Source organism: Chroicocephalus ridibundus, chromosome 5 (genome assembly GCF_963924245.1).
Source record: "Chroicocephalus ridibundus chromosome 5, bChrRid1.1, whole genome shotgun sequence".
In the NCBI taxonomy this organism is placed as follows: domain Eukaryota; kingdom Metazoa; phylum Chordata; class Aves; order Charadriiformes; family Laridae; genus Chroicocephalus; species Chroicocephalus ridibundus.
The window spans coordinates 76,978,189-77,110,157 of NC_086288.1; the positions used below are offsets into that span (position 1 = coordinate 76,978,189).

At 42.6% G+C, this 131,969-nt stretch overlaps 5 protein-coding genes across 9 annotated transcripts; 1 reads left to right on the forward strand and 4 right to left on the reverse strand.

The window, feature by feature from the left end:
- Positions 1-5,393: 5,393 nt before the first annotated feature.
- Positions 5,394-23,554, reverse strand: LOC134516531 (coagulation factor XI-like). Of its 2 annotated transcripts, XM_063336820.1 has the most exons (15): positions 23,186-23,531; positions 22,540-22,598; positions 20,296-20,458; positions 19,537-19,643; positions 17,250-17,409; positions 16,562-16,671; positions 13,386-13,545; positions 12,475-12,584; positions 12,216-12,375; positions 11,974-12,089; positions 11,279-11,453; positions 9,142-9,317; positions 8,742-8,837; positions 7,252-7,391; positions 5,394-5,711 (listed from the first exon to the last, which is right to left on the reverse strand). In XM_063336820.1, exons 1-15 carry the CDS (start codon positions 23,275-23,277, stop codon positions 5,556-5,558), a joined length of 1,980 nt encoding a protein of 659 aa, XP_063192890.1. In that variant the 5' UTR covers positions 23,278-23,531; the 3' UTR covers positions 5,394-5,555. The 2 variants fall into 2 exon arrangements, 1 of the variants encoding a protein (XP_063192890.1); XR_010071348.1 differs by lacking the exons at positions 5,394-5,711; positions 9,142-9,317 and having other exon boundaries at positions 7,256-7,391; positions 23,186-23,554.
- Positions 23,555-29,765: 6,211 nt separating this feature from the next.
- LOC134516296 (cytochrome P450 4V2) lies at positions 29,766-45,488 on the reverse strand. Its single transcript, XM_063336301.1, has 11 exons — positions 45,166-45,488; positions 41,205-41,317; positions 40,117-40,202; positions 38,152-38,342; positions 37,643-37,712; positions 36,272-36,398; positions 34,392-34,583; positions 32,940-33,042; positions 32,451-32,585; positions 32,106-32,285; positions 29,766-30,646 (listed from the first exon to the last, which is right to left on the reverse strand). Exons 1-11 carry the CDS (start codon positions 45,374-45,376, stop codon positions 30,471-30,473), a joined length of 1,584 nt encoding a protein of 527 aa, XP_063192371.1. The 5' UTR covers positions 45,377-45,488; the 3' UTR covers positions 29,766-30,470.
- Positions 45,489-52,553: 7,065 nt separating this feature from the next.
- Positions 52,554-87,445, reverse strand: FAM149A (family with sequence similarity 149 member A). Of its 3 annotated transcripts, none has more exons than XM_063336159.1 (14): positions 87,147-87,445; positions 67,958-68,068; positions 67,214-67,379; positions 65,183-65,325; positions 62,213-62,338; positions 61,879-62,055; positions 59,800-59,990; positions 58,193-58,335; positions 56,917-57,020; positions 56,482-56,709; positions 56,045-56,165; positions 55,168-55,305; positions 54,698-54,776; positions 52,554-53,876 (listed from the first exon to the last, which is right to left on the reverse strand). In XM_063336159.1, the coding sequence occupies exons 1-14, from the start codon at positions 87,365-87,367 to the stop codon at positions 53,803-53,805; spliced, it is 2,022 nt and encodes a 673-aa protein (XP_063192229.1). In that variant the 5' UTR covers positions 87,368-87,445; the 3' UTR covers positions 52,554-53,802. The 3 variants fall into 3 exon arrangements, with proteins under 3 accessions (XP_063192229.1, XP_063192230.1, XP_063192231.1); XM_063336160.1 differs by having other exon boundaries at positions 52,555-53,876; positions 67,247-67,379; positions 87,147-87,444; XM_063336161.1 differs by lacking the exon at positions 87,147-87,445 and adding an exon at positions 71,507-71,640 and having other exon boundaries at positions 52,556-53,876; positions 67,247-67,379.
- Positions 87,446-88,711: 1,266 nt separating this feature from the next.
- On the reverse strand, positions 88,712-102,584 carry TLR3 (toll like receptor 3). 2 transcript variants are annotated; one of them, XM_063336659.1, is made up of 5 exons: positions 102,466-102,584; positions 98,474-98,922; positions 96,343-96,534; positions 92,779-94,604; positions 88,712-92,136 (listed from the first exon to the last, which is right to left on the reverse strand). In XM_063336659.1, the coding sequence occupies exons 2-5, from the start codon at positions 98,912-98,914 to the stop codon at positions 91,908-91,910; spliced, it is 2,688 nt and encodes an 895-aa protein (XP_063192729.1). In that variant the 5' UTR covers positions 98,915-98,922; positions 102,466-102,584; the 3' UTR covers positions 88,712-91,907. The 2 variants fall into 2 exon arrangements, with proteins under 2 accessions (XP_063192729.1, XP_063192728.1); XM_063336658.1 differs by having other exon boundaries at positions 102,347-102,580.
- Positions 102,585-102,586: 2 nt separating this feature from the next.
- LOC134516720 (splicing factor 3A subunit 2-like) lies at positions 102,587-103,234 on the forward strand. The gene has a single exon (XM_063337225.1). The coding sequence runs from the start codon at positions 102,587-102,589 to the stop codon at positions 103,232-103,234; it is 648 nt and encodes a 215-aa protein (XP_063193295.1).
- The last annotated feature ends 28,735 nt before the right edge of the window (positions 103,235-131,969 follow it).

The following is a 131,969-nucleotide window of genomic DNA, read 5'->3' on the forward strand; positions in this document are numbered from 1 at the left end:
CATTCTGCCCATCTTAAAGTTTTGGACTCTTTGAAGTCCAAAGTTGTGGATTATGTGGACTCATTCAATATGAATCATCTAAGTGTTTTATTAACTGTTCACCACAGCTCCTCCAACAAAAGAGTTCAGAAAATTAGCTGCATTCAGTGCTGCTTATGGCATCAAGTCATCTGTCAAAACAGCCAAATCCCAGGAAGCCCAGAGGAGAGGAGCAGCTCTGAAGCCGACATACCTTTGTCTTCCTTCCCCCTGTCCCCCATGGGATGTCACTGCTCCTCCCTCCTTCCCCAGTCACATCGGGTGATCTGTTGAGCACATCTTCTTCCCTATGCAATGTGTGCGGCACAAGTTCAAAACCAAAATGCTCGTGCTTGAAGTTCTTAAGTGGTGAACCACAAGACAAGGGAATCACTCACAGTGCAGAAACACAAGAGCTTCAGGAGCGATATAGATGGTTCTTTCCATAAGCATGCTGCTGTTCCATGAGCAGCATTCAACCAACAGGACCGGTTGAAAAAGCAATGCTGTACTAGGGACGAGCAATGCAATAAACCTCAGGGAGGCTACATCACCCATTAACACCCTAGAATAGCGATTTCTCCAGACCACCTGTGATAATTAAAATGATAGCATTCTTCACATGACCTTCGGAGGCAAAAATGAGCAAAGGGGTAATTGGGAGACAAAATCTACCAGATGGTAAAATCAGTGGAAAAAAAGCATGGAAGTACAGACATGAGGCTGACGATTCAGACTGATAGGTCGATGTAGAGCAGCAAATCATAGCAGAGGTGTGTGGCGATAAGCTCAGGGCTGAGCACAGCACAGTCAGTCATGTTAGGGCAGCACTGCACTTCAGATGACTCTACAACTTTCTAGCATACAAAGAGTATACGAAGAGCTAATAATTCCATTTCTGCACCATACCTCATTAGTCTTCAGGTCCTGGGGTACAGTTGCATGGGACTGGAAGGGACGTCTACGTGCTCCATCATGTTTTCAGTTCCAGGTGCCCAGATGAGTACCTGCTCTTTGAGATTTTCTGTCTTCAGCTTGCACTGATTCTTATTTTGTTCAAACACTTCTCTCAATGACTTCACCTCAGCTTTAGTTCCCGTCAGCTCCTTTCGATCTCTTCGTGCATGCCCGGTGCATGCATTCCTCGTCCTTCAGCGCATTCACCCCCCTTTCCTGGTCTTCTCAAACAAACCAGCTAACAGAAATGTGGGAACTGACTCAACGCTGCCAACATCACATTGTGATGTGAAAATAGTACAAAGTATACAAAGGGTGACTACAGAAAATGGAAAAAAAAAAAAAAATCACCAACAACGAAACCCCACCTTCCCCTGTCCCCATTTTCCATTTCCATGGCAGGTAGCACAAGAAGTAGCAGAATTAAATTTTGGGAAATATTGTTGAATTCATTGAGAAGCAAAAACTTTGCACCAGGAATACCTTGTGCAAGGTGAGTGTAGAACCTCTGTGGCTAGAGGCTAGAGAAACTCTGGTCATGAATGGTGTAGGGGTTCTCGATGGTGCACGAGGGTAGGATGGTGCAGTAGTTAATGTCTAAAGACCTTCTCCAGATCTCTTTTCTAAGATCATATGAAAATTAAGAAACATTAAGATGCAAAACAACTGGTTTACATCTCCACTGCATAACTCTCATGCAAAAATTTCTTGTAACATACAACACTCCACAGCAACTCTAATACATCTATAAATATCAATATCCTCATTTACAATACAAAGACTACAGGAAAAACAATTAATTTACTATTCCAGGAAATGTTTGAGTAAAAATATGTGATATTTCATATCTGTTATTATTGTTCAAAGAGACAAATTACCGTTGCCCTCTATTTGAAGTGGAAATGCATTTTTAATGGATTGTGATGTAGATATTTCATTTTTAAAAAATGAGCTAGCAATAATTTTCCAAAGAATCCTCCATATATACTAGAAATTAGACAGAGAATAAGAATCCACATTTTAATTTAACTGAGTGAGTTCTACTATGAAGAGCACCACCACAAACTGTTTTGATTTCATCCAGTTTCTTATTTTTCAGCATTTGAGATGCGTTTTTCGTCACAGCAGAATAACGTTTTTTCACAGAACAAATAAAACTTATGCTAAAAGTTTATATCAAATTGTTCCCTGGTCCTTTTCTGGGGAAGCAGAGGAAATGGGCACACTCAGTGATCTCTGGACACCTTCACTGCAAGAATTTTTAGTTCTCCCAGGAAGAAGAAAAGAGACTTCATTTTGTCTGATTCCCAGCCCAGATCACGTTAAAGAAGATATACTTCAGCCTCAGACACTAGGCAAAGAACCAGCAGCGGTAGGAAACACCAAGCAATGCCGGTTTAATGGAAGGTGCGTTTGTTTGTTTATGATTTGATTAAAACGACCACAGAGAAGGCTATTACAAGGTAAAGAGTCCACTTGAGCAGCACCGCGGTCTGCCTTACTTTATGACCAACTAATTGCTCTCCAGACGATCACGACACATAGAAAGCGTTTTGTCTGTGCCTGAACGAGACTGTAAATTTCTGGGATGAGGAACCTTATTTGTGCAAAAACTCCGGACAGACTAATGCTGCCATTCAACACATCAACAGGGGTGAATGCCCCTTGCAGGATTTCTGCCCACCTAGCGTAAGTGAGATTATGGGCTTTACTGATTTTCAGTGTAACTAAAAGAGCTGAACATAAGACACCGCCGGAGACACTTGCCATTAATCAAAATAGCAACTAAAGCACTGGTGTTTATGTCCTGTACCAACATAAACAGAGGCAGATTTAAAGCATAAGGCCAGGCTTTTCTTTAATGAGATTGAGATAGGTTTTGTGGCTGTTGGCTTTTTAAAATTATTTTTCCCCGGGGAGGTAGAGGAGAAGGGAGAATAAATAACAGTCATAAACTGCCTCTCATTTAGTGCAAGCTGCTATTGGTACCAGAGAGCTTAAGCAATATAACAATAACACCAATGTGTTTCTATCTATGAGTCTAAAGGTCTCAGTGAATTTCATATTATGCCAGTGTATAAATCCACAGAAAGGTCAGAGGTTCCCTCATGTAGTTCTTCTTAAATGAAGTCATAAGGACTTCATAAAGTTTCCAGGAACTCCTGCATTCTCCACATAATATCTATTCCTGTTGCTCACTTCTAGCTATCAGGAACTTGTGATGGATGAACAGACAGCTAATGCAAAACTTCACTGAAGAGTATCTGCTCTAGGTGAAAACATACTGGAATAAGATATTTTATCTGGTCAACAGCTGCTCATGAAGGATGTACGCGGCCACTGAGATCCCTTATCCTTTCCACAGGAAGAGCTAAGTTACCTTTGACGTGTTGCTGTCACCGGGTATGCCCCTGAGGAATAACACACGGTGCTCCGGGGGTCTCCAGAGCCCTGCTGAGCTGCCGTTCCTCTTCGTTACTCCAGCAGCCACAAACCCGAAAGTCTCACAGCAGACAACAAAACGAAACGCACACCAAAAAAAAAAAAGAAAAAGAAAAAAGAAAAAAGAAAAGCACATGCATTTTGTATGCATTTGAAAAAGCAGCTGATGATAGCATTACTATGAGAAAGCACTAAAGGTTATCAGTTTGATGTTGCACCTGCTCTTCAGCACACACACAGCCTGAGTATTGGCAGACGGGTATTTCGGACGGTCTCCTGATGATTCTTCTTTAGAGAGTTTCAGTCTCTGTTTTCGTACTGAAGCAATTCCTTTGTTTCTTCAGCAGCTCTTTTCCAGCTGTTTTCATTCTTTCCCCAGGAGGACAGAACCACATTTGAATGCTAGGAACATTTCCTTTTTTTTTTTTTTTTTTTTGCCGTGTTTTCTATTTTTTCCTACTCTTTCTCAGTCCCTTGTTTAAGTCTCTAGGTTTTTGACAGCATGTCTGAGGTTTGCTGATATTTTACAGCAGTTGTGGATTAAACAGAGCATGAAAAGGCCATCAGCCCCCACCTTTATCTCCCATTCTACTTCTGCATGTCGGCTCTCCGACCATCCACAGCCACCACAGGGATTCCCCAAGCAAGAGACCTCCAGCACCGCGCACCACCGGCGCTGCAAGCCCCTGCTTTGAATTTTGATTCTTTACAAAACCAACCAACCAACCAACCAACCAAGCCCCCTCAGCCTTTGAATACAGCTTTGGAATTCGGGGTGCGTTGACTGCGGTCAGCTTAGCACTGCGCTCCCCGGGAAGCACTCCCACCCCCGGGGCTCCTTGCACGCTCAGCCGCAGATAATACAACTCTTCGCGACCTCGTAGTTGTGGAATTGCATTTTCCCTCAGCGTTAGCTGCAAATAAAGCCTCAAAAAATTAAACGCAGAAGTCATTTTCAGCAGCTTGATTGTTTTCCTCCATAAATTTGACACGTTTAATTTCTAATCTCCGCGACCTCATTTACTTGTAAAGCCGCTCCTGCTGTTTACCTCCACAACATCCCCACTGTGTGTGTCTAGCAATTATGAGTAGCACTCTAGAACACGCTTTCAGCAATTAAAGTAATGTCTCGATGATTAGGAAACAAGCTCATGTGGTTCCGCAAAGACAAAGGCTAAGTCCTGTGCCTTCCTTTCTGATTCAGTGTGAAATGCTGCCTCTTAGAAGGGGAAAATAATACATTTCTGACTGCTGTTTCTCACACTAGTGTCAATTTTGGCCACAAAGCATATTTGCTACCAGACACAAAATAAGGAGAAAAGATAAAAGGAAACAAGGAGAAAAAGGAAGAGAAAGCTGTTTCTTTAATCCCAGGAGCTAGGGATCTGGGAAATAAAAATATATTGTGCTATGGACCAATGACATATGATGCCTCTAAAGGGGGTGATTCTTTAATCGACTTTCTGGATGTTCTGCTTCAAGGGAAGTCGACCCACATGATCATTCTTATCACAAAACTGTCTACAGAAATTAGAATAACGTAAGGGAAAGACAGCGCTGTTAACACACTTGCAAAATTTTTACTGAAAAGCTTGCCGAGTCCCTGGGTTTGTTTTCTCGGTTAGTATTGCCACTTTTTTGACTAATACTGTGAGGAAACAAGGTTTACACAACCGTATAGGCTTCTCCCTGCCTCAGCTTCCCTTCCCCAAGCCCCTTAGTATGTTTGTAACTGGTTGGCCCATTTCAACCAAATTCGGAGAGGGGAGAAAATCTCCATTGCTGTGTCCCCATCTCAGAACTCAGGAGCAGTTCCCAGCTCCATGCACACGCTGCAACCTCATCCATTCCCATTTTATTCTAGAAAGGACAGAAGAAATCAATGGCTCAGACATACTCTTTTTTTTTTTCCTGTCAAATCAGTGGCCACAGAGTTTATTTTTATTACCATTTTTTTTATTTATTAATGGCAAAGTTCATTCCTTCCTGCTTTTCTACTTTTTTCAATCAAGCCTTTGACGTTCCAGGCTAACGAGAAATACCGTGTAAACAAACCTTCACACACTTCATCCCATCGCTCCCAGGGTTATGATTCCACGACGTCCCTTTGAGCCAGGCAGGCAACGCTCAACGCTACGTCACGTCGTTTTTTCTAGAATCCAGTCTGAATACTCAGCAACGTTTGTGTAGACCCCCGGCTGCCGGGGGCGAGCGCAGCCCTCGCCCCAGCTGGTGATGCCCACCAGATACCAGACCTCCTCGTGCCTGCAGGACAGTGGCCCTCCCGAGTCTCCCTGTGCCACAGGAGAAAGACAGAGCAGGCAACAGAACAGCCGGGGTCAGCCTTGATTAAAAGCAGCGTGCCATGCAGCCTTACCACCAGCAGAAGTGCCAAGATTTCAATTACTTTCGCTTCAGTACTGCAGCAGGTTTTTTGTGGTTTTGTAGCAAATTGACTTCTAAATACTTCCCAGTCATTGCAAATAATTTCCACTTCCTGCTAAGGTTCAAAACGACTATGTTTCGCATTGTTTTGGGTATTGGTCTTTTTGGGTTTTTGGGTTTTTTTGTTTGTTTTTTTTTTTTTAAATTTATCTACATTGGCATCATTTAAAACCTAATGAATACTACATGTGCAAGTGAGACAAAATAGTAAATTTGCCAATGTTTTCTCTTATGACCTTGGTGGTTTTAGTACGCAAACCACAGTTCTCTTCGTGGCTTATCGTGTTTGAGTGACAGTGTCCTCCCCTGGATAAAACACATCTCTCTCTCCTTTTCCTGTTCCTAATTGATCTTTCTGAACATAAGGTTCATTAGCATAGCTGTTATGAGTTGTTGAGACAATAGCAAGTGTGTTATTTTCATAAAACAGCATCTCCATGTTCTGGTACAACGTATCAGATGAAGCTTAATTGGCATAGAGGAAAAATTACTTCCCAGCTCCAAGTGTTTTTAGCCCTAAGTACTCAATACTACTGCTATTCATGGTAACAGTAACATATTAATATAAAAATGTTAACTGTTAAATGCTTAAAGTGAAAATACTGTATTTGGTAGATAATTTAATCTTACTAATCAGACTATTTTCTTCTTGCATAAATTACCTCATAATATTTAAATTCATGGAAGTGCATGAGTTTACACTCGAGCAGAGAATTTGGCGCTGAAGTCGCGCTGCTGTGACATTTTCAATTCTAAGGAAGAGCCGAGCGGTCTGCTCAAGTTGCCTTTAGCCCTCCATCCCCCGTGCATTCGAATAGCGTTGCTTGCACCCGCCCTTCTGGTTTGTACACAGTGGGTGCTTCGAAATAAGCTTTCGCATACTGTATTTCATGTCAAGAAATAAACACATCGCATAGGAAACCTGCTTTTATTGGAGGAATGCTTTGAGATACTATATTTTCTCCCTTTGGATACCTGATACTTTGAAGGAATACTGTTTTATTCCCTAAATGGATGAGATCATAGAATCACAGAATGTGTTGGGTTGGAAGGGACCTCTAAAGGTCATCTAGTCCAACCCTCCTGCAGTGAGCAAGGACGTCTTTGACTAGATCAGATATATATATAATACAGATATATATATATATACACACACACACACTCAAGAGTTTCTTATCCATGGAATCTATCCCTACTGATTCCAATGTCACCTAAGAAACCTTTTGCATATACCTTGATTTTGACATGCAGAAGTGACACATTAATCATCAGCTCTATTAAAAACCACGTTTTTTCTACTGACAATTAAAAACTAATTACAGTATTCAATTATATATTGGAACAAGATGGTTGGACCATATATAACTGTATATTACTACTATTCATTACCTTACAAGCATCCCTTCCACCTTCATCATAGCCAGCGCAGATCACTTTGTCACCTATTCTGCGCTTCCGGTACCTTGCCTGGCATTCCTCTTTTGACATCAGGGGAACAGTAGCCTTCTGAAGGATATCTTCTACACGACCTATGTAATAGGCGGTATCAACAGAGAAACATTTACTTCCGGCAAAATAAAAGTTAAAAACTGGAAATCCCTATCCAGCGATACTGCAAAGTTGGAGGCCGCTGCTCTTAGAGTGTTGTTAGATGTTTATGGCATTGATTTTCCTCTTTTTATGCTAGTAAACAATGTGAATTGACTGCTAATTTGAATGTTTTTCGTAATGCCATTTTGTGTCTCATGACTGGGCAAGGAAGCTTCAAAACTCCCTTGTGATTTGCAATAAATCTTCGTCTACGTACGGCTTTCAGGACATTAGCCCTTGGAACCTGTCCTCCCATTGAGAGCATCGCTTTGTGTTATTAACAACTATTTCTTAGTCGTGTATTACGACATGTTTGGAACATCCCAGCTGCCACATCTATGCTGTGCCATGCCCTAGCCGTTTACGGGATGGAGAAATTTGCACATAGAGTAAATAAGAGTATTTGAGAGCAGCCTTTTCTTAGAAATTAACAGAAGAAATCAGCCTATACAATATCTGTCTAGATCTGTTAGATCTCACATTGAACTCTAACCTTCAAATAGGAAGGTGTATAAAGGAAAGGACACTATTTAAATAGATGTGTGTATACATATATATACACACACAGAGAAATATCACACACACAAAAATATAAATAAATAAATATAAAACCAGACTTTGATAATTAACAGCTATTTGGCCTACCTCCGTATAAAATCGGAGGAGTTCAAATCCCACCTACTATCAAAACACAAAGGTCATTGGCATTGTTTATAATCAGCCTTCAGAATCATAAAAGCAACATACTTCAATCTTCAACTTCTAAAGTCATGAATACAATCGCGTAAAAAAAAGAAAAAAAAAGCATGGATTTTGTGCCAACTGTCATTCAGAATCTCACAGTTCAGTGATAAGTCTGGTGGTTTTTTTCGGCTGGGAGCATGAAAGGGAGTGTGCGTTCCAGATATATCCTGGGTTTTGCCGGTAGAACAAGTTAGAATCTAAGGAAACATATTTGAGAGCTGTACAGGATGTATTTAGGCTTTCATTCTTATGTATTTGAAATTACTGAATCTAAATTCTGTGTCAGAGCATGGAGTTATTTAATGATAATTTCGTACATCTTTCATATATGTTTTACGATGTCTTAATAGAAGTAGATTCTATATTCACTATATTACAGTGCTGGCCAAATAGCAATAATGGTAGCCAAGATCATAGTGGAATTTTCTTTTTAAAAAGAAGAGGGGTTTCTTTTTTTTTTTTTTTCCCCAAGGGGGGTGCTGAGTTTTTTTAACCACGTGAATTTTGCAAATACGAGAACTTGCTGTTTAAATATTTATCTGTACCTTTTTCTTTTCTGTAGCCCCATCCAACTACCCAACAGTCGGTATAAAGTACGTTAGCATCTTCTTTTGACGGCAGGCAAATAGGTAGTTGAAGATCTAAAATATGATGAAAAATATTAGTATGACCAGAGATAACTTCAACGTTAAGGGTTTTGTGGGCACCTACACAACCCCTGATGACAGCCTCCATGTTATGCATTGTCCCTTATGCTATATATTGCTCCAGTCACGTAAACAAAAGCCACCCATTTTCTTGTCGGAGCCAACGGAATGCGATTCTCCTCAAACCCCAGTAACCGCATGTTAACGGAAGCCAGCCCCGCTGTCATGCACTGCCATACCAACGCCAGCCCTAAGTCATCCTGCACATTTCAGAATTCCTCTGCGATACACTACATACCAGTAAAATTCATAGGCTTATCAAGTTTCATTAAAGCAATGTCATATCCAGTCTGTGCGTATTTATACTGAGGGTGAACAATAATCTCTTCCACTTTGAAGAAGGGCGTATCCTCATTTATTTCTGATTGTTTTAAAATACCGGCATAAACACGCCAAATGTTGGGATTCTCAAGACTGAGGGAAAAAGACAAACAGTCAGTCTGTGGCAAAAGATTTGCACTGATTTAGAGCTTGTGTGCAGATGGCAACATCTTCTCTTACTCCTGAGTGTACAGTGAACAGCACTGAGGTCATTCTTTCAATTTTTTTTTTTTATTTCCACACTTAAAACGAAAAAGAGGTTTGTTTCATCCATTCCCTCCATTCTCCTTCCTTCTGTTCTTCTTCCTATACATATTTTCATCCCCACCTCACTTTTCTCTCTCCTTTTGTCCTGATCCTTCATCCTCCTTCCCCTTCTGTTGCCTTTATTTTCTCATTTTCTAGTCCCCTATTTTTTTTTTTTTTAAATCTTCAAGCACCGGACATAAGCCCTGAAGAAATACATGAGGTTCTTTCCACTCATTCCAACACAACAATGTTTCTAGTAACAAAAATAGGGTTGGAAATATAAATTCAAGACCTCTCTATAAAGACACTTATCAAAATGAAACTACTCGCCAAAATAAATGTAAATAGAGATTCGAAAGTGTAATATCACAGACCTATATGAAAAGTTCTAGTTAATCTTTATGATTTCAACTTGCTTCAAGTAAGTTTAAGGGATATTTCATTGCGTTATTGTACCATCAAGGCAACCTAAAAATTGTAGTGCATGCAATGAAGGAGATACAAAACTTGACCTAAAAAAAAAAATTTCTGAGAATTTTGAGTATTTTATATATGATTTCATAAATATCAGTTAGGCTTAATAATTTTCAGTGAATGTAGCCTTTTTTTATTTACTTATTTTTCATGCATTTTCCCTTTGCATTTTATAATACTGGTAACTTTTTACATTTCATAGCAGGTAGAGAAGGATATGCTTTATATATGGTTTTTAGAGGGTTTAACAACCTTTATAAGGCTTGTCACTGGAGCCAAATATTGCCAATATTTGGCAACGCTAAAATAATAATGGGTAACGTAGTACACTGCTTGAGTAAAAGTGCCTGATTTCAGACCACGTTACTGGGTCAACGCCCTCTTTGAAGCATTTTATTTGTTACCTGTCCCTTCTCTCTCATCAGGCTGAATAACAGCCTGACAATTTTCACTCTGTAAATGACAGGATAAACTGCTTTATGGGTGGTGACAATCTCACATGGGAAATTAATCACCTGCATGACAATTAAATCAGCTCTTCACAACACAGGCGTTTTCAGGACCCAAATCTGATGATATTTTAAGGGCCATTAACACTATGGACCATATGTGTCGCTGCAAATGAGAAATGCCTTGGGTATTGGTTGCTCTAAATTTTGTTCTTACAGCTGAAATCTGCATTAAAAATAGGGTATTAATTGACTGATTGATAAAATTTGTAAAAAAAAAAACACCCCAAAACTATCAAAGGAAAACCAGGACAACTGGGATCTGGATCTCAGGTAGCAGAAGCAGCCTAAGGGGACCCTCACAGAGGTTTACTTTCTCTTCTGGTCAAATAAATCACAAATAAATCAGCAAACAACTTGCTGAGCACCCTGCTGCTGAAGCTATCAGATTAGTACCATTTCTTAAGTGCCATGGAGGCAATCTCTGAGATAAGTCATTGCAAGTTTATGAAATAGAATGACCTAGCAACAGATTTTCCTTGATAGAGGTTATGGTATTACAGTTAGAAAAAGCTTATATCGCATGAGAATGTCTAAGTTTCTGTAGGTATCTGGTGTCAGCTTTAGTATTTTATCTTCTAGATGCATTAAAATAATTTAGCATCAGTATTACAATACTATGTTACAAAGAGACAAAGTATGGAGTTCCAGCTACGTTAAGAATATGAACTGTCTACCTTAAAAGCTCACCTTTTGGTTACATTAAACCAGTTTATTTTATTCTAGCCCTCATCTTCATTTTTCTGAAAGGTAGATCGCAACTTCTCTCACAGGCTGGAGGAAATTTTTGCTTTCATTTGTACATTGACATTTCGGCCTCACCTCATGACGCAGTGAGCAGCTGTAAGAATCCACCGGTTGCTGATGATGGAGCCTCCGCAGAGGTGTCTCTGACGAGACAACCTCACGTGCAAGCTGACTTGCCACGGCCACTCACCAGGGGAAGAGTCTGTCCCTCCCACGATCCTAATCGTTCTTGCAGAATGCTGCATACACACTACAGAAATAATTGAAAACCGTGCTTAAAGATAATTTGCACCCACCGATGAAAAATCACACAGAATCAGAGAGTGGTCGGGGCTGGAAGGGACTTTTGGAGATCATCTAGTCCAACCCCCCTGCCAAAGCAGGTTTGCCTGGAGAAGGAGACTCCACAAGCTCCCTGGGCAGCCTTCACTGAATGAAGATGAGACAACTGCGGACCCCTGAATAGGAACCAATCTATTGCGAAGAAGGGGACACGTGACACATTCTCATCCCTTTAAGATTTATGATCATGAACTCTTTTACAACCAAGTTCACAATGTTACTGGTGGTGTTTTCAGTGTGCGGACCTGGCCGACTTCACTTTTTCGGAGCACTCTTTAACTCCACAAGGTGTTCCATTTGGACAATGCAACCAATTCAATGCAAACAATTTTATTTTTTATTTAAAACAAAAATAAATGAATGAGGTTTTGGCTTCCTGTACTGAAATCAGCCAAGCGCTGCCTCTTTTACACGAAAGTTTTACTTACCAGTACTGGCTCTTTTTTTGCATAATCTTAGTGAGTATCCCGAGATCCTTCCTGGCCCATGCACTATTTCCACTGGAGATCCATTTGAGGACATTCTTAGGTGACACTCACACTTTCTGCCAATGAATTAATGCAAAGATTCAGTTTGTACTTTTTATGCAGAACGCATCCATTATCCCCTCCCCAAGTCCGCAGGATGATTATTTCAGCAATCTTTAAACAGTGTAAAAAATATATCTCACCTTTCCTCATTGCATGACTCTTGGAGGGGAAAGTAGGTAAAAAATTGGCAGCGGATCACGTCAGTGCAAACCTGCTGACAGGCTCGGTGTCCTCTAGTATAAGTGACATTGAGTTCCTCTCCCAAAAAATTCATATGCGTGTAAGTGCGAGAATTGCAGGCTGTGAGAATGAGTGCATTCCAAGCACCAGAAGTTAATTAATTAGTCTATTCATTCGATTCATTCAAAATTAGTATTTTTATTGGAATTTGGTTTTTACCAGGAAAGGATCTTCTGCAATTTAGGAGACTAAAGCCTGATACAGCATTTTCTCGTGCTACAAGTGCCTCTGGTATCCCGCTTGTCGATGTCTTCAGAAGGCAAAGATTTCTAAAATGAAATTTTTTTTACAATAACTCAATCTGTTCTCACATCCTAGAGCTGATTTTTTTTTTTTTGGTACTGGTAAGGGAACATTCTTCCTTAAATGTCTCTCCCAAGTCTCTATCTGGAAAAGTGTTTCATATGAAAATGCATTCGCAAGATTCATTATTTCACACCAAATTTATAGAGAGGGCTTTAGTAATTTTATGAAATAACATACAACTGTACTACTAGAGATTGTACAGTACTTATACATTTGTAGAGGAGGTGACTTTAGATGATGTATGCCATTTCAGTTTTGCTTCTCTCCAAAATTCCTTTGAAACTTTATTCTTCTGATTTGCATGGAATGTAGATTTTTAATTATTCTCACTACTAAGTACGAAAGAAAGAAGCTCAATAGAAACATTTTTAAAGCTCTTAACTTTATCGAAAATCTTTTCAAGAAAATAACTCAATACTGCCAGGAAACCAGACGCCTCTTTTGATAATTTCATAAAATTCAGCTTTAAGTAATTTAAGCAATCTGGAGGCTCACCGTGTCTTCGATGCTTATAACTCTCTTCAGATTAACACCAGACAGGCAGCTGCAATACTAAACCCTTGATCACACTGGAGAACAGATGAAGTGGCCATAGGAAATTATAAATTTATGGATACAAAACATATAAAGCTGTGCTTTACTGAAAATAAGGTTTTAACAAAAAAATTCAGAATTATAAGAAAATAGTGGTTACAAAAAGACCGTGTGCTTTTTTTTAAAAAAAAAAATCTACTTAGAGAATTAAAGCTAGTTGCCATATTCACCTTTGGGATTCTATTTGCCATTCCCTGGTAAAGAATGTAAAGAACAAGCACTTCGGAAAATATGTACAAATAGTTTGGCAGACAGAAATATCGGGAGTGAAAAAACTTGTAATATTCATTCCTGAAAATTCTTGGTCTTCAAAAATATCCATTTGGCAATCTGTAGAAAACAAGAACAAAATATCAAAATTCCAGAGATTTTATTATGTCATCAGAACATTAAGGTTTACAGATTATTCGTTTCTATCCTTATTCATATTTTCCTTCCTTTGTGACTGATAAACTGGGAAGATAACAGCACATTGGAACCAAAAACTATTTCTCAAGAACATTTTTGAGTGTGTAAACTCATGGAGAGGACTGCTGAGGAAGGATAAGGTTGGTATAGAGAAGAAGAGAAATTACATGTTAGAATACAGATTTGCTAATCTAATAGGGAAGGCTTTAAATTAGGAACAGTGGAGATCACAGTGTACAAATCCACAGTCAGGAATAAATCATGGTAACCTAGGCAAAGACTAAAATAATTACGGTAATGGGTATATCTAAGAGGCTCACGGGAAGACTGGAAGAAAAATAATGGGATGATCCTCTTAACACTTTATTAAATGCTATTTGAAAAGCAGGCAGAATAAGCCAGGGTAATGTCCGTCCTCTGACATGACCAAAATAACGTAACAGAGGCTTGGCAGGATAATTCACACCACCAGACCATGGATAGAGAAGCTACAGGAAGCACCAGCATGTTTAGAAAGAGAAGAATGAGTTGCCTTCGCCAAAGATATACTTGAAGTCCAAGCTAAAATCCCAGTGCAACAATGAAAAGAGGAAAAAAAGGAAGCGCCAGCATGGAGGATGTTCCTTGAAACTATCGATCTGTGAAGACAGTAAAAATGGTGAAATGATCCAAAAACACAGGACTTGGTGGCAGCAGAGAACTTCAGCTGTTGAGAAAGCACAGCACCCGAGTAGATACGGCCCAATGACTTAAAGAAACGCATTGGGAACACCTTACTACAGAAAGGGAAAAACAGTAAAAGGGAGAGGCAGAGCTTAATATGACTCCTAATAATTTCGTGAGGTTTTCAAAAAACATAAGCATGAAAGGACAACAATACTGGACAGCAATTAGACGATAACAACACCAGAAAAAAAAGTAATCAGGAGACTAGAAAGTAAGGGTCAATTAACTCTGACAATTAGTAGGTAAGATCTCATGTTAAGGGGAAAGAGAGTTCAGGAGAATGGATAGTTTCTAATTTAAAGCACAATTTGTGGATCTAGAAGTTTCGGGAAGATAACCCATGATCTCAATGATCTTGTTCAGCGATCGTTTGTTCAATATTCAATGACTTTGCAAAAGGGCGGAAAGGCAGACAGCTTGCTGTGGATGTGTAATAGCACGTGTGCATAAGGACAAGGTCAGAAAGGCAGAGGCACAAAATGAAAGGCCAAACAGGAAGGAACAAACTCTTGAAAGAAAAATACGCAGTGCCACTCAATCAGCATTAAGAAAGGAGATCAGGCTCTGCTCAGGGAAGAAGGAAAACTAATGGTAAAGGACACAAGAAAGGCTAAAGGGCTACTTTTTTTAATGCCTCTCTTCATGAAAACCAACTGCAGTTAAATGGTCAACATTAGCATTAGCCTAAATACAGCCAGAAAAAACTAGAAAAAATATTCAAATAAACCCATTTCGGATATTTACAACACAACAGTGCAGAAGGCAGTACTGAGATTTTATGACTACATTTGACAAATCTCTGTCTGGACAGGCACAGCTAATCTTTCTTGGATTAGGACAGACGACCTCCTTAGATGAGCTCTTGATGCAATAGCACTGTCTAGGCTTCTATGATACCATGATTTATTCCTTCTCTCTCCCCTCTTGCCTTTCTCACCAGACACAGAAAGCAAGGAAAGACGGGTAGGAATAAGATTGACCTTCACAAGCTTTCAGAAATCCTGATTTAATTTGTGATGGAACATTACAACCATGTCATCATTGTCATAAACCATAAATGCATTTGATAAAGTCTCAAATGGCTTTTGATTTTTTTTTTTTTTAACCTGAAATCATATTGTTTGTGCATATGCTGCAGTCCACGGATTCTTCTCAAAATCCACGAGCAGAAACCTCCTGAGTACCGTGATTTTTCTTGTAGTCGTGAATATGTGTCTTTCTAGTATATCTTAATGCAACAATTTTGAAAAAAAAAATATTCTTGCCTCCGTTCTCTCTCATACACACAATGAGGAAGAGATAAATTGATTTCTTCTCTTTACAAAACTTTTTCTTCCTTTTTTTTATTCTTCAGACTTCATTTTTCTTTAAGTATCTTTGTTGTTAAGAGCTGAACAAAACTACATTTTCAATAGTTTCCAAAGATTATTCCTGCATTAGGACTAGCAGAATCTGAAGAGAAAGTACTGATATAGAAAAAAAAGATGCAGAGTCTCTACAAAATGTAATTTATATGGGAAAACTAAATTATCTTAAAATAAGGTTATATGGAAGCAGAAGAACATCATTACCATTGAGAAGGGAGAATAACAGTCAGTAAGACAAGGTGGAGGTAGGTATTTTTTTTTAAAATAAAGAAAAGAAAAAACAAAAACAATGAAAGATGGTCAAATTGAGACTAAGAAGGTATGATACACGCTGATTGATCTTGCACTCTTGAGAGTTTTGCCTGAGTAATGATTGCAGGAACAAGCACATTACAAATCACCCACAAAACACAGAATACCTCCCTTCATATTAGCCAGTTGTATTAGAAAGATGCAGACCTTCATTAAAAATTTCAAAGTGCACACATAATACCCAAACAGAACGCGAAAGCTTTATATTCCTCCTGATCTTTGACTTTGATGGGATTTTATCTTTCATTTTTTGTATCCACAGTACTCTTTGTATGCAATTTCGTCAAGCTAATCTTACAAAAGAATTCTTTAGATCTTCAAAGTCGGCAACTGTTTTTGTAAGACAAATAATAAAATGGAAAATGAAAAAGATCTGAACCTCCTTTGTGCCTGAGAGTACTAACCATATTTGCAAGAATAAGCTTATACTAGAATTCTTTTACATAATGAAACATTTAAACATGTAAGAGATGCGCCTCATCATCCATAACCCTTAAATCTAAACAGAATCAACAGAGATTTTAAATAATTACCTTTTTCGGAAAGCTGGCACGGCTTTAAAGAGAATCCAGACACAACCTCATCAAGCACCTTTATGCTGGTTGGAGTTCCTACACTGGTATGTTTCAAGAAGCATTTTTTACTGAGTGACGAAGAATAAAGAAAGCGGTAAGACAACAGGCCCTCTTCCTTGGTCTACGTCATCCTCCTGGCCCCATAAATCCCACCGTGGTGTGTGTTCTGGCCAGAGCAACCTCCAATTTCCAGAACAATCTTCAAATGAGGAACAGGGCTAGCTGAACAATGTTTAACTTGTAAAACTGAGTAGATTAACAGCTCAAAAATAGTGCTATTACAAATGAAAGAATTTCTCCAGCCGCTCTGATGACATTAATTTCAGAGCAATAAGCAGAGTAAGATTTAACAGAGCAATATGCTGCACACCTGCCAAAATAATTTGCATTTCAATATCTCCACAAGTTTTTTAATGATCTTTTTTTCAGTGCTGTGATAATCAAGTTTGTCTTTCTGACGGATGGTCAAATGAAAGCTAATCTACTACAGACCTTTTCCCATCTGTAAGTTCGAATAAACATTGCAAGGATGACAAATCAAGGAAAAAATATTTCCTTGAACAAATTCTCCCACCTGAGATTGCTCTGCGATTTACTCTACTAAAGCACAGCGCTGCCCAAGGAGAGAGATCAAACCTGTATTTACCGAAAGCTTGCATTGTGAAACGTTTCTGAGGCATACGTGAAAAAATGACAATGGTTGTCATTGGTACATCTTTTTTGACACTGTTGATAGCTGTCAGCCACAGCAACATCATAAATTTTCCCTTCCATATCCAGTCCTATGTGGACATCTGGGCTGCAAGCTGTGAAAAACAGAGTCGTCAGGTTTTGAAAACACGCTGCCTCTCTTTTCTCCACCCTGCACCCCAAACTGCCCAAAAGACAGCGGTTCGTATAACACAGCCCTCACAATCCAGATTCCACATCCCACACTCACTTGAGTTACATCATCCTTCACATGTACTTCTAGGAAGAAGGTCAGAAGTGTAGGTGTAGTAGAGTGCTGTGGAGGAAAAAACTGGCAGACTTTGACAGTGCCTACACGAGAGAGGAGATCTAACCACCATGGCTGAGCCCCTGATGACATTAATCAAAGCAAGAACTCAGGATTAATGCTAAAACATACTTTCCCATTTCCAAATTCATAGAGCAGTTTTAAAAGGCAAATTCTGTCTTCATAAGCAACACAGAATCATAGAATCATTTAGGTCGGAAAAGACCCTTGGGATCATCGAGTCCAACCATCAATCACAGAATTACAGAATGGCAGGAGCTGGAAGGGACCTCTGGAGATCATCTAGTCCAACCCCCTGCTAGAGCAGGGTCACCCAGAGCAGGCTGGACAGGAACGCATCCAGGTGGGTTTCTAATCTCTCCAGAGAAGGAGACTCCACCACCTCTCTGGGCAGCCTCTTCCAGTGCTCTGCCACCCTCAAAGGAAAGAAGTTTTTCCCCATGTTCAGATGGAATTTCCCATGTTCCAGTTTGTGCCTGTTGCCCCTTGTCCTGTCACTGGGCACCACTGAAAAGAGCCTGACCCCATCCTCTTGACACCTGCCCTTTAGATATTGATAATCGTTGATGAGATCCCCTCTCAATCTTCTCTTCTCCAGGCTAAACAGCCCCAGGTCTCTCAGCCTTTCCTCATCAGAGAGGTGCTCCAGTCCCTTGATCATCTTCATAGCCCTCCACTGGACTCTCTCTTGCACTTCCTCATCTTTCTTGAACTGGGGAGCCCAGAACTGGACACAGTACTGGACACAGTCATCTCCCATTTGAGTCAGAAGATTGGATCCATGCTCCACAGAGGGAGAATGGGGACCGTGGGGTGGGAACAGCTTTCCCCCATGCAGTTTCCCCCATGGAGTTTCTTCACAGAACACAAGTCAGCCAACCGTTGGTGGGTTTTTTAAACATCTATGGGTAGACTTTCATTTTAGTGACATTTGTCTGATCCTAGAGTAACTCCAGTGATATCAATTAGTCTATATAGCATAAAGAATAACATCCCACTGAAATCTATTTTGCTGGGCCAAAGCTACTCCAATATAACTGTGACAGGATGTTGGCAGGAAAGGGCTTTTAAAAGTCCTGACTGCTCTGAAAGGCAAGTGGCAACCAAAAGCAAGCACAACTTTTTTGTCAATAGCTGCAACGAAGAACTCGCATAAATTAGATCCATTTAGCCCTGGCATACGGAAGTGTTATACCAATAAAACTAAAGAATTAGCCTGACATCCATAAGACACTATTTGGCCACAAAGTCAGGGACTGAATAAATATATTCCTCCTTATTCTGTTTTTCCGCAGTACCATGCTATGCTTAAAGGTGTTCTCCTCTTAATAAAATCATTATGATGGCGCAAGTTTAAAACATATTTAAAACAACATATTTAGTAGCCTTTAGACATGCCGGCTGATAACTCCCAGGTATGGCACGCTGACACTAAGCCTCTGTGCATCACGTGCACACACAAGAAGCTGCTAATAAATTATTAAAGAGAATCATGAAGGGAACAACATCACCGTGACTATGAACTTCTGCTTTGCTGGGCATCTGCTCTACACAGTTATAAAGCGGGGTCACACACGCCTTACGAGCAGCTTGCTGGAGGGGAACTGTAGTAGTAAATTAATCTTTGGAACGGGAGCTATCAGTTAAAACACGTGTTCCCATCTGCCTCTGGCAAATGAAGGAGTGGAGGAGCATAATTTCCATGTTACCTCATCCAAGGAGCCTTGGCAGTCAGTAGTTGGGGCTGAAGTGGAAGATTTTGTCAGCTGTGATTGAAAGAGATGTGGCAAAGATCATACAAGTCACTGCTCAGCTGCTTCCCTATCTCTATTCCTGTTTTCAAAATGCCAATTTTCTAACATCTGCATCATGACATGGAGCCTAACATTCATACATGTCAATAACCTTATCTTACCACTAATTTGGATGTTGCATTGTTTTAAGGAATGTCCAGAGATGGCTCCTTCCATATCCACTTTCGGCAGCATTTCTGTATCGCTGTCTTTTAAGTAGCAGGAAAACCTGTGTTTCAAAAAGCAGCAGTTCACGGCTTTTGCAGTACAGCACAGTCCTTCCGAACTGTTTCTCAGGTGAAATGCAGGCTGTCCAATATCCCTCAATGTTAAAATTTAGACAAGAAGTGCAATTCAGAGAACGATGGGGTAGAGGTGCGTCTGGTGGCAGATGAGAATAGACAGTGGGATCTCCAAGAGGTCTCATTAAAGCGAGAAGCACAGCCCAGGGTTTGGAGGACAGAAACGTACTGGGCATGGAGAGGGAGGACAGCCTCATCCTCTCATGCTACTGATGTCCTTAATTGGGGGAAAAACATGCTGGGAGTCGGGGGGTGGGCAGTAGAGGGGACCGTTGGAGATGTGAGATTGCTCCCATTGTCCCTCAACGATAAATACGTCGTACAGAGGATGGATGCACAGTTGGTTCCGTTTCCTTAGACGGGTTGTTATATGAGTGTGAAAGATTGGGCATTGCCAAATTTAACCTTTCAAAGTCAAGCAAGTATTTTTTTAGATAACCAGTTTTAAAGATACAAGACATTGTTTTACACATCAGCCCTGTAGCCTTCCCTGTGTGCCTGTTTTCTGTCAAAATGTTACTGAGTTCCTAAAATTATCACAGGAGAGCAGCAAAAGCCACCCAAACATGAACATTTTACCTTTTTGCAGGTTCTTTAGTCCATGCCGCTGGCAAATAGGTGAAGAGCAGACAGGTAGGATGGTAAGTACACACTACTTGGCAGTAATTGGCACTTGGTGTAAAAAACGTAGCGAGGTCTCCTCCTTGGAAATACGTATTTTCATAGATCTGAGTCACACATTCTGATAAGGAATAACAAAACGCATAAATTATTAGAGATGGGAGTGCTCACGGTTCACCAGGAGAGGGTGAAGCCACCTCTCCTCTTTGGCATTGACCTTGCTTTTAAGACAGGCCTTTGGCAGGAGAAGAAGGTGAACAGCCCAGTTCCTCTGAGAGTCTCATCTTTGCTCTCCAGCAGAAATAAAATTTTCTGTGGTGTCTCTCCCTGTTTCCTGCCTCATACCCAAGGGCAGCTTGAGAGGAGGCAGAAGCCCGAGCAGCAGGATGGGCCCCAAGGCAGATCTGCAGGGCAGAGAGGGAAGGGACCTACTCGTGGCACGTCTCAGAAGCGGCAGAAGCATCTTCTGAGGCAGACCAATATGGTGCACCAGTCAGAGGAAAACCAAAAGAAGTGCAGAGACCAAAAAGCGTTAGAAACTTCTATGTGAAGACAGTCCTATTTTGTTTAGGGATGCTCTGAGGACAGATTCACCGGTGGTGCCACCGCCCATAGTTCCACAGCATTTTATAAACCTTCTGGTCCCTCACAACCCACCTCGAACCCCATCTGACTTGCTTCACAACAAAGAAAATACTGTTACAGGAGTCGTGTCTCAGGAACCGTCCAGAATAAAAAGGAGCTTGACTACCGCCCTCGCATCTGCAGGAATTGATCATCAATCCCATACCAGACTCTCTGGAACAAAACCCGCTCACCCTGCAGAGCCATGCAATCGAGATACCCAAGCAGCAACCCATTCCCATCTTTCAAAGCAAAGGCATTTGGAAGATCTCCATGTTAAAACACACAAGAGGGATGGCTTGGCAGAGGAGCCCACTATCTTCTTCTATTTTACCCTCCAAACGGGAAGGAAATCAGCAAATATGCCAATTTTTGTTCCTGTGTCTACAAAAGTGCTTCTTCTTAGACAAAAGATAAAGAGAAAATACTGTATTTTTGCAGAACAGTGTAAAACCCAACAGAAAACATTTTATCCAGCCGCCTATCTGTTACTAGAGAGCTATCCTGCTGTGTCAAAAACTATTTAAAATGAAAACATAATGGAACTGTCATAGTGGATTTCACAGTCTTAAAATATTACAAGTACTTAAGGAATTCTGTGTCTCCTGCACAAAGGCAAAACATATAATTTACAACAAAAAAGGAAAAAGTTAGGAACTATTAGACACATGTGCAAGATATGCTCATATCTGAAGTTAATTTCTTGTTAATACAAAATCTGTAGTTCATAAACTGACGGAATATGCTGGCGTATATACTTTCATGAGCTTTCTCTAAAAAAAACGGTATTTCTTATTCTCAGTAGAGTTCCTTTGCCCAACTTTGTCATTACCAAAAAAGCCTTTTCCATTACTTAGAACATTCTAAGTGAATTCTAGAGGCAAAATGAAAGATATGCTCTATCTGAAATTTTTGGTCTTATTTACTTTCTTCTAGCGTCAATTAAGACACACAAAAAAATTGATTTATTCTGTATAACTATATACAATGTAAAACTATGTCAGTTCTGAATATTTTAATTTAATAAAAATATGTTTCCAAAGCCTCAGAAATGTTCCGAGATTTTAATGTAGCTGAAATTTGAATCCATGTAAAACATTTGTTAAATAACACTACATTTATCAAACAGATTTTGCTAAAAAGCTGAGTTACCTAATTGTCCTCCAGGAGAAGAGTTAATGTATTACTGAACATAAACCTGCCTTAGGCCTTAGTTATAATTTATCAGCTCAGGGAACTTCAGGGAAATGCAATGCAATTTTTGTAGTTTGACTTTCACTAGTTGAACAAAGTAAATCATTAACACAGATTGACACTGGAAAACACACACGACTCCTAATTTTCCAGCGTATCGAGAGAATTCTAAAAAACACCTTTACAATAAAACAATTGGTTCTGGGGTTATTCAGGCTTATTGCAATAGTCTTTCGAGTCCCTGTGAGTTACCCAAACTTAACTGAGCAAAACCCACAGCATCGAGACAGAGCTCTTGGGACCGGACTGCGGTTACTCATCATCTCCCCTTCTAGAAGAGTTCCGTTACTGCGTGTCTATCTTAGGAATTATACATTCACTTACCACTGTAAACAGAAGCAAGTAAGAAAATGAAATAAAAAGTCCAATACATCCAAATCATCCTAAAAAACATTAAAAAAAAAAATCATTCTTTAGGATAAGTTTAATAAAGGGTGTATAATTAGTTTTATAAAGTACCACAAGGCATATTGCTGGATGATTTACACATGCACCGTTACACCATAAAGTCAAAATGACGCAGAGAATTACAAATTACAGCTGTGATGTACAGTTACGCCATGCATAAAATAACATGAAAGAGCAACAAAGATTTTGGCCTTTACTTATTGTTGCAAGGAGCAATAAAGCTTATAAGCACTTAGAGAATTCATACTTCGTTTTACAGAGGAACGTTTATTTTTGCTTAGACTAGGAGCAATATTCATCAAAATGTCATTAATCCTGACTCCTGGTAGTTAAGTGGACACTATTAGCAGCGGAGCAAACAAATGACTGGCACTCACACTTGCTTCTGGTATATGTTATGTACATTTTTAAAAATTTATTTTTATTTTTTTTATATGCTACAACTTAAGCATTGAAAGAATCGAATAAATTAACCACGCAACACGATCCATAAATAGATCGATACTGTCTTGTTGCTACGAGAACCTTTCACTGAATATCAATTGCAATAATGGTTACATACCTGAACGTACAGTAGGTCTGGATGAATGGATGAGGTTTATGCTCTAAAAAAAAAAAAAAAAAAAGAAAAAAGAAAAAAACACCAAAAAACATAAAACCAAAAGTCAACAGTTTGTGTTAAATATCACTGTGCCTGCGATGCTAGCTTATCTTTAATATTTACTTTGAATGGGTCCTCTTTCTGTCAATATTCTAACTGACCTTGGGCCACGTTTTCAGAGCATACATCATCTACAGCGCATTGAAATCAATGTCCGGGGTTTACACCCGCTGAGCGTCTGCCTCTTGATGGCATTTTAAAATGAAAGAATCATAGAATGGGTTGGGTTGGCCACGAGCAGGAACATCTTCAACCAGACCAGGTTGCTCAGTGCCCTGTCCAGCCTGGCCTTGAATGTTTCCAGGGATGGGGCATCTACCACCTCTCCGGGCAACCTGGGCCAGTGTCTCACCACCCTCAATGTAAAAAAATTTCTTCCCTATAGCTAGTCTACATCCCCACTCTTTCAGTTTAAAACCGTTACCCCTCGTCCTATTGCTACACTCCCCCATAAAAACCTCCCATAAAAAAAACCTGTTTGGGGATAGATGAAATGTAAATGCAACAGAAAGAAATCAACCTTAATTTACAGTTGATCTGAATCACTTGGTTTGATTCCGACAATTACCGTAACCAAAACAAAATAAACTTCAAGCCAAAAAAAATTTTCAAATCTTAAAAAAGAAATAAATAAGACGTTTCATTTCATAGTGAAATTGCCAAAGGGACAACTCTTCCTTCCTCCCCTCTCTTTTTCCTCTTTTCTTTCAGATTGAGTATGTTGGATACATATGTCATACTTAAAAAAATATCTAGATCAAAAGATTTCACCCAGCTGTGACCCTTTTGGACATCCTGATGACTGAAATGACTTCTCCGTGACTTCTGTGTCACCAAGGTCTCCAAATCCTCCTTACAGTGGAGGAACTGTCTCAAAAAAAAAAAAAAGTCTTCATCCTCACCTGTGCATCAATGTGCTGACACACTTGTAGGAGAGGACTCAGAGGTTTTCAGTACAACAGGTTTCGGTTTTATGTGCTCTTTTCTGTTTTGAGTGTGTAACAGCGACAAGGGAGAGTGCTGAAAGGCTTTACTGCAAAACACATTGATTATTCCTGTAACATGAAGTGTTTTGAGACCAAGATGCCCGTACAGCTCTGACCTTTAGCTCGGAAGAGGAGATTTTCCATCAGCCATGGGGTGTAGAGGTATCATGGGATTACAGCTACAGGATAACACACTATCCCCAGCCACCACCACGGAAGCCTTTCAGCGTAACCTCAAGTATGTCACTTAGTCTCTCTTTTCTCATCTATAAAACGATAATAATCCTTTACACTTCTGGAAAAATATCACCTGTGCTTCGAATTACAGAATTTTCACATTCCTGAAAGTAATCACATAAACTATCATGTATCTGAATACTTATAAACAAAACAAGGTGAATTCATACACTTTTCTGTTGCTCAACCTGCAAGGTATCCAATTCAAATAATTATTCTTCCTTCTTTGTGTCTATGCATGTCACTTGGCGACACAAATGGGATTATAATTTCTCTCCAAGGACTTCTAATTTCTTCACTTTTCTCATCCAGGTTTTCCATCTCAGTTATTGTGCAGTGTTAGTCCAGTTCCTTACTGTCTTATTAAAAAACAAAATGAAATAAACCAAAAACCCAACCCCACGCTTCTGGAAAAATAACATATAAAGTTCAAAGAAACAAAAAAACGGGGCAGATTCCTCTTAAGTTTCACCAAGATCATGTGTCTCATCATAGAATATGCAGTCATACCAATTCATCAGAAGCTTCCGTAAGATTTCATTTCTATAATCCATTCTCTCTATTTTAGAAATTTTTCTCATGAAAAGGAATCTTTTGGTGATGGTTGTTTCATAAGGAAACTGGTGGGGGGAAAAAGAAAAAGAAAAAAAGACTTTCTTAAAGCAGCAGTTCTCAAATTCATATGTCGCACTCCTTCCAAAAGCAAACATCATTTTAACTCCATCTATACGGGCACCAGTTGGAATTGATGGCGAAGCAGAGAAATAAGGCGGCAATGTTATTCAAAGAGAATCACAATGATCACACTCACTTCGGAAAATACATGCGTTTTCTTCCAGTGGGCCTGCTCCTCACACGACAAATGCTCCTGTTCACACCGCTGCACCCTCACTCAAATCACATCACAGAAAAGAATGCGTTACGAACCCCGTGCTCCTGAATGAATTCTTGTTTATTATATTATAGGACAAATTATAAAATATGCTGAGACACTCAGCTGGTATCAGTTTACGCAGTTTCACTGAAATCCAAAGAGATTACGTGATTTATACTAGGAGAGGAGCTAGAAATTCAAAGCGCGTAGAATACCAAAACCATCTAATACTCCGGGGAGACCTTAGAGACTCTTCCAGTACTTTAAGGGGGCCTACAGGAAAGATGGGGGCAAACTTTTTATCAGGGCCAGTTGCGATAGGTAAAGGGGTAATGTCTTGAAACTAAAAGAGGGGAGATTTAGACTAGATATAAGGAAGAAATTTTTTACACTGAGGGTGGTGAGACAGTGGCTCAGGTTGCTCAGAGAGGTGGCAGATGCCCCATCCCTGGAAACATTCAAGATCAGGTTGGATGGGGCTCCGAGCAACCTGATCTACTTAAAATGTCCCATGGCCTTTAAAGGTCCTTCCAACCCAAAGTCTATTCTCTGTCTGTCTTTAATTCTTCCAACCACTGCTAAAAAATTTCTAAAAATTAAAATCTTGATCTTTCCTTGTCACAAAGAACAAACAGGAGTCTTTTCATTTGAATCCAGATGGCATCATCTGAGTGAAGAATCTCCTCTCTCACTAGGCCAAACTCATCTTGTGTTTGACTTGATTCCACCCAACATGGCTGCAAAAGGATGGCTGGAATAATGTATTCATCAGTTACTGGAATGTGCTGGATTGCATATTTTCTTCAAATAAAATATAGTAGTTCTATGTCCTGCAATTACATGTCAACAATAGTCTTCCTAGAAGTACAGCCCAGAAACAACTGCACATCAGATGTCAAGTGAGAAATCAATGCAGACCAAATTCAGGATCACAGAGAAAAACAGAAGACACTTGCAAATATTAAGCAACAAATCACTACTGGGTTTGCTTTATAAGAGGGCTGCTTTGATTTTTTTCTTCTAAATAGATTTTATTTTTTCTTATAAATGGAGAATCACGTAACTGCCCAAGGCCTTACTGCTTGCAGCTAAAACACCTGATGCTGCTTTTTGGTAGACATTAGAGAAGACAGAACATTTCAGTCTATTAAAGGGTCCCAGTGACTTTGCCATTGGCCAAGATTTACAGGGCCTGGTCATCATCGAACAGTATCTCCTGGGGAAGTTATATGTGCACCTGAAGTACTAGCCTGTAGCCAGGTCTGCAAGTTTGGGCACACAATTTTGCTAATTGACTGCCTCTCTTCTCTCAAAATAATTTACATTTCCAAAGGACACTTCATCTCCACAAGCTACACTACAGGCATGGATCATAAAAGTCCATTTGTCAAGGAAAAGATGGAGTTATATTTACCAGAGAACTCCCATTTTCAGAAGAATCAAAGAAGATTTTTCAAATGTCTTTTTTTTTTTTTTTTTTAGAAAGTGAGTTATAGGTTTTAATCCATGCAATTTATGAAGATCATCTTCCAAATATGACCTGACTATGAACTGCGGTAGTACTATACTGGGAGGCTTGCCAAGGGGTGACACCAATACCGCTTTTAGGAAAGAAGGTGGAGTGGGATTCTCCAAAGGCTCTTTGAGTCTTGTCCCTGTTGGAAGAGGAGTATCAGTGAGATGTCCATGACAGGACCCTGTATGCCGGAGTCTACAAACATCCATACGTGGGTGTTTGTCTTTTGCAGCATGAGGATTAAATCCAGGAAGGCAGGCAGATGTCTAGGTAGCCACCACTAGTCCACCTCCTGCACGTGTCCCAAACATGAGGTTTTCAGAGACCAGAAAGCATTTTGTGTCAAGGTGGCTGGAAACCTCTAGCGCCTCTGGAGACGCTTTGAAGAACCACTACCCAAGAGGTCACAGAGGGCTTGCTGTCAATTTTCTTCATAACAGCCATAAACCACAAAGCAGAAGCACTCACGCACTCTTTCGCTGGCATCCCAGTAGACCACTGTGCCCTTCCTGTCACCGTACAAAAGGGCTCTTTGTAGGATACAAGGCTGTCAACTCCTAACAGTCGTATTCCACCAACAGAGCCAGCACCGCCCCATGATTAGCATCATGGAGGTGACCCTACCTAGGTGTAATATTTGGGTTTAGAGTTCAGCCACTACCTTCAGATCTAAGCATCAGCAGATCCCTAGCCATCAGAAAAAGATCACAAACAGCTACTACGCACACGCAGTTTTTATTACACGATATTTTATTGTCCCATTACTTTATCAGGAAACCTGGCAAGGCTGCGGTGCATTCCTAAGTCCTACAGGGTTAAAAAAAGAAATTAAAAAAAACCCAAACAAAAAACACGTGTTGTTGCTGACTGTAACCAAGAATTACATGCCACATGACTCAGCTTAGTGAAAGCATACACTCAACACAACGTATCTAATATCTACCCTGCAGGCACAAAGTTCCTGTTCTTTCACTACTGATTTCCTCTATTTATTTCCTTAGCAGCCACAGATTGCTTCAGAACCAGTTTTCACAACAAAAGAAGACAGGTCACCACTTTTTCAGAACAACTCTGTACACAAAGACTACGGGATTACACATCAGTGCTCATCCTGGCAAAGATACTATGTGCATATTAATATAAATAGGGATTTTCTACTTCAGTAACCCTGTGCCAGCATTTGAGCCCATGCACTTTTAATAGTGAGTTCCTCATTACAGTTTTATCCAGGTTTTATCTCAATTATTTTTATTCTTCCCATCAGAGACTGCAAAAAAATTACAATTTACTTGACATGCCATTATATGAGAAGAGCATGGAAGAAAACCAAAGCACAACCAAAAATACCGTTGTAGACAGATGTCCCAAAAATTATCTCCTTATGGAGAGAACTGTTATAGCTTGGTCAATTTTAAAAACTGTTTCTACAAAATAGATCCCACAGAATAAAAGGAATTAACGTTAGTTTTCATTTGTGTCGAACGTCCTCAGTTTAAGGATATAGTTTAACAAAACACAAGGTACCTCTCCAGGTTTGAGCTACATACCAAAGGTTCTGAGAAAACGTATTCTGGATGCAAATCTTGTATACCCACAAAGCTCCCGTTACCAATTACCCAGAAGCATTAAATAATTCCTTAACTCAGAGTCTCTTTGGAAAACAGGTGTCATTTGTTTTATGTTTATTAACGCAAGAAGTTGTCTCGAAAGTTATCTCATTAGAAAGAAAACAATTTTTACAATCAGCCCTGGAAATTTAAATTCTTGTTATCATCCAGCAATGAAACCTGTCTTTGAAAATGAAGGCTGAAGAATGTAACCGCATTATCATTGTAACATGACTTTTGTTTTCTTAATGGAAAAAGAAAGGTAGCAATTCCAATAAACGATTTGTCAAGGGCTGTGATTTCATTTATGTAAACTAGGCAGTTAAACCCTTTCTTTTTATAAGATCCTCAGAAAATGGAAAAACCTAGGTTTATCAGAATATAAAGAATTCGTCAGGTTCAAGGAAACCTCTCATTTACTTGGAAAACATAGGAATTATATTCTCTCTATTCTGGTGTTCTACAAAGCACAGCGGTATCCCAGGTATTAAACCACTAAGTGTTGTTAAAAGGGCACAAGGAAAATACAATATGTAAAGGCTGACAAAACCCATAAGGGCAAATTACCTCCTTTCTTGCTCTGTAACACATTAATCGTTAGAGGTGGACCAATCCATGTATCAGCCACGTCAGGTCTGAACTCCAGCTTCTCACCCAGTCCCCCTCTGCAGGTCACCCACAGCCCCAGAACGACCTAAAGGCGACAGCACACCTTCGACCCCCACCAGCCACGGTGGCAAGAGCAACCACTCCATCAGGAGGTAGAGAGAGAGGTGTGGTTATCGGTGCGCACCCTCCTTTTGCAGCGCCAGGGGTCACGCTGGGGTAACGCACACCAGCCAAAAGAAACGCCAAAGCACAGGGCAGAAATAAAGGGCAGACCAGCTAGAGGACCTCTGCTTGGTGTAGCACCAGCTTTTTCTCCAGTGCCTACAAAAGCCATGGAGAGCCTGTTCTCCCGCTGCGCGGCTCGGTGCAGATTTTGACCTGTCCTGAAGGTAAAAACAGTCAGAAACTTTCACAGGCACATCGTTCCATCACTGTAATTCCTCTTTAACATCAATCAGCAAGAAATTCTCTGTGCTGCCTTCAGGACTCCAGAAGGCAATGAGCAGACTGGCTCATGGTTTCGGCTTTGACTAACACAATAAAATCTGGTCGATTGATCACCCCGGAGGAACTGACGGTAAGAAATCATTATCCATCAGTAATTTACCTGCACCCAGGCATGTAACTTTTACAGATATGATTTCATTCCATATTGAGGCACAGTAGAAGTTTATTCTCAATATTGGCGACAATACAGTGTTTCTGTCATCATGAAATCCTGCGTGTGATTTGCGCACTATCTAGTTGATGGTATGATTATACAGATTCATGCTTATGGTACACTTTGCTAAAAAATAATTCACCACACCCACTACTTAAGAACTACTGTAAATGCTCACAAAGGAGGAGTGAAACTATCAGAGATTTTTGCTTTGTCTTCATAGATGCAGTCATCACCGACACAGAAAAAAAAATAAAAATTGTGCCAAGTGGAAGAATTGATCACTTGTACCTTCCAGAACCAAAGAAACCTGAAAACAATACAAAGATTTGAGACTATCAGTTACCTCGCAAATGCTATGAAATATAACCAGATGACTCCATCACAGGTACTACTGTTGTTACTACCATAATTTAAGGGGGTTTTGCACTGTTGCAATAGAATAGTTTCATCCAAGTACATAAGGCACTAAGATTTGATGTTTAAAACTTGCACTTCAAAGATGAACATGAAGTTCGCACGTACTAGAAAAGCAGAGCAACTTAGGGCTATTACAATATCTTCTTTAATGAAACAATCAGTAAAAACTTTAGGTTCAATGAATTGCTGGACTGCAATCAAAATATCTGATTTAAAAACGTATCTCAGCCTAAATAGCTCGGAAGTTTTTGGAAAAATAAAATCTTGAATTTCCTTTCATTCCGGCCCAGCGTTTGGCCTCCTCTTCAGCTTAACCCAGATGCCATTACTTGGACGAAGAATCAGTTCTCCAGTTATACCAAGCTCTTCCAGCTTTTGACATGATTCCACCCAAAAACGCCGCAGGATGAGGGCTAGAAGAGTCTTCTCCTCCATTTGTGCAAAGCGCTGACCTACGAATTACAGGGCAGCGGAAAAAAAGATGTTAACGCCAAGTGCATTAACAGTTGCTGCACTTGCATGCTCCCAGCGATACCCCTAGGAACACAGGACAGCAAGGACTGTGCATCTGCTTTAGGCCAAAATCGAGGTCGTGTGGATACTGCTGAAACTAGCACTTTTCTCTGCATGGCAACTCTGGCCTTCCTGGGACGATCCCCAGCACGCCCTCCTTCCCACAGTCCACAGGACTCAAACAGCAAAGAGGGAACGGTCAACACTTGTCGCGTCTCTTGGATGGTTGAGCAGCCTGGTCTGGTGGGAGGTGTCCCTGCGCACAGCAGGGGGATGGAAATAGATGGACTTTAAGGTCCCTTCCAACTCTACCCATTCTATGATTCTATGACTAGGCGGGGGGGATGGGTGACAGACCAGCGCAGAAGAAGATGCAGCTCAGGAACTGTGAGGAGAGGCAAATCCCGCTGTTCCATATATGCGGAGAGGAGCAAAGGAGATACAACTGCAACACAACAACAGACCGACTGTCCTTCAAAGAACCCTAAACTTCTCACACACTGATGATTTGCTAGCATGGAGGACAAAGTTCAATTTACATTTCAGAGAAAGGTGGAGGAGGAAAGGGGATAGCAGGGAAATAGGAGGGAATCCAAACCAACGGTCACAATCCAGGCAGTTCACTCAAACGAAACTGAAAATGGGAACAGGACACGAAACCCAGCGCTCAAAACTTTTTCTGTGCTCCCCTCTGTGTAATGCACAGATGGATGTCTGTACAGATGCACACAGCGATGTATTTCTGCAATGACATTAATGAACCACCTCTCCTGCACATGTTCCTGTACACCCAGGAACTAGCTAGACGTGTAATATTAAAAGAGATTCCTCTTTGGAACATGGGAAGACCTAGTCTGCTGCTCTTATGGGAAGGGCACCTATTCCCACTGAGACAAATTAAAAACAAACCAAAAAATCCAACGCCACTCCCCGAAAAAGAAAGCAAACAAAACCAAAACCCCCGAAGAAGTTTTAATTCCCGCTCTTGTAAATGGCAGAGCAATTGCTGAACGTTCCCCATCTGCGCTTAAGATCAGTGCAGGGAACAGCCTTTTCATGTGTTCTACAATATAAACAATAACACCTCCACTTTCAGTGCTGATAAACGCCAAGTGTCTCAGTGGCACTTGAAGAGCTAACAAGTTACGGAATGGTATTGGCCCCTGGGAAGAAAGGAAAACCTTGGGAAAATGCAAAATGAGGCGGCTCAAGCACGAGGCTTGCAAGGGAGACAGTGCCCAGAATTTGGGGGCAGAGAATTTTCGGAATTTTGGGCAGCAGGGGACACAACCAGCAGGCACACCAAGACTTCAATTTCTGATACACTTGCTGCTGTCACAGCCACCGCACTGAAAGCAGCACTATCACATCACACGGGCTTTGTCTTCAGCTACCTACCAATGCAGTTCCTGGGACCAGCTGAGAAAGGCACATAAGCGTACGGGTGCCTTCCCTTACAATTTTCAGGCAAGAATCGCTCAGGCCTGAACTCATCCGGGTCAGGGAAGATCTCAGGATCTCTGTGCAGGGCATAAGTTATGACAAGAACACTTGCGCCTTTAGGTACTTGATATCCTCCTAAAGAAAAAAGGGAAAAGAAGGGGCAAAACAACAGCAAATAAGTGACTTTCTACACACCACAGCAGAGTTAAAAATAAAACAATGCTGCCCTTTACTTGGGAAACACCTCCCCTGAGGAGATGCTAGCAGGATAGGAAGTGGCAAACGCAGGACACTACTTACTAATACAGCAATCCTCTCTCAAGGTACGGGCAAACAGTGGAACTGAAGGGAAGAGCCGAAGGGCTTCTTTCACAACACATTCAAGGTATTGAAGCTTCTTCAAATCATCCACTGTAACAGGACGCTCGGTGTTGCCTGTCCAAAAACAAATAGGTGGATGAGCAAGACCAAAACTTCCCAGTTTTGGTTAAATAAACTCATCCTAGCTCCCTCCATGAACTCTCATCATGCACCAAGACCACATAGGAAAAGGTGCGACACATACATCGAATGTGTATGCCTTGACCCAAAGATGTTTGGTTAGCTGTAGTCTTCTACAGAACTTCCAGAGCCTGTCCCAATCACCTCTAGCTATTGAAAGCTCCAGAAGGGCCACAAGGCATGATCCTACCTCCCCTTCTACATACATCTGGGCTTATAATGTGCCACATCCCCACTCACGAATGCAACCATCACCACAGCCCCAATGAAGGGGGAATGGAAACGTACCAAACACCTCATCCAGTTCTCTGTGAACCTTCTTCTGGGCTTCAGGATTGTGTCCAAGTAAGTACAGGACCCAGTTCATAGCAGCTGCTGTTGTATCATGGCCCTAGGGGTCCAGATTTACAAAGACATTCACTTCAACACTATTCCTGTGCACAAGTAGGCTTCCTAAATACTTAGGCGTGCAGGTAGTGGGGAAAGTAAGACTTATTAGTCCCATGACCGTGAGAAAAACAAAAATCAGGAGTGAAGAACTCTATCCAACATGCTGATTATCAGGTTATAAGACGACCCATGATTCTGTCATGTGCATGAAAACTGACCAAAAGGGAAAAGTGTTGAGATAACTGAAGTAAACATCCCTTTCCTCTGCCTCCCAGAAGCTGCATGAACTATCAGTATCTACACAATGAAACAGCTGTATATTCATCTTTTTGTTACTGTCCAGTCAACAACGTAACATCTGGGGGGCCAACAACTACCACAGGAGACATACAATGGACACAATCCCTAACCTTTACAAAACTATCCAAAAAAGGGTAGGGACACAGTTCAGTGGCCATAGGAGGGAATACTTACTAGTTTCCTAAGAGAAGGGGATCAGCTACTACAGTTCTCAGCACCGGATAAAAACTTGGGAAAGAAGGGAAACAAGGGAAGGGGAATCAAAAAAAAAAAAAAAAAAAAAAAAAGAAGGGAACAGAAGAAGGAAAATTTGACCAACAAAGGATTTTGGTACTCAAGAGGTGCATTTGTTGTGAAGTTCAGGATGCTGCACCTCTTCAAAATCCAGCTATGGAGTAGTACAGGAATGACGAGATGGGAAGAGAGTTTCTCTAGGTTAGAACGGCAGTAATAATACTCTGAATTAAGCTCTTCTGAGGTCCACCTAATGGAAGCGTGTGGAAAACTTGTGGAAGTCTTGTTTAGATCCTTAATTGGACAGGGAACCAGACATAAAATGACAGTACCCGAATGCATAGTTGATGACAGAACCAGGAGGTTACAGACAATGTGACAAGGAACAAAATGAGGGCAGCTGACAAAATTAATGCAAAACAATGAAAACATTTAGCGCTCTCTTTAGCTTTAATGAGGTTTGTCACAGGAGCTGAGAGCTCATGGCCCATGTCAGCCATTAAGCTCTTATTACTCACCTGCTTTCATGAGCAGGGCCTGCTCACATAGGCAGGGCCTGCTACATGTTTATTGCCCAACATTTTGCCAGGGCACAGGATTCTGGATCAAATGTTTCTATCGTTCAGTATTTTCTATCCTACAGAGATTTCCTCTTAGGCCTCCAGGGTTAAAATAACTTCATAGTAAAAGCAACCACCTGAACTAAGAAAAGGAGTCATCACTATCCGCAAATGGTAAATCTCAGGTTCTGGGGGAAAAAAACAAAACCAAAACCAACCCCCCAAAAAGCAACAAAACAAAGTGTTCCTTGGGTACCTCAAACATGAAAGTATCCACTTCCTCACGAATGTCCCTGTAGCTCAATTTGTTCCCTTCATCATCTGTTGCATTCAGCATCATGTCCAGGAAAGCCCGTCTCTTTTTGGAGCCACTTTCTCCACAGTTGCCATTGGCATGGCCCTTCGTTTCCTTGGTTTTTTCAAGTTCTGCAGCTTTTTCTGCAATGACCTGAGATTAGAATCGTTACATTAGATATGATGCACGTAGCACATGCGCACAGCCTACATCACACAAGTGCGTCACAACTTATTAAAACAACATCCATGTGTAGCAGTTTACATGAGCTAGTTAGCATAGCTGCCGGCACTAGCTCACGAACTTTAACTGGCTTTTTGTCTTAGAAGGGGAAATACGACCAAGCCCTCTTGTCCCAGGCAGTAGAATGAACCTTGAATAGCCTTTGTGTGATCAAGAAAACAGATAGCCAAACTATGCAAAGAAGTTGTTGATCATCAAGAAGTGTAAACACACCCAGAATACCTGGGACAAGCCAATCATGAATGCCAACAACAGCAACAGCAAACCAAAACACATCACCACAATTTGAACAGACTGATCACCAAGAAGATATTCTCTACTCTGTCCAATAACTAAGGGAGGGATCACATCTCCAACCTCGGGGGAACCCAGGAGATTGAAGAGAAGCCAGGGCACCCTGCGACGCCGCATCAGGAATACACATAGCACGGTTGGAACCACTATACTAAAACTTCCCAAATTTTCTTCAGTATGAGAACAATGGTTGACCTTCCCATTTTTAGGTCAAAGCACAGCCCCAGTGACAGACAGACTTCCTGTTGTCACCACTGTTGCCATAACAGCAAAACAGAACCCTTCAACAAACCGGTATTGCTCTCAACAAATTAATTAGAAATAAAGGCTGTAGAGTATGTAATTCTGTTCAGAGGAAGCACTAAAGCGGGGGGGGGGAAACCCAAACAGTTCTACACACACAGCACTGTTTCCCTCACTGAACATACACATGTAAAAACACATATTGAGCCAGCTTTTGTCTCAGTGCTTTCTGTCAGCACCTACACTGGGTGATATTATTATTTCCTGTTCCTTTGCTGACTTCTAAGATTTGGCTTCTTAGACTCGGTGCACCAGCCCAGCACTGCAAGAGATTAAGTGTTACCTTAGGTCCCTTTAATAGCCTCTCTCATGCCTCACTCCTGCAATTCCCAATAAAAGGAAGCAAAACACGAACTTCTTAAAAACAACGCAGAGTCAATGTGGCTCGTTATACTGTCATGAAAGTTCAGAGATTCTTTCCTTTGCATTGTTGATACGATGACATCATGGGATACACACGCCTATTGCAGGGAAAGCAGCCTGTCTGGTAACATCCTAACAGTAGATTTGGGAGGGCAACCATTGGCAAGAACGGCGTGGGAACTATTTGGTGAGAAAAAGGGGTGTTACTTGCACAGTCTAACTCGGTGAGAGAACACTGCACTTTACACCAAGTCAGTGACGTGCGCTTAATGGTTTCTACAACTTGGCATTGAGCTGTTGCAGGTGATTCAGATGTGGAGCACCTGGGGCAGAAAAAGAGTGCAATGAATTCCTATTGTTTGTTTCAGTTGTCAAGGATCTGTAAATCCTATTCATCCTTTGCAGTAGTATAATGCCTTGCTTGAGTACAACAGAGCTCCTGGCAGAGAAGCAAGCTGTTGTCTTCTTTTCAGGGAATTCCTTGGCATCCCAACAGAGAGATAGTTCTCTTCTTCATAGATGTATACCAAGGGGACTGAACTTCACCCCCATTTGGAAGCTCTCTACTGAGTGCAAGACTTCGCTCCAACAACTAGAATGTATCATTTAAAAATAAGAATAAAAAAAAGAATGTATACTGTATCTGTAAAATTGTGAAGGATCTTGAGGTTCCTCTCATGCTCTCTTCCTTCCTTGAACAGCATATAAAGAAGATTAGGCCAAAGCCAAGGGCTCTTCTGTCGCTGCTGGATGAGCTCGCTCATCCTAAGGGCACAACAATTACATCATGTAACATTGCTTGACAAAAAAAATAAATTTACAGCACACTTTCAAGAGCAAAAAACAAAGTTCTACCTCCTCCAATGAAATGGAACTTAACATTCTGTGTGGGTTTAAACCCATTTGTATGAAGAGCAGGCCGTTCATATTTGTTTCCTGATTTCAAACCATCTCAAAATTTCTGTGACCTGTCCCCCCATCACCATGATTTATATCTTTAAGCACTGATCCCTGAGAAGGAGAGCGCACTCTTATTTGGTGGGAATCCTCTTGAAACAGACATATTAAGTCATCCAGTCCAGTCCCACCCCACATCTGTAAAGCATGTTCCATGCTGAAAAGTTATGTATAACCCAAAAAGACTACTCCTGTCAGGGCTCCAAAATATCTGCTCCGTGACCTCAAACATCACTCTAAAAGTATTACATTCCTACTTAACTATCCAGATACCATATCCAGATACCATACATGCCAGACGGCTCACAAAAAGTATTTGAAATAAAGATTATGAGACTTCAAATATGCTCAAATACAACTGGATTAGTTTTGAAAGGGATGATTTTCATTGTTTTTCAGCTCTTGCACATGCTTTTGGCTGCAGAAATAGACTTTGAGGAGTACTTATTACATTCAGACCAACTTTGAGCCCACTTGTGGTACCATTTGGGAACGGCCAAGGAATCGATGACAATCAAACCCTCTAATTCCACCCCCCTTTTATAACACACCTGTCTCAACACACCCCGCCAAAGGCTAGGGGTGGGACGCCACAAGCAGCCACATCTCACCCAGGCTGACGCACCAGTGCGGTAGGAATATAAGCCACGCTTTTCCTAACAGAGTGGATAGTCGCATACCACTTGAATGGTGTAAAAACTGCCCTCAGCTGCCGAGCAGCAGCGCCTCAGCTTTAACAGGCTGCCTAAACCAGCACCCTCCCAATTCTGCCAGTCATACTGATCGGAAATGCCGCAGCTCCATACTTGTTTTTAACCCCCTGCAGCAATGGATTAACTAAATGGCAGCCGACACCCTCTTCAAAGCCTCAGCCTCCCATTGCATATACTCATATCAGAAAACGCATCAATGTTTTTCCTGCCTTCTTGGCTTTCTGCCTCCACCTGTGACCCCCCTGCTCCTCTCTCCTGGCTCACAGCAGATGAACTCCTGACACCAGCAGCATCAACTCCAGCCCAACTACAAAGCAGCCAAGGAAAACATCCATTTACCTGTAAATAGCACGAACGTACTCAGAATCCTTATTCTCCTGAGCGCCCACATTCCTGCCCATCGCCGTTTCTAGGAGGAGGAAATCACCAACAGTTCACGAGTGCTAAGTGAGATGCAGAGTAAGTGAGATGCAGAGTCCCTGTACACAATAAGTTACCACTGCTCGCAGGCTCTGACTGTCACCTCTCCCTCCCTTTGACGGGTAAATACACACACCCCTTCCCAGCTGATGAGCTTGCTTTACATTTCCAAGCCCAGGAACCCTGTTCCTCAACACAACCTCACTTCTCACTGATACCTCTGCCCTGCCCATCCCACAAACTCACCTCAGATGCACACAATGGCATGCATCCCTAGGAGAAAGGATGGCCTTGGGAGGATGGAAATGCATTCACACAATACGCGGGGACATTGATCTTCAACTGCCTCCTCACACAACACTGCCCAGCTGCACTCATGAGCCTCTGCATCACTCACGGCCCCACCACAATAACTGAAGAGAACTTACCGCAAATGATATCAAGGGCACACAGAGTAACGTCTAGAAAGATATCAAATGGTTCCTTGTCAACATGCTTCTCAAGTTTCTCCAACAAAATACCTCCTTGCTCATTCATAACCTCTAGAAAGTCAGTTAAGATTGCAAAGTGGAACGTGGGAGTTATCATCTTCCTCCGTGACCGCCACTTGTCTCCAGTGCTGCAAAATTAACAGGGAGATGAAAGGGTTAAAAACTCCAAGTCAAAAATAAAACCCTCACCATTACAGAAAGTACCCAGTGAAAACTACCGCCTGGAACACCTTCACCGATGGACACGCTGTAGATGACTCTTCAACCTCTCCGTAGCACTCCCCAGAAGGAGCAAAATGGAAATATTTCTTGCTCCAGCTCTCTCCAAAGCACAGGTCACCATTTCTATAGCTGCTCTCAACAAAAGGAGATGCCAACAAGCCTTCAGGCAACGCAGCCTCATAGTTGCTCAGTGCACAGCCCCAGAGGGACGGAGCAGAAGCCATCTATAGGACAAACCAGCTATTCAGCATCAAGGCCTGAAGTCATCACATTGTCTCTGTGAATCACCACCCATGCTCGCCTTCGTGGCAATCCAAGCGAGCATTGCGGAGAACTAGGGTCCGCAGACATTACACAAATTACTGCCTCGAGGTCTGGCAATAAAGTACTTCCTTGGAGACAGGGAACCACCTCCCACACCTCAGTGAAAGCGCGCAGAGCCACAGCGGGTGACACCAGCTTCCTGGGGGTTCCTGTTCGCTTTTTCTGAACCACATGCCCCACGGGCACACAACTGGCAGCTCTGCTTACAGGGTAAGCCATCGAACCACTTCTCTTAACCTGCTATTGCAGCACTCCTCAGGCCACCTTATCTGCTTGCTGGCTACCACTACCACCCCTAATCAGCAAAGACTGGAACATTCTCCTGCATTATGTTTTTGCAAGCACAAGGAAGTCAAAACACCTCTAAAAACCTACTGGAAACAAAACAACCAGTAAGGAAGAAAACTAACAGTGAGGATACACCATGCCTGGCACCCATAGACCTCAGCTCTCTGCGCTTTGCTACTGATCACTGCACTCTTAAGGGCCATGAACAAAACGCAGGATAAAAGGCATTCCTCGTCCTCTCCCATAAACTTGCACCTCCCACACCACGTGATCACAGCTGGCTTTTACGATGCCATGGTCCCATCACAAAGCACAAGGAGTTCACCTCTGAGGGCTCCAAACAGGCAACAAAGCTCCACTGCTAACACGAGGACCTTGACCTTCTCGCACACACCCAGAAGAGGCACAAAGGCACCCAAACCAACCCACGTATGCTTTGCTTCAACTCTTGAATAACTGCATCACCCAGACCAAACCTTTCTTGACCCTCTGATGACCAGAGGACACCAAACCCTTGTATCACTGCTCCTCCTTCTCTCCACTCCTGACCCATGCTTTTGACCAGGCTCACCTCTTACAAGCCTCCGCTTCATGAGGGAAATGAAGGACAGGGCGTAGATTCTCTCCCACCCCACCCCAAAGCATCACCAACCTCAGGCCCATCCTAACTGGTTTGTGATACCCAGCTGAGGTAAGTGATGCACGCAGTCACAGTACGATCACTCGACACACATCACAGCATTCAAAACATCCAGCATGTAGCACTGCAGACTAAAAGACACCACTTGCCACAGGCTACAACTTCCCAAAACTCACGTTCATTTCAAGCCTCTGGGCAAAAAAGTAACAAGGGCCAAATTTGCCAAGAAACAAATAATGCCAAAAGATTTTTACCGGACATTAGCTGCTAAAGAGCAACCAAGACCACCACAAGGAATAAGGCTTCTACAGCTATCATCTACATCTCTGTCCAGCGATACACACAGCGTTCCTGCTGCCAAGCCCCCCTTCCTGTCACATGCCCTGCCAATTTCAAAAAGACAGCAATGCACCTGCATTCCACCGTACCTCGTCAGAAGTCCAGTGCCCAGCCATGGATGCAGGAAATGGTACAGGTACGATTTTTCTATGTGTTTCGAACTGTTCAGAATAACCTGCCAGAAAAATGAAAGGAGAGGAAAAAACATCCCTCGTTAGATGGAGAGAGATTTTTTTTCAGCTGAGATCACTTCACACAACCTCGGTTCCTCCACAAAAATGCCCCGAGCCTCAGTAAAATGCACAATATTTCAATACAAGCTGGTACACAGGGGGAACATTGAGTTCACACCTTCAAGCCTTGCAGTAAATACCCCAATCCTGAGAAACAGTGAAATACTCAATACTCCCACTCCCCTTATCTTCCTGAAAAAGAAAAATCTGTGTTACAACATCACAGGCAGAGCTCAGAGAAAACCAAACTGTTTCCAGCCTTAACCAAACTCACAAGTACCACCATCTCTTCAATAAGCACCCCAACAAAGAAACAACTCTGTCGTCCCCGTTCAAGGATCGTTGTCAGTAGCAAACCTCACAGGCTACATTTCATTGCACCAAGACAGACCCACCAACTTCCAATGCAGAAGCCAGCCAGATACAAGCAATGCAATCAGCATTTCATAATGTTCTATCTCAGTGGTCCCATCTTCTAAGGTGGTGGAGTCTCCGTCTCTGGAGACATTCCAAACCCGCCTGGATGCATTCCTGTGCCACCTGCTCTGGGTGACCCTGCTCTGGCAGGGGGCTGGACTAGATGATCTCCAGAGGTCCCTTCCAACCCCTGCCAGTCTGTGATTCTGTGATCTGCTTGTCCGTTCTGATCTTGGCAGTAGAAGTTTTCACACATGTGAAAACAAAGCTGAAGGAGATGCTTCTTTGTATAAAACATACTGAGTCAGTGTTTTCATTTGCTGGCCATCTTCAGTATTTCCCCCCCCAAGACTAGGCTTTTTATATTCTTCCACTTTCAGCCCTTCTTTAGCACTGGGTCAGAAGACAATCTCAAGTAAAACCGGTCCGAGCCCTTTTTTGCAAAAATTACACTAAGGGAATAGAAAGCAACACGTTGGCTGCTGCTTTGCACGGCAGTAGAATAGGCAGGAGACAAGTACACTCACCTCCACACTGTCAGGGTGATACAAAATCGTGATAGGTAACGGTCCTAGCCAAAGTTTGAACAATGGCCAACTCCTGAACTGTTCAACATAAATTTGTAGTTGTCTAAAAAAACCTAGAATAAAAAAAAAGCAGATTAGAATTTTTTTTTTTAAAGAGGGTTTTGCTGAATACGCAAGATTCTGTAATGGACTCTTTTTCACCATACGCCCTGTAAATCTGCTTTTGTTGTAGTTTTATCTTGCTCCTGTGCCCAAGCAGCATATTTTGCACCTATCTATTAGCTGTACTGCAGGAGCATTTCTTTACGGCTGTACTCTTGAAAGCACTCTGTTCTGGAGAAACCCCTCCTAGCTGTGGATAAGGCACTTTGATTTAAGCAGTCTCAAAGCACTGCAGCCTGGGCCTTCTGCATTGCGATGCTCTCTGTAACAATTAGAGCCAAATCAAACTTTGCCAAGGCTATGCTTATGTTTTGGCTTACCTGACGCTAGCCAAAATGCTATATCAAGATGCTTCTTTACTTTCCAAGTAGAGCATCAGGCCTTTTCCCATCTGAGACCTCACTGCAGGTACTACATTTGTGGTGCTACACAAGTGATGTCGTGCACGGTGATGGCAGAGCACTGCGCGGGACCCAGCATCATTTGAAACACCTAGTTTCTGATAGCTGGACTCCTGAAGAGAATCCTCGGAGCCCTTACACCATTATTGTTTGTCTGCAAACAAATGACATCTTATCCAACGTGCTTAAAACATCTCACTGTCTTGCAGCCCTAACTATCAGTCATGGTTTGCCATTCTAGCAGGACCTTTTGACAGCTGGCTGCTCCAGGATTAAACTCCGCTCTTGTCCTTACTGAAGGATAAGTCACCGCTTACAGGGCCACCATGGATTTGGCAATTTGGCTGTCCCCATCTCTAAGAGCACAAAGACTCATAGGATCGCTTATGCCAGGGACCACCTGAGAGATACCACGGTTGTGCAGCTGCCAGGTGGACTTCATACCAGTGAGCTCAGCAACCCCGCCAATTCTCCACCCACGTTATTATCCACTTACCCAGTCCACATCTTGTCAGTTTGGCTATACAGAAAGCATGGGAGAGGGCATCAGAGACCTCGCTGAACTAAATTAAGCTCACAGATCCAGCTATCACATCACAGAGGGCAATCAGGTTCATTCTGCAATTCTAGAGGAGGTGGCCGCTATCAGGATATTCACGGATTAAACATGCCTTTGCCCTTTGGGAAACCAGATTAAACAATAAATTACTCCCTCCAACGGCTCTGCAGAGTTGAAAATTCAAAGGTCTCCAAATCAAAGGGAAAAAAAAAAAAAAAAAAAAGGAAAATAACCTAGTTTCATAATAGATACCAAACTACAGCATTACCTAGTCTCCGGCAAAGTTCTAATGACACGTCACCCAAAAGGCTTAAGAGTGTCAAATTATTTTGCTATTTTTTTAAATTTTTTTTTCCTACCATCGCCACGATTAAAATATCACAATTTTCTGTGATCGGTGTCAGTAAGTAAAATCACGATTAGATGACAAGTCATTTTTCTTCCTGCTATAAAACCTTATCCTTTTTTTAAAAAACTATTCTTTTTTTTATAGAAACACAGAAGGGTTTAGGTTGGAAGGGACCTTAAAGATCATCCAGTTCCAACCCCCTTGCCATGGGCAGGGACACCTCCCACCAGACCAGGTTGCTCCAAGCCCCGTCCAGCCTGGCCTTGAACCCCTCCAGGGACGGGGCAGCCACAAAAAAACCCCATTTTTAATTAAATTGTCACATTTTTCATTAAAAAGTTTATAAACCACAAACCACTCATTTTTACGTAAATAAACATGAACAAAGATGGATGGTCATGGACTTAACTAAAGCATGGAGGCTACGTGACTCCTGCTAACAAAGGGGTTAGAGACTCCACAGAACAACAAGGGCCTCCATCAAATTGCTTTCTGTTCTGTTTTGTTTTCTTTTGTTTTGTTTTTTAAGAATAACTAAGAAGAAGAAAAAAAAGAAAAGAAAAAGAAGATCGATCTCTTAGAGAGGCTCATACACACCCTGACTATGAAACTGCTACTGCTTTCCCAAAGTCAGCTTCAGGGAAAGCTGCTTGCCCTCGCTTCCACCAAAGAAAGATCTCTCATATCTGTATTTAGATACGGGGTTGGGTCCAGAGGAAAGATGCCAGCGCGTACCCTGGTGAAGAGAGGGACCGTGTCTCAGCATGTGTCAGCACTAGGCAATGTGCGTGCCGGTGCTGTACTGGTCCTTGGCTTCACCACGCTCCCGTGACCCAGTTGCTCTCTCTCCTGGCCACACAGCCAGGAATGCATGTGCGGAGAGCTGTACACAGGCAACACAAACACACCCAGAAGAGTCTGCTGGTCAGCCGATAGCACAGCCAGAGCCGCTTTCACATCACAGACTCCTCAAGAAATGTGCTCCTATGCAAAACCAAGTACCAAACAGAAAGGGAATGTGTAGCGTACTAGTGCTCTCTCAAGCACCTAGCAAAAAAAAGGTACCATTGATCCATGCGAGGACAGAAAGGGTTGCTTTTGAGGGTCGTACTGCTAATAATCAGAAATGGCACAAGGTTCAACAAGGCCAAGTGCCGGGTCCTGCACTTGGGTCACAACAACCCCATGAACACTACGGGCTTGGGGCAGAGCGGCTGGAGAGCTGCCTGGCAGAAAAGGACCTGGGGGTGCTGGTTGACTGCTGCCTGAATATGAGCCAGTAGTGTGCCCAGGTGGCCAAGAAGACCAACAGCATCCTGGCTTGTATCAGGAATGGTGTGGCCAGCAGGATTGGGGCAGTGATGTACTCGGCACTGGTGAGGCCCCACCTCAAGTGCTGTGGACAGTTTTGGACCCCTCACTACAGGAGGGACATTGAGGGGCTGGAGTGTGTCCAGAGAAGGGCAACGGAGCTGGTGAGGGGTCTGGAGCACCAGTCTGGTGAGGAGCGGCTGAGGGAGCTGGGGGTGTTCAGCCTGGAGAAGAGGAGGCTGAGGGGAGACCTTCTCGCTCTCTGCAACTCCCTGAAAGGAGGGGGTAGCCAGGGGGGTTGGTCTCTTCTCCCAAGTTAGAGGTGATAGGACAAGAGGAAACAGCCTCAGGTTGCACCAGGGAGGTTTAGATTGCGTATATAGGAAAAATTTCTACACCGAAAGGGTTGTCAAGCATTGGAACAGGCTGCCCAGGGAAGTGGTGGAGTCACCATCCCTGGAGGTATTTAAAAGACACGTAGGTGTGTTGCTGATGGATGTGGTTTTGTGGTGAACCTGGCAGTGCTGTGTTAATGGTTGGACTTGATGGCCTTAAAGTTCTCTTCCAACCAAAACGATTCTATGAGTCTTTTGCGTCTAATGCATAAATCCAAGGCACAGCTAATTCTGAAAATCACCCAGGAACTCAGTATGTGGAAGTCCCTGGCACATGCTCAGTTGTGGGAAGATAAGCGTTTAAAGAAATATTTTTCCTGCGCAAGCTAGGAGCTGTGTTTGGATGGCAGCTAACAGCCACGGGGACGCAGTAGTCTCTGTTGTGACACGGCGTTTCCCGCCAGAGCACCCAGCACGCCGCCCTGCCGCAGAAACACATTCCACAGCGCTCCCGCTCCACCTCGCCAACAACTGGCAACAGGTCCGAGTCCAGCATCACCACCTGGAAGCCACTGTCAGATTGAACCTCCAGCTCTGTCGGATTGAACCTCTGACCGGTAGCGACCCCGCGTTTATGCGGTTTCTCTCCTTTCCCCTCCACTGCCCACTTCACACGCAGCTCCCCTCAGCCCCGGAGAGACCTAAAGGCGATGGCACACCCTACAACCCCCCCGGGTCAGCCACAGCTCGACCACCCAAGAGCTTCACCAGCGCTGGCTCCTCCAGCAAAGCCCCACGCAGCGCGGGGACCTCACAGCAGGGCTACGGCGTGAGCTGCCCTTACCTTGTCCATCCCGCTCCAAGAGTAGAGCATTTCCCAGCACAGGAAGGCAGGGGCTGACACCCGGGATCGGCTTCATCACCCACCACAGCCTCCAGTAATCCCTCAGCGAGGACAGGGAGCAGATGGCCACAACCGTCATCAGCAGAGTGATGACCCCAGCCCCTAAGTGCAGCAGCTGGGGTCCCCCCACAGCTCCCCGAATGGCCTCCATCGCCACCTTCCAGCCTCCTGCTCCCAGCCTTGATCCCTAGCCGGGCGCTGGCCGGCTCTGCCGCGCTGCTGCCAGCCCAGCGTGCTGAGGGCCATGAGAGCGAGAGGCGGAGCTGTCACGCGGTCCCGAGACACAGCTTCCTGCCAGGGAAATAAACAAAGACATAAAAAAAATTCCCCAGACACGCAGAGAGGCTGCCTGCAAGCGCTTTGTGACGGCAGAGCAGCCACAGGGAAGGGTGCCATTTCCCTGCCCTCTCTTGGCTCCTCTGACTCAAGTGAAGAGCAAGGAAGTTCTTCACAGGCCCAGGCGACCTCAGAAGGAAAAGAGACAAACCGCTAGCCAGAGAAAAAACACCTTTTTGCTGATTTGTTTGTTTTGTCTGTTGGTTTTCTCAACATCTTTTTTCAGGTGCTCAGGGAACACCATTTTGCCACACAGAACTGCTCCAGTGCTCTCCAACAAGATGCCTGAGACCCCCCCTGCAGTGCTGCCTCCAGCTCTGGGGCACCAACAGCAGAAGGACACGGAGCTGTTGGAGCGGGGCCAGAGGAGGCCACAAAGGTGCTGGGAGGGCTGGAGCCCCTCTGCTGTGAGGACAGGCTGAGAGAGCTGGGGGGGTTCAGCCTGGAGAAGAGAAGGCTCCGGGGAGACCTTAGAGCCCCTTCCAGTATGTAAAGGGCTCCAGAAAAGCTGGGGAGGGACTCTGGATCAGGGAGGGGAGCCATAGGACAAGGGGGAATGGTTTTAAACTGAAAGAAGGGAGATTTAGATGAGATATTAGGAAGAAATTCTTTGCTGTGAGGGTGGTGAGATGCTGGCCCAGGTTGCCCAGAGAAGCTGTGGCTGCCCCATCCCTGGAGGGGTTCAAGGCCAGGCTGGACGGGGCTTGGAGCAACCTGGTCTGGTGGGAGGTGTCCCTGCCCAGGGCAGGGGGTGGAACTGGATGGTCTTTAAGGTCCCTTCCAACCCAAACCATTCTGTGATTCAGGTGCTTCCGATGGGGAGTACCTTTCTTCAGTTGGGTTGATGGCTTTGAGGGGTTACACAAACCAGAGCCCCTGCAGACCCACGATCAAGAGCAGCACTGCAAAGCATGCTGATGCTTCTCAACTCAGATGGCTTTTGCTGACCTCACTGTTGAATGCTCAGTGACAGGCTAAAGGGTGCCAGGGACACGACTGGCAGCACCAGCACCTGTGTCACAACTTGCACAGTGCTTGAGTAGAAGTGGTGCCATACCCACCACATACCCTGCTGCCTCAGGAGCATCCAGGGTCTCTTCTCACTGCTGCAGGGCTGTGGAGCCCCTGCTCCTCGAAGCCTCCAATGCTCAGAAACCCTGTGGTCAAGCAGAAGCTCAGTGAAAATACAGCACGGCTCACACCTTATTTGCAAAGCTTCACGCCTTGAATAATACAACAAGAGCTTTTGTAGCCATGGTCATCTTTCTCTTGTCTGTTTCGTACCAAAATTGAGTGCACTGGTGTTTTTAGTAAACCAACAAACAGCATAAACAAAGCAACTGAGATAAGAAGCACAAACAGAGAAAGCTCAGAACATCAGAAGGTAAGGAAGGGCTGATGACCCTTGGCAGCAGAGGGGAGAAAGTTCTGGCACTTTGTTCCAACAATCTCCCAACAAACGCTTTATCATAAATGCTGACTTGCATTTCCCTGCACAGTAAACAGCTGGAAATGAACTTTGCTGCTCTTGCTGTTGGTTGTCATAGTTTGTTGTTATTTGTCATGGTTTGTGACAGAAAGTAGCAGATACATAACCTGTCTTGGGAAAAAAAAAAAAAGAAAAAAAGGCAAAGTACATAGCCCTCAGTCCCCTCTTTTGTTCAGGTGACATCACAGGAAGGAAGCAAGCCTGCAGGACTAAGAGGCTCACCTTTTGTCTTTGTAACATGGAGATCAGCTGGGTAATTATACTCTCTTCTTCATAAAAAAGCCTTGCAGTTTGTTGCCTTCATGAAGATGATAGTTAGATGAAGTGGTTAATTGTGATTGTGAATCAAAATATGTGTTTCTAACTGCTGGTAACTCCTTCCGCAGGAAAAAAAAAAACAACTGAAAACCAGTGAAACAGCAGGGACAGGGTGAAAAGCCACAGGGAAAACATCAGGGAACACAGCAGAACAAACATTGCAAAATCCTGCCAGCAGCTGGCAATGGTGATGCTGCTAACAAAAGGCAGCAGCTACACTGGAGCGAGATAAAAAAAGATATATCCAAGAAGGACGAAACAAAAGGTCTGGCATCTCTGAGGCCTAACTCAGATTTGTAATCATTACGAACCTTGGAGGATGTTCTGTACCTGAAGAGTTTTCCTACTAGACTGCGATCAGCATTCCCTTTTCACCCAGAGAGCTCTTAGCTCAGTGTTGGGTTTCAGCGGGCACTCCACTGGTTAGTGAATCTTGGCTTTTATAAACGTGCGTAACAGTGCAAATCTGCTTTTAATCAGCCTCTCACCTAAGTGGCAGCCCATCTGCCCGTGCTGGCAGAGGGCAGGCACCCATGTCAGCCCACAGGCACGATGTCCCTAGAATGCAGGTCTGGGTTCTTCAATAAGGAAATCGACAAAATCATCGTTACTGGCAAGAAAAACAAAAACCCAAAGCAAAGCAAAGCTAAAATGGATCTGATATGACAGAAGGACAAAAAAGAAGTACACAACACATTCTGAAAAACTGTGGCGTGCTCTTTACATTAGTCCTTTGCCCCAGCCAAGACATACCTGATGTTTTTGCCATCTCTTGCAAAACACAGCATCTACAGTAAGCAAGATTAACCGGTTGCTAACTTAGCAATCACTACAATTAACTTGCAATTAGGAGGGGTTTTTCTTAGGAAGAACTTAATTCTTTCTCAACATACATGATCACAACATGATTAAACTTTCTACATAAAGTTACTTGCACTGAAGAAGAGAGTCAGTTTGTTGTCCACAACAGGCATCACCTGCACAAAGAAAGAGCTAACACAGTATGTCTCCATTTGAAAATACCAAGCTGAGTGGTGCGGTCAACAGGCCAGAGGGATGGGATGCCATCCAGAGGGACCTGGACGAGCTAGAGAGGTAGGCTCAAGCAAACCTCATGAAGTTCAACAAGGCCAAGTGCAAGGTCCTGCACTTGGGTTGGGACAATCCTCGTTATCAATACAGGCTGGAGTGTGAAGGGATGGAGAGCAGCCCTGCAGGAAAGAACTTGGGGGTACTTGTGGATGAAAAGCTGGACATGAGCCGGCAATGTGCACTCACAACCCAGAAGGCCAATTGCATTCTGGGCTGCATCAAAAGAATCGTGGCCAGCAGATCCAGAGAGGTGATTCTCCCCCTCTACTCTGTTCTCCTGAGACCCCACCTGGAGTACTGTGTCCAGCTCTGGAGCCCTCAGCACAAGAAAGGACATGGACCTGTTGGAACGGGTCCAGAGGAGGCCACGAAGATGATCCAAGGGCTGGAGCCCCTCTGCTATGAGGACAGGCTGAGAGAGTTGGGGTTGTTCAGCCTGGAGAAGAGAAGGCTCTGGGGAGACCTTAGAGCCCCTGCCAGTACCTGAAGGGGGCCTACAGGAAAGCTGGGGAGGGGCTGTTTGCAAGGGCATGTAGCGATAGGACAAGGGGCAATGGTTTAAACTAGAGCAGGGCAGGTTTAGATCAGACATTAGGAAGAAGTTCTTTACACTGAGGGCAGTGAGACACTGGCCCAGGTTGCCCGAAGAGGTGGTGGAGGCCCCATCCCTGGAGACATTCAAGGCCAGGCTTGATGAGGCTCTGAGCAACTTGATCTAGTTGCAGATGTCCCTGCTCACTGCACGGGGTTGGACTAGATGGCCTTTAGAGGTCCCTTCCAACCCAACACACTCTGTGATTCTATGAAAAGACACCATCAGTGCCAAACAGCTCAGAGATCTCCCCCAGTCCTCAGAGAGGAATTTTAGGGCCTGATGCTGAACTTCAAGCAACTGTAGCCCCAAAACCTAGGCTTCAAAGCCCAAAGCTTGAGGAAGACTCCATTTTCAAATCCTTCAGTGGATTACAGTTCCTCACACAGGTAAAGGAAGTTAACAGCATTTGAGAGACAGAGAGCAGAGCTATGTTGTTCAGAGCCAGACCGGTTGCTGTGATGCTCCCCTCAATCAAGCACACCTTGCTATCATTTCTGCAACCTGGTGTTCTCCATACAGCAGCAACTGCTCTGTTCTGTAGCCATCATTTGGGCTCCTTCGCTACATGAAGTTTTGCACGAATGAATTATCCCCAAGAGAATACAGAAGTAGGCCTCCTCTCTGAGAAACCAAAATCTTCCATGCCAGCATAATAACAACATGTCTTGCAACAAAGCAGGCCACCACCCATCAGCCAGAACACAGCCTCACAGCCTACTGTTCTAAAGCAATTCTGATAATGTGATGTTGTGATAATTAATAGATATTAACGCTAAGTAGCTACCAAAGCATCACACCTATGTTTATTCATCTTTATGTCAAGGAAAAAGCATACTCCCAAGTTGGACGGCCACAACCCGCCCCAAGGTCACAGGTGGAGATTCTGCCCACTGTTCTGTGGTTTGGCGAGACCCTACAGGGCCTCCTCCTTGCTAAATTCTAGCAAGTTTAAAGAAATAATTTAGCAGCATGCTACACGTTATACGAAGAAAGACAGAGGTCACGGAGCATGAATAAAAGGGTCAGTTTAAGACCTGGAAGAACTTGTGGATGGTGGGTCACAGAAACACATGATACTGCAAACCGGCCCACCTGCGCTCTCGCAACACAGAAGATTTGGTGTCCGACATCTGTGCTAGGAAATTCACCGTCCACATCTGATGCGCCTGCATATAACACAGTCACAGCTGTACGGCCTGTTAGAAGCCGTGGAGGGTTAGCCTTGGCCAGCAGCCAGACACCCACCCATTCGCTCATTCACTCCCCTCACTCCAACAGGACAGGGAGAGAAAACAGGACGAAAAAGCTCGTGGGTCAAGACAAAGGCTGGAAGATTGCTTACTAGTTACCATCATGGGCAAAACAGACTCAACTTGGGGAAATTTAATTTACTTTAATTTGCCAATTAGAGAGTTGGGAAGAGAGAAACAAAGACAAAAAAGTCCCTCTCTGCCACTCCCTTCTCCTCCTCACAGTTTTATCCTGCTCCAGCATGGGTCCTACATGGGCTGCAGCCCTTGAGGATAAGCCTCCTCCAGCATGGTTTCTCCACGAGCTGCTGGGGAATGAGTGCTCTGCTGCCTGGAGCACCTCCTCCTCGTCCTTCACCAACCTTGCACTGCTGTTTTGCTCTCTCTTTTTTCCCCCTCTTCCTCTGTCTGTCCAGCAATTTTTGTACCCTTTCTTAAATACATTTTCACAGAGGCATCACAAACTTGGCTGCTGGGCTCCGCTGTGTCCTTCAGTGGGTCCATTACAGAGCCAGCAGATACTGGCTGTGTTCTCTTCTCTGGCCTTTTCTCACAGGAGCCACCCCAGCAGCACCATCTTTGCCAACACTTTGACACCTACATCCAGCTGAAAAGCCTACCGTGAAACCACAGCAAGACTGAAGGGGAAAATGGGGGTGAAATTTCCTCCACATCAACCTCTAGAGTGAGACCAGAGATGTCAGCTACACGCAAGCTATCAACAACGTTAAATATCTGGAAAGCATACAGGTGCCTTCCCTTACAATTTTCAGGGAAGAATTGCTCAGACCTGAACTCCTCTGGGTTGGGGAAGTTCTCGGGGTCTCTGTGCAGGCCACAAGAATATTTGTGCCTTTTGGTACTTGATTTCCTGAGGAGAAAAGGGAAAGGGAGGAGAACGATCAAAACAACAGCAAATGTGACTTTCTATGATCTGCTTCACAGTAAAAATAGGGAAAAACCGTGCCCTTTACTTGGGAAACCTTCTCAGTACTCTTTCCTGCAGATCTTCCAGCACCCCATCCCAAGCACCTCTAGCTACTGAAAGCTCCCAAACGGCCACAAGACATGTTCCTACCTCCACTTCTTCAACCTTGATAAAGGAGGAATGGAAAATGTACCAAACACCTCATCCAGTTCTCTGTGAACCTTCTTCTGGGCTTCAGGATTATGTCTAAGTACAGGGCCCAGTTCATAGCAGCTGCTGTTGTATCATGGCCCTAGGGGTCCAGATTTACAGAGACTTTCACTTCAAAACTACTCCTGTGCATAAGGAGGCTTCCTAAATACTTAGGTGTGCAGATAGTAAGGAAAATGAGATTTATTAGTCCCACAACCATGAGAGAAACAAAAATCAAGAGTGAAGAACTCTATCCAACACATTGGTTATCAGGTTGAAAGATGACCCATGATTCTGTCCTGTGCATGAAAACTGACCAAAAGGGAAAAGTGCTGAAAATAGTTCTGGTGCAAACATCCAGAGTGTGGAGTCTCCTTCTCTGGAGATATTAAAAACATGCCTGGATGCATTCCTGTCCAGCCTGCTCTAGGTGAATCTGCTTTGGGAGGGGGGTTGGACTAGATGATCTCCGAAGGTCCCTTCCAATCCCTACGATTCTGTGATGCTATCATCTCTCTTCCCTCTCCTCTGCCACCTGAAAGCATTCCATTGCTGCTGCAGTAATCCACAGATTTTGCCTTTCCTTTTAAGCTGCAGAAGCAGATGCTTGTTACTCTGGTCTTCTCTCCATTCAGAAATCCAGTGACTCAGCTCCATCGCTTCACAGAGGTCAGCAATACTCTCTCTTTCACAAAGTGCCAGACGATGAACCACTCTTCACTGTGTGGTTCCCACTTCTGCCATTGCAGAACCAAAATGGCACATATTCAGCTTTTCATTTAGCCCACAACGTGAGATCTGGGCTGCCATGAAGTGCCACAAGATGGTCAGGGACACATTTTGCCACCGTTTCTCTGCATTCTTGTCAATGTGTACACAGTACAGGAGGGAGCACTCACGAGAGCAAAAGTATATTTTAGACACACCACTGAAGATGACTTAAATGTGAATTTTGAACATTATGTCATCTTTGACCTGATATTTCTGAAGAAACTGCATCAAATTGACCTGAAACTGCATGAAATCGACCTGCAACCCCAAAGGAAAAGCATTCTGCTTTCTCTGGTACCATAATATCACCAGCGAGTCAACTTAGTGTAGCCGAAGGAGAGAAGTACTATGCCAGGAAAGTAATTTAAAAAGGCTTTCATTTACTCAAAAGAATGCAGTGCCTGATGACCACTTACAAAAACCAGAAATCTGATTAACAGTACAGATACAAAATATACAATTACAAATGCTTTGCCTTGGATTACCAATCCTCCAGCTTTCCCAAAAAGAAGGGAGGAGAACTGGTATTAGTTCCCAAGTAGAAGAAACTGATTCTGTTCTTAACTGCACAATTTGGGCAAGTAATTAAGTTTTTCTCCTCCTCCCTTTCCCCTTCAACAGTTCTTCAGCCACATCTACTTAAACTGCTGGCTCTCTGGTGGAAGGAGGAATCCCCCCTGGCAAACGCCTGGGACCCGACCAAGGCTGTGACCTCTGGGCAGAACGGAATCTCAGCCTCCTCTTGGATCTTCCCATTTGGGTCTACACAAAGAGGTATGAAATATTTTCCATGTTAAAACTTTGAAGGCTCGGATATTTCAAATTATGATTAATTTGCACACCAACAGGCAATATGTTTTAAGAAATCTCAAGAGCTGGGAACAGTCGTACTGACTTGTCAGCAATTGCTCAGCATCTATAAACACATTTGGCCTGGCAGGGAAAACATTGCTTCCTGTAAACAACGTTCATCCCAGCAGTTCCCATAGTTACCGACGATTAGAACAGCATAAGTAGAAGCAATGAAAGAATTCCATCTGAAAAGAATTAAAAGAAGAAGAAAAAGCAGAGACAGACAACATTTACAAGAGAGAAACTGCAAAAAGCAGACAGACTGAAAAACAGAGAAATTTCAAAACAGCAGTTAAAGAGGAGATACCACAAACTCGTGTTTAAAAGTAGAAATTTTATATATGACTGATGTTCGGATAGACTAGAATGTCTTTAACACTGAGGAAACACGAAAAAGTGGGAACAGGACTTCGTGGCCTAAACATAACTTATTTGCTTCTACAGGTAGAAGAACAATTCCCTAAGGAAAGACAGAAAAAAAGAGGAATGCCTGAGAAGAAAGTGCAGCAGCAGCATCTTAACTGTGCAAACAGAGCAGACGCATTGGCCATTTATTTCATTTTGCTCTAATTTTTAATCTAACCCCTGGTCAGACAACTTGAAAAGAAGGCAATGCAGGCATCCTGAGGATTGCAAGGCTCAGCAGAAACCAGCATACTGCACACGTTCTTTTTTAGCCAAGTTACTAGCTGGCAAATCTGGCGCTTCGGTCTTCCATTCAGTGCAAGGGGTTTCTGCTTCTTCCTAAACTGGGTTAAGAAGCAATCTGAAATCTCTTCCTTAAGGTCGGAGGATTTCTCTGAAAGGATCTGTAGTAATGCTGTGAGCCTAGAAAAGATAAAATATTGTTTGTTAGTTGCGGAAGAATCTGAAAGACATTCCAAGATTATGGACGAGTTACTTCTATCAGTCTGCTCACATCAATGTTTGCTAACCTACCCTTATTCTTACATCACCTTTTATATAATTATGCCAATCATATAATTATTTAAACTCAAGGAACAAATAAAGGTTATGCAAAAGTACTCAAATACCTCAGGAGTTAGATAGCTTTATTGTAACAATGGAACTAAATAGGTCACCTAGGGCTGCTCTCTTCTTTGGTGTTATAAATGGAAGACACAGCTGCAAATCAATATTGATTCTTTTATTTATTGAAGAGAGCTTTATACTTATGTTAAAAATGCACATTTTCAATTTTATTTTTCCCCACATAAAAAGTTCACTGATTTGGTGAATTTATACGGGGGCTAAAATAAAATTTATGCCATGAAACAGTTCACAAACATGTGTTTGTGTTGCTACTCTAGCAGCAGCAAAACACCTAGCCTGTACACCACATACTCTTGCCATAATTGTAAATATACTGAAATCTTAAAAAAAAATTAAAAAATATTAAGATGAGGGAGAATCCTTTTCCTTCCAGGTCACAACAACGAAAAGAAGCTTTGCAGGGTTCCTAACAGTTAGGGCTATCTCAGACCAAGTGAGAAGAAACTTCAAAACCAAACTCAGAAGACCCTGCCAAGCACACCTGTTCTTCTTTCACACCAAGGTGGCTCTCCCCAAGCACTTTCCTTCTCGGCTGTACTATGGGTTAATAGGTTTTGCTGGTCTTTTGCCTTCCAAGTGATTCCTACTTTGCCCACCTATTAGAAATCCTTGACCTGGCCCTCTGTGGTTAGCGAAATCCATGGGAGTCAGCGATCTCTTCTGAGGTGTGTCTGTCTGTGAAAAAGACAGACATACTATTAGCTAGTACGGTATGTTCGTCTACCAAAATGGTTTAATTACAGCTTTTATGATCTCGTCCATCAGAGTGAGTCCTACCAAGCTGCAAAGCCCCAGGCAGTACTAAACCTGCACACTTCTAGTGCAGAGACATCCTCTCAGGAACCATTTGATGCATTAGACTTGAAAAAAAATATCTCTTCCTCATACAGTAGCCCTGCTTTTGAAGGTCCTACACCCTCCCAAAGACTTTTAACATCCTCCTCTCCACAGGCAGACCAAAAATCAGGAGAGACCCGCTAAACGAGACCTTCTGTAGACCAACAGTGGGCATGAATGGAAGCTTCTTCCCTTTCCCACATCTCTGCTTATATTGTAATGTACTCACCCTGAATGTGTGAGTTGTGTTGGGTCTTGAAAATTGCTCAATAATAACAGTTCTTTCTCTGAGTGGCCGTTGCTCTGTACTGCCAGGCACAGCACTTGACACTCTGCTGTGAGCAAATCGTCCTCGATGCTGAGAGAACTGGAGAGAGCATTCAGAGAATGCAGCAACTGAATTGGTTAAAACAATAATTTTTCCGTTGCCATACAAAAAAATCCCCAGAAGACAAAAGAAAAATAAGTTTTCGCTAACCAAAACCACCAATTTAAGGTAAATTAAGGGTATTCATGTTTTTCAAAGAGATTTGAGACTCTTCCCTAGTATTAGTCTACGATTCCCAAATGCTTCTATTAATTAAAATAATAATACCAATAACAGACTTTAGACATGTCTCAAAAATATTATTCAGAAGCAAAATAATATCAAGATACCAATTTACTTTCATTATGGTGACTTATTACTTCCCTAACCTTCAAAAACAGACCAGTATCAATAATATTTATGGGTTTTTTTCCAGTCAGTATCCTTTTCTACTTCAGTCAGTATAATTTTCTACTTGTTATTCGCTAATGTTAGGTTATAAAACACTGAAAAGAGCTATTTAAATCCAGATGCAGTAAAAAAAAAAAAAACCACACAGATTTTTCTGTTTTCAGAGGAAAGCCTTACCACCACGATCCGGTTGTGACCTGGAGTTTGAAATTGGCTTCTGCTGCATTCTAATGGTACCCCAATGTAACACGCATTAGCACGCAAAGACCATATAATAAATACGAACCAAAACAAACTGTAAAATTGCTCATTTCCACTAGTGACACAGAACAATTTATTTCCCAATAGCCTGAAGTTCTTCACCAGTACAAAAATGGACACAACTTACAGAGCTCTGTTGCAGGCGAGGTACTGAAAGATACTGTTCAACAGCCTCTGAGTTTATCGGTGGTAACTTGTTCCGGGTTGTAGGTGCACGAGCAGAAGATAAACGATCTGAGCTGGCACCCCTGCAGAAGTTTAAGGATTTCTCTTTTAAGAAAATTCATATTAAAGACTTTTTCACTGAAGTAATATGAAATTATTAAGCAGTACATTTCATTATAGAGCTCAGCTACAGAAAGTAACAGCACCTAACATAGCAAAAATAAATTAAAACAAATGCCTCTCCTCAAAAAACATGGTTCTGCTTGCTTTGTTTTTCTCTCTGAATTCTAGAATCGATAATGAATCTCGGATTAGTTCTCAAATATTTCGCAAAATCCTTCACCGGTGAAATTTCAGCAAAGTTCTGAGGAAAGCAAAGAATAAAACGAAAAAACTCACAATTTAGTCCCCCTAAGGATTTCATCATTGTACATATTAGGAGCTTTTGAGGAGAGTTGGTCAGAAGTGAGAGAAGGTAACCTACGATGGCTTGGTAGCTTCCTAGAAGATGCCAGCAGTACCCGAGACGATGAGAGAACGCTGTTACCAGCGGTTCTCCCCAACCTAGCGTGCACTGCATTTGGAGCACTGCAGCCAATGCTCTGCTGTTTGTCTTCTTGCCCATTCCTAGGGGAAAAGGAAGGAGAATGAGACAGGGAATGCGGATGAAGAAAAAAAAAAAAACAGGATTTCTTAACAGAGCATCATTGCAACCTCTACAAATCGCTGCTGCATCAGTGGTACACAGAGGAGATGACTGCCTTCTTATGGCAAAATATCTTTTACATGATATGAATTATGCCGCATTTTGAAAACACCAATACCAACACCTACTGTATTTTTTCCACTGTGGCAACGTGCCTCCGTTGGAGCGGTTTAGCTTGAATTGTCATCACGCCATTCAAATCACTACAGAAGTTGCTGGAGAAGCGGTGAGCCTAGTAAAAGCAACAAATACGCATTAACCTTTACTTTTTTTGAAGGAAGACCTCAAAAAAGCACGTAGTTAGGAGATATTTTACTTGTTTCTTTAGAAAAGTTTATGTTAAGGTGGCTCAGTAGAATCCTCAGTAGTAGATGGGGAAAATGTGTTGTTTTGCTTATTTTAAACAGATTCTTACAAACAGAACTTGGATAATTTTGTTACTGAACTGCAACTCAATTTGCAATCTAAGTGTTAGTTTAAGCCGGAGTTCGATTCTCTGAACTTTGATACTCCCTCAGCACATTCCAGCCTGTGGACACAGAGCCTGGGAATTTCTCATTTTACTACTTCTGGCTGCTGGGAGCACTGCAGAACCAAGCGCAGCAACGGGGAGCACCGAGACTGCTTTGCTTTCTGTTCCGCGTCTCTTATCTCACAACCTAACAAGCACGGAAAAAGAGCAGACGGAAGAGAATGAAGCTGCTTGAACTGAACAGAGAGAGACAGGGGAAAAAAAACCCAAACAGAAGCAGTGGCTGGAAAATAAAAGATGTGCAGAACGGGAAGCAGGGGACAGAGGGAGGAGGCAGACAGAGGACGAAAAAGGGCATTTGATCAATACAAACATGAGCTTCCACAACGACAGGGAAGGCTGAACGGACACACAGCAGAGGCAAAGGAAATGAAAAGGAACGAGAGAGTCTGAAACTTTCAGGGTTGTGAGTAAAGCACTTTAAGTTGCAACTTCACATCCCTGCGGTCCAGGGAAGAGCCCAGTTTGTTCTCTTAATGCTACCAAGAGGAAATGACTGGACGATAATAAAAGCAGAACTTTTTTCTAAGGACAGAATGCAGTCTAATGTGTTTTTTTGTAAACCAGCTTCAGCAATATCTTAGTGGTAAACCATGCCTTTAAGAACAACCAAAGAACAAGTGATAGTAAAGAAATTTAATGAACCTTCCTTTAAAAGGAGATTAAATATTTTAAGAATATGTAATGAGTTTAAAAAAAAAAAGGACAAAAGAGAAAGAAAAGAGAAAGACAAAAAAAAAAGAATAAAAGAAAAAATAAAATAAAGGAAAAATAAAAAAAAGAAAAAACCCTGAGTCTTTTCTACTTTCAAGCAGGACTCTTTCCAACGTGCAGAGTAAAAAGAACTCCATTTCACAGAAAGCTATTTTTACCTGCGAGGAAACAAAAGATACGCTTCGTGCTTCAGAGCTTCTGGAAAGAGGAACGTTCGCAGCATCTGCTGTAATACGAACAACTGGCAAATGTGGCAGTTTTGTTGTAAGAGCTTTCAGTTTTTCCACCTGTTTGTCACCCTCTGCACAACAGCAAAAAAACCCAAAAAAACCCGTAGAGAGAATAAGAGGTATTTTATAGGTTTACCAGCCATCATCTGTTGGGATTCAAACAATATTACACTTCACAGTAAATAAAGACTTTCATATAGTTTCAAGCTTCTGCGATATTTTAAAATCTACCATAAATGATGTTTTTCTGAATGCATTCCCATTACTTTATGCTTTCTCTGACGCTGACAAACAAGTTGGTCTATGCAGGTAGAGTTGGAGAAGGTGTGTTTGTGTAAGAAAATACTGTTAAGACTCTTGGAATGTTATTTAAAATTTACCAAAGATTATTTTTTAAGCAGAAAAAAAAATATATATACAAGAAAAAAGTCTATTGATCCTGTCCTTGTCTGACAGCAGCTACGCAGTGTTTCATTTTATGTATATACCACCATCTTATTTCGATTAAACCCAAATTCTTTTACATTCCTAGCTGAAATACTTTGGTTAGCTATCTATTTGTCACACGTTTATGACCTTCATAAAGATAAAAGCGCGCACCTATCATAAAACTGCTAAGCTATCTTCCTTAAAGTATAATATTGAGCTAAACAATCCCCCTGTGGTGTGAAAAGCCCTTTATATTTCAGTAACACCTCAAATGTTAAGTTCTGATGTTGCGAGTATTCTGTAAAATTTTGCCATTTCTTCCTTTGTTGTAGACTTACGTTAAGCGTACCTGAAATTTGAGGTAATTTCCAAAACCCACCCCCAGGTATTCTTCTGTTACTGTCCTTTTAAAATACATTGAAAGAAGAAGTGAGATTTCCCTGAGCCTCCAAAGACAACACAAATAAAATTGCACTTCCAGTTAATTTTCCTAGCTTTTGCTTTTCCTCGCTACAGTCTGTTAGAATATAAAACCATAAAATAAACCAAAATTACATGCACCACCATTTCTTCATCCTGTATTAAACTCAAGAAATCCTGCACCATCAGCAAGGCCGTCTTATCTCGCTTCAACAATCTGACTAACTAAGGGTTCTTTTTATTAACCAAGCTCAAACAACGAGGACTAGACTTTGATTCCGAGGTTCCAGATTCAGATCACGTCATCGAGTGATCCCCTGCTAAGAGAAGCAATTTGCAGCCCAAGCCAGTGATTAAGAGGGTTTTATTATTTTTTTTAAACAAGCTCTCCTGCTATGAAGCTCTTTGAATCAGTTTTCTCTCTTTTTTTATACCTCATATACAAAACTACCTGAAAATTAGTAGAAACGTTTATATTTCAGGTGCTGGGGGTGGGTGGGTGTGTATGCACTGATGTGGCGAGGCATTACACATCTTGTAATGCTGTACTACCAATATGGCTATCTTAAAATAACCAGATTCCCCAAGCTTTAAGGGGAGAAAAAAAAAAATCACTTTCCTGAGTCAGATTTGATAAACACCATATCTAAAAATACCAAAATACCATATCTAAAAATACCAAATACCTGTGATACTTGTTTCCCAATTTTTTTTAATCAGCTCCTCCAATATTCCGATTACACTGCTCCAGATACAATCAAATACTTCAGAAGCCACAGCATCTTTGATACAGGCGTTGGGAGAAACAGGGGGAATGCCACGCTTACTCCTCTTCTCAGCAAGACGCATTTTCTTTTGTTCCCAACTCTCATCATCACTAATAAAGGAAGAAAATGCAAATGAATTCCCACGAATTTTGATTTTTTTTTTTTTCCCCTTCTAATGCACTGAATGAATAGAAACACACATATGGAAGAAAAGCCAGTCAGATGTAGATCACAAAAAAATTCAAACTCAAGCATAGAGAGTACCCATGGGAACAGAACCTGTCAAATACATATAATGATTTCTTTTGCTTGCAGGTGAAAAATTAAAAAATCCAGTCAGGGTGTTACAACAGGAAGATCTTCAGCTCTAGAAGGAGCAGCTTTATATGTGGCACTTAGTCATTTGAGACTAAATCCTATGCTTTCACCATAACACAAGGAAACCAAACCATTGAATGATTCTATGAACTACTGCCTGTTGCATTTGGCAGGAGGACTATCACATAAAACACTTCTTTTTATCACATCCTGTGTACCTGCACAGACCTGCAACACTCCGCCCCAAGACAAGCAATTTGAAAGGATTTCTGCAGCCTGACAAGAGTAGCAGAGCCCACAGCCTTACGCTCGCCTCCTCCCTTTCCACTACGGTGTGGACAGTTACATTTTTTATTTCTTTATTTTTTCCCCTCCCTCCCTACGTAGGGAAGCACAGTGTAGCAACATTTCCTAACTTGGTCTTCAAATACACCTCTCAGGAAGAAAGGCTTAAACTTTTTTCTTTCTTTTTTTTTTTTTTTTTTTTTTTTGTGCTGAGGGTGGTGAGGCACTGGCCCAGGTTGCCCAAAGAGGTGGTAGATGCCCCATCCCTGGAAACATTCCAGGTCAGGCTGGACGGGGCTTTGAGCATCTAGCATCTAGTTGAAGATGTCCCTGCTCATGGCAGGTGGGTTGGGCTTTAAAGGTCCCTTCCAACCCAAACTACTCTATTTCTTTTTTTAATGCCATCAAAGGAAATGCAATTTTTTTTTTTTTTTGAGATTACAAGTATGATCCCAAATTCATACTGGTTTCTACTATCTCCCTTTCTCTTCTCAGTCACTTCTTCACTTCTTGCTCAAACTGGACTGCAAACTTCTGAACTATAACTGAGACTTGGCTGAATGGTCCAACTCACAAAACGACCACACTGTTTTCTTCTTAGGTTTTGTAACACCTGACGTTTTAGTTATGGAGAACAAGATATTTCAGAATCGTAGGAAACAAGAAACAACATATCAAGGAGGCACAAAGAAAAGAAACGCACCTTCAGTCAAGTCTCTCTTCCCAAATTAAGTTTGCCTACTCAGCAAAACGAAGAGAGAAGAATCTTAAAAGGATTCTTAAACCCAAACCACTTCCAAAAAGACAGTCACCCAAGCCTTCATGGTCTTTCACCCACCCAGTAGCCTAGCTGCTGGAACGTTCAACTGGGCCACGGAAAACCTAGGGTGCACTCTCAAGAAGACAGCTGCATGACTCCTGTCACTCACAAGAGTGCTCCAAATGCAGGTTGTACCTGCACCTCTCCTCACAAAGCTGTTACAGAAGGAAAGAATTTCAGATTTATTAGGGCAGACAATGAGAGCATGAACAGTGTAATGACCCTCAACAACCTGGTGGTCAAGGCACTCACTTGGGGAGAAGGGATTCCTTCATTCTGCTCCCCGCCTCAAAATTAAATGTTCATTTTATCGAATCTCCATGCACAAAACACCTCAAAGCAACTAGTGGTCAAGACACATTCCTCTGACATGGGAGCTGTGAGTTTTGAACCCCTAGAAAGACAACATACCTCATCTTCCACATGCCCAGTGAGTGCTCTGACCACTGCGCTACCGAACACAGGGACAGAAGGAATTGCATTTTACAGAAAAGAAACAAAATGTATGAACCCTCACTGGGTTCACTGATACTTTTCCATTTTATTCTTCAAAAATACACATATCTGTTATTTACAGTTCCTTGTTGTCAAAGGCAAGATATTCTTCTATTTTTCCATCCACATCATAGATTTCTTCTTCCAGGAATGAATACAGGGATGAGTCGGGGGCAGAAATCCTCGTGGAACTTGGATCTAGTGATTTATGTACTGGAGATGCTGTTGGGATCAGTTTAGAGCCTGAAATGCAGAGCCTGAAAAAGTATCAGTAAGATGAGAATTAAATATTCAAAGAAAGAAGAAAATGCATATTTACTTACATTGAAATGTTTCAGTAATACAAAAGTAATATTTGCACATATTTCTGAAGAGGGAAGACCAAAAAGAAAACTTTAAAAAAAAATAACATACTCTTTTATATTACTAGTACATTCACAGAGGCCAGGTAAACACTTAGTATCCACACAGGTGTCACTTCTGCTCTGAAAATGCTGAAAGCCTTCATCCGTCGGCAATAGGAGCTGCTTTCCCAGGACCCTGAATAAAAAGGAGAGAGCGAGCGGTATCTTAGATGGAAATCCACTCCATATGCAAATATCAAGAATACAAATACTTACAAACAGTAGGCAATGCGAAACCACACCTTACCTTTGCTTTGAAAAAACAATTTATGGAGGATCCGAGGCCTTGTATAATACATTAACTTTGCCTAGCATTTAAGTCATTAAAATTAAGCTGATATACTCAAGATGAGATTCTAGCTTACAATTTTTAAGAGCAAACGGTCAAACTTGTTAGATTGTTCTAAAAGCAGATTAAGTAAACACACTTCCTTTCTTATCAAAACTCCATAAGAAATGTTTAAAAATGGATGCAGAAGACAAATCGCATCTGCTATGACTTCACTTATCCAATTCCAGGAACTATCAATGTGAGCAGAAATCCTAATCCAAAACGTTTGTGTGGATAGGTAAGGGTTGAATTAATGTTCAGAAAACGCACAAACTCCAACATGTGTAATGCACAGGGGCAGAGCAACTCTATTGAAATGTGCACCAAAACATCACCCTATAGAATAATTTCTGAACATAGGACAGGTCAATAACAATCACTGCTTACTGAACTGTTTTTTCCACTAGAATTCACAAGGGATCTCAAAAGAATTTGCCAGTCGCACCTGTAGCACAAGCAGAAACATTCAGATTCACCTGAACACATTTTCTGCAGAGAACCTTTTCCAGAACAGCACTTTATGTCACATGAAGGTCTAAGCAATAGCCTTTTTTGCTTTTTATTTTGCCAGCCAAAACCGCAAAGCTTTCTTTCTAAAATAGATCTGATCTTTCTCTTATGAATGACAGTTCTCAAGTATATTTATTCCCACATGCTGAGCCAAGAATTCATAGAAGCATAGAATGTGTTGGGTTGGAAGGGACCTCTAGAGGCCATCTGGTCCAACCCCCTGCAGTCAGCAGGGACATCTGCAACTAGATCAGGTTGCTCAGAGCCTCATCCAGCCTGGCCTTGAATGTCTCCAGGGATGGGGCCTCCACCACCTCTCCGGGGAACCTGGGCCAGTGTCTCACCACCCTCATTGTAAAGAACTTCTTCCTAATGTCTGATCTAAACCTCCCCTGCTCTAGTTTAAACCATTGCCCCTCGTCCTATCGCTACCTGCCTTGCAAACAGCCCCTCCCCAGCTTTCCTGTAGGCCACCTTCAGGTACTGGAAGGGGCTCTAAGGTCTCCCCGGAGCCTTCTCTTCTCCAGGCTCAACAACCCCAACCTTCTCAGGCTGTCTTCATAGCAGAGGGGCTCCAGCCCTCGGATCATCTTCATGGCCTCCTCTGGACCCGTTCCAACAGGTCCATGTCCTTTCTTGTGCTGAGGGCTCCAGAGCTGGACGCAGTGGGGGGTCTCACAAGAGCAGCGTAGAGGGGGAGAATCACCTCTCTGGATCTGCTGGCCACGATTCTTTTGATGCAACATTTTGATATCAACATAGCTGTTTTACCAATTAAAAAAAAGGACAGCCAGGAAGCTCTCTGAAGCACAACTCTCAGAAATAAATCTGGCATCCCTGAAGCAATTCTTTTGAGTAACGAGTCAATGCAAACTGAGTTTTAAGGTTTAAGCTTAATAATGGAAATAACTTTTTTCTTTTTAAACCGCAGGATGTACCACATCCTTTAGTACCAAATGACACAGAGCTCCCAGATTTCTTCAGTTCGCTTTCAACCTCTTGGATTTGGTTGGTATTGTAAGCATTAGATTTGAATCAAAACATCCTATGTACAGGTAACCACTTACTTAAAAAAAAACTCCACCTAGTGAAAATACTCTAAAAATATAGTGAAATGACTTAAGTTTTGAATGACTTACACAGCACAAAAACCTGCCTCCGTTTTATGCATGTTATGTTAATTTTTACAGTATGTATAAAAGGCAAAGCATGGCTTAATGCCAGTGCAAATTGACTCAGATTTATTTAATAATTCTCTCTCATTCCTGACAAAGTGCGAAAAGCTTTGGTCATTGATTTTAGTTTATATTTACTAGTAACAAGCCTCTGCAAATTATCCAAAAGCACTGAAAGCATACCGCAGTTATTGCCTTTTTAATTCTTTTTAACAGTGTTAAACTATTGAGTAGAAGACAGACACATGCAGGTCTATGTTTAGAATAGCTTAGAGTCACCACATCTCATTCAGAATGACACACCACCATTTATGAAGGCATTTACACAGCACGACCCAATGTGACACCGACTTCTGTCCCCGGTGTTATAAGAAGCAGTCATCAGGCTGCCTAGACGTTTTGCACATCTATGCAAAACAATTCTCATTAACCACGTCTGCATCCTCATATCTGTTCAACTCGTTATTGCCGGGTTAATATCACACATTGTTTTACATTGATGTACACAGCCTAGGAAGAAATTATGGCTGCGCAGTATATGTGAAGCACGTAGTCGCCTTCATTTTTCATTTCTTTTTAGAAAAATCAGTAACAGAATTAACACTGAATTTCTTGCAATTTCACAGTATCTCTTCACTTACAGTAAAAACAAATATTTCCTTACAGGATATGTTCTTTATTTAGGAAAAGTCATTATGAAAATGGTGCATTATTATTTTCTCATTACATCCTGCTAAAATATCTTCATCTGCAGTCATTGTATTAAGGAAAATAAAGAGCATTAGCTGCCAGTTCACCATGAGCCAGACTTACTGCACAACTATGGCAAAGCTCAGTCCCAGAGATCCAGAATTGAACGCAAAAGTGTTACTGGTGGCATACATCAAGAGCAATTAATACAAGGGTACCCCAAAAATTCAAATTAAAAACGGTTAAAACTAGTACCTCGAAGAAATTTCCTTACCTTAGATGAGGAAATTGTTCAACCCAGTCCGCACATTCTGCCTGCAGGCTCTGCATTTGGGAGGTCACTTTTCCTTCAAACAGCATTTCATCAATCTCCCAAAATAACTGATGCACTCTCTGCGTGTTGGCTTTATCAAATTCCTACATGTTATAAAATTAACGGTTGTTAGCAAGTATGCATATATATTTATATTAAAAACCCCACAATATTTAAAGAACAGGACAACTTGGACCGATTGGGCTGAGCATCTCAGAATGGGTCCTCAGACTACCTACTTGGGACACGCAATTTATATACCATAGTGCAAAAAAAACCCCACATAGCTGGCCTGAGCAAGGTGATTTAACAAAAAAGGACTAAAAGTCTATATTTCTATGAAGTTAATGGATAACAGACAGCTGCCTAGGATTAGCTGCCAGAAAACACCAGTTATAAGGTGTCTGGGGTCTCGGCCCGCTCCCTGCTCCAACATGGAGTGAAGAATGCACACACAGCACCAAAGCTCCCTGCTTTTTTCAGCAGCGCTTTTCCTTTCTGAGTAAAACAACTAAGAGGGTAAAGAGGGGACACCTTCCTTCCATATGACATAGTCTGATGGTTAAGAAACCACCAGGATTAAGGAAACCACCAGTGGGTTAGGAAACCACTGAGAGTGGTGAGCCCCTGGCCCAGGGTGCCCAGAGAAGCTGTGGCTGCCCCATCCCTGGAGGGGTTCAAGGCCAGGCTGGACGGGGCTTGGAGCAACCTGGGCTGGTGGGAGGTGTCCCTGCCCAGGGCAGGGGGTTGGAACTGGATGGTCTTTAAGGTCCCTTCCAACCCAAATCATCTACGATTCTATGAAACAGCCCTCAGTGTGAGAAATGGCTTTCCACACCACTGAAGCTACAACTCAGTGCATTCAGAAAGGGGTGAGTGCAGGGGTATATGAAAGCATCAGGGAAGAGCTTGACTTTATCCAGTGACATGGACACACGCACTTGGCTGAGGGTTCCTTATTAAGCTCATGATGGTATTTGGCCACTTATACTAGACACGTTGATACAGTGAAAAAAGTGGTAATACTCAGGGCCAAAATTCTGTCTGACCTCCAGCTGAGTGCCCCAAACACTGCAGGCTACAGAGGGGATTACCCCCTAAAGGAATTGGAAAGTAACTCTCACCCTCATTATAATGATACGATCCAGGGTCAAACTTTCTCCTGGAAGGCTGCAAGTGACAAATGGGGTCAGTACCTTAGAGGTTAGGACATTGTGCAAAAGATATGGCAGAAAAGATATGGCTTCTCAGGCTGCCCAGAGAAGCTGTGGCTGCCCCATCCCTGGAGGGGTTCAAGGCCAGGCTGGACAGGGCTTGGAGCAACCTGGGCTGGTGGGAGGTGTCCCTGCCCAGGGTGGGGGGTTGGAACTAGGTGATCTTTAAGGTCCCTTCCAACTCTAATTCTGTGATTCTACGAACTACCACTACGAGCTGCGGATGGCTTTTTAAAATGAAAGTGGCAGTGACAGCAATGCTTTTGGATTTATTCAGCACTGCCAGCCTGCACCAGGTATGCCTCAGAGGTCAGCCTCCCTAATGGGCTTAACCTCCCTCTGCATCACCTACGAAAGAGAACTGAACTTTGGCAAGAGCTAAATGTTTACTCAGGCTGGGACATTTATACGCATACTTATTCAAGAATGTACTTTATGACCCAAAACATTGAAAATAGTTCAATGTAGACATTGCCTGCATTATGCAGTATTTAAAAACATGTATTTTATCACCCTCTTGGACTCAGAAACCTAAGCCTACCTCCTTTGGTAAAACAGGTTTGTTTTCCCCAGATTTAATCTTTTCAGATTTTTTTTTCCATTTGTCTTTGTTACACATCAGCTGCACTGGCATCAACTTGCAAACAAAGCCATTTTTAAAATATTCAATTCATGCACTTAATCACTAGACTATTACGGATGAAAGTGGTTAACTTCTACAGGAGAAGCGCTGCATGTCCATTTTCTGTAAAAATTAAATCTTTTCTACAATATTTACATAAAGTGTACTGCAAAGGCTTCTGTGACGTACATCATCCCTCCAGGAGTAAACAGAACTTCTTTCAGTAGACAAACCAGTAGTATAGCTGTTTATTCCAGTCCAAGAATTATTCGACTCTGTGGGTGTTGTGCGACCACTAGATGAAAGTGATGACAGGGCTTCACTGCGAAAAGACGACAAATTGAAATGAAGAACACAGTGGTTTTCTGCAGAAACTTTTTAAAAATAATGCAACTGATCATATAAACGGACAGTGACACATATTCCTGCCGGATGCTTTAAAAGTATGCAAACTCAACACAAACCAGGAGTAAAGCTGAAACCTCAACAATGATTTAGACCAATTTATATCCTGCGTTATGTGTAATCTGCACATTTCTATACATAGAGAGGAATTACTCAGCTGGCAGAAGCAGAAAACACAGCAATGTACTCTAATCAACAAATACACAGAAGTAGTAAGTAAATTACAGAACGCAAAGATAACAGACATATTTTCTTAGTCCTGTAATGACAAATCAAGCTGACATACACAGAGGCCTGAGCACAGCCATCCCAGCTGACTACAGTGCTCATTTGTCTGCAAATTCAAATAATTTCTAAAGTTAAATTCCATACTTAATAGTTGTCATCCATGAGAATGACTAGAAGCATGTATAGTGAAAACGAATACCAATCTTGAAACAACTATTTAAGCCAAGAGTCTGTTAATAAAGTACTATTTCAGCAGTGAATGCGTACCAAGTGTAATTGTCAATGGCTTCCTGCACATTTCTCTCAAAAACTGCTGGAAGAGACTCTCCACTTTTTCCAGAAAGACACTGATTTTTGGAACCTCTGGACAGTCCTTTCCTATAAACAAAAAAAAACAAACAAAAAAAAAAGAAAGATGACAGCAACTCTGTTGAATTTTTCAATACTATCCATCAACACAAACACTTGCATGAAACAAAGCCTGTTTGAAAATAGTTTTATTTACTTCATTTACACGAATATTTTTCAGAAAAATGTACATTTAATTTAAGACTTATTTTACTTCACAAGCATTCCCCTGCAAATTTGCACCTTAAAATTTGCATGAAGCGCACACAAACGCAGCAGCACCTCACTACTGCAGGGACCGAACAAAGGCACAAGCCAGTAATTGTCTGTACAGTAGTTATTTAACTACGTGTTTCTGTTCAATCATTAACCTAGAGCTCATTTTCTCAGATGTCTCTCTGCACAAAAATAAGTTACAGATATGGTGCTAAGCAAACAGTGATCTTACTAAAACCATGAATTCTCAATTTGGCTGGTTTAAGTGAACTGAGACATTAGTGCACCAGGAAACATGGGCACGTCCTCAACACATTTACAGGCCAGAAAGCATCAGTTCCTCCAGTACCAAAGACTCCTTAACACTGTCTTAAAACCCAAGCCACAAACTTTCTAACCTCATGCCTTGCCAGCATAAAAAATGCTAGAACAAAATCCTTTTTGATTCTCCAAACACCTGAACACATGTCCAAACTTTAAAACCATCTCTTAGAAACCCCACCGACGAATAGCAAGATCCAGTAAGGCACAGGAACGCCTCCACTTTTATTACTAGTCTTAAAAGAATACCTTTTAATGGAGGAATACACTTTATTTTTAAATGGAAACTGCTTATAATCATACATTTCCATAATCCCACTAAATCCTGTTATTAATATGTTAAACCCACCTCTTCAGAACACATACAGATGTGTCAAAATGTTCCTCAGAAACACTTAGAGCAACAGATTACTTCATCTGAGGAAGTTAGGATTTTCATCCCATAAAATCCTCAGGTCGTAACCGTGAATAGCAACACGATTGTATCAAAGTACATTTGTGAATGAGTAACTGTAAGGAAACAGCTGACAGTTTAAGAGTTTCCTTAGCCAAGACTTCTTTAGCCAAGAACTGTAGAGCAATCCTAACTGTTGCAGGGCCAATCTACCTTTTTCCTATCCTTTCTGGTATGTCTTACCTTTACACAGATTACAAAGATACATATGGCAGAAATCTAACTCCCCACATCACACATGCTAGTCCTATGTATGCCTTGGCTACAAAGCCACCAAAAACCTACCCCAAGTTTAAATTTCTCATCAGGGAAGATCTTGAATGGCAAATTATTGGAGGCTGGTACAAGAGCAGTGAAAGCATCTCTTATGTACTCGCTCTAATCCTCTTCCCTCTTCCCAGCTTCTGCTTTTGGCTACTGTCAGAGCCAAGAGGCCCTATCAAACGCGGAACAGCCCAGACCCGTGAAAACCTCATTTTGTCACAACATGAAGATCTGTCTCCCAGGCAATAATGGTGAGCTCACAGCCCATCTTCTACATGGAAAGCTGGTTTCCCCTGTTCACATTCTGCCATTTCATTTGCCGTGTTATTGCCCAGGCAGTCTTACAAGGTCTTTCTCGACTTTTTTCATAGATGACCACTTGTCCTTAGTATTTTTCCACAGCTTAATATCACCAACAACATATCTCACTTCACTGCTCACCCCTTTACCTGGTCAACTAGCTTGAACTGCCCAGTACAGATCCCTATGAAACACCACTGGAGGAGGAAACCATTCATTTCTACGTTCTGTTTCCTATTGCAGTGATTTCCTTCAGCAAGAACCCTTTTCTTTTGTATTCCAGCAGCTTCATTTACTTGACAGACTTTTGGCAGCCCAAGCTGACTACACTGATTGGACGCCCTGTATCTATAAGGCTTTTTGACTTCTCAAAACCTCCAGGGAAGTGGTGGATTCCCCAACATTGGACACTTAAGATTCAGCTGGACAGGGTGCTGGGCCATCTTGTCTGGACCATGCTTTTGCCAAGAATGGTTGGACTAGATGATCCTTGAGGTCCCTTCCCACCTGGTATTCTATGATTTTATGAAAATTTCACAGACTTTTATCTGCAGAAAAAAAGCATATGGCATACTTAATGGCATAATACATGGTGTGAGATGTAGCAGAAAAAGTGTTTTTGCCACATCATTTCACTGCATGCAGTGGTACTCCTCCTGACTCCTTGGACCACATGCCATTAGAAGATATGCCAGGAAACGATTACAATAAAATCATAGAATAGCTTGGGCTGAGAGGGACCTTTAAAGACCATCTAGCCCAACCCCGCCTGCAATGAGCAGGGACATCTTCAACTAGATCAGGCTGCTCAGAGCCCTGTCCAGGGAGGTTTGCAGGGTTGGGGCATCTACCACCTCTCTGGGCAACCTGAGCCAGGGTTTCACCGCCCTCACAGTAAAGAATTTCTTCCTTATAGGTGGTCTAAATCTTCCCCCTTTTAGTTTAAAGACATTACCCCTTGTCCTGTCGCAACAGGCCCTGCTAAAAAGTTTGTCCCCATCTTTCCTGTAGCCCCCTTTAGGTACTGGAAGGCTGCTATAAGGTCTCCCCGGAGCCTTCTTTTCCCCAGGCAGAACACCCCCAACTCTCTCAGCCTGTCCTCATAGCAGAGGGGCTCCAGCCCTCACAGCATCTTTGTGACCCTCCTCTCGACCTGCTCCAACAGCTCCATGTCCTTCTTATGCTGAGGGTTCCAGAGCTGGACACAGTACTCCAGGTGGGGTCTCGCCAGAGCGGAGCGGAGGGGCAGAATCCCCCCCTCGCCCTGCTGCCCACGCTGCTGGGGATGCAGCCCAGGCTGCAGGGGGGTCTCTGGGCTGTGAGCGCACGTTGCCGGCTCACGTCCAGCTTTTCACCCCCCAGCACCCCCAAGTCCTTCTCGGCAGGGCTGCTCTCCATCCCTCCATCCCCAGCCTGAGCTGATACCGGGGGGTGTCCCGACCCAGGGGCAGGACCCTGCACTTGGCCTTGTTGAGCCTCACGAGGTTCCCATGGTCCCACTTCTCCAGCCTGCCCAGGTCCCTCTGGATGGTATCCGATCCCTCGGGCCTGTCAACTGCAACGCTCAGCTTGGTGTCATCCACAAACTTGCTGAGGGTGCACTCCATCCCACCGTCCATGTCATTGCTGAAGATTAAAATCAACCGAAAGGAAAAACCCCTCCCAGCACATCCACAGCACACTTGCCCAGCGCTGGCAAGCAAACACCCGGGACTGCAGCAGCCAGCTCCCGCCCGCTCCCCAGCCCCAACCCAAGTCCCCGCAATCGCGGGCACTAAATGATGACGGTACGAAATGATAACGCTGTCCCACACCCGCCGGTGCGCCACCCTCCCCGGGAGGGTTACCTCCCTGCTGCAGCTTCCCCCTCCTCAAGCAGGCAAGAAGGGGGCCGCAGCCCCCCCGCCACTCACCCCACGACGAGGAGCCCCGCGGCGCTGCCGCCGCCGCCGCCCGTCGGGCCGGCACCCCGCGCCCTGCGCATGGGGGGGACCCCGCGCCGCCCCCGCCACCGCCCCCGGCCGCCGCGGGGCGGCGAGGAGGAGGAGGAGAAGGAGGAGGAGGAGCAGTAGCTGCAGCAGCAGCAGGAGGAGGAAGAGGCCGGCGGTGCCCGCCCCGCAGCGCCCGGTGGGTCTGCCGCAGATCCCCCCGCATCCCGGGGAGGCAAGTGCTGGTCGTCCCCCCCCCTCCCAGGGCACCCTCAGGTGCGGGAGGGGTGCACATGTCCCCCACCTCTAAAAACGCAGCCAAAAAAGGCTCATTTAGGGTCTTTCTGCCCAGAAGGGTTCTCCCTCACCTGTATAGGTGATAAAAAAGTTACACGGTGCTGGACAACTGGATAAAGAATTATCCTTGTTAATTAATCGAGTTCCCTTCCAAATTATCCCTGCGCAAATCATCAATCTCCCAGAGCACGGGTGACAAGGCACAGTATAAACTGTCAGCTGCAGATTTACAACTACACCGTTCGTCTCTAGCCCTGGTATATAAATCCTGGTGCCTGCGTGCTTTCCTGAAGGCCCCTCTCAGAGGAAGTACATTCACTCATAAGCAAGAAGAAAATAAGTATTCTTACTGGGAAAGAAGAAAGGCAACATAAAAAAGGCTGAAAATTAAGACTGAAAAATTAGGGTGTATGAAACCTCTTATTACAGGAAAACAAACAGCAGCATTCATATGATATTTAAAGTTTCATAACCAAACAAAATACTACACACTAAGAATGGTGAATGGAAAATGACGATGTATTTTTCCCCTGGTATTTAAAGATTTCTCACTAAACAGCTTTAAAAATAGTTCCATGTTCTTCTGATCCAGTAAAACATTACAAAAGAATTGGCTTTTACATGTGCTGTAACAGCTCTCCTTGTCCTTAGCCATCACTCTTCTATAAGGGTAGGTTTGTCTGAAACCTCAAACACACACAAAATAAAGCATAGTTCTTTGTCTAGCTACACACGTATCCAACAAGCAGCTGAAGATCCAGAATAGCAAGTTATGTCCAGGTTAAGAAAATGCAATTTTAACTCTAAATCGCTGTACATATATGTGTTTGTGGAATGCAACTTTGACAAATAGAACACTGTAAATCTCTGAGAACTACAACTGCCCTTCCAAGAATATTTAGAACATGAAGCAAATTATTTCTCTGAAGCCTTCTGAAGATTTTCTATACCTTATATCAAACTACGTCTCTGGAAACCCTCTTTTGAGCTAAGGGAACTGAATCCAGGCTGTAAAGGGATTTTGCTACCATCTAGTTTTAGGTTACTTCTGCCCGAAAGACCTACCCACACACGTACAAAAATAGTCTTTGAGATGACTATTTATTTTTTTTTCTATTTTCTAATCTGCTAGAAAAGACTGGAAGGGAGGCAACACACTGGGCCAAGACCACGCATCTCTACATCAAGTCCACACATCAGCAGAGATTTATACCATCAGCCCAGGGACGATGCCTATTCGCAAACTTCTCTTGTTCACATATGCAAGCAGAGGATGGCAAAAAAAATGCAGATACAAAGTTATCAAGCACTTATTTTTTAATGCTTGTGTCGAGGGTAACAATTATGGAGGTTAGATAACTAATTATCCTACAAAATCACAACCAAGAGGAAGACTGACATCCACAGTAATTGTCTGTGCCTCAGCTGATTGCTGTGGTCACCTGAGTTTCATCCCCCTTTAAACATGTCTTACACTTCAAAACATTAAAAAAAATGCATTTCCACAGTGGCAGAACTGCAGTTTTGCGTTACCTCCAGAAGCGCAAAGCGTTGAAGGCAGCACTTTCTGTTACTTCAGCTTAACAAAAGGTATGAGAAGAGGAACGTTAGCACACACGTGGCGGTGGGATAGCCCTTTCTAGCTGAGAAAGTGAAAAGAACAACATCCACAGCACAGACAATTGAAAGCAAAAAGAAGAAACCCTATGATCTTTCCCTAAATCCCCCAAACTTGTGTGACAGCCATTTCCAATAGCAGTTTATTAATAAATAGACATATAACAATGAAACGTGTTTAAACTGGTTCTAGTGTGTGTAATTTGTTTCCTTTAAAAACAACATTCCGAGCCGAGAGCCACTGCACAAAAATAATCCTACATAGGCTGAATTAACCTCAGCCAAGCTGTTGGGCATGCTGTTTAATTCCCACTGCTCTTAAGTCACTACATTTCCTTACAGGAGAGGAAATAATAGTCTCAACACAAAATTGTGTCAAAATAAAGGAAAATGTAAGGCTGCTCTTGAGTTTGGATGACATGAAAAAAGGATCTTGACTGAAATAGAGCAAAATAAGAAGACAAACCAGGGAGAAGGCCTGAGCAAACGAAGCAGCGCGTGTCTTCAGTTGAATTTTAAGATATTTGTTTATTGTAAAGGGGCACGGGGGGAGTAGAGACTCATGGGCAGTAAAACAGCTTAAATTAGGTCCATCTAACTTTTATATATTCATTACAAGAAACATTTGATTTTTTCCCCCTCTTTCCCGAAGCAACGCACAAAATTTGTCCAGTTGCTTAGATCAAAAAGGGGTAACTACAATAGGGCAGCTAAGCACAGAAGTTTCACAGTTGCATTTAAAGGTCAAACTGTGCTACAGAATTGTTTATACCATCAACCTCAGAATGCTGTACAGAGGTAAGAGAGCCCTTTGGTCTACATTAAGAAGAAAAGAAGAAGGGGGCATCAGATAAAAGGAAAAGTAGACTAAACAAGAAGAAAAAGTAAGCCCATATGGACAAAAAGCTTAAATAAATAAATAAATAAAAATTAGAGCTTCAGGTTTCCTTTCCCATTACAAGTCAGAAAAAATGTGTTACATCACACATGAAGGGCTTGATATGAAGGCATAACAGATATTTAAAAGAGGAGTTCCAGGATACGAGAAGATAAAAGCAAGAGAAATTATGAATATGGAAGGAAAAATGTTTTAAGATTATTTGGAAAAAAAAGAAAAAAAGGAAGATGAGGGTATGAAGAGACCTAACATGAGATGCACAAGCCCTTACAAGCCATTACCTTGCATGGGGTTTTAACGACAAAGAGCTGGAAGGTGGTACATGAGGTCAGAGTTTTGAAGGGGGATAGGATGTACAATATCGTCAGTAGCAGATTATTTTCCCAGGGAATTTGAAATGTAATTAGAGAGGATGAAAATCAGAAATGCTCGATAGAAAGGTGTCCTCCAAAGTCAGGAAGAAAAGTTGAAATGGAAATAAACAACAGGCTTGGAAAGCCCTCATTTTTCCTCTCCAGAAGCCCTGCAGTGTGGCATCCTTCAAGTGGTGTGTGCCCATAAATCGGGCCATCATCTATAGCTTCTCCAGCAATATCCACTCTCATGGGTTAACAGATGTTAAGAAAGTATATCCCTGTCCAGTCCTTTCACATCCCTTTAGGACTTCTTGTCCACCATTTCTTGTCCACCACCTTGAAAACGTTTCTGAACCTGCTGGTACTGTTTGCCTCTACAACATCTCGCGAATTCCAGAAGCTAGTGCCCATTCTGTAAAAACAAACAAACAAAACCCAACCAACCAAACAAACAAAAACATCCCACCAAACAAACTGCCCCCCCTAAAAAAAAGTGTATTTTTCCCCTAAATTGTTTTGACTAATCTACTAGTTTTCCATGCCTGGCCTCTGATTCTAATATTGCACGAGCACCAGGTTCTCATCCTGGTTGTCCATCACACTAAATCCACACTTCTGTGGGCGTCATGTCTGTAGCAATGAGAAAGCCTCATTGGGCAATTTGAGAGCCTCCTCCTCTCAAAACTAGCAAGTTTGACTTCATAATCTCTCTTCTGAGGGCAGGTAGTTATTCCCCCCCAACACATCCCGGCTGCCTTTTTTTGAGATGTGAAACCAGAACTGCAGGCAGCACGCAAGATGTGGTACGCTGTGCTGAAACGGGGCTTTCCACTCTGGGCCTGGTGGGGAACAAGATTTTATTGCTTTTTCTGGATACCAGCGTCCACAGAGGCAATCGTCCACAGAACTGAAAGACACTGCCAAGATCTCAGTCCCGAGTCATAAAGGCCAGTTTTGAGGTCAGCATTATGTAAGGTGTGTTTTGATTATTATTCCCATAAATACATTATTTTCATTTATCCACGCTTAAGCTCCTCTCCCAGTGTTTCCCACATTCGCTCAGTGTAAAGACTGAGACCAAGAGTTAGATTTTGTGTATCCTTTTTGCATTTGGAAGGCTTGTTTGTCATTGCAATTTCAAGAAACAAATCACAAAACCAACTGCATTACACTAACCCAAGCCCTTTCTTCCTCCCTTCCCACCCAGGCAATGCTAATTTTATGGATAATTAATTGAGAAGGAGTATATTACTATTATTACTACTACTTTTACTTCCAGCACCCTAATTTGGAACTGGAGAGTGTTATAGAAGGAGATGCCTAAAGGCATTCAACCAGGTGAGTTTAGAAAAGTCAATAAACAGAGAAAAATACTAATGTTACTATCTATTATACATGCACGTGAGATCTCTCTAACAGATGAGTAAAAGTCCAGCCTGCTTAAATATTCCTTGGTAAAGTCTTACAGTCAACACAGTGCCCACCTTTTAGGAGTAGTTCCATGACACTGAACAGACTGCTCCTGGTCACTATCTTGTTTGCAGAGCAGAACACAGGAAATTCATTACCAAGGACATTGAGTTATTGTCACTACACAAAAGGGCCCTTCCACACGTCCCCCAGCTGCTTTCTGCAGCAATGACGAACAAAATTCCAGGCAGGCAATGCAGCATCGGAGCTGGATATTTATACCACAGAAAGTACAAAGGCCATAGGAAACACGCACACCGTCTTCCCTCTACACTTCATTCTTAATGTCTTCATCAATGACAGACAGTGAGATGAGCAATACTGGCCAGGTTGCCCAGAGAGGTGGTAGATGCCCCATCCCTGGAAACGTTCAAGGTCAGGTTGGACGGGGCTCTGAGCAACCTGGTCTAGTTGAAGATGTCCCTGCTCATGGCAGCGTGGTTGGACTAGATGGTCTTTAAAGGCCCTTTCCAAACCAAACCATTCAGTGATTCTAGGTAAGGTAGCCATCTGTCCAACTTGGATGTAGTCAACCACGGTACATCCTCCCTGTACTGCTTGATAAGATAAGTTTATTTACTCATATTTTTCAAACAGACTCAGAGGACCTTTAAGAAGACAAGAGCACTTTCACTGTTTCATAACAACTTCAGTGACCACAAACTGCCAAGCACGACAGTCAGTACTGAACACCATTGGCAGTGTTCATTGACATACCCTATACCTATAGGTATGTACCCTATATATACCTATACCCTTGACGTACCCTAGAGTCAGTGTATGTCAAGACTCTGCTGTAGCAACAGTGCTCAGGGCTCAGCATACTTACCTGTGGTTAATACAACAGCACCCAGCAGTCTGGACCTTTTAGATCCAGTGACTTTTACAACTGTTAAAAACACTCCGTTTGGCTCAGCCTTTTATTACTTACTGCGACAACACGGAGGAAATCAAAGTAGATGACAACAATGCCTGTTCCTGCCTATAATCCCTATTCTTCAGCTTTCTCAAAGTTAAGACAATTGTGGCATATCTTGAAAAGTCATCTCTGGAATAGTTTAGCTGAGGTAACCCCAGTAGGTGCCCAGTAAATGAAGAAGAAACACAAGAAATTTAATATATCTTTCATCTAGCCTTCTGCAGAAAATTATTTTAAGATAGCTATCATATCCGCTTGGCCTGTTTGCTTAGAAATGACAAGGCTCAATGAGGGGGGAAAAAATCTGCCTTGGAAAGTGGTATAGCAAACATTTACCTTCTAAGCTTCCATCAATACAACATCTTTATTATTACTATTACTGAACAGCTTGACAGCTAGCAAAGATACACCCCAAAAAATTACAGCACGTCTTTGTTGCTGAGTGTTACTCCAGACCCACAGATGATATTAATTTTGTTCTCTTATCTATTAATGAGCATTGTCAACAGCATTTCAGTGCTTTCAGTCATCTTGCTCATTATTCAATGAAGTCTTGACTGCATCTGAAGCTTGAAAATACAAATCTTTATCAGAATTTTTCTACTGTTTGCATTTAATTATACCACCTGATTGGGCCCTTCCTTTTTCAGAAACGGCATTTACTGTCTTTGAATCTTCATATGTGTTACTGATGCTTTGATGATTAGGCTACCCTGGTAGCATTCATACAGTTGAACCGTTGATGAGTTTTCAGGTGACAATCTTTTTGATCTGACCAAATTAACATCATTTTCCACAATGTAAGTTTTCTTTATATGTAGCTAAAAACCTTTTCCTACATAATCATAAAAGCCACACTTGGTTCTAAAAGAAGATAACTTTGGAGTACGCTGCCTTCATCTCCAGAGAGGAGGTAATCTTGAAAGACTTTGCCAAAGGACTACCATCGCTCCTCAGTGGAACGCAGCTGATCAATATCCATCCTCATCATCTCATGGTAACACTGCAACGACTATGGTCTAGGTAGGCAAATGGCCTCCAAGATGGCTATGATTTGATCTTATATCTCAGTTTGGGGGAACAACTGCATAATGTCTAGTCAAAAATACAACAAAAATATCTTGGCCAGCAGTATGTTGAGAGAAGGACCCACTGGAGCTCAGAACCACCACTCCTCTCTGCTTCCAGGTAGCAGCAGGTTCCCTCAGAACCTGAATCCCAGAGCACAGAGGTTCCTCAGTGCCTCCTCCCATCTCCATCCGCACCTTGTTAGTCCCCTCTGGCAGCCTTCTGCACACAGCGTTCGCTAGCTGCACTTAAAATCACCTCTTCTATCCAAGACCGGCTTCTCCTCAGGGTTAAGGTGAGGAGCGAAGAAAAAAAAAAAAAAAAGAAATAAGTGAACATAATTCTTTTTTAAACTACTGATATCACAGAGCAGCACACATATAGTATCCTCCTACATCTTCAGGGCCAGTCCTAAAGAGCTGGAGTAAGGGAAAAACAGGCCATAATTTTTAATATAATAAGTGTACATACGGCATCTAAGGTGGATATTTGTAATACATACACTTAAGCGGAACGCCTACTATTACGCATTTTCATATTGAATTGTGAAATAGATTTAAGGCTTTTGCAACCATGATCTGTGTTGAGTTCTGCTCCTATCTTTACACAACAGAGTGACAACTGTTCCAATTTTAAAAATAGGCTTATTTGCATATAGTCATTTTATTCTTCTGGAATTTTGAATCCATTTCAAAATTATAAAGCCTTTAAGATTGCGTGAGCTTGCTGAGTAATATATATATATTTAAATCTATTTGTAATAATGGTTCACTGTGAAAATGTAAACACAAGTATAATACTTGGTTCTAGGAAACACAAACAATTTCTGAGAGCAAGATATGCATGTTAAGTACCTCTTCTATTTATAGAAGTAAATCTGACTTTTTCATATAAATTATGAATTAACATTAAGAAAAATACTCTCATCTTAATTAACTGCAATAATAAAGAATGCTAATTAGTGTCTTAGAGGAGGTGTTTTATTTCTTTGGATCTGATAGGAGGCATTTACTGCTGCAGGATCAAGTGTCTGTGAACACACAGGGAGGGAGCAGCACCCTGACAAAACACTTGGAAATGGTCCCCAAGGCTTTTCCTTTATATTGTTGTTCCAGATGTACACTTGGAAATTCAGTTAATGTCTTTTTGTAATAGACCTCTTTCATCAGCATAACGCCAAGGAGATCAGAACATTTTTTTCCACTCTGTTCAATAATCTCTGAAAAAAATCGGACATATAATAAATCATTCAGAACAGGTGCAGAACTTCTTCCTCTCTGAACACTTAATTTTTTTTTTTTTTTTTTTTTTTTATTTTTTTTAAGTTCTTTCAAATGTTGTACGGCCACAGCCCTACAGTACAGACTGAAGCAATGCAAGTGTGGGGAGGCCTTAAGACCTTAGTCTGTATCTGCTCGGGTATACTAAGGTATACAGGTATTCTCCATCCTCCGGGACCACAGACACCCCTGGCTTGAGATGCCACGATGTCACACAATGTCTCTAAAAGCTTCTGTAGCCCAACAGACTTGAGGACCTGAAACTTCTCCTCTAACCTTGCTATAGTGTGGCTTGCATGGCGTTGGTTTGGAAGAAAGTCATGACTGAAAAACAAAGAAACAACCCTTCATCTATCCCACAACTTCAACCCGTTTCCTCCAAAAAAACCCAAGATTATAATGTATTTAAGGCTTGCTTTGCCTTTCATAGAAAAACAGCCTTTACGTTGAACTTTACAGATTTCATGAAGTTTAACGATCACCTTACCCACCACATAAAGTAACATGATCAGTCTGTTTATAATATAAACAACTTCTATTTCAAGCAATGAAGTTGTTTAATAGTCTCTGTTTAAAATACCTTACAGAATTTTGCTGTGAGATCAAGACACTGCGTTATCACAGTAAGAAAGTTAATCACCACATCTAGTCTGCTCTTCACACGATGAAAACTGTACTTTGACTTTGGTTCACTTACACTACCTGGCAATGCTCAATACTCAATTTCATCTGCTAGATTGCCATTGACATCCAGTATCAAACATCAGCAAGTGCTCTAATACTCCAGTAAAAGATTACACGGCAGAAGCCTCTCCCTCCGATCCTGTAGCCATAAACAACAAAAATAAGGATACAACTGAAATGCTGCCAGTACCGTGAACACATCTCTTCCAGTGCTTATCTCAAGTACTAATCAATCTTGCAATACGTTGCCAGAGCAGCATGTAAATATGTTAAAACAGAGGTATATCAGTCCAAACAGAGGAATTACACGCTACTGACGGACAGTGTTCAGTTAGGTCATCTCCTGCTGCATCCCTCATGCCCACTGCTGCTTTCCGATTATGAAGAAGAGCCATCCAGTCACTGTGTTAATCCTCTATCCCTCGCTGGCTGCAGCCAAGGGTCCACCACATCACCCAGTGGGGAACCAGCTTTCACGTCCCATTAGCTCCTATGAACCAAACAAACGTGCACAGCAGCGTTCCAGCTGGGTGTCCAGGTCCAGGCATTTCTTTTTAACACAGGAAGAAAAAAAAATAAATAATGTACACTATGACGTACGCTTTAATTTCAGGTTATAGAAAGATAATAAAGAAACCAAAATTAAATGGCATTGGAACAGGCTGCCCAGGGAAGTGGCGGAGTCACCATCCCTGGAGGTATTTAAAACACATATAGATGTGGCACTGAGGGACATGGTTTAGTGAGGGCAGTGCTAGGTTAACGGTTGGACTTGATGATCTTAAAGGTCTCTTCCAACCAAAATGATTCTATAAATTCAAGGGTTGAACAACGCATTAAAACCTCTAGTAACTGCGGAGATAAGAGGATTTTTTTTTTTTAGACAGTGGAGAGAAAGACAGTAAACAATCTACACGGAATCTACATGGCCAAGAGAGGATGTATTTTGAAGACTATTAGGAGTTCAGCACACCTAATCAGGAGTGGGAAGACTCAGGATATAAAAAAAAAATAAATCATTCAAAAAGCGTTGTGAAAGACAACGAGCGGGAGGAAGAGCGGGAATAACATGAAAAGAAGAGAAAAACAATGGAGAGAACATGAAAGCCACTAGAAATAGGTTGTAAAACAGAAAGCAAGACAGAAGGTTTGGGTTCCTTGTGTCATGTTTTAGTTCTTCTATATTAAGTCACATATCCTTATAACCCACAATAAACAATGCATAGGGATGTGCATTTTGATGTAGAAAAGTTCCCAATATGCTCTTTGTAAAGAGCTGGAACACAGTCATGTGATGTTTTTTGTCAGAGCTAGGTTGGTGGTTGGACTAGATGATCTAAAAGGTCCCTTCCAATCTAGGCAAATCTATGATTAAAAATATTAAAATAGGGAAGCAGTATGACTTCGGGCGATCAGTGACATTAAGTATTTTATTGGAACATGTCTTTCTTGGTTACAAAGCAGACATACTTTGTAAATATATGTTGAACTCCGAACATGCATTCTCTAAAACCACGCACATGGCTTGCGTGTTCCCCGTCTCAGCAGCTGTGCGTTATCTCATGTTTTACCTCTGCACTGCCTTGGTAGTTGGGACACGTTTTGGTGGGTAACAAATACAGGTTATTGTAGCCATGCTGATGATTTAAGACAGAACTTGTTGAACCTTGACATATGTAACTCCGTATTTTTAACTGAGTAAAATCGTGAAACACTTTTGTATGTCCTTCTGTTTTATTTACCAACAAACAGTTATTTGCCAGCCATTCAGCTGAATGCTGTGTGTGGTTTGGCCTCACCTGAAGATTTCTCTCTGGGTGAAAATGCTGTAAGAATATTCTCGGGGACTGCTAAATTGTCTCATTGCAACATCACTCATGCCAGTGTTCAGAATATACTATTTCGGATTTATTCCTTACAGTTTATAGAATAAAAGAATTTACCAAAAAATTACAAACTCTCTGAATGGAGTATAAAGTATGCATATCTATATATATATACACACATAAATACACACATATATATACACTTTTTTTTTTCCCCAAAAATGCTAAAAAACTTTACACTTAGTTACAGAGCTTTTTAAGAACTATTTGGATTGTGCTTTTGTAAAAAATACAGGAGTAAGAGGGGAAAAAAAAAAAAAAGAGGTTTTTAGCAATTTCTTCCTGTGTTGGTTACTTAAGACTTCCCCTTCAGAGGAAATTATCTGGTAAAAATAATCTTGTGCCTGCTTCTATACACTACACAGATGTTTTTTCAGGTGAAGGAGTCAAAAAGAGCACAGAACTTCTGTCAACAGTTAGAAAAGTCTGACTCATTCAATCCCAAATTCAGTATTTTTTGAAGACAAGAAATCTCCAATTCCTTTAGAACTTCACCAAGCTGACAGGAGTGATTTCACCACTGAAAAGACCATAAACCTCCAACGAACTACTGCAGGATCCAAGACTCTTCTATCTTATCAGAAATATTGGGAAAAAAAATAGTAATATTAATCTGGTGCCACTACGGGCCAAAGCTAAACTAAGTATAACCCCAAAAACAATTGCACAACAAACTCTACACTGACGAGCAATAAAAAAGCATTGTAGGCATTACAAAGTAGAATGCATTTCTAGCTCCCCAATTCACAAGATTTTAGAAGAATTCACAACCACAGTTCCTCTCCTCCCTTCCACGGCCAACACTGGTGATCCCTCTGCTCACCGAGCGCTGGATCAGAAATTAAATGCCTGGTTGTAAACATACCACCTTGGTTTCTATGACCAACAGACTAATATTAAAGGTACACAAGAATAAATTCTTAGCATCTGAAAACACTTTGCGGAAAATTGGTATTCTTTGGTTTTAGGGGGGTTTTTGACATTTATTCTCTGGATAATTAGCTACTTGATGGAAACTTCGTAAGACTTTATCAAAAACCTAATGTTACATATAATATTATAAAATGTTGGGAATAATTTTTAGTTCCATCCACATAGAGGAATATTGACTTCCGTAGTACTATGTAAACTTAAAATTTACCTCTAAGCTCTTTTACACTTATTTGCAACGACAAAAAAAAAATAGACCATGGCAAACCACCCCATTACTACATTTACTCTTTTAGATCAGAACAACAATGGAAACGAGCACCTAAGTAACACTGCAGTGCTCTATCCAGGTTAGTATGCATTACAGCGTGAAAGAGATCTATTGCTTTTAGTGGTTAAAACAGGAGGCAAGGAATCTGATTTTCCACCCTCTTCTGCAGCTCATCAAGTTACTTACATCCACATTTTCAAAGTTAATCATTTTGAAGGCCAAAGCTTGAGCTACTGAGAAATAAAAAGACGACAGTGACATTTTTACATCGCAGATAAAGCCCTCCTTCTCTTCCCAAGTTCACAAACACGTTTTCTGTGCGTTAGAGCTATCCTGAAAATGGGGAGCAGCGCAATTAATTTTGACAAAAATAACTTAAGCCTTGCCCAACTTACCTTTAGATCAGCTAAGGGCTGTTACCTCCTCTAGTTATTGCAACATGTTAGGACAGCAATAATAAAGTTTCCTAAAAAAAGGAATCCATGTATCTTAGTGTCACTGGCGTATTGTGGTAAGTGTAGCATAAGGCACCTTCAATTTGATCAGAAGGACATGAAATCACTACGAAAAAAAACAGTAAATGTAAAATCTTACAAAGTACTACTATAGTTTAGCCCTACATAGTATTACGACCAGTTGTTGGTAGTTGCAGAGCTCAGCAAATTCAGAGTACATGGGAAAGACAGGAAGAAATCAGTGCCAAATTTTCACTGTTTTGTGCTCTTGGTGTATTTTGATTGCTATCAACTTGTCAGCACCGAAGAAAAAGAATAGTAAGACATAAAATGGATCCTTTAATTTGTTAATCAGTTACTCCTTGTTAAATTGCTATTAATGAAAGTACCCTGGCCATTGACAATGTCTTCCAAAACATTTCAAACAGCAATAAAACTTAGGCCAGAGGAACTTAATTTGGATAAGCAAAAGCTTCCTATGTGTAACTGTCAACAATATAATACCATATTCTGTAATTCACAAATTCAAATCTGAACTCTAGGCAAGGAATACTAAAGTTTTCAATATTTAATTGAGATGCTTCTTCTAAAAGCTTAAGTGAAACCATCTAATTAAAAAATGCTAATGTGGAGGTATAGACTTTCCTTGTCAAAGTGATGTATCTTATTCCTCCTTCTACATCTTTCTGGTTTGGTTTTGGTTTTTTTGAAGACAGACAATACCGTATCAGAATAAGCTTGGCCGCTATGAATAAAATATTTGAAATGCCCCCATGCATACAAAAGTATAACAGTTAGGGGATAATTAGGGGATATCAGAAGTGTTTCAATAGCAAGCTGAAACAAGCATTTTGCTGTACCCAACCAGTTTTAATGTAATAGGGTTTATTCTTCATCCCAATATAACCAATTAGTTTGTCTTAAGAGTGAATTTCATCTTGTAATTTTTTTTTAACAATAAAAGTCACCGGTCCTTCAACAAGAATACCAGCTCATACAGCATTATACTCGGCTTTATTTTTAATAGTAAAAAAAAGAAACAACTCATGGGAAATGATAGGCAAGTAACACTGATTTGGTTCTGGTATTGTTTATATAAAGCATCAAATACCTTCTAAATAGGACTCTGACAATACACTTCAAACCAGATTAACCTTCCTAATCCAGAAAGGCTAATATTTTACACAGATGCAGAAAAAGTTCAAGCCTGAAAGAGCTTACAGTTTATTCTGAAACAAAACCAAATGCATTAGATGGGAATAGGGGGAAATAAAAGAAGCACAACAGGGACGGTTTGCGTTCCTAGTTGTATTATTGTCACAGTGTTATATAGCTTAGTGATCTGGCAATTGTAATATTTCAATTCATTTACTATTTGCTAAAATAAATTTATAGATATCTAGATAAAAGTATGTATTTACAAATATGTACTGTCAACACTTAGCCAGGAAAAAAAAAAAAACAACCTAAAGCACCTTTACATGTTGTGACATTGGGACTGGCAGTTACGGTTCAGAAAGCAATCCTGGAGTCATCATGGACTCAACATATAGTGACAACCAAAGCCACCAACAGAACACTGGTCCACATCAGGAACAATCCCCAGACAGAAATGAAAAACATCATCCAGCCGCTGTGGCAGACCTTACTGTGTCCGCAAACAGAATACCGTGCGCAGGTCTTGTCCCTGCATCTCAAGAAAGACATACTGGAATAAAAGCTGGGCTACAAACATGCTTAAGGGAATAGAGCCACCTTCAGAAGGAAGGCTAAAAAGGCTGGGACCCTTGGACACGGCTAAGGGATGATGTGCTCAAGGTTTACAAAAACATAGAAGAGGTAGATGAATTAGAAAACGAATGAATGATTACTATACCTTGCAACACAAGAACTAAAAACACTCCTTGAAATCAACAGATCAGTTTAAACAGGCATAAAAGAAAAACTTTTTTTTCCCCAAAACGCAGCAGGCAGTGACTTTCAAGACATTGCTGCTACTAAAGCTTACAGAAGCAAACTCTTCTAGCACATTCAAAAACAGATCGGCCACATTCACAGACATCAGGCTGGTAAACTGATTCCAAAATAGGTGCCTGCCTTCTAATATAAGGACTCTAATGACTGTGGACCCTGGGAAATAAGCACAATTTCTCTGCCAGGGAAGAGCTAGAGACTACTTCAGAAAGCCAGAGGACTATCATTTAAATATTATGCTACATGGAAGCCAAACTAAAAGTATAGGTTCTGAAATCCATCTGAAAGTTTAACAGAGTACTAAAGAGATTTCCGTCCTGAAGAGTTAAAAACCTAACTTTCCAAAATATGTTCATTTCTACTAACACCCGAGAAAATATTAATGTTATTTCTGATTATCAGTAATATCAAAGATTACCACGATTTAGTACTATAGAGGCAGCAATTATAGATGCTCATATAATAGATACAGTAGCCTTTTTTTTTTGTAAGAGTACAAAATACCAATAGAGTAATACAACTATTACTGACTTTAGGAAGCTATTCTGCTTTAAATATGGTAAGAAACCACTTTCTGCTTTACTACACCTTTAGTTTAGCAAAATACCACCAACTGAACCCCACAGCACACACACTTCACAGCTCCCTTTTCTCTTCAACAAAACCTCAACATTTTCAAGGTGTCACTTGAAAATTAAACACGGAAGCACCCAAATGACATTTCATACCCATTATCAATGCTTTAGAGAAGGCGGGGGGGACCCCACAGGAGAAGGGGGGAACCCCAAAGGGGAGGGAGGGGACCTGGACCTCAAAGGGGACAGGGGAAGACCCCAGAGAAGGGGTGGGAACTCCACAGGATGGCGGGGGGGGACTCCTGAAGGAGAAGGGGGGATCCCAAAGGGGAGGGGAACTCCACAGGATGGAGGGAGAGACCGCTCCACAGGATGGGGAGGGACCCCCAAAGGAGAAGAAGGGGACCCCAAAGGCGAGGGGGTAAGACCCCAAAGGAGGGGGGGAACTCCACAGGATGGGGGGGACCCCCACAGGAGAAGGGGGAAACCCCACAAAGGTGGGGGAGGCCTCAAAGGAGGGGGGTAACTTCACAGGATGGGGGGGACCCCCAAAAGAGAAGGGGAGAAACCCCAGAGAAGACAGGGGGAACCCCACAGGAGACGAGGCGGGGAGACCACTCCACAGGATGGGGAGGGAGGGGACCCCAAAGGGGAGGGGGGATCTCCACAGGATGGGGGGGACCCTCAAAGGAGAGGGGGGAAACCCCACAAGGGTGGGGGAGACCTCACAGGAGGGCGGGACCCCATAGCACGGGGGTGGAGGGAGGACCTCAATGGAGCAGGGGGGAACTCCACAAGATGGGGGTGACTCCCAGAAGGAGAGGGGGGGACCCCACAAGAGGGGGTGAAAACCCCGAAGAGGAGAAGGGAGAAACCCACAGGAGAAGGAGGGGACCCCCCCAGGAGAGGGGAACAGCCCCGCCAGCTCTGGGGCCGCGCACTCACGCCGGACGCTGCGGGCTGCCGGCCGCCTCCTCGCCGCCCCTCGCCGCCGCCGCCGCCTCCTCGCCGATGCCGGGCAGGGCGAGCAGCCGGGCCTTGGCTCCCGCCCGCCCCCCGGGCTCTCTGCCCGCCGCCGCCGGGCGCGGGGGCCGCAGGCCGGGAGGGCCGGGGCCGCGGCGGAGGTTAGGCAGGAGGGCGGCGGGGTCCAGCCCCGCCAGCCTCATGGCGGGACCCCCTGCCCGCCGCCGCCGGCCCGGCCGGGGCTGCCCGCCGCCTCCCGCCCGGTTGCCAGGCGAAACAAACCCGCCCTGGGCGGGGAGCGAAGGGGCCGGCGGGCCGCTATCGGCCTGCGCGCCCCGGAGGCCTTGGGGAAGCGGGAGGCCTGCGCTTTTCCCTTTAATTAAAACCACACCTAATATTAAAGGGCTGGAGCCAACTCCGTCTGCCAGGGCCCAGCTTCACACCTCTCCTTTGGGTGGTGCACGCATTTCTGCACGGAAAGGGTTGAACAGACCCAACCCAGTACACCTTTTTATACCATCGAATGATAGACCGGTTTGGGTTGGAAGGAACCTTAAAGATCATCCAGTTCCACCCCCCTGCCCTGGGCAGGGACACCTCCCACCAGCCCAGGTTGCTCCAAGCCCCGTCCAGCCTGGCCTTGAACCCCTCCAGGGATGGGGCAGCCACAGCTTCTCTGGGCAACCTGGGCCAGGGGCTCACCACCCTCACAGCAAAGAATTTCTTCCTAATATCTCAGCTAAATCTCTCCTCTTTCAGTTTAAAACCATTCCCCCTTGTCCTATGGCTCCCCTCCCTGATCCAGAGTCCCTCCCCAGCTTTCCTGGAGCCCCTTTAGGGACTGGAAGGGGCTCTAAGGTCTCCCCGGAGCCTTCTCTTCTCCAGGCTGAACCCCCCCAGCTCTCTCAGCCTGTCCTCACAGCAGAGGGGCTCCAGCCCTCCCAGCATCTTCGTGGCCTCCTCTGGCCCGGCTCCAACACATCCATGTCCTTATGTTCTTGCCAGCATCAGTTTGGATGCTGTAATGGTTGCTATTATGGACTGGGCAAACGTTTTCTGAACTCAGAATATGGCAAGTAGCATGGCCCTTGGCAGCATCCAAAAGTACAGCCCAGGCTGGAAGATAGTACAGTTCCTTTATACGCATGAGCGCAGGATCATACATTAAGTTGATAGTGCAACTAGTTGCTTGAAGCTGGCAGGTGCTAATGGATGACAACCAAGGGTACAAGGTGGGGAATTTTATCCCTGCCTTTTCTTCCCAGCACATCAAGGATTGCAATGAGCTGGCAGAGTGGAGCACAGGTGACATCAAGTAGAGGACTGAGATTTGAAATTGGGATATTCTGGGCCTTTTTTCTTACAAACTGAAATAAATGTGTGCTGACCAAACCTTACGGAATAGGCCCACATAAACCTAACAGCAGCACGACCTGCATTTATTCCCCAGGACGCCAAAAAGCCTTGACTGAACTACAGTGAAAGTGGCATCATTGAGCACGTTGGTGTGTAGTATATTTATCTCAGCAGCAGCCCTGAAGCAACCCTGCATGAAGACCTGGAATAGAACCTCTGATGAACATCACTGTCTGTAACCTGTTCATTACTCCCCGTCATTCAAGAACCACAGAAACAGTCAGGTTCTACCCCAAAGCTACCGACTGGAGCATAACTACAAGTTTGGAACTATTTTTCATTTATTTGGTATCCAACTCCTCAGTAAATCAGCATAATATAGTCTGATGCTACCCACTGCAAAGAAACTACCCAGCTCTGATTTGGACTGTTAATCCTGAAAACACTTAGAACTCTTTGCCATGGTAAGCCCATTTATTTACTCTCCATAATATTGTCAAACAGATGTACAGGAGCAGAGAAGTAGTAGGTAAATCCCAGGCAAACAGAGAAAATTTACAAGAAAATTTTATGTCAAGTATAATTGATGATTAGCGTTGGCCCCGTGCTTATTGCTTTTGCGCTTTTTTTTTTCCTCAACGTTAGTCTAATTCTCATTGTGAGCCTTTATAATGTCGTTTTCTGTTGTAAATTATTTTAATCTGAATCTGTCTAGACTGCATCATCACGTTTTTGTCATTTAAAATGATTTTCACTCATCAGCAAGTACTTCTAGTTTGTATTCTTAGCTGTTTTACAAAACTAAGCATCCATAGCACATTTTCTCAAGGTTCTGAGATCGATTTTGGGGCCGCTTGTAGTAATAAGAAAAATCTTTATAGAATTTAGACACGCTGTCATTTGTCAGGGTTTAAGGGCCAGAAAAGACCATTTGATCATGTAGTCTGACCTCTTGTATCACATTTCACCTCGGCATTTCTCCATGCATTCTCTGCATCTCTATGTCATTTTTAATATCCATGTGAACTGCTAACAGTTTCTAAGCAATTTATACTGCTGCGGAATGAGAAATTCTGCTACCATGTGTCATTACAAATTCAGGAAACATAGAAACCCTTTCTCATGTTAGTCTTTAAATAAGAGAAAGACGGATTGACATGGTGCATACCTGGCACCCCATCCTTGCCGACTTGCCTCCTCAACTTTCATGGCCTAAGCACGAAGAGAGAATTTGTCACTTGGCCTGAAAAGGTCAGAAAGATGAGATGAAAGCATCACAATGGGGATAATCCTATTACTGTAATTAGGGAATCATCATCTATCACTTCAGCTGTAAACAAAGGCTTTTTTGTTTTCACTCAGGACTTCCCCAGCAAGTGAAGACAGTCCCCTTCACTCTTGGGTGCATGCAAAATCTATTCCATTAATTATTTTACTCATTTATGTTTTGTGTCATCATGGGACATACAAACCTATTAAAACCCAACGTTTTTCATCTATGCATGTAACAAATCATGAGAAAAGCTGCTTAAAATGTTAAGTATTGAACTATCTGAAAGCTGTTTTCTAAAGCAGTAAAGCAATATTCTTGGAGTAATGGTAGCATTAAAATTGATGAGGGAAATGCCAGGGGGGAAAAAACAATTTAAAAATATTCCTGAGCTATTGAAGGATCACACACCTACTAAAAATTGACAGTTTTATGAGGTCCTTAGAACAGCAATTAAATATTAAGAAAGACATATAAGTGTCTGTCTAGTGTTTAATTTACAATAAATTGTGCTCAAACACTCCATAAAATTGCAACCAGTCTCAAACATTATAAACATCTTTTCAGAGCACACTTTGCTCGTTCTCGGCTCTCTCCAGAACAAGCTACTAGCCCACGTTTGAACCCTAATGCTCTGGCAATTGCCAACTAGCCCACATTTCTGTAAACTATGTTAAGGAAAAAACAAACTAGATTAATATATAAGAAATTAAACTACAGAATTCTTTCTGATTTCTTTACAATTATTTTTTTTCACTATCAAAGGCAAAACTATATACAGTCACACAGAAGGAAAAAAAATATGAAATTAATCTACTTTTGAAGTTTTTTCCTCCCACTCTAGCTGTACCTGTAGTCACAGTCATATTTATGATACGGTCTAAAACTATTTCTTTTGGGGGGTTAATTTTTCTTTTTGTTGTTTCACCAGTAACAAATTCTTCAGTGATGAAATTACAGTAGCACCACCTCCCCCACAAAGTTGTCTTCTGGTTACGCTACAGAAATATCTATGCCTTTACTCATTTTATGCAGGTGCATCAGCTGTGCCTTGGCCACTTTTCACATTGACTTCAAGTTCTATTTGAAGGCCGGCATATAGTTTTATGCACATTTGAAGAATTAAGGTGGTATCTCTCAGTATAAATGCCATAGAACATGATTTGGGTCAGAAGGGACCTTAAAGACCATCTAGTTCCAACCCCCCTGCCATGGGCAGGGACACCTCCCACCAGACCAGGCAGCTCAAAGCCCCGTCTAACCTAGCCTTGATGCAATAATAAATATGCAATAAAATGACCCCATAATTCAAATATGTACTTTCAAAATGTCCTTCTGCCAGCTCTCCGAATTTCAGTAGGGAAGAGTAGAATTTTTTTTTATTTTTTTTTACGCATACCACATTGATTGAATCAGTTGACTCACTAGTCTGAAAATGTGGTTCTGATAGTCATCAGTACCAGCCCCACCCAGAAGGCATTAGCAATCCTTCACTGCGTGCTCTGAACAGGCTGCCCACGGGGTCCAGTTTCTTTCTGTGGCTTTCTCTTAAAATAAAGGTTTTAAAGCTCACTTTGAAACTCTGCTATGTTTCTTGGGTTTGACTTCAGAAATAATTTTCCATGCTACTTACTGTGCTTCACATGGAAAGTTTTCCAATTTTAGTTTCGCTCAATATCCCCTTGTGTTATGAAAGCAAGCAGTAGCATCCACTCTACCTTCTACACAGAAAAAATTGCCATTTTATCATTATTGCATGCTCTTTTGCACATCCCTTTAAAGTGGAGAGTCTGTGTCTTACCTGCACTACATCAGATCGACATTTTTTCTAGGACATCAGCCATTCTCACCGCTTTTCAGAAATTCTGCCACATTTTTGATACACCGACTGAAATGACTATCAATCGTGATCCATTTTAACATGTCACTTCAGTGCAGGTGAATTAAAACATCAGCAAACACAGGAATATAGACAAGTAAATTTAAATTATACTGACTCTTACAGATCTTTCCAGCATGACAAAGTTTTTTCAGGTCTTCCTGAAGGCTTGTTAGTTTTCCAGTGTTAGTTTTTTTCCAATGTTAGTTGTTAGTTTTCAAATCTGTACTTTAAAACTTCATTGCGCTCTACTATTAGATTTAAGTGCCATCACTAATTGCTGATAAAATGCACCGACTCGTTCTTTCTGAGCTGGCCAGTTCAAGATGCAGCGAGATCTGAACATCCCTCTTCTCATTTGAAGTGCATGATACAACTTGTAATCTTGGATATCATGAAGAAAGATCAATATGATGGAGTCCCGACTTTGTTCAATAGCTTGCTGACGAGCATAATACACCTTAAACCTGAAACAGAAATAAGACAAAATTACATGTTTTCTTTCATGTGGAGGGAAAAAGTAACAGTTCTTTTAATCCCTCACATAATAGCGCACTGCAAACACAAGGGGTCTTAATGTCTATTCCGTGATACAGAATTGTCATTACTTATGTTAAATTAGTTACCTTCTAAATAAAGAAAACAATCATCCTCTAAAAATATAACCTAAGTCTACTGTCTTGATACAGCCTTGTTTAGCAAAGTTCCTTTCTTTTCCAGATCACGACATAAGAAAGGTGAAAAGACTTGTTTAAAGCCAAATAAAAATCATCTTTGGATGCTAGTGATCTCACCCATTATTGCTCTTCTTCAAACATGTAATTTTAAGGAAAGCAGTCTGAGCAGCTTGAATTTTGGAAAAAAAAAATAATATATTGACAGCAAGATTCAAATTTCCACTGGTGTACATGTGGAACAATTAACTTTATTAACTTAGGAATTATTCTGAAGTTACGGTATACTAAGTAAATATATTAAAGTAGAATTTGCATGGCGTTCTTTATTAAAGAGTATATTTGATTAAATTACACAGCAAAAGAGATTAACTTGTTAAAAAAATCTGTTAAGAAATTTTCCCTCTTACATTTAAAAGTTTATATCCAACTCACTTTTTGCACCAGGGATCCTGTAAGAGGTATTCAGTCACAATAAAAATAATCTTCCTGCTCTTTTTTATGCTGTTAGCTGTGGCTTCAAATTCAGATATGCCTGCTTCAAAGTCACGGTCTTCTAAACAAAATTTAATTTGATAGTGGCTATTTTTTTCCAGAGACCCTAAATTCTTAGACACCCAATCCTTGTCCTGTCTTGCATGAATAACATAGGCATCAAATTCAAACTCTTCCTGTTGTCTGTCAAGTTCTTTAAAGCCAAGTATTCGATTTACTGAAATATTCCAGTAGAAAGCTATTCTCCACCCTTCAAAATGGATGATAAGAACAGTAAAAATTACTAGTGTCACAACAGTAGTAGTGATCAGGAACAGAAGTTTAAATGGAGCACTGTCTTTGCAGGTTGAGCTATCAAAATGCAACACCAGACTACCGTGATATTTAGGCGGGGTGTTGCAAATGTACTGGGACCTCAACCCAGGTATATATGTTTGGGTCACGTTGAGCCAGTCAGCAAACCAAGCAATGCTTTCACAGGTGCAATCAAAAGGATTGGAATCCATCGTTAGTATTCTCAAGCTCTTGAAAGCTGGGCCGAACACTTTTTCTTCCACTGAGGTTATCAGATTTTTCTGCAGGTTCAACGCATTCAGGGAGACTTGATCATCAAAAAGGGTGGCTGGAAGCAAATTCAAATTATTTGATCCTAAATCCAAGTTTTTTAATTGAAACAGACCCTTGAAAGCCTGAACTGGAATCTCATCGAGACCATTTGATTTTAAATTAAGAATGCGCAAATTGGGAAGATCTTTTAAAAAAAGAACAGGGCCACCTGGATTTGCCTGTTTCCAAAGCCGCGCTAAATTATTGTGCTGCAAATCCAGAATGTCCAGTTTGTGAAGTCCATCAAACAAGTCTTCTTTTATGTTTGCTATGTTGTTATTGCTGACGTCTAAGATGGTCAGATTTTGTAGAGGACGAAAAGGCGAAGGAGAAACTGCCAGATTACTGCAACCTACCTTCCTCAGCATCAGTTTTCTAAGGCTTGGGACAGAAATGAATGATTCGCTTCGCAAGGACAGATTTTTATTATAGGAAAGATAAATATCTTGTATATTATTGAGACCTTTAAACTCATGACCTGTGAGCTCTTGACTAATTTCATTGAGACCAAGATCAAGAATTTTCAGGTCTCCCAAGGAGGAAAATGCCCCACTTCCTATTGTAGAGATTCTTGTTTTTGTGAGGTTGAGAACCTGCAAACTGGAATTAGCAAGTGATGAAAATGTTGTATTAGTTATTCTTTGTAAGTTTATGATGCAGTTACAGAGGCTTAGGTATTTCAGGTTGTTCAGACCTGTGAACATATTAGCAGTAATTCCTGGAAAATAGTTATTATCCATTATAAGGTATTCCAGGTCACGTAACCAATGAAAGGAAAAATCTTCAATTTTCCCAGTAACTGAACTTATCAGATTCAGATGTTTGAGGCTGGATAATCCAGAAAATAAATGTGAAGATACATGAATGTTAGTATGCTTCAGGTTTAAGTATTGTAAACTTGAAAGCCACTGAAATGAGTCATCTTCTATCAAAGACAGAGAATTTTGGGAAAGGTTTAAAATGGTAAGATTTGTTCCTTGCAGTCCCTGGAAAGTTGACTTGCTAATGTACGAAAGCTTCACGTGGCTCAGGGAGAGGTTCTGAATCGCTGTGTTTGATAATTCTGTACAAAGTTTCTTTGTGCAATTTTCACCAAGCTCAACGTTGTTCAGTATGAGGCCAAACAGGTTTCCAATTGCACGTAAACTTCCTGTGTGAAACTGAAATGAAAAAAGAGTTTTGATCAAAACAAGGGGATTATGTTAGAAAGTTGACCTATAAAGCCGAAAATTGCAAAGGTTTTCAAACGAGATTTTCAAGCAGAATATAACTTCTACACACAGATTTTTCCACAGCCAAGTTCAGATAAACAGTTCTTGGAGTTTATACTTCTTGTGATAATACTTCTAAAATTTGTAACACGATTATCATCATTCTGAGCGGTACTCTTGCAGAAGAAGATAGAAAGTTGCTCAGTGAGATGCAAGTGAACAACAATTTTGTATCCAACTAGTGCAACTCTTGCACTAGAAGTATCTTAGAAATTGAGATAATCTCTTTCTTCAGCTTTGTTTTATGGGCATCTGCTAAGGATACCAATATACCAGTGCAAAACCAGTAAAAAAGTTATTTAGGGCTTCAGAGAGCCAAGAAGAAACCCAGTTTCTCTGTGAGCAGAAGCTACACTCATGAAATGTGATACTACACACTTGCTCCCACAACGTCAATCATAAGTCTCCGTCACAGTGCTGGCCCCTCATCTTGAGGCAGATATTAGATGAATTATTAAATACTCCATTTGTCAGAATGACTCAAATGCATGTGACCGCTTTTCAGACAGCAGTACTGTAAAATCAGAGCAGGTTCAACTAGCATAAAGTAGCACTGCCCAAGAAAGGAGCAGTCCCGTCTTCCTGTCCACATGCCAGCACGGCCATACGTGCAGTGACATGGTGCACGAGATAGGGAACCAACCCGACAATGAGCTAACCAAGCCAAAACATCTGTAGAGTTTCCCCAGTGACGCAGAGCATGGCCTCACTAAAGCTTGTACCAGAAAGAGGGAGGGACGAAGCGTCCAAAGGGAAGAGGAAGGTGGGATCGCCTCCTAGCAGTGGTACGAGCTTATGCCACTCTAAAATGTTCTTGAAATTTCATTGTACATGTTCTCTACAGATCAATCAACTGGGAAAAAAACCCCAAGCAAATGCAATGCAAATTCAGTGTTCATATGCTGATGACTTCTATTTGCTATTCAGTGTTCATACTAGATGATCTTTAAGGGCCCTTCCAACCTAAACCATTCTGTGGTTCTCTGCTGAGGGTCAACCAGTTTAAATCTGCAGCACTTACCATCACTCTTCAAAGAATCATATTGTAACGCTGAGAAGTGGGTCAGGGAGAACAGTGAGGTAGGTGGCAGAGAAAACACCCATTTCATTTTTTGAAAGAGTGAGTATTCTTTTCTGCAAAGATTATTTCCCTGGGGTACCCCACAGGCACACATGGACGTTCTCTTTGATTAACTAGGAAGCGAGACCTGGACTGTATAACTAGCCTTGCATAATATCACACTTTTTCCCCACTTAGAAAGTATGTCAGCCGTTCACCTTCAGCACATACAAAAAAAATCCTGCGTAGAAAATATCTGGTAAGGGTTCACAGAGCTACTTGATCTAGCTCTTGCTTGAGACCTCTGATGTACATGGAACCAGCTCTTGCTGATTTTAGACAGAGAAAAAGAATTATGTGTGTCACTAATGCTGTATACAGGTTTTTATATGTATATATATGTGTATATATGTATATATATGTGTGTATATAGGTGTATATATGGTTTTATCTTTGACCTCGGTGAATCCAAAATGTAATATAAATGTCACACAATCATAAACGATAAACCAGGATAGTTCCATTTTATACTTACACCTGTTGAATTTCTGTTGAAATGCTTCCTACCTCTTTCAGTGGATTTGATGACAAATCAAGGCTATTCAATGAGGTGTTGCTAAGAAAATCGAAGTCTTCCTTTTTTAACTCGGTGATTTGATTGCTATTCAACGTGAGCTCACGAAGGTTCTTCAACTGTTGCTGCAATCCTAGATTTGCTGACTTCAAAAGATTATGAGATAGGTCCAAAATATTCAAGTTCTGGGGAGAAGATGCAAACAGAAAAGTATAAAATCCTTTTTATTTTATATAATACGAAACCATTTTGAAATATTCCATTAGAATCTAATCGATTAGAAATTAGTTGCAATACTACTATTGAAATAAATTTGTAATAGAGAAATGTCAGCTTTCAAGCTCCTGCAGGAAGAAGCCTTCTGTGTCCTCCCCACCTGTAACTTTCATTGTGTTCACAGTCTTAACCTGCTGAAGTATCTGCTGCAAACCAAAGAGTTACTTTATCTAAAATTCCTTAACTCGCTGAAAGCCCTCCTGCTCCAGATAAAGTGACAAAAGCAAAAGTCTACAGCTGGCTGCAGTTACAACTACTGCAGTATTAAACTGTGCGTTCCACCCTCTTCGCTGTGGTCCCCTGCTGTGAGTGAAAGTGAGGAAGGGAAGAGGAGGGCAGCAGCAGCCCACACAGATCAGAGCTGTACGCCTTGTAGTGCTCCAGCTCCTGCCCAGGTGCTCAGACTCCTCCTCATCTGCAGGGAAGGAGATGCTACCCTGAAGGCGACTCCACAGAAGATGCCTTGAGGTGCCCCAAGTCCGGCTTCCATCAGGAACAGGGCAGCAGAACTTCAGTTCTGCTCCCAGCACTGGAGCTGGGTGTACCCATTTGTACTTAGCTGAGAGTCAGCAGTCCTACGACACAAACCAGTACATTTTGTGTAACTGAACTGGAATGCTGAGTTTAGCAGAAAAGTCCAGACTTGTTCAAAACAACATTCACACTTGTTAGAACATTGTACAACAATTAATAGAATCACAGAATGGTTTAGGTTGGAAGGGACCTTAAAGATCATCCAGTTCCAACCCCCCTGCCCTGGGCAGGGACACCTCCCACCAGACCAGGTCGCTCACAGCCCCGTCCAGCCTGGCCTTGGACACCTCCAGGGATGGGGCAGCCACAGCTTCTCTGGGCAACCTGGGCCAGGGGCTCACCACCCTCACAGCATAGAATTTCTTCCTAATATCTCAGCTAAATTTCCCCTCTTTCAGTTTAAAACCATTCCCCCTTGTCCTATGGCTCCCCTCCCTGATCCAGAGTCCCTCCCCATCTCTCCTGGAGCCCCTTTAGGGTCTGGAAGGGGCTCTAAGGTCTCCCCGGAGCCTTCTCTTCTCCAGGCTGAACCCCACCAACTCTCTCAGCCTGTCCTCCCAGCAGAGGGGCTCCAGCCCTCCCAGCATCTCCATGGCCTCCTCTGGACTCGTTCCAACAGGTCCATGTTCTTCTTATGCTGGGGGCCCAGAGCTGGAGGCAGTATTACAGGTGGGATCTCATGAGAGTGGAGTGGAGGGGCAGAATCACCTACCTCCTGACTGTCTCTATTTCCTTTTGTCCTTAGGCCCTTCCTTTTGCATGATTCCCTGCTCGGTGCAAAGACAATAGAATAGTCTTTCTCTGCCTCCAGTGCTGGTCCCCCAACCTCATAGATGCTACAGAGAAAACTATTTAACCACGTGTAAACTACCAGCGGAAAAAAAAAGAAGGTAGAGTAAAAAGTTTCTCAATCCTCAGTGTCCTGGGAGACACTACATTCAGCCTAAGCACTGGCTTTCATGGTCTGAGTAATTACACCTGACCTTGAGAATTTAGGCTAGCTACCATTTTTAGACCCCAGGCAACTCAGATTCCACACCATTCACTTCGCCCTATACGTCACCTACTGCTACTGTTCTCTCAGCACAAATCCTGTACGGAAAGGTGCCTCGATGGGAAAAGGGGATGGAGAACAGTGGCTCATAAGGGTGGCTGAGACTCCAGTGTGCCAGGCCTTTTCTTCAGAAAAACAATAAAAGAAGATTACATGCTGGGTATTTTCAGATGCAAACAGGTAACTGTTCCGTATACACACTGGAAAATACAGTAAATTCCCCATTTATTTACATGAAAAGGTGCATTTCTAAAGCTTACCTCCAGGGTTTTGAAAGGATCATTTTTTATATTTATTCTGTTGTACCCTAGGTTGAGCTCGGTCAGGTTGGTGCAGGAAGCAAAGAGTCTGTCGGGGAGCTTAGACAATTCGTTATGCTCTAACTTCAGAATCCGTAACAGGGGCACGTTTTGGCACAATTCTGGTTGCAGTTTAGAGATGCTGTTGTAGCCCGCGTTCAAGTAAACCAGCTGGCTGTACCTGGTCAGATTTGCAGGACCCAGCAGCCTCAGCTGATTATGAGAAATGTCCAAACCCGTTATATTGGTTGGGAGATCAGAAGGAATTTGCGTCAGCTTTAGGTGGCTGCAGTCAGCCATTTCATTTCGGATCTGGCATTGCTTTCCGACGGACGCGCACAGCAAGCAGACAGACAGCAGTCGGAGAGACAACCTGCTCCACCAAAGAACAGCATTTCCCATCGCTTTATCTGCAAAGGCAAAATGAACACAGGACACATTGCAATCATTTTGGCACAACTTACATCTTAAACTGAAGGCTAAGCAAGCCAGGCTCAAAAACCATGTAGTTTTATGCTGAGCAAACGCTCATTATCATTCTCTCATAAAGCAGCATTAATTTCTGCAGAAAAGTTAAGTTTAATAATCTCTCTAAATTAAGATTTTTCTTGAAAAACAATAGTATTGCCTTACTATGTAGAAATAATTATGAGCTACCAACATTTTATCTATTATCAATGTGAATTTCCAACCATTTCCCCCTTTCTGATTAATTCTGCTTTGCTTTAACATGCATAAAATACAATAAAAATGGCAAAATATACACAGGCCCCTCAATGTTAATCACTGAGCTCTGAGCTTAACCACACTGCTAAATATTTATACACAGGTCCCTCAGTGTTAATCACTATGCTCCGAGCTTAACTACACTTTAAGTATTCATAGTTATATGCAGTAAGAATACCTAATATACCACTTCTTTATTTTACAGTTCTTGCCAGTTTTTGTTTTACGAGCAAGCCACACAAAAGTCTAACCCTCTTTCCATATGATAGTGAAAGGAATACCAGGCTATAGAACGGTGTATGAGAAAGTAAGAGCGGACAAAATAATCAGTACCAACCTAATCAGGGAAAATAACAAAGAGCCAAGGTGTAGAGAAAACACTGTCCATAGATTCAATACATTTATCCACATACTTCTGGTAAAACTTACACGTTTAAGAATTTATATACCCCACCCCATCTCTTTTGAGCATTGCCGTGGTTTAACCATGGCTGGCAGACAGGACCACGCAGCCGCTCACTCACTCCCCCCACATCGGGATGGGGGAGAGAATCGGAAAGGTAGAAGTGAGGAAAAAAACAGTGGGTTGAGATAAAGACAGATTAATAGGTAGAGCAAAAGCGCACGCAAGCAAAGCAAAATGATTCATTCCCTGCTTCCCACAGGCAGGCAGGCATGCAGCATCTCCAGGAAAGCCAGGCTCCATCACATGTAATGGTGACTTGGGAAAACAAATGCCATCGCTCCCAACGTCTCGCCCTTCCTTTGTCTTCCCCAGCTTCATACACTGAGCATGACGTCCCATGGCATGGAATATCCCTGTGGTCAGTTGGGGTCAGCTGTCCCGGCTGTGTCCCCTCCTGACTTCTTGTGCCCCCCCAGCCTGCTCCTGGTGGGGTGGGGTGAGGAGCCAGAAAAGGCCTTGAGAGCTCAGCAACCACCCAAACCCCCAGTGCCCTGTCACACTATTCCCATCCCAAACCCGACACACAGCACCGCAGCAGCTGCCAGTAAGAAAATCAACTCTATCCCAGCTGAAACCATGACAGCATTTCCATTAGGATATCGCCCCCTGTCCGCTGGTGCTCTAATCTTCGATGGCTCTGGCTCTTGAGGCATTACATTTCTGATGAATCTCAGACTTTTTCACATTTTATTCAGTTTCAATTTAGTATCCGTAAGATCTAAATTCACCTGGTGATCTTGTAATGCGGCTTTACTGGATAAGGAAGAAAATTAATTCCACACAAATTCTGACCAGAATAGAGGTGTAAGAGCTCCGAAGGGTTTGACTAGCCTGCTGAGTCATAGAGATTGTCTAATTAAATAGCATCTCTGCTAATCCAGAGAAGAGTCCACGGTATCACCTATATCATTCCCTACTGCATTAATCTCTAGTTGAGGGAGAACAAATACTTTGGGAGCGCTTGCCAGAATATTTTTCCATGCTTTAGCAGAGAACAGTAAGGTTTCTCTGCTTCAATTTTTTCTTCAAAAAAAAAAAATAATAAAGCTTATACTTTCACCCCTGAAGCTTTGAGCGTCTCCACAACCTCCATATACATGTATCTGTATGGCCGCCTGCCAACAAATTCGGAACCTCCCTGCCAACCTCAATTTACCAATGAGTTGAGTCTCAGCGTGACGGGCTCCCAGTAGAGAAGACTATCGGTGCTCCAGTACAGAACAAGCTATAGAAGGCAATTTAACCTTACTAGACTTAAAAGAAATCTAGAAAAGCTTCTCAAAAGACTAGCTCACAGCAAGACGACTTTTCTTAGTTCTGCAGCTCACATTTTCCTTTGCTTGCAACCTCTGTTTAATTAACACGACCTACCTTTGAACACATTAGATTATTGCTCAATAGCAGACACTGAAACAAGAAATTAAACCAACACATTTTGTACAGAAAAAGAAAAAGCCTTCAGAATTCGTCTTTTTTAAAGAGAAGAGTTTTCACTACCAGAACAAAACGCTCTGAGGAGCTGACACTGCAACCTGCAGCCAGACAAGAGTTTAGCAGGTCAGACCCCAGCAGAGTTTGGCTCCGTAGACGACCTGCCTTTTCAGAGGGCACACATTAGGACTGCTCCAGTGACAAAAAGCCACATTATAGTGGCCAGGGGCAGCCCTGTGAGTGCCTCTGTGGGAGCACCCTGGCCATCTAGGGAGAGACGTCAGTAAAATCCAATGGGAGTGGGGATACAATCAAGGGAAAGGTCCCTAAAGCACCACAGAGGCATACACAAAGGACTGCAAAAGGCAATTTAAAATAAACCTTAATGAAAACACCAATTCCCTGCTGGGCGCTGCACGTGGGCCTGACCCATCTCCTGCAGCTCACACAGCCTGGCTCTCCTCTCGCCTGCCACTGGCAAACACGGAAAGGGAGGGGACAGCAAATAACTGAACCTGGTAGTCCTTGATCTGCAGCTGGTCGCTTGATCCACTTCACCTGCTGCTGGACGCAGCACCCATATCCCTGCAGCCAAGGAAAATTAAGGACCAAGAAAATTGTCCTGCCTCATTCCTCTGCACCCCGGCTGCTGGAAGAGCGAAGGAAAACAAAGGGGGAGCTTGTCTGGACCAAAAGTTTTACCCCTTCTGAGGGTTTGTTTTCGGGAGATCAGGTGGCTGCCAGGCTCCTCGGCGGTTGCTGCCAGCTCGTTTTAAAGTTTGAACGGCGCAAGAAACGTTCTGCAACAAACACAAACCGAGTTCCTTGGCTGATTTCCAGCGAGGCCTGAAGGGCTGCCTTTTTTCGGCTTTTTTTCATTGCAGGAAGTCTGGAGTCAGCTTTAGGTGATTTATGCTTTGGCTGGGGATCCGGTGAATAAAGCACACACCCATTCTCAGACTGAAGGGACGGTGTCACAGAACATTTAATGGACAAAAGAAAGAATGACAGTTTGACTGTTATGAGCAAGAACTTCTAAAAAATGGAGAATTTAGCAGGGGAGCCTCCAGTGTATCCCAGGGACGGACATTCCCACTTCACATATATTGCCTTTTTATTAAAGCACAAAATGCCAGCTGGGGACGCCCCATCCGGGCAAAGCACCAAAGTACACTCATTAAGAAAACAGCAATAGCACCGATTTTGCTTACCTGAAAGTTAGGAGAAATCCAAGATGAAGGAAATTGGCCCACACTTCTGAGCAGTACTTCGGCTGCGTCCCTCTGATATTTGCATTTATTACTAAAAGTGAAGAATGGCATCCACTTACCGCTGCGGCCTTTATCTCCCTCACCTTGGGGGTGTCCGGGGACTGCGTAAGATTCTCAGCACACGAAAACCATGAGGAAACACTCTGCCCGGAGCAGGAAGAAGTGAAACCGAAAGCGGGGATGGGCTCGCCGCGCTGTGGGAAGCCGGTCCTGCGGCCGGGAGGCGGTGGCTGCCCCCCGCCGGTTGGCGAGGCGAGCGTCCGCCCCGAGCCGCGGGACCAGCATCCCCCCGAGCCACCCAGCAACCCCCGAGCCGCGGGGCCAGCATCCCCCCGAGCCGCGGGGCAGCATCCCCCCGAGCCGCGGGGACAGCATCCCCCCGAGCCGCGGGGCAGCATCCCCCCGAGCCGCGGGGCGAGCACCTCCCGAGCCGCGGGGCAGCATCCCCCCGAGCCACCCAGCATCCCCCCGAGCCGCGGGGCGAGCACCTCCCGAGCCGCGGGGCCAGCATCCCCCCGAGCCACCCAGCATCCCCCCGAGCCGCGGGGCGAGCACCTCCCGAGCCGCGGGGCAGCATCCCCCCGAGCCACCCAGCATCCCCCCGAGCCGCGGGGCGAGCACCTCCCGAACCGCAGGGCAGCATCCCCCCGAGCCGCCCAGCATCCCTCGAGCCGCGGGACGAGCATCCCCCGAAAAGCAGGTTCAGCATCCCTCCCAGGATGCGGGGTGAGCATCCCCGGAGCCGGCGCAGCCGCTGCTGTCCCTTCCGCACCGAATTTCCCTGCCCTGAAACGTTTCAGAGGTGCCGAGGGCGGAGATCACCCCTAAGCCCAGAGTCGGGGGTCAGCATCACACAATCCTACTTGTAACTTGGAAACAATTTATTCCTGGCTAATTCCACGGTCTCTGAAAATCCTTCAGGACATATCCCAAAAGCAGATATGCTGAGTGACAGATTACTGACATAGGAATATTGCTCTTTTAATGTAGAAACAAAGCACCAATAGGTTCCTACAGAACCACATAAAGTATGCCTTTTTAAAATGAACTTTGTTCATGTGAGAAAGTAATATATTACATTTTTAAGTGATAATAACATATTTTCTATTGTATTAAAAATAAGAAATTGCTTCAAAAGTCCAAGTGAAAGTTTTAGGGACAGCTTTCAGATGTGTGTCCTCTTCATACTGTTTGTGAGTTCACGTGGCCCTGCTTTCCCAGGGACCTGACCATCAGTTCCCTGGAGGGGACATCCTCAGTACGAGCTTCTGGATGTGACAAAAGGCGCTACTGCTTTGACTATATTGCCATCGATAAATCCTCTGCAGGGTTCACCCAGCCATACTTAGGACACAACAACAGCACTGAGTTCATCTTAAATTTTTAGGTAGTAGTGCTGTCCCTCCTGAGTAGAGAGTGGGTAGCTGCAGCCTCACCCAGAATTCTTCATTCAAAGCTCTAATTCTTCATTCAAAGCTCTACTTCATTCAAAGTGTTTGAAATTGCAGTCTGTGGCAATGTGCTAACTGCCTGCCCACCAGGAGCTCTGGGGAGCGAGGTCTCTACCCTATGTCCCATTAAATCTGGGACCACTGAGAGGTTTGCTGTGAGGCCCTGGGAGGCAGGCTGGCTACCAAAGAGGTCGGGGCCCACCTTTTCTACTCCTTCTCTCTGAATTCTTTCAGGAACTGCCTAATATTTATTCTTGAGGTTAGGACACTGAAACTGAGACCAGAACCAAGCTTCTTAGGAGCTGGAAGGCTCTAAAGTCTGGGTCATTCCCATTTCACGGTTAAACCTTGATCATCCCTTTCATCTTGCTATGGGAAGAGCAAATTTCTGTTCTGTGCTGCCCTGTGGGCTTCTGCACTGGATAAGGTCATTTGATCCTAAGCACAGCCACCTGAAGTCACATCAAGTTACTCTGAAGAGGATTTTCCCTTTGTGTTTTGGAAGAGAAGAGATCACACTGGTGGTAAAGCAGCCCAATAATGAACAATGGTTGCGGGTCATTTTTCTAGCATAGCAATACTGTCAGGAATTTTGCCTCTTATCTTCCCCCTACACCATAATCATATGGCAGATAAAGCATGCTCTTTGATCTCCCCTCACAATTTATTCCCTCTCAACCCTCTCTTCCCTATACATGGAGGGGACTATTAGGAAGCTGGAGTTGTTTCAGGCACCATGGAGGAAAACCATCTGATGCTGATGAAGCTACTGATTTTATCAGTAATGCCTTTCCAACACTCCAGCCTTAGAATATAATGTCAGTGGCTCAGGGAGACAATGGCACAAAAACTCTGCTCCTTTGTGGAACGCTTGCACCAGGGGCGAGAATATCAATTTTATTACAGAAAATTTCATAGAATCACGGAATCATAGAATGGTTTAGATTGGAAGGGATCTTAAAGATCATCCAGTTCCAACCCCCAGCCCTGGACAAGGACACCTCCCACCAGACCAGGTTGCTCCAAGCCCCGTCCAGCCGGGCCTTGAACACCTCCAGGGATGGGGCATTGACAGCTTCTCTGGGCAACCTGGGCCAGCATCTCACCACCCTCACAGCAAATAATTTCTTCCTAAGATCCCATCTAAATCTCCCCTCTTTCAGTGTAAAACCATTACTCCTTGTCCTATGGCTCCCCTCCCTGATCCAGAGTCCCTCCCCATCTCTCCTGGAGCCCCTTTAGGGACTGGAAGGGGCTCTAAGGTCTCCCCGGAGCCTTCTCTTCTCCAGGCTGAACCCCACCAACTCTCTCAGCCTGTCCTCACAGCAGAGGGGCTCCAGCCCTCCCAGCATATTCGTGGTCTCCTCTGGACTTGCTCCAACAGGTCCATGTCTTTCCTGTGCTGAGGGCCCCAGAGCTGGATGCAGTATTCCAGGTGGGGTCTCCCCAGAGCGGAGCAGAGGGTCAGAATCCCCTCCCTCAACCTGCTGCTTTTTCAAAGCAACAAAGTTCTTGCAGAGATTTTGTAGTATGATTTACAAGAACCAGCAGACACTACTGTGCAAGATAGACTCTAGGGCATACACAAGCAGTGCAGGTTCAGCCATTATGGGTATTTCTGCGGCAGAGGACAAAGCGGACACATCTGTGCTTATTTCAGCGGTGCGAAATCACATCAGGCTCTCAAGTTGCCGTAACTCCACTGTAGCTTACTTTAAACTGTACTTATGTTTTCAAGTGCTGGAAAGAACGTGGCAAACTCATAATGGAGAGGAATGTCAAGCAATCCACACGTCCAGAGAATATTTTAGGAAAAAAAACCCAAACAGCGCAAAAACTAGGCAATGCTCCCACATGGTGGTCGAGGAAAGCAGCTTGAATAAGGTGGTTCTGAATGGTGACAAAAGGCAGCCAGGTAAAATTCTGGCACTGTAGCCGTATCACATATATCTTTAGCAGCGGAGTCCCCGGTTCTGCACAGACCCAATTTAAGCTTATCTGGGCTATAAGCGCAGAAGGGTGGGGACGTAAGTACAGTATCTCACGGAACATTCCCAGAGCAAACATGCCACCACAACTTAGCTGAGAATAAAAGCTAAAAGGAAATCTACTGATTTTATCTTCAGATACAAACAAGTATATTAACGTAGCACATGGCTAATTGGACTTCAGTGTCTTTGCAAACTGCAAGTCAGACTACAGGCATCAGGGGGAAGACCCAAACTGATGGAACACACGCAGACGCTTCCCTTGACTGTCAGCCACTTGAACGGTGAAAGCTCCGTGTGTTGTGGTTGGATTCAGACATCCCATGCGGCAAGGAATGGGTTCGCACAAATAGAATTTAAAGATGTCTGGAAGGGAGCCTAGCTACCAGGAGAGAGAAAGCAGGGAAGAGCAGAGAGCCGAACAGTTAAGACCTGAGGCAAGTCTTGACAAGGGACATCCTGCAACATGAAGGTGACTAGAATCATAGAATCATAGAATCATTTAGGTTGGAAAAGACCCTTGGGATCATCGAGTCCAACCATCAACTCCACTCTACAAAGTTCTCCCTTACACCATATCCCCCAACACCACATCTAAACAAGTCTTAAACACATCCAGGGATGGGGACTCCACCACCTCCCTGGGCAGCCTATTCCAGTGTCTCACCACTCTTTCTGGGAAGAATTTTTTCCTAATGTCCAGCCTAAACCTACCCTGCTGCAGCTTGAACCCATTCCCTCTTGTTCTATTCCTAATTGCCAATGAGAAGAGACCAGCACCAACCTCTCTACAGTGTCCTTTCAAGTAGTTGTAGAGAGCGATAAGGTCTCCCCTCAGCCTCCTCTTCCTCAAACTAAGCAGTCCCAGCTCCTTCAATCGCTCCTCATCAAATTTATTCTCCAGGCCCTTCACCAGCTTCGTTGCCCTCCTCTGCACTCGATCCAGCACCTCGACATCTCTCTCGTATTGAGGTGCCCAGAACTGGACACAATACTCCACGTGTGGCCTCACCAGTGCTGAGTACAGGGGGACAATCACCTCCCTTCTTCTGCTGGTCACAAGAAGGAAGGACAGTGTGGCAGACAGAGTTACCTTGCATCTGCCTCCAGATTCCAAGTTTAATGAATTCTCCAGATTCAGTTAAGTTTGATGAATTCAGCCAAGTTTGATGAATTCAGCCAGGTTTAATTGTGCTGTTGAATGAATCTAACAGGTCAAGTGCCTTTTGGGTGCAATAGTTCCTTTAGGGCTGCTCACCCATCACTGCTAATTTACAGGTTGTAAAAACTGAATTACATTAGCTTTTTGCTAAAGAGTACCTGAGGACTGACACGCAGATCAATGGTAAGGCAGACTATGTTCATTAGTGTTCTGCCAGAACTCTGGGTGCTCAAAGACAGGAGAATTTCCTTCCATGCACTTCTTTCTTCATTCCTAGCAGGAAACGTGGCCTGGGCAGGTAGCTGAGAACTCCAGCCAGTGTTTGGGATCTAAGCTATCTCATCGCCAGCCACGAGCGGTGGCTCTGGCTAAACTGTTCGTCGCCTGGAAATCACACGCAAAATGCCAGTGGAGACGCACAGATAAACTCTACAGCATTTGTTCAGCAGCTTTGACACTGCGGTGTACACTTCCCTGAGGTGTTGCGCTGACTGTAAAGATCAACTGCAACTGCAGAACAAGTCGCATTACCTGAAAAATTCGGGCACAGTGAGAGCATTCGCAAAAGCTCATTTCAGTACGATTAGGTTGCTTTGCTTAGCCTAGCCAGGAGGCGATTTGGAGAACTAAGAATTCAGCTCTAGGATGGTTCCCTGTTCAAAACCGCTTCTTTTGTCTCTGTTGGGACAGTTGCAAAGGCAGCCTTTGCAACCCTTTTCTCTGCGTCTTCCGCTGCTCCAGCAAGAACGAGGATGCATCTCTACCAGTACGTGGGCTATTTTAGTGCTTTACTTTCCATCCAGGGAATTCTATTCCCCAAGAGAGAACCCTGGAGCTAGAGAAATGAGAAGCCACTTCTAAATTAACCTTTTAGTCAGGGTTAGAGAACGTTAAAATGCTCCACTTCATTATTTCGGTATTTTTTTAATGTTTGCACTGCTGGATTTATGTATATATATTTTTCATTATTATTAAATATTTTAGCTTTTTACATACTGACATAGTAAAAAGGCTGGAATTTAGGACTTGGGTATTCTCCTGTTTTGGAAATATTTTTTTGGCAATTTCTGCCTCTAAGAACTCTCCCCAAAAGGTGACGGCCTTCTTAAAATCTTGTTCTTATCCATCTTTCTCAAATAAGCGTGCGTCTTAAACGTTTTTGATTTGCAGTAGTTTCTATTTGCCAGCCTCTGCCTGCAGTATTTAATTGTCTGGTTTCAGAATCCCTTCCTTTTTTGTTGTTCCCCCTTTTTCTGGCACACTTTCATGTTTGTCTTCACAGCGTATTTCCAACAGAAAATCTATATCCCAATGCAGCCCATATACAATTGCCCCCACACCAAGTGATTTCACTGTGAACGCGGCAAACTTTAACGATAAAGTAGAAATACGAGGGTTTGATTTGCACTCACGCTTGCAACACAGATAGCAAACACTTACAGAAGCCTGCCAATCTTAGAAATGTTTTCCCACTAAAGACCATGCCTTTGAAGGCAATATAATCTCTAGCTTCTGAAAGTAAGCTGCATTTAAAAGAATCACAGCTGCATTTGATCTTTCCACTTACCAAAATCTCTATTCAGTTATAAACAGTATCTTTTTGCATCGCATCTTTTCCTCAGTAGTCACCGTGGCCTGGAAGCCCTGAATGCTCAGATTCACTTTGAGCTCACAGAACGTGAGGTGCAGAGAAGTGAATAAAAATGCACACACACCCACAGAGTCCACCTGTTTTTCTTCTCCACCCCCAAGAAGTATTTGGCTCTGCTGACAACTGACTTCACATCCCAAATGACTTCTCTACAATGGCCCCTTGTACATCTCTTGTCCACACCTTCTCTATTGTCTCTCATAAACCCATGGAAATAGTGGCAATAAGTTATTCTTCTGGTTATTTTTTTTCCTCACCAAAATCCTGCTTCTGTAAATTGTGACTAGTCGTGTAGGATTTTTGGTGATGCTTTGTTTCATTGGGAAGGATCCAAGGCGAGTTATGCCAGACTTTTTTGACTTGTTTAACTTCCAGATTGACTAAAACTGGAATACGTTGCTTTCAGTGGCTATAGCTTTTGGTTTCCTTAGCAGGATAGCCAAAGAGATTGTATGAGTCTTTAGAAAACCAGATGTTCTAGGGGAACAAGTACTCGGACATAGCTTTTGAGTAAGAAATACGAAATCATTTCAACTTTCTCATTTAATTTTGACATGCTAGGAGGAGTTTATTTTAGTAATGGTAAAAATAATCCATATATTTTAAATCTAACAAACATAACACAAAAACGATGAAGCTGAATAAAAGTATAGGAAGTAACGCGGTTGGATGTTCTTGAAAGAAAACTTCTGCTCTGCAGGTGTTTTGAATTTCAATTTTTCATTCAGAATTGGAGTGAACACAACAGCTGTTTGAATCCAATCAACGGCTCTTTTCGGTCCATCACCAACAGTGCCATTCTGTGGCCCACACTCTTTACAAGAGGAATGGTGAAAGTTAGCAACGCATTTACAGAGAAGAAAACCAAGAAAGGTCAATCATAACTGCTATCAAAACTGCCAGGCTTTAACTGTAATCTCGTTAGATTAAAATCTGAGAACTGAATCCCAGTGCGAGTGCATTAGATCATTACTGGATTCATCTGCAGAGCTTAAATATCCGTTGCTATTCAAAGATTAAGATTGTGAAAGCTTTTATCTATAAATAAAGTGTGGAACAATATCTTTCAATTCCTTCTCCTAGCCAGAGTAAAGGCAAAAAAACCCAAAAAAACAGAGAAGTATGCCTTATTGTAACTAGATAAAAAAATACTAGGTTTAACAGTTGATGCACATTTCCAATTTCATTTCATTTTTAAGGCAAGTTTTATGTAAGCATTGGGAATATGTCTGTTTCAGACAGCAATTATATCAATGAAAAGCTGAAATCCAAGAAAACATTTTATAAACAAAATGTAAAGCACGGGGCCTGATTCAATGTCTTGAAATTAGAGACTATTACAATTTTTGTCTGTATTGCGCAAAATACATTCCCCGGGGCCAGTGCCAGTTTCTTTTTGCCTACTGCCTAATGCTTTGAGCACACAAAATGCATTTGGAAACATTTGTTTGCAAATACAAATAGGCATTTGCACACAAACGATATGATCCCATGCATGGTAATAGCTGTGCTGTTCTCCATTAGCCATACTGATAAAGGGATTTAATTACCTTATGCCCCAGTCACTTGGCTATAATTTTGACCCAGTGGGGAATTTAACAGTAGAACAGACTGATAAAACAGGCATTCAGACCGATTTGAATTAGGGAAAGCTAAAACTGCAGAACTATGTTAAGGAAGTGTGGGTCACACAACTAAAACAACATGCCCGTAACATTGGAAACTGGTTATCATCGGTTGGGTTTTTCTATCCTCAAGTATCAGGCGGTTCTTGAGGATAAAATAAACAGGCAGAGAAGGCAAAAAGAAATCTGCCAGCGTGCTGTGCATCTAGCAAACAATGGAAAATGAGATATAGAAATTATACACTTAAAATATGGGTCCTTGCTGAAGTAGTGAGACTTCAACCCCAGGCAGACAGAAACCTAGGAAGCGTAAGGACCAGGGGTCGGAAAGGAGCACACAGAAAAATCCCATGCACGACAGCCGTCTTGCCCCACAGCAGGTTACACTGGCTGAATTCTGACGTAATTTACCAGAAGTAAAGATTTATCGCTCATTGTTAGCAACACAGGGAAGAGGCAAGATGACTTGACAATGAAAGACACCACAGGGACTATTTAAATGTGTCTAATGAGTTGTTCATATCCATTTGAAGCTTTGTCTTATGCAACCGATTGCTGATCATTGTTAATTTAAAAAGAAACTGAGAGCCAGAAAGATTCTGCAAGACTTTACATTCTGCAGAGAATCCTGCCAAGCAACACAGCCAAATAAAACGGAAAGTGGCAGTCCCTGTCACTGAGACCTGCTTCCTGCTTTTACGGACTGTGCAAAGCCAGTCTAGATCAGGAGGAAAACATCTGCGGGGACCACAAAACACTAAATGCAATGAACTTAAAATCTGCAGTATAAATTGAAAAACAAACAGAATATTATGCAGAAAAAGTATTCCTGCAATAAGAAAACTTGTTATGGGACTGTCTGTAATGCGTACAGGGCAAAAAAGGGCAAAAAAAATCATAGACTCATGGAATCATGGAATGGTTAGAGTTGGAAGGGACCTTAAAGACCATCCAGTTCCAAGCCCCTGCCCTGGGCTCCAAGCCCCATCCAGCCTGGCCTTGAACACCTCCAGGGATGGGGCATTGACAGCTTCTCTGGGCAACCTGGGCCAGGGGCTCACCACCCTCACAGCAAAGAATTTCTTCCTAATCTCTCAGCTAAATCTCCGCTGTTACAGTTTAAAACCATTCCCCCTCATCCTATGGCTCCCCTCCCTGATCCAGAGTCCCTCCCCAGCTTTCCTGGAGCCCCTTTAGGGACTGGAAGGGGCTCTAAGGTCTCCCCGGAGCCTTCTCTTCTCCAGGCTGAACCCCCCCAGCTCTCTCAGCCTGTCCTCACAGCAGAGGGGCTCCAGCCCTCCCAGCATCTCCGGGGCCTCCTCTGGCCCCGCTCCAACAGCTCCGTGTCCTTCTGCTGTTGGTGCCCCAGAGCTGGAGGCAGCACTGCAGGGGGGTCTCCCCAGAGCGGAGCAGAGGGGCAGAATCGCCCCCTCACCCTGCTGCCCACGCTGCTGGGGATGCAGCCCAGGATGTGGGTGGTTTCTGGGCTGTGAGCACACATTGGTAACTCATGTCCAGCTTTTCACCCACCAGCACCCCCAAATCCTTCTCCTCAGGGCTGCTCTTCAATCCATTCTCTGCCCAACCTGTATTTGTGCTTGGGATTCCCCTGACCCAGGTGCAGGACCCTACACTTGGCGTGGTTGAACTTCATGAGGTTGCCATGGGCCCACCTCTTAAGCCTATCCAGGTCCCTCTGGATGCCATCCCTTCCCTCCACTGTGATGACCACACCACACGGCTCAGTGTCATTGGCCAACTTGCTGAGGGTACACTCGATCCCTATCCATGTGGCCAACAAAGATGTTGAACAGCACCGGTCCGATCCACAGACACACATGGCTTAGATCGGAGTACACAAATGGTATACCCCCGCTGGATACCTGAGCACGCTTAACGTAATGAAAGCAGTGCATCCTGTCTGAACACCGCCACTAACAAGTTCACAGGGCTTCAAGAGAAAGGAAAAAGCCCTAAGGTTCAGTTAAAACTAAAGCATTCCTCTCCAATGTGAAATGATGAGATCCCATAGCCTGAAATCAATTCAGTATACAGACATTAAAACCCAGAAACTGAAGAAAGGTGACCTCAGATTCCTTAGCTCTCGGTGGCTGAAGTCTTGCATACGGAATATTTTCAACTGTTCACAAATTTGTGATACAGTAAGAATCGTTAAATCACCCCCTGATTTACTACAAAAGCAGCCTGTTTGCAAGGGTTTAAAGACACGCTTGAAAATCCTTCAACTGGTAAAAAGCTTCTGCTCGGCTGTGGTACTGATCGCACAGGTTTATCTTAAGTTGAAAGTTATTTTGAGTTACATGAAAATATATCAGAGAATGTCACATGGAACGAGATACCGACTCCTGCGTAGGATAGCCTTACGGTTTACCGACAGTACGCCGCACACTTGTGCACATCAGATCTCAAAACTCCATGAAATCTGAATTGTGGGGTGCTCAACAGAACAAAGACTAAGGTATCACTTTTTAAAAAGTGATACCTTCATCTTTGATGCCTGTGCATCAATTCATAGTTACTAACTTTATGGGGATGGTGTCTGTATATAGCAAGGGGACGATCCAATGTGAAAACCGTTCTCTTCAGCTCAGCCAGATGTGAAGTACTGCCACTTGGCTACGTAAAAGAAAAACCCCACAGGAATTCTGAGTTTGAATCAAAATTCAGTGGGTAAAAATTTGGCCTCAGGGGACATAATTTCCATCAACCCATCAGGAATTTAATTTTATTACAAGTTGATACTTGTATTACCATTTCTGCTTGACATCACAGACCTCAGGCGGAGCTAAAACATGACCGCAGTCTGGAAAAGGAGGAACCAATTTTAGAGTTCGATTTTTAAAAACCATGTCAATGTCTTTCCAAGTTTATATGAAAAAAAAATCCGATATATACACAATCTTAGGTCTACACCAGAAGCCTGTCTCAAAAAAAAAATTAATAATATTTAGGACTTAAAGGTCAAGCTGCCTACCACTCTGCATACCACTATGTCGATCGTAAGGTATAATGCATATTAGGGAAGAAAGCACATGTGTTGTGTTGCCTAAAGAAGTGATCTCACATTAACTATCCCTTTTAGTGACAACACACAGGTTAGATATTTTAGTTCTTTGTGCCAGGTTATTGCTGACCACGCTGGGAAATCCTTTGTGAAAGGAGGGTCACCTACCTACATAAACACGACCACAAAAGTCAAATTCATTTCTCTTCAAGTGAAGTTCAGCACCTTTCGTTTATCTGCCTAATATCTGTACTTAACAATGAAGACGGATGCATGTGTGCACAGAATCGGCCAAAATGTCTCAAAACAGTTATTTGTATCCCCCAAACGATACAACTGAATTATCTACTTTGGAAGTGATCTCCTTTACTATAGTTTGTAAACAGACAGTAGATACTATGCATGGTTTCCGATTTGAATTCCTCCTCTTAGCAGTATTGAAAAAACCCTTCAATTAAAAGCACTGAAACAAAAACGAAGCTTTCTTTTGGAGAAAACATAGGAGGCAATAAAGGCAGATTTGATTATATGTGGTGCTACGTGGCCATATACAGAAGTAAATGCTGAACAGGCTCGTTGGAATTCCTTTAGCTTTTGAGACCCGTGACTATCAGTCACTGCTTTATTACGGCTGATAGTTGAAATAAAAACAGCTTGATACAAAAATGATGCACCCAGAATATTGTAAAAATGTTTTTGCACTGCATTATTTAGAAAGTGACCTAATAAGAGAACTATGAGAAATATATTTAGGTATATTTGGGTACTGTAATTATAAGAAAGTTAGGGGAAATGCATTAAATCACCAATCTCTCTTTTGTACGTAAGACAGTAAAATCATTTGAAAAGCATAGAATTGTTATGGGACTCTTTTTTCCCCCACAATAAAGCTCTTTAACAGAAAACGTTCCGTTTTATTAGCTTTTGAAAAGGCAGCATCCGGGTATCAGGATAGCAGTCACTTACTCACCGAGGCACCGAACTCCTCAGGGTTTTTGTACGTGCAAAAAGCCACCACTAGATGTCAGCGTTAACGTTTTGCAAGATACAAACGAACCGCTGAGTTTCTGCTTGGGGACAGTCGCAAATCCACCGAGCAGCTCATGGAGCCCCAAGTTCCTTAAGGGAAAGGTTTAACCTAAAGGTTGATCCTGCGACTGGTTCAGCATCAGGGCCATATGGCTGTCGCAGGTCTATTTGTTGAGCTAAATTTAGAATTGCAAAGAAATTCCACGTTCATAGAATCATAGAATCATAGAATCATTTAGGTTGGAAAAGACCCTTGGGATCATCAAGTCCAACCATAAACTCCACTCTACAAAGTTCTCCCTTACACCATATCCCCCAACACCACATCTAAACGAGTCTTAAACACATCCAGGGATGGTGACTCCACCACCTCCCTGGGCAGCCTATTCCAGTGTCTGACCACTCTTTCTGGGAAGAATTTTTTCCTAATGTCCAGCCTAAACCTACCCTGCTGCAGCTTGAACCCATTCCCTCTTGTTCTATCACTAATTACCTGTGAGAAGAGACCAGCACCAACCTCTCTACAGTGTCCTTTCAAGTAGTTGTAGAGAGCAATGAGGTCTCCCCTCAGCCTCCTCTTCCTCAAACTAAACAGTCCCAGCTCCTTCAATCGCTCCTCGTAGCATATTCTTAATAATTCAACATTTAACACACATAAGATGAACCATTTTATTCAGCTGCAGCTGGGAAAGCCAAGCCCACAGCCTTAAAGAATTTAGTATCTGTGCTGCGATCGCCACTCATAAGCCTGCTGCTGCTGCTGCTTCTGAATTTACCAGAATTTTATCTAAATAACATAAGGAGTAACATATGGACCTAACTGCATTTTAACAGCTTTAGAACAGAGTAATTCCTGCAAAATTCAGAGTTGCATCAGCATGGCAGTGGTGAGATACCTGACAAACATGGCTTATTACTCCTTAGATATGAGCCTTAACCTTCCGCAAGACTGCCCACAAGCTATTTATCGTATGATTTTCTGGTGGCTTATTCATTAAAATTATGCAAAACCGGAAAGCTGCAAGCACTTGAGTATTTTTTTGGCGACTGGCAAAGTGTCTGACAATTTCTCTCCTGACTCAGTTGAGTGTCTCTTCTATCTGCTCACTTTGCTTACTGCCATGGGGATAAATCCCTGACTAAAATGCCTTTGACCCGTGTTTCTTTCTGAATTCTTGGGCTTATTTGCAGAAGCAGGCAGGTCTGAAAGCCAGATATGAAAGTCCCCAGTGTAGGAACGCCAGTATTGGAATCTAGACTTTCACGCTGCTCCTTAAAGCAATTTGTGAAGTTGATTCGCACATGGCAATAAGTTGTTTTGAATTTGCGGTATAGATAATGGAACGTTTTTAGACTTAGATTTCAGACAGATTTCTGTATTTGAGAGGACGTGGATTGAAGGGAGCGGTGGTGAATAATTCTGGGTTAATACTTTTGTCCCAAACAACGCCAGTAGGAGATTCATCTTATTAGCTTGATTGCAGCTGAGAGTAAGAGCAAAGTGTGTTGCAGATAGTCAGGATGCAAATCAGAAGGAATTCCATCCTTTGATGTTCCCCTACAGTGTAAGCGTGGGCAGGCTGTTATACTTCCCTTTTATCATTGTCCCTGTGCTGTAGGTGGAGGTGAAATTTGGTTTCCATTTTTAGAGAAAACTTGGGCATCTGCAGATGAAATTTGCTGCCTGTTATCAGCTGCATTTGCGCACGCAATCGGGAATCAGCCGCCTCGAATCCCACTGGTTTTTCAGTTCGGTTCTTCCTCCGCGATTTTTGCCACCTGTATTGAAAGTGAACTGACCATGAAATTTGTAGCCCTGACAGGAAAGCCGAGCAGATTATTCTATTGCTTTTTTCTCCATTCCCTCTTGTTCCATTGAAACGGCTGTTACAGGCAGCTGGGCATTGTGCGAATTAAGTTTTAAGTCCTTCAGCACAGACGGTATCTGAATTTATATAGCACCTGACAACCTTAAACTCTGTCCGTTACCATAGTGTTAGTGCTGGTTGAAAGATTCAAATTTGAAATGTCAAAAAAAGATCTGCCAAAGATCCCGAGGGCAAGTTCTGTAGTCCTTGAGTCCAAGAACACTTGAAGGTGTGCAAGAGCACCGCCCTGGTTTACCTAAGCTAGCATAGTTGATGATTTGACCATCATTGATGAGTTGATCTAGAGGGCTGGAGCCCCTCTGCTGTGAGGACAGGCTGAGAGAGTTGGGGGGGTTCAGCCTGGAGAAGAGAAGGCTCCATCCAGGGAGACCTTAGAGCCCCTTCCAGTGCCTAAAGGGAGGGAAGGATGGGGAGGGACTCTGGATCAGGGAGTGTAATGATAGGATGAGGGGTAACGGCCTCAAACTGAAAGAGGGGAGATTTAGATTGGATATCAGGCAGAAATTCTTTGCTGTGAGGGTGGTGAGACACTGGCCCAGGTTGCCCAGAGAAGCTGTGGCTGCCCCATCCCTGGAGGGGTTCAAGGCCAGGCTGGACGGGGCTTGGAGCAACCTGGTCTGGTGGGAGGTGTCCCTGCCCAGGGCAGGGGGGTTGGAACTAGATGGTTTTTAAGGTCCCTTCCAACCCAAACCATTCTGTGATTCTGTGACAACTGGACATATCCAAGCACGTAGCAAAACTGTCTGAAGCAAATGGTGCTTCTTTGAGCTAAACCGTTTAACCTTTAAATCATTTCTGCTACCAAGACCATTACTCGGGAAACAATAGGGAAGAGACAACAAATCCTTCAAATTGCAAGTAAAATCACTTCTATCCAGAAGCAAGACAATTCCCAGCACATTTCTGTAAGCACTCTACCTTGTAGATCTAGTCAGAGGTGAATTGTGGAAAATAAAAAGTGAGGGGGACAAACGATTTACAAACTTAAAAATAAAGGGGTTCAAATCTCCTTTCAATTGTCTTTTTAGTCACCTGGATGATCTTTGCTACTAATAGCATCCTTTGCTACTAATAGTACCCTTTCTTATCAGCAAAAAAAAGGATAAATTTCATGGAATCTAGGTATTTAAAACTAAAATAAGCATTATGCCTTGAAAGACTGTATTTTCAATTATTAATTTTTACTGTAAGTTAAACAAGTACAAAGAAGAAGCTGCTGCAGAGCAGCACGTATCACCAGTATTGCTGGTTGCAACCATTACGCACTCATGATCTGGATTCCCAGAAAACCTGAACGTGTCTTTACATTGATCTTACATCAAGAGTAAAACTTTGGGGCAAAAAAGCTTTATTACTTGCGGCATGTTATTGCAATTAAGTTGACAACTGGAAGCTCTTAAATAAAGATGCCGGCCAATAACGTCCCCTCCAAGCAAGCTCAGATTGTTTTAAAATGATTCGTGAAGCTACAGCCTTAAACACAAAACAGTGAGACAAGCAAAAAAAAGGTGTGAACCAGGAACACCAAATATAAAGAGGTTTTTTTGTTTGTTTTTCCAGTGTTTTAATACTTCTCGCATGTTTCTAAATTATCCCACGCCTTCTGTCACAGAGGTGCCTGTTTGTACGTTCCTAGAGCAGCTCTTCAAAAGCAATTTCTCTCCCTCTGAAGCCACGCTCCTCACAATATTGACAAGGTCAGTGAGGTCCACGGGAAGTCACTTGCTGAGTAAGTGCTCGTCATGCAATTTACAGCTGCTTGGATGAGCGGTTTTAATTTACGGCACCTTTTTGTCAAGTTGCCAACCTGTTCTAAGGAAAAACACCTGAATTATTCCCATCCATTTTGTTGTATCCTCTCCGTAAGTGAGAATGTTGCCCAGATTTTTAGTGGTAGATACAAATAGGCTCATGCTTTTATATATGCCAGGAACTAAATTGGGAAGTAGTGCCCACTTTATGTAATTCCAGCCACTTTTCATTCCTGACACATATAATATAAGATGAAGAAATAAGAGATATCAGAGCTCTGAAAGCAGTTTGGGGACATAATTGAAGGAATATTAATGCTGCTGCACAGAAAGGATCTCCTTAATCATTTAGATACAGAGTAGATCATGGCTCTTTAAAAATACTTACAGTAGACATTAGAACACTGTTCTCTGCCAGTTACCCTGCCCCGTTTCGCAGAAGTTTTACATCAACAACTTTAAAAGTTGAAAAGGAAGGGGGGGGAAGAAGGTCAAAGGATATCAAAAAAGTGATTTGTTCTCTTAAGCAAATACAACGTTGTGGGCACAAACACATTCCTGTACAGTGCTTGGAAACACATCACAGGAGGGTTCTCTAATAAAGTGATCATATTATTCATTAACATTTAAAAACTCTTCCAGCGTACTGCTCTGTGGTATGTTCTCAGCCTGCGTCGCTGCGGTTCAGGAAGGGGTCCAAGGTTCAGAGGGGAGGGCTTGTAAGCAGCTCACAAACAATGTGCTTGAAATTCCTTCCTTTTGTAGCCGGGGCGCAAAACTACAGTTGAATAATTAAGCTATTGAACTAGGATTTATGCCGAAAAGACTAATTTGTAAGCTGTGCCCAAAGTGTCTGGGTTTGAAGTGATTTGCATATTTCTTCCTCTGGTATTCTAGGAATGCTATGGGAAACTCGCTACTACCCCAGGTCTCGGCGGTAGGTTTCTCATGCATACCTTTCCAAACTTGTCTTTGGAAGCATGAAAGTAACGAGTGCGACAAGCGTCCGCCTTGTATCCGTGTGGCCCGCGAACACAGGTACTCGTGAAACAGGAAGTCAACCTGAAGTTTCTTACAAGGTACAATGAGATTCTGTGTATCTAGGTTACATTAAAAATTAATCCTAATGATTTATGCAAAAGCATAAGGGCGCTGATAAACATAAGCAATGCAAGCCAGCCAACTGTTTGTTCGCCAAGATAAAAAGCAGGCTTTTTAGCTGTGAAATAGGAAATAGGGATGACGCCGCACAGAACGCAAGGCAGCCCAGGGCGTTCCCCTGCACACACTTGTTATTCAGGACTCTCGTACAGAGCCTGCGCCTGTAGCTGGAACTGAGAAAAACTGGAATTTGACCGTGACACTTCAGTATTCACGTTATATTCCTTACTTCATTGCACAATCAAGTCATTAATTTAATCATGGGAAGTCGTTAAGCTATCAACTTAAATCACTCATCCATATGAAATTACTTCTAAATGCTAGGTTAAGGAATGCACATAAATTATGGCCAAAGAGTTCACTTGGATCAAGTCAAGAGACACAGAATGGAAAAGCTAATGCAATGCAGCGGCTATTCAGGTTCAGCAGAAGAGACGAGAAAACAAGCTGGGCACTGAAGACACTGTTGCATATAAGTCACATCTTATCACAATGTACACATCCAGATGCACCTTCTTCCAGGGTTTGACATTTTATGAGCATTTTTTTGCTTTTGACGTACTTTTTTCTATTTCTTGTGTGAGCAATTATGTTTGTATCCACTACACAGACCAAAGCAGAATCCTTTGGAAGGAAAGTGGAAGACACACTCCTTCCAAAGTGTATCTCCTTTTGAAGGAGAGTGGAAGACACACTCCAAAGGAGTGTGTCTTTGCTAAGCATGCCTAAGGGAGAAAAATTCTGGGATAGGGCAAGGTGTAGGGCTGTATCAAAGAGGTGTTCAGCACTGTCTCACCTCGCCAGGAGCACTGGACCTTCCCAGTACTCATGAACATGGTGGGGAACGTAAGCAGTCACCTCCGGCAACCCCTGAGATATGCTGGAAAGAGACCCTTGCCATCACCTCTATCAGCCCTGCTGTGCTGTAACAAACCTTCTGCAGCCATCAAGAGGGATGGAACTACATATCCTTAACTTCAAAGCGCAGCACCTTTAAGTTAGCCCACTTGGGAAAATCGTCATAGTAAGCCTTATGCTGGAAATGCGCTTATATGTGGAGTCTCCATCTCTGGAGACATTCAAAACCCACCTGGACGTGTTCCTGTCCAGCCTGCTCTAGGTGCCCCGGCTTTGGCAGGGGATTGGACTAGATGATCTCTGAAGGTCCCTTCCAACCCCTACAATTCTGTGATTCTGTGATAATTAAAGTAAATATAGCCCATTAGCTTGTTAAAAATGTGAAAGTTTTTTTCCTCTACATCTAAAATACTGATTGAGTGTTTCAATTTCTTAGTATTATTGGTATTTTTTTACTTCATGCTTTGTAAGGATGCTTTGACAGAGCTTATGAGACCACGTTTGCCTGCCGATGAGAGTGTCAACTTCTTTGCAGCTTGTACAGCGTGTTGCAGATTTTTGTTGGGTTGCACTAAGTGGGGCTGCGCTTTTTTTATCAATCAGCAAGTTTTTTCACAGGAATAGCTCCTTAAACAAACTTTTCATACTTTTGTCAATGGGTAACCCATTGAAAAGAATTTAGGGCCCTAGGTAAGAACAGCCGTCTCATTTTTTATAAGCAATGCAGCCATATTCATAGAATCATGGAATGGTTTGGGTTGGAAGGGACCTTTAAAGGCCACCTAGTCCAACCCCCCTGCTAGCAGGGGGACATCTTCAACCAGATCAGGTTACTCAGATTAAATCTTCTCTGCCTACTCAAAATTCCTGTGCAAATCTGTCATTGCAACAAATACATATGTTGTGTCAAAAGCAACCTGCTTAACTAGCTGGCTTTTAAACTCTTAATTTTCATTTTGATACTATAGATGCTCTTGCAATGGCATACAGCAAAGAATGCTTTCACTTGTGACTATAAAGCAACTTCGGATTTTTTTTTTTTAATGCTAGGCAAATGAAATACTACCCTGTACCAAGCATCAGTAAAAGGGGGCAAAAAATCTATAGAAACATGTACACAAGACCAATTTTCAGCAGGCCTAAGTACAAAATATGGCAAGTGAAGACAGGAGAACAGTGACATTCCAACTAATAACTCGGAGCGGAAGCATAGCTACCCTAACCTCCTGACCAACAGCTGCATGAAGAAAGGCTGTTCCAAAGGAAAAAGTCTGAATACAACATACATCATTCCACCAGCAGCTTGGAAAGAAAAGATGATTATACAAAAGTTTGAGCAACTTTTTTTATAAAGTTACATAATTTTGTGTGCTATATAATATAACACAGGAAACTAACCTCTGCAGTCAATTATAACAGGAAAAAGCTCTTAGGGCATACCCAAACAGTGCATTTCTAGTTGTTTAAAGCTTTGTCTCTTTGGAAGCAGACACTCTACAAGAGAACCTGATTTTAGATATCCCAAGGAAGATATTTGGGGGTTTCGGGAGAGAATTTTAAGGGTGGTGTTCGGATAAATATAACCTTTGCAGAAGCCAAAGGCCCATCATATGGGTTGGAAAGAAGTAGTCAAAGATAATTGCTCAAATTGATTTTGTCAAGGTCGAGACAAGAATCCAACAGAACACACCACCAATGCCATCCGCTTACAGCACTACGCAAATTAGATTTCAGAAAATAAATTCTGGAAAAGGCACTTAGTACAAAACTACCTGCTCTGACACAAAAATCACATTTTCTAGGCAGTAATAGGCAAACATGGCAAAATTAGGCCAAAGCGAATGCTTTCAAGTCCATATAAACTTATTTTATAAGTTTATATGTTTTAAGCACTTGCCCACAAGCTTTGATTTAAGGTTGCAGTATTTACAGTTGGCAAGACCATGATCTAGTTTTCTGATTTTTATCCTCTTGCCCAAATCCAAGCCATTTTGCCAATGAAGCCCAATGTAAATCCAAAGAAAAACAGAGGTTGTCATTAGAAGTACTTTTTAAGGCTAATCCTGACAAACCTATATATTCCAAGGGAAGTGCAACAATCCTGCAAATGAGAAGGAATAACCCCATGTACCCAAACACACAGGGGTCCATTTGGATGGAAAAGGCCACGGCAGGGAAAAACCTGGAGGTCCTTGTGGAAAACATGTGGAGCACAACCCAGGAATGCACCTGTGCAGCAAAAAAGCCGACATTTTGGGTTGCATTAGCCAGCAGGCTGGTGGAGGAGGTTCTTTCTCTACACTCAGCGCTGCTGAGACCACATCTGGACCACTGCGCACAATTCTGGGCTCCCTGGGTACAAGACAGATGCAGACATACCAGAGAAAGCCCAGGGAAAGCAATTACGGGATTGGAGTGTTTTTCATATGAGAGGGTGAAAGCACTACTATTGTTCCGCCTGGAGATGAGAACAATCAGGCAGGATCTCTGTGTGTATAAATATCTGATATCTGTTTAAATATCTGATATCTGTGTGTATAAATATCTGATCTGAGAAGAGTCTGAGCTGGACTCTTCTCAGCGGTATCCAGCGAAAGGATGAGGCAACGGGCACAAACTGAAATACTGGAAATTGTTTAAACAAAAAAAGTTTTTACTTTTAGGGTGATGAGACACTGGAACAGGTTGCTCAGAGGCTGTAAAGTCTCCATCCTTGGAGATATTCAAAACCAGACTGGACATGGCCCATATCAACCTGCTCTAGGTGACCCTCCTTTGTGCAGAGGGTTGACCAAGCAGTCTCCAGAGATCCCTTCCTCCATCCTCAACTATTTTATGATTCTACAAAGAACCAATGAGACTTCACATCATCCGTTTCAAAGAGCTCAGGCCAACCTAACTTCCTTTTAATGGGTTTTCACTTGGTCACATCTCTTATTAAAGGAAAGCACCAAATGTACCACTTACAATGAAAACCAGTTTCAGGCTTCCCTTTACATTATATATGATACCGGAAAACATTCAATGATAATATTGGTAGAAAGCCACGAGCCTTAGATGTGATCTTTACCCAGTGCTAATGGGAAACTGAAACACCCTGTGTCAACTAGCATGCATTTAAGCAGAGTTAGTGTAGACTATGCAGTGCTGCAGCAGACTAAAAGGATTTGGTGCAGAGAGGCAGGCTATCTCTGTATATTCAAACTGCAGACTTTATCTGTAATTGGCGATATTCCAGCAGGAACAAGGTTCCTTTGAAATCAAGGGTGAACATCTGCTCCAAAGGAGCCTGACATTTTGCTGTAACCCATTTGTATTGTACTGTTCTGGTGGCCTAGAGCAGAAAAATAACTAAATACTCCTTCCAGTGCCCGTCAGTAGATAACAATGAGAAATATGACCTGGAGTATGGTATTCTCTGCTTCACTCCATACGGACTGGAAGAGGGAATAAGTTATACAGTGCTGAAGTTTCATTAGGCAAAGATGTTAAGAGGTGCTGAAACGAGGGTTGCTGCTGACTGTTCTCTCTGTCAGAAGTGCTGGGGCCAAGACGACTTTGCCTAGAACAGCTTCTGTGCAGCGGACGTTGCTGTGAGTACAAATGCCTGAACTCATCAACATTCTTTGTCTTAAACTGTCCATCACTTAGAGGTCTTCAAACTCATCAATGAAGACATTCCATTAAATCTTTACGAACATGCAAGTTAACATCACTAAAAGAAAATAACCGCTGTCCTTTTCTGGCTTTAAAGCCTGTTATACTAGAAAAAGGTGAGGGGTCAAGAGGATTTCCTCCGCTGTCATATTTCTCATCATTTTAGCTTTCAACTAAAATACAGAGAAAATGATACTACATATAGTAAAACCATAAAATTAATATATGTAAATTAACATTATAGAACTATAAGACCCTTGGATTTTTATTAATTTATGTAGGTGAAAATAAAAAAACCTAGAAAATTGTCAGGTTGAAAATGTATTCAAATAAATTATGAGCGATTCCTTTAATTTTGACACTCCTTATACTCATTATATATCCTGAATGATTCATCTGTGGGAAAAGCAGGGTGAAAAGCCAGTGACTGAATAAAATTCTCTGTATTTATGAAGCCAAGAAAAATTAACGAACTTCAGACACCTGATTTTTCAGTAGAAGTAACCACGTTTACTATAAACTTTTCCTTACATCCAAATGCTCTTATTCCTTCTGAAGAAAGTGATAAAGCAATTCCTTCACAGGCAGCCATAATATGGTGCCTTCTTTGTCAACAGCAATTTTTTAAATCTCACCAGTCCACCACACAGGACTAAGCGGCCAACATTAGCATAAGAAATCTAACATTTGTGATCTCTTCAGTCCTAGAGCTGGGACATCTCCTGTTCTGTCTTTTCTGAGCTGGTGTTAGCTACTGACTCTGTACGCTTGGGCTGGGAAGAAAAATACAGGAAACAGAGCTTTCTTTGGGGCTGTAGTGATCTAGAACTTCAGGGATGCTCCAGCAAATGAAGAATCTCATTTCAAACAACTGACAGCATTGACCAGGCTGACAATACTCACTGAGCAGAGGAAAACTAAACCATTTTCATTTATTCAGCATCTAAAGCCTCTTGCAAGCTCTGACATGACGGCCGCTCAAGAAAAGTCGCAAGACTCCTTTACAACAAAACCTGAAAACAGGATGGTAACAGCTCCCTACCCAATATCTTACTGTATTGTAAAGTCTCAACACAGCCCTGTCGCGATCAATGGAAGTTATGCCTATTTGCATCAGAAAACGAACTGGCTGCAACTATTTAGTGATCGAGAGCAGTTCAAGTATATTCTAAAGAACCTGTTTGTTTTACATTCTCCTGACTTGGAAAACTGTTCAGTACCCATATAAAAACTTGCATTGTTCTGGAACATGGATCTACTTGCAAGAGGTGACTCGTTCTTTTGCTGGGGACAGCATTAAAAGTAAAGCAAACTGAACTTAAGTTAGAAAGGAAATAACAAATACGCTGGTGTACAGACTTAAAAGGCCCACTGGTGTCACGCTATTAAGTCTTAGAAAATTACTCTATCATTCTGCTGCTTGAGCCTAAGATTCTTTCCTTTCTTCTTAATCTCACTTTCTGGACATTATCCAGCTTACTTGATTCACCTCTCAACTTGTAGCCTCTGTCGATCTTTAGAAAAATAAGCCCTTTGGATTTTTTTTTCTTTTTCCTTTCTTCTTGTTGCCAAGGTTTCTGTTTAAAAAGCACGCTTGCTTGACTTTCAGGAATTCGTACCAATATAGAATAACGATGAGTTACAGCATGTTCAAGAAATGCACACACTTCCAAGCACAGAAAGAACCGATGACCAACAATGCAGCTACGGCATTACGGTGCACATATTGCACCATTCACTTTTCAGTTGAAAGAAGGTTTATAAATATTTTGTTGTATTGCTTTAAAACCCACCAAGATCCTTATAAGCCTGACAAATGTGTCAGTATGTGTTATCAAGTACAATATTAGAAGCCTGGTGAAAAGTACGTCTGGAAAATTGACAAATTTCTGCTTAAAAAAAATACTGCGGAGGATTTCAGTAGAAGTAATTGTTCACGCTAATCCTCACAGTAACTGGGGATGCTGTCAAACACCAACTCGCAAGGTCATGTCTATGTATTTCACGTTGCAAAATGCCTCTCATTAACTACAAGCATAAATCAGACTTCATATTCCCCAATGGGCACAAACTTGAGCATGGGAAGTTCCACTGAAACATGAGGAAGAACTTCTTTACCCTGAGGGTGGCAGAGCCCTGGCACAGGCTGCCCAGAGAGGTGGTGGAGTCTCCATCTCTGGAGACATTCCAAACCCGCCTGGACGCGTTCCTGTGCAACCTGCTCTGGGTGACCCTGCTCTGGCAGGGGGTTGGACTAGATGATCTCCAGAGGTCCCTTCCAACCCCTACTATTCTGTGATTCTGTGAAATCCTTCTCATTAAGCACAAGCATAAATCAGACTTTCAGTCTTTTGGGGAAAGGGGGTTTAAACCAGAAGAAACGGAGAGAGAAGGAGCCTTCCTTCAATTTTTGTATCACCCAGGACGGCAACCTGTGCCTTCCACAAAGGAGGATGATGCTACGCACCACACTTGGCTAGGGTTTCTCTCCATGTCTTCTCCTGGAACTATTCTTCCTTGTACAAATTACTAAACGTTCCCAGCAGGAATGACTTGACCCTGAACATCCCAGAACCCTGGACACAACTTGAAATTAGATTAATATCCTCATCAGCCATTATTTCATCTCTGACTGCAATGCTATCTTGGCGCTCAGACTTTCTTTCTTGCCACTCAAACCCTTCTGGAAGAACAAAATTTGCAAAAATGGTCCTTTCAATTTTTAAAAATCAGTATTTTCTCCTGAAAATTCTCACAAAACACCCCTCCTGCTCCATATTTTAAATACAAGCCTCCATGCCATAAGGAAAAATGCTGCTCCAAAGTACCAGATGAAGTTTGTTTTTCAATGCGCTGTTCCTCCAGTCATTCCAACATATGAGCAATGTCACCCAGGCTAAATTTCACTACCAGCCCTGCAGTTTAGTGTTGCCTGCTCTCTGGCTTCCAGCCTCTAGATATGCCCAACAGGACTCCCAGGTCTCTTTCAGCTGAGCTGCTCTCCAGCAGGTCAGCCCCCAGCCTCTGCTGGTGCATGGGGTTATTCCTCCCCAGGTGCAGCACCCTACACTTGCCCTTGTTGAACTTCATAAGGTTCCTCTTTGCCCAACTCTCCAGCCTGTCCAGGTCTCTCTGTATGGCAGCACAGCCTTCCGGTGTGTCAGCCACCCCCCCCCAGCTCTGTGTCATCAGCAAACTTGCTGAGGGTGCCCTCTGTCCCCTCGTCCAGGTCATTGATGAATCCTGCAGGTACATTCCCTTATTGTGAACACAGTTATAAAAGACTTCTGTCAGAGCACCCACCTTCCTGCTACATTTACCATTTATGGATATCAGAGTAATATAGAATCACAGAATGGTGTGGGGTGGAAGGGACCTTAAAGATCATCCAGTTCCATCCCCCTGCCCTGGGCAGGGACACCTCCCACCAGCCCAGGTTGCTCCAAGCCCCGTCCAGCCTGGCCTTGAACCCCTCCAGGGATGGGGCAGCCACAGCTTCTCTGGGCAACCTGGGCCAGGGGCTCACCACCCTCATAGTGAAAAATTTCTTCCTAATATCTCATCTAAATCTCCCCTCTTCCGGTTTGAAGCCATTACCCCTCGCCCTGTCACTACATGTCCTTGTAAAAAGTCCCTCTCCAGCTTTATACCATATTTTGTCTTACATCACCACATAAACTACTAGATAGGTACAGTGGGCATAATACTTTTCAGAAGCAATGCACTTACTGCACAGATCACAAAACTCTTCCCAACTTCCTCTTGGTCTTTGTCAGGGAGAGACAGACCACCACTCTCTCAAAATGGCAGCCGAAAATAAGCAGCTACCGTCAGAATATTGATCTGCCTGTAGCTCATTCCTTTGCCGGGCCAAGAAATTCTTGGATGGTCAGAAGCAGGGTGCAGGCCAAGTGAATTGCCTTGGTAGCCTGAGATACGGCCCACGGACTATTACCCCACTATGTTTATGTAAGCGTAATGTTATGCAGGGAGCGCAAGCAAACATCTGTGCATAGATAAAGCCTGGTAAAAGCTAACAAGATCTGTCACTTACTGCTGTACTCAGGGCTTTCGTTTTTTTCCATTACCCAAACTATTTACAATACTTCAGATTATTAAATTATCTTTTTTTTTTTAATAAAAAGCTTTTGCTTTCCATTACTCTTAAGGCACTTTAATTTTTCCTTCTAAAATAGCATCTGCCAAACTAAAGAGTTGTGCAAGAAAATCCAAAAAATAAAAAAAAAATCAAAAAAATCCTTTACTATCCAAAACATGTGCACATAAAGTTACTGAATTGTCAAAGTTACCCAGTTGTCATATTTCACCCGCTACTTCTATCTTTGAAGACGATTACATTTCATTCAGAATTTCCTCCAGACTGCATGTTGTCAGATCAAATCTTGCCCGAGAAGAGATTAATGGGAACAGAGTGCTCATGCATAAAGATATACATTGCAGGGTATCTCACCCTACCAGAACTTGACATATTTGCCGTAAGTCTCAGGATATTCAACTACATCCAGAAGCAAGTCTTAAGAACTGTTTTATGTAGTGAAATTCATCTCAGTTCTCATTGGGTAGATGACTTGACTTTACTTTGAAAATAAGACAAAATACTTTCAAAAAAAGGCAAAACAGCTTTGAGGCAACACATTGTGAACAATATTTAATCTGGTTTTGTTCTGTGCCAGCAATCGTTCTGGAAAATAATTTGAAGATAATATGCCCAGCTGTGTATTAGATAATGCTTTCAGATCTTGCTCTCAAATAATATTGTGAGTCGTGCCTAAGGGCATACTTCATAGAAGTGAAGGAGTCAAATATGGAAGCCCCACTAGGTTTTCTGAAGAACGCAAATGAAGCTGCGAAATTGAGGCAAGATGGATAAAAGGTAAAATTATAATGTAACTCATCACAAAAAAAAAAAGATCTAAGTGTCCTATTATTCTTTAGTGGGACATTTGTGAGCCACCATTCAAGGTTAATCCGTCATCAATAGAAAGGTTTTATTGAGATGAGCACTTACAGCAAAGGCACCTTTATCTTTCATGGTGAAAAGGTCAATTGTCTTCAAATACATCATCACCAGCCACTCATGTTATTAGTCTAAAAATCCCTCAACCTTGTTGCCAAGTACCACATTTTCAGATACACCTCAGCAGAACAGCACTCCAACTGTTGAGCAAACATTATGTCTGGTTTAGAGTTTACCCTGCCTTTCAAAGGCTATGTACAACTGAAGGAGTCCTGGTAAAGAAAAGGGACGGCAACATAAAGGTGTGCTTTACTTGCCTTTTCCCCCTTAGGTACATTTGATACCTCTCGTATTGCTGCTCACACTAGGTGGCAGCTGCCAGCAAAGGCAAGAATAGTCGGGAATTCTAGGCAAAGGGTCCGTTGCTTTCTAAATGTGTAACTAATCACAGTCTATGGATTTTTATCTGTAATTATAATACATCACTGCATCCTTCCTTTCTGTTATGAAACTTATAAAAAAAAAATATTATTTAATTGCAACGTGGGAATTGTTAATCAAGCATGAACAACCGCAAGTAGGAACACCAAATTTAGTCTGTCACTTGTTGATTCTATTGGCTCCTGAAGTCCAGTGTGTGTAAGGCACGGTGCCGACTGAAAGGCCAGGCGAGCAAAAACTTTGTCCCAGTGCAATACAATCAGTCATTGCTCTTCAGGTGAGTCACTACTTGTGGTACGAAAAGGTCAAGCTGGAGGCAGTACATGATACATTTGAGGGCAATTATCCTTTTCATCCAAATGCTACTAAAAGATTAAGCAGGACAGAACACAGGAGGATTTTCAGTTAAAATAGAAGATGCCTAAATGCAGCTTTCCGTGGAAGCTCTACTATGGCACATGTAAAAAATCTCAAAGTCTACGTTACCCGACTCGGAAAGGATTCTTTTAATCTTATTTGGTATCAACAAAACCAAAACTGCTTCAGAGAAGGACAAAACAGAGCCTACCTTCATACAAAGCAAATGGTAGCACACAAAAAATTAAGAAAACGTGCTGCTTTTGGAAGGAAAGGCACCTGTCAAAGACGGCATAGATTTTTAAATTCCCTCAAAGAAGTTTAGAAGGTGCCCTCTGCACCTTACACTTCATCCTAGCCACAGTAAAAAGGTAAAAGCTCCTACTTTTTTGTGCTGGGGCAGGGAGAAGAGGTATTTGTTGCAAGTCATGGATTGCTATTTAGGAACAGATTAAGAAGGCATTTGGGCATCTCCAGCACCACACATTCACCTCTCTTCCAAACTGTTCACCGAGACAGGACTGCTGATGGCAGCAATATCTCCTTTTCATAAGCTCCTCTGGGCTGTGGTTCCAATTGAGTCATTCGCAGACTGCTGTCTTCCTAACAGGCAAGGGTAGACCCTCGACAGCTAGCTCACCCTTTTCGCAGTGAAACCCATAAGAATTTAAGAATTGAAGCGTGGCCGGTAGATCGTGGGAGGTGATTCTCCCTGTCTACTCCGCTCTGGTGAGACCCCACCTGGAGTATTGTGTCCAGCTCTGGAGTCCTCACCACAAGAAGGACACGGACCTGTTGGAACAGGTCCAGAGGAGGCCACGAAGATGCTGGGAGGGCTGGAGCCCCTCTGCTGTGAGGACAGGCTGAGAGAGTTGGGGTTGTTCAACCTGGAGAAGAGAAGGCTCTGAGGAGACCTTATAGCGGCCTTCCAGTACCTAAAGGGGGCCTACAGGAAGGATGGGGAGGGACTCTTTATTGAGGGATGTTATGATAGGACACGGGGTAACAGCCTCAAATTGAAAGAAGGTAGATTTAGATTGGATATCAGGAAAAAATTCTTTACTGTGAGGGTGGTGAGGCACTGGAACAGGTTGCCCAGGGCATGTCAATGCCCCATCCCTGGAGGGGTTCAAGGCCAGGCTGGACGGGGCTTGGAGCAACCTGGGCTGGTGGGAGGTGTCCCTGCCCAGGGCAGGGGTTGGAACTAGGTGGTCTTTAAGGTCCCTTCCAACCTGAACCATTCTGTGATTCTGTGATTCTGTAATGAAGGCAACAGATTGTTCTGCTCCTTATCAGATATAAAACTCTGGATGAGGAAAGAAATCTGTTCCCATAGGAAGATTTCTCAGTTAAACAAAAGCATGGCATATCTTCCTACTGATTGCTGCATCATGAACTGTGTCTGCAGCCACTAAAAGTTGCCTGAGTAGATGTGAGTGTAGGTGTACTCGCAGGCCTACTGCGTGAGCAAAATCACCATGGCAATTACAGCTCCCAGAAGTGCTCCCTTAAGGCACTGAAAGATAAAGCTGGGTTTGGCGGAGCAGAAATTTAGCAGTGGGGGCCAACATCACAGCAGCCCAGAGTGCACCACACCGGGCAGAATCAAGCTCAGCACCCCACGGGATAGTTCTCTCCTTCAGTAAACTGGGTCAGCATCTGCAATTCAGGTCCTAGATCTACAAACCCAGCACAGCCGAGTAACAGCATAGCTGAGAGAAGTCTTCAAAATAGTACTGTCAAGGCAAGAACACGGAAACTCAGTTCTTAAAAATCAATGATCCTGACGGCAGACAGGTCACATCCCTACCTGTTCCTGCAGCACACTTTTGTTATTACATCTAAGGGAATTCTAAACAGGCACGAAAAATAACTTAACGTAAAATAATATTATCTTTTAAGGTAATTGTTATAAGAGCGTACACAGTGTCTTTCAAAACCAGTAAATCCACACAATTAGGAATTGCAGCTTTCACTATAAAGATACTTCGTAACAATTCCTCCAGTGCTACTATTTTCAGTAGGTTTTCAGAAGGATGAACCTATAACCTACATCTCACATAAAGAGGATTTAGGTGTTAAAGTACCACACTTACTTGTCAGATTTTTCCCCTTCACTTCGACTTTTGCCCACTACCTCTTTCCTCTACAGCAAAGAAAAAATTTGGACATTAACCAGTCACCTTTGCCCTGACTGTGAATATCCCGAGTATAACAGTGTGCTTGGCACTGGGGACAATATTTGGAACGAAAGTAGTTTCATACCAATCAAGTTAAATTATAACCCAGACTAACCTCAGTCCAAATTCTAAAAAGACCGCCAGCATTAGAGAAAACAAAGTCAGGGATTCCTAAACCGGGAATTACAGCCAGCCGTAGCACACCCGTAGAGCCTTCCGGGCACCACAAGGACTTGCAGCTCCGGAGAATCAGCTTGCAAAAGCCTCGCTGCTCCGGTTCATCCTCCTGGTTCCATCTGGATGTGGCATAAAGGCAACAGCGCAGAGAAGTCATTGCTGAGCTGAAGAGACTGGAAACAG

Excerpts from the sequence above, each read along its gene's own strand:
- TLR3 (XM_063336659.1), bottom strand. The coding sequence starts at position 98,914 with ATGGGAAATGCTGTTCTTTGGTGGAGCAGGTTGTCTCTCCGACTGCTG. Across the intron at positions 94,605-96,342 it reads CATCAAATCCACTGAAAGAG|TTTCACACAGGAAGTTTACG; the intron begins GTAGGAAGCATT and ends TTTTCATTTCAG. Across the intron at positions 92,137-92,778 it reads CAGGATCCCTGGTGCAAAAA|GTTTAAGGTGTATTATGCTC; the intron begins GTGAGTTGGATA and ends TTTCTGTTTCAG.
- LOC134516720 (XM_063337225.1), top strand. The coding sequence starts at position 102,587 with ATGGGCTCGCCGCGCTGTGGGAAGCCGGTCCTGCGGCCGGGAGGCGGT.
- LOC134516531 (XM_063336820.1), bottom strand. The coding sequence starts at position 23,277 with ATGTTTTTTGGTGTTTTTTTCTTTTTTCTTTTTTTTTTTTTTTTTTTA. Across the intron at positions 16,672-17,249 it reads TTTCACAATGCAAGCTTTCG|TAAAAAATGCTTCTTGAAAC; the intron begins GTAAATACAGGT and ends TTCGTCACTCAG. Across the intron at positions 12,585-13,385 it reads TGGCAAATAGAATCCCAAAG|AAATCTTTGCCTTCTGAAGA; the intron begins GTGAATATGGCA and ends ATTTCATTTTAG.
- LOC134516296 (XM_063336301.1), bottom strand. The coding sequence starts at position 45,376 with ATGGAGGCCATTCGGGGAGCTGTGGGGGGACCCCAGCTGCTGCACTTA. Across the intron at positions 41,318-45,165 it reads CTTGGAGCGGGATGGACAAG|GTTTTTTTAGACAACTACAA; the intron begins GTAAGGGCAGCT and ends TTTTTATTCTAG. Across the intron at positions 33,043-34,391 it reads TGGATACTTTCATGTTTGAG|GGCCATGATACAACAGCAGC; the intron begins GTACCCAAGGAA and ends CTGGACCCCTAG.
- FAM149A (XM_063336159.1), bottom strand. The coding sequence starts at position 87,367 with ATGAGGCTGGCGGGGCTGGACCCCGCCGCCCTCCTGCCTAACCTCCGC. Across the intron at positions 67,380-67,957 it reads GCCATTGACAATTACACTTG|TGAAGCCCTGTCATCACTTT; the intron begins GTACGCATTCAC and ends GTCTTTTCGCAG. Across the intron at positions 56,710-56,916 it reads GCCACAGTGGAAAAAATACA|GAATGGGCAAGAAGACAAAC; the intron begins GTAGGTGTTGGT and ends CTTTTCCCCTAG.